The 144,179-nt window shown below is 45.4% G+C and overlaps 2 protein-coding genes across 4 annotated transcripts in view; one reads left to right on the top strand and one right to left on the bottom strand.

Annotated features, from left to right (window-relative positions):
- ttc3 (tetratricopeptide repeat domain 3) overlaps positions 1–1,837 on the top strand; it is a 131,009-nt gene extending 129,172 nt beyond the window's left edge. For both annotated transcript variants that reach the window (XM_070893863.1, XM_070893862.1), the window contains exon 43: positions 515–1,837. In XM_070893863.1, the coding sequence (XP_070749964.1) occupies positions 515–640 (126 nt within the window). In that variant the 3' untranslated portion in view covers positions 641–1,837. The remainder of the gene's footprint in view (positions 1–514) is intronic.
- Positions 1,838–25,495: 23,658 nt separating this feature from the next.
- vps26c (VPS26 endosomal protein sorting factor C) lies at positions 25,496–102,335 on the bottom strand. Of its 2 annotated transcripts, XM_070893031.1 has the most exons (8): positions 102,169–102,334; positions 57,752–57,895; positions 55,014–55,163; positions 48,060–48,140; positions 47,287–47,361; positions 32,555–32,705; positions 30,086–30,238; positions 25,496–25,780 (listed from the first exon to the last, which is right to left on the bottom strand). In XM_070893031.1, exons 1-8 carry the CDS (start codon positions 102,223–102,225, stop codon positions 25,698–25,700), a joined length of 894 nt encoding a protein of 297 aa, XP_070749132.1. In that variant the 5' UTR covers positions 102,226–102,334; the 3' UTR covers positions 25,496–25,697. The 2 variants fall into 2 exon arrangements, with proteins under 2 accessions (XP_070749132.1, XP_070749133.1); XM_070893032.1 differs by lacking the exon at positions 55,014–55,163 and having other exon boundaries at positions 102,169–102,335.
- Between the last annotated feature and the right edge of the window lie 41,844 nt (positions 102,336–144,179).

Genomic DNA, 144,179 nt, shown 5'->3' with positions numbered 1-144,179 from the left:
CTTAAGGTGTAAGTTTGAAAGTGAGGTTGAGATGAGGCTAACTACTTTGCTGCAGAGAAGGGGTAACACGCTAGCAAGGGGGTTTTTTTGTATAAAATTTGTTAATAGCAAAGTACAAGTTGAACCTCCCTTATCTGGCACCATTCCCGGTCATTCCGACATGAACAAATTGAAGTCCTTTATTCACTGCCAACTCCCACAATCGCTGGCCTGACCCCGCAATCCACTGCTTCCCTCCCCCCCCCAGATCTCTCTGCTGCACACCCAGCCCCAAGCCAGCCAGCCCAGATATCCCCTTGCTCAGTACCTGTACCATCCAATTTAACATGACCTCCCCTCGTCCGGCAAAATCCCTTATCTAGAAAAGGCCAGGTCCCGAGGGTGCCAGATAAGAGAGGTTTAACTTCAATGGCACCGACAGTTATTACATTGTATAGTTAAGTTATTCCAGTGTGAAATCAGTAGAATAACAATGTTCTAAACATGCATTTGTGTTATATTTGTCATCCTGCAGTGCATCAAGCAGTGGCTGAGAGAGAACAGCACGTGCCCAACGTGTCGAGTTCATGCTCTGCTGCCTGAAGATTTCCCTGCGCTGTCTGGAATGATGAAAAATACACAAACCTTTCCTTTTCCCTAAGCGTGTTCTGTGAGGGAATTTATTTTATATATAATTGTAGAAGTTGTGTTAATCATTACTTTCTGTGACTTTTTTTTATTGAATCAGTCACATGTGTGAAAATAATTTTTCTATGAACTACCTTGTAATTTTAGGATAGAGTGCAAAACAAAAGTGACTCCGTGTGACTTGCGCAGATAACTAAGTGGGATTCTGGTTCGATTAAAAGGGGGATGTCACTTGTGATTAAAGCTGAAAATATGTGTGTGTAGTAAATTCTTTATAAATCTCAGTGATGAGTTTGTGAAGGACACAGAATCAGGAGAGGTGATGTTTCTGAATGGTCGGCATACCAAAGTGACCACAGGGAAGGGGTACAACTGGGTTCCGCTGTTCTGTCTGGATCCAAAATTCTGGTCATGATCTCTCTTCATTGCTGTAGCAAGGGCCTGTTAAAATTACAAGGGAACAAGCTTGAACACGACTTATTTGTAATGTTAGAATTTTAAAAATATTTCTACAATATAATCCCTTTTAATTGGATTAAAATTTATTAAAAAATGGTAAGGCAGCTGAGTATCTTGTATACGTCTTCATATATAAATCTTCATGTGTCTTAAATACATAAAGGTTTCTTTAAGGCAAGATGTCTTTATGTTTGGAGTTGTCCTTGCACCATCATGTGCCATACAGATTTATTTTCTGTGTTCTCAGCAACAGCTGAGAATATATATATTATGCATTATATACTATATTAAAGCCAATATTTAAATGGTAAGTTGTTATTTCCATCTTTCTGTGGGGAATTTCAGGAAAGAAATAATTAAACTCCACATGCCTTGAATGAATTGTGCAATCTGCCCTTCACTCTCGGATGATCATACTTTGAACATTGTGACATGAACTGCTAAAAGCATTATGGATTTACTTAATATTCAAATTTGTGCGCAAATCACCATTCAAATATATTCACTATCTTGGGGGAGGGGAAAAAAGCTACATAAGTTAATACTTTTCCTGTGCAAGAAAGATGGGTATGCAGGAGGAAATCATCCTTAACGCATGTCGCCCAACACTATTTTGTTCCATGTGTTGCTTTGTTCCCTTGATCTACATCTGAAAGGCAATTATTGTATTCAATCAACTGTACTGACTTTATGTTTTAAAGTGTATTTAAAAATTGCATTGAAATTTTAAATAAAAGATGCATTACATTTAGCACAATGTTGTTACAGTCTAATGTATACCCAGTTTCACTTCCCTCCCCCACATACCCTGGCTATCAATCAGATTCAGTCCTTAACATATGAAATGATCTTTTTGCTTCAGGTATTGAAATATTTTTTTATCCTGTTTACAAACATTTCTTCCTTTCTCCACCTATGGAAAATCTAGTCTTTATCTCTCACCACATTCTGAGGTGTTGAATCACAAAATGGTGATAAAAGAGGATTCATGTTGAAACAGGGAAGAAAACAATGCTGGTATTATTTGCTGTGGCAGGACATTAAATGGTATCTGCCATTAGTTAGACTTGCCCCTCTACATTTATATTTCTACACTTTTTTTTGCATGACAATTTTCTGAGCGTGCGAGCTGGTCATGTTGCAGCGAGGGGTAAACTGGGCAGACAACTGTGTCTCGGATTGAAGCACTGAAATGAACAGAGCAAGTACAGAGAAGGAATTGTAAATTACAGTGGGTGAATTCATGTCAAATTGGGTAGAGAGAGAGAGGGGGGGGGGGGGGGGGAGGAAGGAAAGACTGGATTAAGGGAGAGGGACAGAATTTTTTTTTTCCCAGCAACAATTAACATGAAGGAATGAGTCTCCACACTTGAGCTCATTTTCAGCGGCAGAGGTTGATTGTTATTATTGCCAATCACATTAAAATGATGCGCAAGCTTCTTGAGCTCGATGGGCCGAATGGCCGCCTTCCATGCTGTAACCATTCTATGAAGCTTGAAATGACTTGCCCGTGGTGGTATCTCGTTCATGCACATGCAGCAACTTGATGCTATTCAGTGGCGAGGCAGGGGATGCTGTTTTCACAAAGCTAGGACACTGAGAAGTGTAGAGGAACAGAGGGATCTTGGTGTACCTGTCCACAGATCCCTGAGGGTAGCAGGCCAGGTAGATAAGGTGGTTAAGAAGGCATACGGAATACTTGTTATTAGCTGAAGCATAGAATACAGGAGGCAGGGAGGTTATGCTTGAACTGTATAAAATACTGGTTAGGCCACAGCTGGAGTACTGCGTGCAGTTCTGGTCACATAACTGGAAAGATGTGATTGCACCAGAGAGGGTACAGAGGAAATTTACAAGGATGTTGCCTGGACTGGAGAATTTTAGCTATGAGGAAAGATTGGATAGGTTGGGGTTGTTTTCTTTGGAACAGAGGAGGTTGAGGGAGACTTTATTGAAGTGTATAAAATTGAGTAGCCCAGATAGAGTGGATAGGAAGGACTAATTTCCCTTGGAGGGGTCAACAATCAGGGTCATAGATTTAAAGTAATTGGTAGGGGATTTGAGAGGAAATGTTTTCACCCAGAGGGTGGTGAGGGTCTGGAACTCACTACCTGAAAGGGTGGTAGAGGCAGAAACCCTCACCACGTTTAAAAAGTACTTGGACGTGCATGTGAAGTGCTGTAACCTGCAGGGCTACGGACCAAGAGCTGGAAAGTGGAATTAGGCTGGATAGCCCTTTGTCGACTGGCGTGGACACAATGGGATGAATGGCCTCCTTCTGTGCTGTAAATTTCTATAATTCTATGAAAGCTAACGGCAGAGCGGCACAACTCGGACATAAACTTTTGGATTTTTGAGTTTAACCACGCACCTTCACTTCGCCTGAATTTGCTGCATCATTCACCTCACCATTATTTTGACAGCAAAATCTGGGCCGTTAAGTCAGTAGATGGGATCAGTAGCGGTTCTGTCATCAATGGGCTCTTGGCAGTCAAGACTTTCTAAATCTATATTTTGGAACATGGATCTTTGTCCTTACTGGGATATGACCGGTGTTCACTGGAATTCTTTTATCACCCAACGTCGGCATGAAGCACTTCCCGGTAACTTGAGTGGGCAAGTGCATGGCAGATGCAGTATAATGTGGATAAATGTGAGGTTATCCACTTTGGGGGCAAAAACACGAAGGCAGAATATTATCTGAATGGCAGCAGATTAGGAAAAGGGGAGATGCAACGAGACCTGGGTGTCATGGTTCATCAGTCATTGAAAGCTGACATGCAGGTACAGCAGGCAGTGAAGAAGACAAATGGTATGTTGGCCTTCATAGCTAGGGGATTTGAGTATAGAAGCAGGGAGGTCTTACTGCAGTTGTACAGGGCCTTGGTGAGGCCTCACCTGGAGTATTGTGTACAGTTTAGGTCTAATCTGGGGAGCCTGTGGGAGGGGATGATGGGAGAGGGGGAGGGGATGGGAGAGGGGGAAGAGAGAGCCGGGTTGGGGGTGGGTGGAAAGAGAGAGAGACAACACGGGATGGGGGGGTATTGAAGGGGAGGGGGAACTCGGGGAATACAGATCGCATTCTTCCAAACCGCTTTACACCCACACCTGATTTCTCAGAAAGCTCGTTGCATGTGTTACAATGGACATCGTTGGGGTGGATCAAATCCAGAAATCACGACACTGTCACAATTCACTTCATACCCAATAAACCTGTTAACAATCCGTACACAATGCCCCATCTATGGGCCGGGGGGGGAGGTGGGGGTGTAAGGTCATGCACTGGGGTAAGGGACATCAGCTGGAACTTGGTGGCTTTTGCTGGTTGTTTGCGACCGATCCTCTCTGAAGTCAGAATGGATCAAATTACAATTTGCAAAGTCAGTCAGAACTTGGGCTGGGCAGTTCCAGTTATACGTTCCAGAGAAACTTCAGTGCGTGGCTTATCCTCCAAGGGGACCAATCAGCAACATGTGATGATGGAGAGCCAATCAGAGACATGGTGGCCATTTTGTTAGTGCAAATAAGCACATCCTTATATAAATGCAAGTTGTTTGCATCACAAAAAACCCCATGTTGACTTGAATATATGATTAAGGGGTTTGCAGATGATACTATAATGAAGAAAGCTGTCAACTGCAGGAAGATATCAATGAACTGGTCTATGTGCAGAACAGTGGCAAATTAAATTCATTCCGGAGAAGTGTGAGGTAATGCATTTGGGGAGGGATAACAATGCAAGGGAATACATAGTAAATGGTAGGACATTGAGAACTGTAGAACATAGGGACCTTGGACTGAGTGTTCACAGATCCCTGAAGGTAGCAGGATAGATAGATAAGGTGGTTAAGAAGGCATACGGGATACTTCCCTTTATTAGCTAAGGCATAGATTATAAGAACAGAGATCATGCTTGAATTGTATAAAATACGAGTTAGGCCACAGCTATAATTCTATGTGCAGTTCTGGTCACCTTATTACAGGAAGGATGAGATCGCACTGGAGAGGATACAGAGGAGATTTACAAGGATGTTGCCTCGGCTGGAGAATTTTAGCCATGAGGAAAGATTGGATCGGCTGGGGTTGTTTTCTTTGAAACAGGAGGAGGATGAGGGGGAGACCTTATTAAGTTGTATAAAATTGAGAGGCCTAGATAGAGTGGATAGGAAGGACCTTTTTCCCCTTAGCAGAGGGGTCAACAACCAGGGTGATAGATTTAAAGTAATTGGTAGAAGGTTTAGAGAGGATTTGAGGGGCAATTTCTTCACCCAGAGGGTGGTGGAGTTTTGGAACTCGCTGTCTGAAAGGGTGGTAGAGGCAGAAATCCTCAACATATTTAAAAAGTACTTGGATGTGCACTTGAAGTGCTGTAACTTACAAGACTACGGACCAAGAGCTGGAAAGTGGGATTAGGCTGGATAGCTCTTTGTTGGCCTGCACGGACACGATGGGCCGAATGGACTCCTCCTGTGCTGTAAATTCCCATGATTCTATGGTGCAGTATGCAGATTCCACCAGCAGAGGGCAATCTTGCACTGACAATGTGTGCAGTTCGACACAGTGAAGCAGCAGTTCCTCTACATGGTCCCAAATCCTGTCCCGTTAAAGAAGGATTGAAGATTCGGCACAAATTGCCCATGCGCAAAAACTTTTTCACGGTTGTATTCACAATTTTGGGATGATGGGGCAGAATTGGTTGAAATAGCAGATTAATGAATTAAACTGCACAATATTAAACGGATTAAATTGCATTTATATATCTTATCATATACTCCGGACATCCCAAAGCACTTCATATCTAAATCCAATGCATTACTTTTTGAAGTGCAGTCACTGTTACTCAATTGCCTACCTCACAACATGCAATTTGCACAGCAAGGTCCCACAAACAGCAAATGAAACGAATGACCAATTAAAGTCCCCAAATTTGTATTGGCGGTAAAGCGCTTTGAGATGTCCGGTGGTCACGAAAGGTCAACATTCGTCAACATCCTCCGCCTGCTCCATGATGACATGCAGGCCGTGATCCTTACCAATGGATCCATTACAGACCCAATCCACGTCCGGACCGGGGTCAAGCAGGGCTGCATCATCGCCCCAACCCTCTTCTCAATCTGCCATGCTCCACCTCACAGTCAACAAGCTCCCCGCTGGAGTGGAACTAAACGACAGAACCAGTGGGAAGCTGTTCAGCCTGCGCCATCTCCAGGCCAGGTCCAAGATCACCCCAACCTCTATCATCGAGCTACAGTACACGGACAACGCCTGCATCTGCGCACATACAGAAGCTGAACTCCAGGACATAGTCGATGTATTTAGGCGTACAAAAGCATGGGCCTTACACTAAACATCCGTAAGACAAAGGTCCTCCACCAGCCTGTCCTCGCTGCTCAGCACTGCCCCCCAGTCATCAAGATTCACGGCGCGACCCTGGACAACGTGGACCATTTCCCATACCTTGGGAGCCTCTTAACAAAAGCAGACATTGATGAGGAGATTCGACACCGCCTCCAGTGCAGCCTTCGGCCGCCTGAGGAAAAGAGTGTTCGAAGATAAAGTGCAACATCCCCACCGACACCTGGGAGTCCCTGGCCAAAGATCGCCCCAAGTGGAGGAAGTGCTGAGCACCTCGAGTCTCATCGCCGAGTGCATGCAGAAAACAAGTGCAGGCAGCGGAAAGAACGTGCAGCAAACCTGCCCCACCCACCCTTACCTTCAACGACTGTCTGTCCCACCTGTGACAGAGTCTGTGGCTCTCATATTGAACTGTTCAGCCACCAAAGGACTCATTCTAAGAGTGGAAGCAAGTCTTCCTCGATTCCGAGGGACTACCGATGATGATGGGTCATGAAAGGCACAAGATAAATGCAAATCTCTCTTTATGGGCAATAAATGCTCGTCTTGCCAGTGACGCTCACATCACATGAATGAATATATTTTTAAATTAACTTGCTGGGTGACAGAAGTAGCGACCACTAGTTTCAGGAGGGCCAGTTTCGTTCAGGCAGCTGCTCACAAAGTGATTGGCTGCCATATGGAAAGTGGCAGGCTTGGAAAAAGGGCCATTTCTTTAAAGTACAAAGTTAACTTTGACTGGCCCCAATCACGGTCCCAGCAAGTGGCCAAGGCAGTTATTTCCTCCTCTCTCCCTCCACCACCAGGACAGGTCCCAGCTGCATCAATACTGGAATGGGCACCTGCCCACATTATGAAAATATCTCGGCCCCAGGAACTCCGACTGAGTCAAGGGCACTGGGACCAGAAGCAAAGGTCACGTCCCACCAAGGCGTACAGGGGCCCTGCAAACGCCACCCCCCACCCCCGAGGGAATTTGGAACCAACCCCTGTTTCTGGTTGAACGAGGATCGTTGGCCAGGAGAATTCCACATCCCGGTCTAAGAGTCTAAGAAGCTAACTCATTTTGTCTGAGCAGTTTATTGCAAATAAAATGAGCTCGAGTGAATGGTGTATGAAAAGTTTGTTTGCAAAAGGGAAAGATATTTCTAGTTCTCGTTAATTAAATAGAAGGAAGAGCTATTCACTTCGTCACATTCCTCTCCTCGTTCCCCATTGACTTTCCAAATATTTATGTACTTCCCTGTTTAAAAGGTCAGGATTAAGGCACTTCGTCAGGGTTTAGTGAAGGAAGTTCCAGTCCATACCCAGCCAATACTGCAGAATTCAGAAAAGAAAGAAGAAAGACTCACATTTATATAGCGCCTTTCACAACCACTGGGCGTCTCAAATGAAGTACTTTTTGAAGTGCAGTCACTGTTGTAATGTGGGAAACGCGGCAGTCAATTTGCGCACAGCAAGCTGCCACAAACAGCAATGTGATAATGAGCAGATAATCTGTTTTTGTTATGTGGATTGAGGGATAAATATTGCCCAGGACACCGGGGATAACTCCCCTGCTCTTCTTCGAAATGGTATCATGGGATCTTTTCCGTCCACCTGAGAGAGCAGGCGGGGCCTCAGTTTAACGTCTCATCCAAAAGACGGCACCTCAGACAGTGCAGCACACCCTCAGCACTGCATTGGAGTGTCAGCCTAGATCTACGTGCTCAAGAACCTGGAGGGGGACTTGAACCCACGACCTTCTGACTCACAGGCAAGTGTGCTACCCACTGAGCCATAGCTGACACAGGAGTGTTTAATACCAACACTGAACACCAAAAGTACACTCTATTCCCCAGTCCAGATATTCTTTGCCTTTATTTGAACCAAAAAAAGTTTAAAATATGAAACACTGAGGCAGGTAATAAAATAGGAATTTTATACAAACTTCTATGATTGTATCAGAGTGACTGAGTAAGTGGTACAACAGGGAACTCTCGACTATCCGGGTCCCTCGGGGATTGGGCTATGCTGGGTAAATGATTTCTCCATTAGAGCGATTGACATTATAAAGTTAAAACTCGATGCCTTCCCGCGCCGAATTATTAAATCCCGTGTCATGTATTCAACTGTCATTGTAACCCATGTATAAGCTGATCTAAGTTGTACACCGTGAGAACACTGACCACTAGGTGGTGAACTTGTGGGAGACACTTCTAACCTGGACTTTCAGGTATAAAAGGGGAAGCTCTACCCACCTTCTGCACTTCAGTGCTGGAATAAAGGTTACTGGTCACAGAGTGACCTTCTCTCAAGTATGGGCCTCATGTGCATTTGTACTGTAGAGTAAGGACATATCATTGGCGACTAGAAACTGGGATTTAAACCACGCGAGCATGGCCACTAGCAGCACAGACGAGAGATACTGTGTTGGTGATGATTGGGACGATTTTATTGAGAGACTACAGCAAAGTTTCGTCACTAAGGAATGGTTGGGACAGGATTCGGCCGACAAACGCAGGGCTCATCTCCTGACGGTTTGTGGATCCAGGACATACTCCCTGATGAAGGACCTTCTAGTGCCAGAGAAGCCGGCGGGCGAGACTTTAAGAGCTCAGTAAGTTGATCGGGGAACACTTTAAACCGGCGAGCAGCATGCACATGGCGAGACACTGGTTTTACACAGATCGGTGGTGAGAAGGGCAAAGCGTTCCAGACTTCGTGGCAGATCTCCGGCGACTGGCAAGCCTATGTAAGTTCCCAGATGCATGCAGAGCGGAGATGCTGCGAGACTTTTTTTTATTGAGGGCATCGGGCACACTGGGTTTTCAGGAAACTGATTGAGGCTAAAGACTTGACCCTGGCAAAGGCTGCTTTAATAGCCCAGACATTTATCTGAGAGGAAGAGAGCAGAATGATGTTTGACAAAAATCTTGGTTTAAATGCAGCAAATGGACAGGGAGTCAACATTGTTAACGCGGCACACAGTTCTCCAGGTAGACAGGGGCAATCGGACCCAAAGGGGGAATTCAACAGAGACAATGACTTGATGAATGGCGATTCATGCCATCGCAAGGGACAATGCGGCCAGTAATGGGGCCATCAACACCTGTCAATGGTGCATTTAAGGACAGTTAGAGACAGTCAGAGATGATCGACTGGTAATGGACCTTTTGTTTCCAACAACGGCTCATGTTGGAGGTGTGGAGGCAAACACACAGCCAGAGTTTGCAGGTATCAGCAATATACCTGCAGAAATTGCAACGTCACCGGTCACTTGGCGCGTATGTGCAGGAAGCCTGCAGCCAGGTTGATGTACAAGGAGGACGGGCCCGATGCAAGCCCAATGAGGCCAAACGGACACTGGGGGAAATCGCTGGAAGCTGAAGTTCAGCGAGTTCATGTGGAGCACATTTACAGTTCATATACCAGGACGCCACCGATAATGATGAAAGTGCTCCTCAATGGCATCCCAGTATCAATGGAGCTAGACACAGAGGCCAGCCAGTCCCTGATGAGTATCAAACAATTCCACAAGTTGTGGGCGTCCAAGGCCAGGAGGCCAAAATTAGTGCTGATTGACGCACAGCTAGAAACATATACAAAGGTGATAATTCCAGTGCTAGGCAGCGCCACGGTAGTCGTGACCCACAAAGATTCGAAGAACAGGTTGCCACTCTGGATTGCCCTAGGGGATGGTCCCGCATTGCTGGGGAGGAGTTGGCTTGCTTTCATGAACTGGAAATGGGGCGATGGCAATGCAATTTTTTCTGTGGAGCGAATATCATGCTCACAGGTCCTGGACAAATTTGACTCACTATTTTAACCCGGCATTGGCACTTTCATGGAGACCAAGGTAAACCCGGACGTCAGTCCAGTACACCACAAGGCCAGAGCGGTACCGTACGTGATGTGGGGAAAGATAGAAGGCGAATTGGACCGCCTGCTGAGGGAAGGCATCATCTCGCCAGTCGAATTCAGTGACTGGGCGAGCCCAATTGCGACGGTGCTCAAGGCGGATGGGTCGGTCAGGATATGTGGTGATTACAAGGCCACCATTAATCGGGTGTCATTCCAAGACCAGTACCCGCTACAGAGAGCGAAGGACTCTTTGCGACGCTATCCGGTGGCAAACCTTTTTCAAAATTGGACCTGACCTCAGCTTACATGACCCAGGAGCTGGCGAGTGAGTCGAAGAAGCTGACCACCATCACGACATACAAGGGGTTGTTTGAGTACAACAAATGTCCGTTCGAGATTCGCTCGGCCGCCGCGATCTTTCAACGAAACATGGAAAGTCTCAAGTCGATTCCAAGGACGGTGGTTTTTCAAGACGACATCCTCATCACGGGTTGCGATACTGAAGAACACCTCCACAACCTGGAGGAGGTGCTACGCAGACTGGACCGGGTAGGGCTGCGACTGAAAAAGGTGAAGTGCATCTTCCTAGCTCCAGAGGTAGAATTCCTGGGGATGAGGGTAGCAGCAGACGGTATCAGACCTACTGCGTCCAAAACGGAAGTGATCCAGAGAGCCCCCAGACCCCGTAACACGACGGAGCTGCGTTCGTTCCTGGGGCTCCTGAACTATTTTGGTAACTTTCTTCCCAAATTGAGCACGCTGTTAGATCCGCTACACGTGCTCCTGTGCAAATGGGTCTGGGGGGACAGCCAGGAAAGGCCTTTTGATAGAGCACGCAATTTGTTATGCTCCAAAATGTGTTAACGCTATATGACCCATGTAAGAAATTTGTTTTAACGTGCGATGCGTCGTCCTATGGGGTCGGGTGTGTGTTACAGCATGTGAATGCCAATGGTCAGTTACAGCCGGTAGCTTATGCCTCCAGAAGTCTGTCCCAGGCAGAAAGGGGCTACGGGATGGTAGAAAAGGAAGCGCTTGCATGTGTATATGCGGTAAAAAAAAAAAATGCACCAGTACCTGTTTGGCAGCGAATTTGAACTGGAAACAGATCACAAACCCCTAACATCCCTTTTGGCTGACAACAAGGCCATAAATGCAAATGTGTCTGCCTGCATACAGAGGTGGGCATTCACATTAACTGCCTATGACTATTCAATTCAGCACAGACCGGGCACTGAAAACTGCGCCGATGTACTCAGCAGGCTCCCACTAGCCACCACCGAGGGGGCAACCAAGCATGCTGCTGAGATGGTCATGGCTGTTGAAGCTTTCGAAAGCACAGGCTCACCCGTGACAGCCCGTCAGATCAAAGTCTGGACAAATAGTCAAGAAATGTGTCCTGAATGGGGACTGGGCAGCCACGTACGGTGCAAGGATGAACTCTCGATTCAGGCCGAATGCCTACTATGGGGAAACCGAGTAGTCATGCCCCAGATGGGCAGAGAGGTGTTCATCCGAGAACTCCACAATGAACACCCGGGCATTATCATGAAGGCGGCAATTGCCAGGTCACACATTTGGTGGCCAGGGATAGATGCAGACCTGGAACTTTGTGTTCGCAGGTGCAACACGTGTGCCCAGCTGGGCAATACGCCCAGGGAAGCCCCCTGAGCCCCTGGTCCTGGCCCGCCAAGCCATGGTCACGCATCCATGTGGACTACGCAGGTCCTTTCATGGGAAAAATGTTTTTGGTTGTAGTCAACGCCTACTCCAAATGGATCGAGTGTGACATTCTCAATTCAAGCACATTCTCTGCCACGGTAGAAAGTCTACGGGCAATGTTCGCCGCCCATGGTCTACCGGACGTCTTGGTCAGTGACAATGGCCCGTGCTTTACAAGCATTGAATTCCAGGACTTCATGGCAGGAAATGGTATCAACCATGTCAGAACGGCACCGTTCAAGCCGGCCTCAAATGGCCAGGCGGAACGAGCAGTGCAGATCATCAAACAGGGGATGCTCAGAATCCAGGGGGTTCCCTACAAAGCCGCTTATCACTCCTCCTGTTGGCCAATAGATCCAGACCACACTCGCTCACAGGGGTTCCACCCGCAGAGCTGCTAATGAAAAGGATGCTCAAAACCAGGTTATCCCTTATACACCCCACCATGAAAGAAATTGTTGAGAGCTGGCGCCGGTCACAATGTGACTACCACGACGGGAATGCGAGGGCGCGATGTCTTGATGTCAATGACCCTGTCTGTGTCCTCAACTACACTGCAGGGCCCAAATGGCTCGCAGGCACTGTGATTGCTAAAGAGGGAAATAGGATTCTGGTAGTTAACTTACCAATGGACAAATCTGCTGCAAACACATGGATCAAACAAAAAGCAGGTTCAGCAACCCCATAGAAGCAGCAGAGGAAGAACACGATGTAAAGTTCACTCCACCACAGGTAACTGAACACCGGAACCAAAGGGAGAAGAGCCCAGTCACTGTGGGCAGTCCGGACAGGCCTGAGGCACCGCAAACAGCAGACACTCAGGCCAGCGCCCAACAACCGGAGCCCCAACTCAGGCGCTCTACAAGGGAGCGTAAACCACCAGAGAGACTCAACCTGTGATCCCAATAAGACTTTGGAGGGGGAGGTGATGTCATGTATTCAACTGTCATTATAACCCATGTATAAACTGACCCAAGTTGTACACTGTGAGAACGCTGACCACAAGGTGTAAACTTGTGGGAGACACTCCGAGCCTGGACTTTCAGGTATAAAAGGGGAAGCTCCACCCACCTTCTACACTTCAGTGCTGGCTAATAAAGGTTACTGGTCAGAGTGACCTTCTCTCAAGTGTGGGCCTCGTGTGCATTTGTACTGTATAGTAAAGACATATTATTCCATTACAATGGTTTCCCATTGGATCCATGTGCAGATAATTGAGAGTTGCCTGTAATCAGATAGCTGTGACAAAGAGCCAGCACAAGCTCGATGGGCCGAATGGCATCCTTCTGTGCCGTTTCATTGTATGATTGATAGAGTCCCGAATTCACAGCTTTCTTACTCTGTTTTGCCTGTCTCTCTGCTGCATATCTGAATTCACTGTCTACTTTAACTCCTTTTCCACATGCAACACACATAAGGGACTCTTCTAATGTCTGACTTCCAGGAACAATTCATTCATTAACACAGCCACAGGCCTACTTTAGAGAATGTATTAATAATCCTTCGCCACTTGATTAACTCTGATTATTTCTGCGTTTGGCTCTCAAACATTACACCAAGGGGCAGCACAACACGAACACAGAAACCTTCAGTTCATTATATTGAATAGGAGCAATCGGTTAGTGATTAAATATGAAGAGCACTTGCAGGAGAGTAAGAAGTGTCAGCAAGAAGTGTCAGCTGTGGCTCATGGGTAGCACATTCACCCGAGTCGAAGGTTGTGGCTTCAAGTCCCACTCCAGGAAATTGAGTACATAACTCTAGGCTGACACTGCAGTGCAGTGCAGTGCTGAGGGAGTGCTGCACTGTCAGAGGTGCCGTAAAAGATCCCATGGCACTATTTCAAAGAAGAGCAGGGGAGTTATCCCGGTATCCTGGCCAATATTTAACCCTCAATCAACATAATGACCAGATAATCTCTTTTTGTTTTCACATTGCTGTTTCTGGGAGCTTGCTGTGTGAAAGTGGGCTACCGCGTATCCTACATTACAACGGTGACTACACTCCAAAAAGTACTTCATTGGCTGTAAAGCGCTTTGAGACGTCCAGTGGTCGTGAAAGGCGCTATATAAATGCAAGTCTACTTGAGCTCTCTGAATTTCAGTTAGCAGTGAATTTAACATTCTTTCGGAGCTTATTGGGTAACAAGTGTAGCCATCTGGCTCATTAATTCTGCTCCACCATTTTATGAGTCATGTCAGCTCACTATAATTCCAATTTCCTCTCCATGTCTGAGTTCCCCATGTATTGATCGCCCTTTTAAAAAGACCCAATTGATTCCCCATCTGCAGCCTTCTCAAACAGTGCATTCAATATTCTCACAACCCTTTGTATGAAGAGTTTTTATTCCCAATATCAGTTTTAACCGGTTATTAAATCCTTGCTTTAGATTCCCCAACTAAATCTGTCAATTTCCTTCATGGTATTAAACAATAAATTGTTATATATGCAGACTATAGATTATACTCTCTGTGTGGTCACTGTATAGTTGCATAAGATGGAGACTTGTTACCTGATGTACTGTCAATAAGGTTTACACTGTGATTATACTATGCTAGCACCACTAGAGGGTGCAATTGGTGAAGACCAGGGTTTCCTGCCCCTGTGGCAGAGGCTGTCCACCAGAGGGCACTGCAGTGGGAAACCCGAGGGTCACCTGCATAGGTGTGCAGGCACCAGTATAAAAGGCTGCCCACCATGCTTGTGCCTCACTCTGGAGTTACAAATAAAGGACCAAGGTCACTACAGTTTGAGTACAACACATTGGCTCAAGGAGTCATTCATAAATGTTAATTGAATTGTTTGTGACAATGTATTGGGGAAAGATTCTGATGGAACAGTTAGAGTTCTTTCAAAACTGAGTTTGTTCAATGCTGTAACATAAATAGAATCAATGCTGGAATTAGCCAGTGACTTAGAATTATATGATTCTATGGTTCTTAGTCACGTCTGTAAAGTGTTTGGAGCCTGGAATGAGAACCATTAAGAAAAAAGCTGTTTGAAACCAGACTAAACCTGTGATAAACACAGGATAATGATGGAGCTGCAGTCATCCAATTAGAATCAGATATTTACAGCATGGAAGGAGGCCATTTCAGCCCATTGTGTCTGCGCTGGCCGACAAAGAGCTATCCAGCCTAATCCCACTTTCCAGCTCTTGGTCTACAGCCCTGTAGGTTACAACACTTCAAGTGCACATCCAAGTACTTTTTAAATGTGTTGAGGATTCCTGCCTCTACCATCCTTTCAGACAGTGAGTTCCTAAACTCCACCACCCTCTGGGTGAAGAAATTTACCCTCAAATCTCCTCTAAACCATCCCCCCAATTTCTTTAAAATTACATCCCCTGGTTGTTGACCCCTCTAAGGGAAATAGGTCCTTCCTATCCACTTTATCTAGGCCCCTCCTAATTTTATACACCTCAATAACATCTCCCCTCAGCCTCCTCTGTTTCAAAGAAAACAAGCCCAGCCTATCAAATCTTTTCTCATAGCTAAAATTCTCCAGTCTCCAGGCAACATCCTCGTAAATCTCCTCTGTACCCTCTCGAGTGCAATCACTTTATTCCTGTAATGTGGTGACCAGAACGGCACTCAGTACTCTAGCTGTGGCCTAACTAGTGTTCTCGAGCTGTGGCCAAACTAGTGTTTTTACAGTTCAAGCATAACCTCTGCTCTTGTATTCTATGTCTCGGCTAATAAAGGCAAGTATTCCATATGCAATCTTAACCACCTTATGTACCTTCAGGGATCTGTGGACATGCACTCCAAGGTCCCTTTGTTCCTCTACACTTCTCAGTGTCCTATCATTTAATGTATATTCCCTTGCCTTGTTAGGCCTCCCCAAATGCACACTTCTCCGGATTGAATTCCATTTGCCACTGTTCTGTCCACCTGACCAGTTGATTGATGTCTTCCTGCAGTCCACAGCTTTCTTCTTCATTATCAACCACACAACCAATTTTTGTATCATCTGCTAACTTCTTAATCATACCCCTACATTCAAGTATCAATCATTGATATATATACCACAGCAAGGTACCTAGTACCGAGCCCTGCGAAACCCCACTCGAAACAGCCTTCCAGTCACAAAAACACCCATCAACCATTATCCTTTGCTTTCTGCCTCAGCCAATTTTGCCCTGGATCCCATTGGCTTTTACTTTCCTGACCAGTCTGCCATGTGGGACCTTATCAAAAGCTTTGCTAAAATCCATATACACTACATCAAATGCACTACCCCACTACCCTCAGACCCTCCTTGTTCCCTCCTCAAAAAATTCAATCAAATCAGTCAGACAGACACGACCTTCCCTTAACAAATCCATGCTGACTGTCCTTGATTAATCCATGTCTTTCCAAATGAAGATTTATCCTGTCCCTCAGGATTTTTTCCAATAATTTTCCAACCACCAAGGTTAGGCTGACTGGCCTGTAATTACTCAGTCTATCCCTTTCTCCCTTTTTAAACAAAGATACCACATTAGCAGTCCTCCAGTCCTCTGGCATCACAGCTGCAGCCAGAGAAGATTGGAAAATGATGGTCAGAGCCTCTGCCATTCCCTCCTTTGCTTCTCTTAACACTCTGGGATACATTTCACCCAGGCCTGGGGATTTATCCACTTTCAAAGCTGCTAAGCCCCTCAATACTTCCTCTCTCACTATGTTTATTTCATCTAATATTTCACACTCCTGCTCCCCGATTGCAATGTCTGCATCACCCCTCTCTTTTGTGAAACCAGACACAAAGTATTCATTAAGAACCATACCCATGTCTTCTACCTCCTTTATGGGGGCCAAAATTTACCTCTGCCCAAAATGGGTCACATCTTCTGCTTCTGAAGTGCTTTTTCTGCCACTTCGGATGAGGTCGCCTCTTTCGATAAACTCAGCTGTTTAGGTCGGGTTTTTTTTTTAAAGCAGACTGGAAGTCAGTCATAATGGGGGCGGAAGTAGGGTGGTAAATACTCAAGAGGGGCGGAAGTGGAGACAGGATGGAGTCTCCGCTGCGATGACATCACGAAGCATGTGCGTCACAACGCTCTCCTTCACTTCAAGGGGAGAGCCTTCGACATTTTGAAACTTTGGTCCACTGGGCCACCAGGGAGAGTTTTGGCTGGGCATGCCAGACTACCTGTTAGCAGCCCGACTTGGCAGCCAGCCGACAAAAATATGGCGGCCGCGGTAGTGTGCCCTCCCCTTGAAGGGTCACTGTGCTGCCGTGACACTCAGGGTGAAAGCAAGGTGCACCGACAGAAAAAGCTGCCGGGGGCACTGCGCGGCAGGTAAAATATTTCTTTACCTACATTTTGCGGGAGGCGCGGGAGATTGGCGATGCACCCTTTGACGACGCACTTAAGACGGTCGGCAGCAGCAGGGAGGAAGTGGGAACCGCCAGAAAAATCCCCGAGCTGAATTTCACTGGTGGCGGCCATTAGACCGGAAGTCAGCGGTCGCTTGACTCCACCGACTGGCCGCTGCTAGTGGTAAGAGGCATTTTTGAGGAGCTGAATATCAGCCCCATGGTCTGTAATAGGCCCTACTCTTTACTTTTCCTCTTGCTCTTAATGTATTTATAAAACATCTGTGGGTTTTCCTTGAATTTACTTGCCAACATTTTTTCATGCTCTTTGCTTTCCTAATTTCCTTTTTAATTGCACCCCTGCACTTTCTCTACTCTTCTAGAGTTTCTGCAGTATTGAGCCCTCAGTATGTGTCACCAGTCTCCCTTTTTTTTCTTTATCCTACCCTGTATGTCCCTTGACGTCCGGTGGCTCTAGATTTGTTAGTCCCACCCTTTTCCTTTCACGGAACATACTTGCTCTAAACACTCAGGATCTCCTCTTTGAACGCCTCCCACTGCTGACACTTCAAATAGCTGCTTCCAGTCCACTTTGGCTAAATCCCATCTCAGCTTAGCAAAATTGCCTTTTCCCCAAGTGAGAATTTTCATTCCTGGTCTATCTTTGTCCTTTTCCATAACTTACCTAAATGTAACTGAATTATGATCACTAGCACCAAAATGCTCTCCCATTGATACCCCTTCCACCTGCCCAGCTTCATTCCCCCTCAAACTAAGTCCAGAACCGCCCCCTCCCATGTTGGACTTGTTACATACTGGCTAACAATGTTCTCCTGAATGCATTTTAGGAATTCCACACCCTCTATACCTTTCACACTAATTGTATCCCAGTTAATAGGGTAGTTGAAATCACCCATTACTGACATTTTTTTTGCACTTCAGAAATTTGCCTACATATTTTCTCTTCTATCTCCCTCTCACTGTTTGGGTGTCTATAGTACACTCCCAGCAGTGTGATTGCCCCTTTTTTGGTCTTCAGTTCAACCCATATGGCCTCATTTGATGATCCTTCGAACATATCATCCCTCCTCACAGCTGGGATTGTTTCTTGAATCAATATTGCGACCCCCCCCCTCCTTTTTTATCCTCTTCTCTATCTCATCTGAAAACTTTAACCAGGAATTTTGACATGCCCTTCTTTCAGCCATGTCTCAGTAATAGCTATATCATACTCCCACGTGTCTATCTGCGCCCTCAGCTCATCTACCTTATTCCCTAGATTCCTTGCATTGATGTATAACCAGGAATGTGGAGCTGCCCTTCTTTCAGCCATGTCTCGGTATTAGCTATATCATACTCCCTTAATTAATTCCCTTCATTAAATAACCAACGTCTGAATGTATGAACCTGTCTGGTATCAGAGATTAAATTCAGCACCATATCCATCGCTCAACCAACACCACAAAATCTAGTGTATCTGGTCATTATCTCATTGCTGTTTGTGGGACCTGCCGAATTATTAGAATCCTGGCTGCTGCATTTCCCTACAACAGTGACTACACTTAAATTAATTCATTGACTGTAAGATGATTTGGGATGTCCAGAGGCTGTGAAAGGCACTATATAAATGCAAGTCTTTTGTTCTTGCCAGATTTGCATTTTGAGTGCGGTTCAGCAACGTTTAAGGTTTTTAAAAAATTCATTCATGGGATGTGGGCGTCATTGGCAAGGCCAGCACTTACTAGCCATCGCTAATTGCCCTCGAATAGGTGGTGGCGAGTCATCTTGAACCGCTGCAGTCCGTGTGGTGAAGGGACTCCCACAGTGCTGTTGGGGAGGGAGTTTCAGGATTTTGACCCAGGGACAATGAAGGTACAGTGATATATTTCCAAGTCAGGATGGTGTGTGACTTGGAGGGGAACTTGCAGGTGATGGTGCTCCCATGTGTCTGCTGCCCTTGTCCTTCTAGGTGGTAAAGGCTGTGGGTTTGAGAGGCGCTTCCAAAGAAGCCTTGGCAAGTTGCTACAATGCTGGGTAGTGGGGTGGGAACGAGTTAAGAAATGTCAAGGTGCAGCCACTGTCCAAGGTTCTGACAAGCACCACGAAACGCTCAACAGTTAAATGCCTCAAGAACTGTAGATTTTCCACATTAAGGCGGCGAATCCTTGGGTAAAATGCAAGATGAATTAATGATGTTTGGGCCCTACGGGACCCTTGACATTTGCTGCTGTGGCACTCCAACAGCGAATACAAAATTTCCCACAGCATTTTACAGCAAGCGAGAATGTTCTGAACACTTTTAGCTAATAGCTTCTAATCTGGAAACAGCCTTGCAGTACTATTGTTGTATAACATCACTGATGCAAACCAGTGCTCCTACAACAAGTTCTAGGAGACTGCACGCAACCTGGGGTCATGAACATTGGTAAAGATATATAGATTCAGAATAAGGGGCCGCCCATTTAAAATGGAGATGAAGAGCAATTTCTTCTCTCAGAGCGTCATGAATCCTTGGAATTCTCTGCCCAGAGAGCTGTGTAGGCTGGGTCATTGAATCTATTTAAGGTGGAGGTAGACAGGTTTTTGAATGATAAAGGAGTCAAAGGTTATGGGGAGCAGTCAGGGAAATGGAATTGAGGCCAAGATCAGATCAGCCATGATCTTATTGAAAGGCGGAGCAGGCTCGAGGACCCAAATGGCTGACTCTTGCTTCTATTTCTCATGCTCTTATGTATATATCTGAAATCCATCAATTAAATGGAATGAACAAAAGGAAAACTGCTCAGGACTTTCAATTTCCAGTCACCCAACATGCACTGAAATGAAATCTGGTCATCTGTAAGGCAATGTGGTTCGTTAAAGCATGACATTCAACTGGACATTGATCGATATACAGCAACGGTTTAATTCCATTTCCAAAGGAAGTGGTAACCTCTATGCTGACAAAAGTAGTTCTTGCATCTGTGGCGTACACATCAATAGGCCTGAAATTCAGCAACAAGCTTACCTGTATCTCGACAGGAGTCAGTCAGAAATACATGCACTTCCACTTCCAGTGGTCAACTCCAGATTCCAGAGCCATGAAAACTCAAGACTAAGTAATAGATCGCCACGGGGATGAACATAGAGTTTTTCAGCGCAGACACAGGTAATTCAGCCCAACAGGTCTGTTTATGCTCCACACGTGCCTCTTTCCACTCCGTATCGACATATCCTTCTATTCCTTCCTCCCTCATATGTTTATCTGGCTTCCTCTTAAATGCATCTACGCTATTCGCCTCAACCGCATCATGTGGTAATGTGTTGCACATTCTCACCTCTCTGGGTAAAGAAGTTCCTCCTGAATTCCTTATTGGATTTATTAGTGCCGATCTTGCATTTATGGCCCCTAGTTTTGGAGACTCTCACTAGTGGAAACATCTTCTCTACGTCTACCCTTTTGAATCCCTTCATAACTTCAAAGACTTCTATCGGGTCACCTCTCAGTCTTCTCTGTTAGAGATAAGAGCTCCAGCCTGTTTTTTGTGATAGTTGTACCCTCTCAGTTCTGGTATCATTCTTGGAAATCTTTTTTGCACTTTCAATGCTTCTACATCCTTTTGAAACATGGAGGCCAGAACTGCGCACAGTACACTCTGTGGTCTAGCCAAGATTCTATACAAGTTTATCATAACGTCTCTGCTTTTGAATTCTATTCCTCCAGTAATTAACCCCGGTGTTTTGTTTGCACTTTTAATGATGTGTAGCTGTACCCTTGGATCCCTTTGCACCTTTACGCCATTTTGACTTTTCAATGTGCATGTGGCCTCCTTATTCCTCCTCCCAAAATCCACCTCACATTTATCTATATTGAAATTCATTTGCATGCCCATTCTGCAAGTTTAACATATTCCTGTATTTTGTTACAGTCCTCCTCTGTATTAACTACACCCCCAATTTGGTGTCAATCACAGATATTAATAATGTACTTCAGATTCCAGAGTCCAAATTATTTATGTAAATGGTGAACAACAGTGGTCACAGTACCAATCCCTGTGGAACACCTTCTGCCAGTCTGAGTACCTGTACCCATACTCTTGATTTTGCAGCCAACTTATTATCCATTCTGCTACGTGTCTCCTGACTCCACAATCTTTGACCTTAGTCAGAAGTCTACTATGCACGACCTTATCAAAAGCCTTTTGAAAGTCCATGTATATTGCACAACATACAATATTGGTAATAAATCCATCAGCATGCCCGGTCTATTATTTTAACAAAGGCGTTACCCACTGTGGTGATGCTTTACTTAATTTCACATAAATGCATCGCTCTTCAGGATTTCAATTGAATAACCTTGTTGTGCGAGGCCCCTTGGGGAAGAGTGACCATAATATGGTAGAATTCTTCATTAAGATGGAGTGACAGTTAATTCAGAGACTAGGGTCCTGAACTTAAAGAAAGGTAACTTTGATAGTATGAGACATGAATTGGCTAGGATAGACTGGCGAATTATACTTAAAGGGTTGATGGTGGATAGGCAATGGCAGACATTTCAAGATCACGTGGATGAACTTCAACAATTATACATCCCTGTTGTAGAATTTACCAATATTTCACAATGATTCCTGGTACCTTTCCCCTGCAGAGGAGAAGAATCCCTTTCTGGACTTTTAAAATGGAAGGAAAAACTTTGGGACAAAAATGAGTTTAAAGGGGCAGACGAGGCCTGCAGGGGATAAAAGGGGATGCATTCATGGAGACCCCCCCCTCCCCCCCACCACAGTGTTTGGACTCATAGGAAAGGGAATTTAATTTGGAACGATCTACCAGAAAGTTTGAAATCCTGAAGTGCACATGGAAGAAACTACGAACTTTAATCGAATTTGGGATTTTTAAAAGATGAATGTTGGGTCTGCAAGAAAAGGGGTGGGGTCAATCTCTAAAGGGCCAGTTTGGACATTGGAGCTAATCAACTTATCCACCCCGCCCAGAGGACCCAAATGTCACATACATATTCCAACACCTTTTCAACAGGCATAGAAATATCTGGCTCAGGCCAGACCATCACAATGGATGAGAGCTAAAAGCCAGATTAAAACCACTTAATCAAGTTTCAGTTAGCTGGGCTGCAAAATTGAAACAAAGAGCTGGGCCAGATTTGGTGGGAGATAAGAAAGCCTTTTTGGGGTATATCTATTCCCAGTTTTACAAGGAAAAGTATGCAGACACAAGCAGCCGGGGCTGGGGAGTGAAGAAATGGAGTAGTGAAGGAAACTACTAGAAATCATCAAGGACCGACCGAGCACGAGGCCCACAAAACGGAAAGTTTTCAGCAACCAAAGTGACAAACGGGCCACCACAACCAGCGAAATGACCAACCGAAACCAACTCAGCAAAAACCAAAGTATCGACATTTATTTCCACTCTACAATCTACTTCTGAATGACCCAACGGGGGAGAAATTACCAAAAGGGACTAACTAAAACTATTCCTAACCAAAGAAAGTGGGTACTTACCCCATACATCCAAAACGCAACTTACTGCATCAACGGACGCACCCCAACCGAAGACTATGCAGTCCGAAGTCCTCTCCTCCGTCCGGGGTACGGCTCGCCTCGTAGGCCAAGTGCAGCGAAACCCGAAACCGCGATTCACCGGCAACTGTCTAAAGGGATTGGTGAGCATAGCCCCTGAACCCCCAGAGCAAAAACTTAGTTAGTTAGGGGAATTGGGAGAGGGAGGCTGGGATAACTTGTGTAAATGTATCTGCATTCTCCTCTTTACCCCATTTAGAGTTTAAGCTGTATTCTTTTCCCCACAGGCTGTATTTTGACATTTTATTCAGTGTGTTGTACCCCTGTGTGTATTGGTATTACTATTGTGTGTGTGTTATTAAAGGTGTGCCTTTTACTTCTTTTAAACACAATAAAGCCATACCTGCTTCCTACCTTGAAACCGATTGTCTGTCCAAGTCTGTCACAGTCCCTTCATAATTCCAGTGTCCAGAACCAAGGGTGTGGGAACGATTCGAAACCGCTCATATAAGGTCAGAAGGGTAAGCTGACCCCCTGAAAACTAGCCCTTACACTGTCTGGAGTAAAAATGGGAAGGTGGCTCAACCGTGGCTAACAAGGGAAATTACGGATAGTGTTAAATCCAAGGAAGAGGCATATAAATTGGCCAGAAAAAGCAGCAAACCTGAAGACTGGGAGAAATTTAGAATTCAGGAGGATGATAAAGGGTTTAATTAGGAGGGGGAAAATAGGGCATGAGAGTAAGCTTGCAGGGAACATAAAAACTGACTGCGAAAGGTTCGATAGATATGTGAAGAGAAAAAGATTAGTGAAGACAAATGTGGGTCCCTTGCAGTCAGAATCAGGTGAATTTATAATGGGGAACAAGGAAATGGCAGACCAATTGAACAAATACTTTGGTTCTGTCTTCACTAAGGAAGACCCAAATAACTAGGGGACCGAAGATCTAGTGAGAAGGAGGAACTGAAGGAAATCCTTATTCGTCAGGAAATTGTGTTCGGGAAACTGATGGGACTGAAGGCCGATAAATCCCCAGTGCCTGATGGTCTGCATCCCAGAGTACTTAAGGAAGTGACCCTAGAAATAGTGGTTGCATTGGTGGTTATTTTCCAACATTCTATAGACTCTGGATCAGTTCCTATGGATTGATAGGTTGCTAATGTAACCCCACTTTTTAAAAAAGGAGAAAGAAAACAGGGAATTATAGCCTGACCTCGGTAGTGGGGAAAATGTTGGAATCAATTATTAAAGATGTAATAGCAGTGCATTTGGAAAGCAGTGACAGGATCGGTCCAAATCAGCACGAATTTATGAAAGGGAAATCATGCTTGACAAATCTTCTAGAATTTTTTGAGGATGTAACTGGCAGAGTGGACAAGGGAGAACCAATGGATGTGGTGTATTTGGACTTTCAAAGGCTTTTGACAAGGTCCCACACAAGAGACTAGTGTGAAAAATTAAAGCACATGGTATTGGGGGTAATGTATTGACGTGGATAGAGAACTGGTTGGCAGACAGGAACCAAAGAGTAGGAATAAACGGGCCCTTTACAGAATGACAGGCAATAACTAGTGGGGCACCGCAAGGTTCAGTGCTGGGACCCCAGCTATTTACAATATACATTAATGATTTAGACGAAGGAATTGAATGTAATATCTCCAAGCAGATGACACTAAGCTGGGTGGCAGTGTGAGCTGTGAGGAGGATGCCAAGAGGCTGCAGGGTGACTTGGACAGGTTAGATGAGTGGGCAAATGCATGGCAGATGCAGTATAATGTAGATAAATGTGAGGTTATCCACTTTGGTGGCAAAAACAGGGAGGCAGATTATTATCTGAATGGTGATAGATTAGGAAAAGGGGAGGTGCAACGAGACCAGAGTGTCATGGTACATCAGTCATTGAAAACTGGCATGCAGGTACAGCAGGCAATGAAGGCGGCAAATGACATGCTGGCCTTCATAGCGAGAGGATTTGAGTATAGGAGCAGGGAGGTCTTACTGCAGTTGTACAGGGCCTTGGTAAAGCCACACCTTGAATATTATGTACAGTTTTGGTCTCCTAATCTGAGGAAGGACATTCTTGCTATTGAGAGAGTGCAGCGAAGGTTCACCAGACTGATTCCCAGGATGGCAGGACTGACTCGACTAGGCTTATATTCATTGGAATTTAGATGAATGAGAGAAGATCCCAGAAACACATAAAATTCTGACGGGATTGGACAGGTTAGATGCAGGAAGAATGTTCCCGATATTGGGGAAATCCAGAACCAGGGGTCACAGTCTGAGGATAAGGGGTAAGCCATTTAGGACCGAGATGAGGAGAAACTTCTTCATTCAGAATTGTGAACCTGTGGCATTCTCTACCACAGAAAGTTGTTGAGGTCAGTTTGTTCAATATATTCAAAAGGGAGTTAGATGTGGCCCTTACGGCTAAAGGGATCAAGGGGTATGGAGAAAAAGTAGGAATGGGGTACTGAAGTTGCATGATCAGCCATGATCATATTGAATGGTGGTACAGGCTCAAAGGGCCGAATGGCCTACTCCTGCACCTATTTTCTATGTTTCAATCCTTGTAATATAAATGCTGTCTTATTCAAGTGTCTGAGTTTCGATGTGTTCAACCATGTATATATTTCCCCGAAGTATAAATTGTATCGAGGGAAAACACAACATAATGTGCAAATATTTATTTCTTAAAAAAAAATTCTCCATTTCTCAAAAAGGTACATGTCAATCAACCATAGGGCAAGTTTCGTAGGAAATGAGCTTTTCAAAATGGAATGTGACCTAGTTTCCAACAACTCAAAGTCATTCGTCATCGGTGACGCCGGACATCACCTCATCGACAGACAGTCGCTCTGCTCCCTGCTGAACTCAAAACCGGTAGATTTTAAGAGGGAAGTTCTCGGTGATCAGATGGTCATCCTGGAGAACCACCACAACGTTCACCTCAAATTCTGAGAAGACGACAAGAAGCAATTAAAAGAGATACTTTTCTAACCCTCCAACAGCATGGCAACACTTAACCTTTCCAAGCGCCCATGAACCAATCTTAAACACAGAAAAGCAAAATGGTTTGGATTTTAACTCGAGTTTTATAAAAAGGTTCAATCGGTTTGTAAAATGAAGAAAAACAGGAAAATCTGGAACTGAGAGAAAAACCATGAGGCTGGAAACACATTGGGCCAAACAGCATCTGCAAACAGAACAGGCAGGTTACGATGCTTTGTGTGTGTAACCTGTTTTTATAGATGCTGACCTGTGTATTTCAAGCATTTTCTGTTCTTTTTTAAATTGTAAAACAATGTTTCGGTCTTGTCCCACCCACAATATAACTTCAAAACCAGTAGTATTAACCAGGGACAGAGAAGTAAAAATAAGCCATAGACCACGAGGAAGCCCCTCCCACCCCGGCAACATACTTTCTGGGAACTGACAAAGACCAGTTAGTCACCCACAAGCCTCTTATGAAGATGGATGATCCACCTTGGGATAATCATCATCTTTAAATGGAAACATTCTCCATATACTGCAGAAGTCGGTTCCTCGAGCAACTGGATGAAGGGGAGACTTCTGCACTGTGTAGCGAATGTGGAATGAAGTTTGTAATTTGTTACAATCTATCCTGTACATTGCACTGCAATGGGATGGAATGTAAATACAGCAAATCAGAATGGGATGGAACGTACGTACAGCACGTCAGAATGGGATGGAACGTACATAGAGCACGTCAGAATGGGATGGAACGTACATAGAGCACGTCCATGCTTTCTAAAATGTAACTGACAAAAAGAATGTATTTTTGTCCATGATGGATTATTTGTTGGTTTCTTTACATCTGGCCATAGTACCCACACAGGATAAAGGGCAGTTATTACTAGCTGTGTACACAAGCTGTAGAGAATATACAGTACAGTTTGGCCAATAGTTGAACCTAATGGCAAAGTAGAGATGTGCACACTACAGGAAGTCTTTGTTGATAGTTTGATGGCAGTAATTATACTTGGACAGACACCTGTGTAACAGATCAAAGTGTTTGACACAGATTGTTGAATCCAGCCACTCCAGTCAATTCAAGCATCCTGTCCATTTAAAGTGGTTGAGAGAAATACAGTTTCAATATCCTGTTGGTACATCTTCTAAGGATATTGAATGATAGTTAAAGTTAGCTGATGGTCTACAGTTGGTCTGAAGCCATCGGACACTGGACTAAATCAGTAACTCTGTGCCAGCATTTCACCATCTAAGAAGTGAGTGAATGTTTCAAGGTTCAAATTTATGCCGAGAGTTAGTGCAGGAGCAGTGTCTTTTGTTTCAACAATTTGAGGATAGTAAAGGCTGTAATTACTCTAAATATGCTGTTTGTAAGGAATACTCTTCATTTACTGTTCAGACTGATGGGACGTATATTCATCTGCCTACTGAAGATGAGATCACAGGGTGATTGTTATATAGTTCAGTAAGTTGGCATACATTGACAAGAGTTCTTGGTTCCACCTCTGGGCCTTGCAACATTTACCTAGATATTCTCTGGTTCGCAGGGGCTGAAATTTTGGTCACTAATGCTGAACCCATATGAACAACTTGTATTTATAAAGTGCCTTTAACGTAGTAAAACTTCCCAAAGCACTTCACAGGAGTGTTATAAGACAAAAAAATTGACATCGAGCCATATAAGGAGAAATTAAGGCAGATGATCAAAAGCTTGGTCAAAGAGGTAGGTTTTAAGGAGCGTCTTAAAAGGAGGAAAGAGAGGTAGAGAGGAGGAGAGGTTTAGGCAGTGAGTTCCAGAGCTTAGGGCCCAGGCAACAGAAGGCATGGCCACCAATGGTTGAGCGATTATAATCAGGGATGCTCAAGAGGGTGCATAATAGGAGCGCAGATATCTCAGGGGGGTTCTGGGGTTGGAGGAAATCAGAGAGAAAGGCAGGGGCAAGACCATGGAGGGATTAGAAAACAAGGATAAGAATTTTGAAATTGAAGTGTTGCTTAACCGGGAGCCAATGAAGGTCAGCGAGCACAGGGGTGATGGGTGAACGGGACTTGGTGCAAATTAGGCCACGAGCAGCAGAGTTTTTGGATGACCTCAAGTTTACGTAGGGTAGAATGTGGGAGCCCAGCCGGAAGCATGTTGGAATAGTCAAGTCTAGAGGTAACAAAGATAAAAGACTTGCATTTATATGGCGCCTTTCACGACCACCGGACATCTCAAAGCGCTTTACAGCCAATTAAGTACTTTTGGAGTGTAGTCACTATTGTAATGTGGCAGCCAAATTGCTCACAGCAAACTCCCACAACCAGCAATGTGATAATGACCACAGGAATGAATGAGGGTTTCAGCAGCTGATGAGCTGTGGCAAGGGCGGAGACGGGCGATGCTACAGAGGTGAAAATAGGCGGTCTTAGTTATGGCAGGGATATGGGGTTGGAAGCTCATTTCAAGGTCAAATATGACACCAAGGTTGCGAACAGTGTGCTTCAGCTTCAGACAGGTGCTAGGGAGAGGGATAGAGTCAGTGGCTAGGGAATGGAGTTTGTGGCGGGGACCGAAAACAATGGCTTCAGTCTTCTCAATATTTAATTGGAGAAAATTTCTGCTCATCAAGAACTGAATGTCAGACAAGCAGTCTGACAATTTAGAGATATTGGAGGGGTTGAGAGAAGTGGTGATGAGGTAGAGATGGGTGTTGTCAGCGTACATGTGGAAACTGATAATGTTTTCAGAGGATGTCGTCAAGAGGCAGCATGTCGATGGAAAATAGGAGGGGCCAAGGATAGATCCTTGAGGGACACTAATGCTAACGGGAAGGGAAGCCATTCTAGGTGATTCTCTGGCTACAATTAGATAGATAAGAATGGAACTAGGCTAGTGCAGTCCTACCCAGCTGGATGGATGGTGTAGAGGCTTTGGAGGAGGATGGAGTCAACCATGTCCAAGGCTGCAGACAAGTCAAGGAGGGAGGGATAGTTTTTCTTTGTCACAGTCACAAAGGATGTCATTTGTGACTTTGATGAGAGCCATTTTGATACTGTGACAGGGGAGGAAACTTGATTGGAGGGATTCATCAGCTACCTGGACCCTAAGCACTGGAACTCGCTCCCTAAACTCTACACCTCTCTTTCCTCCTTTAAGACACTCCTTAAAACCTACCTCTAAACAAGCTTTTGGTCATCTGCCTTAATTTCTTCTTCTGTGGCTCGGTGTCAAATTTATCTGTTTGTCTGTAACACTGTTGAAAAGCACCTTGGGATGTTTTACTATGTTGAAGGCGCTATATAAATAAAAGTTATTATTCAAACATGGAGTTGTGAGAACGATGGGTATGAATTTGGAGGCAGCAACACATTCAAAAACTTGAGGAAAGGGAAGTTGGAGATGGGGCGATAATTTGCAAGGACGGAGGGTTCAAGCGTTGTTTTTTTGAGGCGTGGGGTGATGATGGCAGATTTGAGAGAGAGAGAGAGAGAGAGAGAGAGAGAGAGAGAGAGAGAGAGAGAGCCATTAACGTCCAATGTCAGCTAACATGGGAGCCAGAAAAGGAAGTTGGGTGGTCAGCAGTTTAGCTGGAATAGGGTCAAGGGAGCAGGAAGTGGGTCTCATGGACAGGATGAGTGCGTAGAAGTGATGAGGGGGGAATCAGAGAGAAACTGCAGAAAGATGCGAGCTCCGAGCTAGGGCATGTGTAAAGTACCTGATGTAAAAGAAAAATACAACAGCAACCATAAAGCAAAATAAAATTTTTTTTAAAGGCAGCAGCAATCCAAACTTTCAGTCTGGACTTTCCACTTACATAGCAGATGCTGTGGTGCTAGCACTTCTGGGTACCAAGAACAGAGTGCCCAGAGATTGAAGAATATGCTCTCAGGCCACTGCCTTCGATAAGTTGCTCCTATGTGGCCCAAGTGATAATACTGGCTTCTGCTCAGTGTCCAAATATGGCTGAAACTAGGAATTGGCAATATGGGGAAAGGGAACCACTGCTCTGTGCTGCAGCACCTCCTCTTAAACATTCTTTTGATGTTCTCAAGATCAGCAGTAGCGCAGTAACTTATAACTAGCATGACAGATATTGTCCATACCGTCCATTATTGCTCAGTGTTAATGCTGCCAGGCACAATCTAACTTTGCATTTTCAGTGTGTGGGTGATTGCACTGTGTCACAATTCACAGCTCTCTCCAGTCAGTCATTAGGCAGATGTGGCTGTGCCACTACTTTTCTTTTAAATAAAAGAAACACACATAACTGGGAACTCAGACTTACCGACTTTGAAATTGGTTGTTTCCAGCGTGGGGCAGGTAAAAAGCCGAGGAAAAACCATGTAAATGGGAATGGCCAGGCCTTGACAGATGTTACCATCGGCGATCTGGATGTTCTGAATTTCTGTGGCATCTCTTGCATAACCCTCTGCACAACCTAATGAAATAGTTGGGGGAGGTGGTGGTTAAAAAAGACAAAACTTGCATTTTATATAACGTCTTTCATGACCTCAGGACGTCCCAAAACTCTTTACAACCAATGAAGCACCTTTTAAAGAGCAGTCACTATTGTAATATAGGAAATACAACAGCCAATTTACACACAGCACACTCCCACAAAGAGCAATGTGAGAATGCCCAGATAATCTGTTTTGTTTAGTGATGTTGATTGATTGAGGGATAAGTATTGGCCAGGGCATTGGAGAGAATCTCTCTGCTTTTCAATCAAAATAGAGCCATGGGTCACACGAGTGGCCAGACGGGGCTTCGGTTTAACGTCTCATTCGAAAAGACAGCCTAGATTAGGTGCTCAAGTCTCTGCAGTGATACCTTCTGACTCAGACGAGAGTGTCATCACTGATCCACGTCTGGTTAGGAAGAAAAAATATCCCACTGTAGTAAAAGATATAGCATGCTGGAAATCCAAGGAAACTAATTTAGAGTCAGGAACAGGAACTCAATAAAAGTAACTCAAGTAATAGAAGAATAATGAAGAAAATAATGGCACTGCACTAAAGAGTGACAAATCCCCAGGCCCAGATGGTTTCTATTCCTGGGTTTTAAAGGAAGTAGGTGAGCACAGTGCAGATGCCCCAACTACAACTTTACAAAGTTCTCTTGATTCAGGAATCGTCCCTTGAAATTGTAAAATTCAGCATGTCACACCGCTAATTAAAATGGCGAGAGCGGGAAATCAGGGAATTATAGATCAGTTAGCCTAACATCTGTTGTCGGGAAATAGCTAGAGTCTATAATTAAGGATAGGGTGGCTGAATACATTGAAAATTTTCAGTTGATCAGAGAGCCAGCATGGATTTGTGAAAGGTAGGTCATGAATGACAAACCTGATTCAATTTTTGAGGTGGTGACAAAGTAGTGGACAGAGGGATGTCTATGGATGTTATTTATATGGACTTCCAGAAGGCATCTGATAAAGTCCCACATAAGAGACTGTTAACTAAGGGAGAAGCCCACAGAATTTTGGGCAAATTACTGATCTGGTTAGGAAATTGGCTGAGCGGCAGGAGATAGGTAGCAGGGATAATAGGGTAGGTACTCAAATCGATGTGACGAATGGAGTCCTGCAGAGATCTGTGTTGGGGCTTCAGCTATTCACAGTATTTATTAGCGACTTAGTATAGAAAGTCATATATCCAAATTTGCTGAATACACAAAGACAGGCGACAGTGTAGATGAAAGCATAAAACTACAAGGGATATTGATAGATTAAGTGAATGGGCAAAACTGTGGCAAATGGATTTCAATGTAAGCAAATGTGAGGTCATCCACTTTCGACTTAAAAAGGTTGGACAGGGTCCTTTCTAAATGATGAACACCGAAAAACAATTGAGATCCAGAGACTTGTGGATCCAGTCGAGAGATCATTAAAATGTCATGAACAGGTACAGAAAATAATTTAAAAGGCTAATGGAATGCTGGCCTTTATATCTAGGTGACTAGAATACAAGGGGGTACAAGTTATGCTGCAGCCCTGGTTAGACCACACCTGGAGTACTGTGAGCACTTCTGGGAACCTCACCTTCGGAAGGATATATTGGAGGGAGTGCAGCATAGGTTTACTAGAATGATACTTGGACTTCAACGGTTAAGTTATGAGGAGAGATTACACAAAGTAGCATTGTATTCCCTAGAATTTAGAAGGTTACGGGGTGATTTGATCAAAGTTTTCAGGATATTAAGGGGAACAGATAGGGTAGAGAGAGAGAGAAACGATTTCCGCTGGTTGGGGATTCCAAGGACTAGGGGGCATAGTCTCAAGATTAGAGCCAGATCTTTCAGGAGTGAAATTAGGAAAGACTTCTTCACACACAAAGGGTGGTAGAAGTTTGGAACACTCTTCCACAAATGGCAATAGGGGCTAGATCAATTGTTAATTTTAAATCTGAGATTGATAACCCAAGGTATTAAGGGATATGGGCCAAAATGGAGTTAGGTCACAGATCAGCCATTTCACTGAATGGCAGAACAGACTCAAGGAGCTAAATGGCCTACTCCTGTTCCTATGGTTCCTATATATTTATACTTCCCCTTAATCATAAAACAATTAGAAAATCAAATGTTGAATAAAAGCTGATGAGTGAAACATGTTTTACAAAGCAAGTACAATAAAACTAGATAAAGCACAGATCTCTGCGCCTCAAAGTAATGCCATTATTAAGAGTATTTACTGCACTGTGCTATGGTCAAACCTGATGCCCTCCCCTTTCAATTATTCCTGGAACACAGCACTGACCACAGGTTTCCACGCGCACTAGCTGAAGCTCGATGCTTTTGACGGGCACGTCCGAATTCTCCACTACCAGCTCTCCAGTCAGCGGCTGGGTGACGACGCAGTTTGTGGAGTCGAGGCGGCCACGGATTGTGAATCGAGGCAGCGATGTCCTCTGGAAAGAAGGTTGAAAAAAAAAGTCTGACAAGAGGATACAAGAAATAAAGTAGACAAAAGGAATGGCCACATGGTCCAACAAAACTCTGAAAGTTCACTTCCTAGTCTGTGCTGAGCCGTTATCACCCAGAATGGCAGTGGAAACATGTCAACTGGCCTCCAGATCTCGAGGCTGAGGCATACAGCATGGGCCTCAGCCATGAACGGAGTGTGGCAGGGTTAGATTAACGTACAGAGAAGGGGCAGGGGCCCCAACATGCCAGTGCCATCGATAGCTCCACACTGGAGCTACATAATCTCATCCTATTCCCCTGCTCTTTCCCTATATTTTTATCTTAAATTTTGTGTTTAACTCGACCTCAATTGCCATTTGCAGTTACGCAATCCATGTTGTTTGTGAAAATGTTTTTAACTTCTCCTTTTATACTTTTAGTACCGACCCCATGTTTATGCCCTCATGCTATTCACTCACCTACCAGCAGAAATAATTTTTCACCAGTCAAACCCTTTCGTAATCTTCAATGCTTCCACTGGATTTCAAGTTTTCTGCACCAGGAAATACAGCCATAGCTTTCATGTTTCTCATCATAACTACATTGTTTTATCAGTTAAGGAGATCTTCGAAATGCTCCTTCCAACAGGCACCGACCACCTCTCTGTCCTTGATGAGTACCTCACCGTTCTTGGCCAGCAGTGGGGTAGGGCCTTGGATGCTTGGGCCAAAGGTGGTCTTGACTGCGCTGAAGAATCCATGCACGGCCTCCCAGATGCATCTGAGGACTCACTTTTAGAGTGGAAGCAAGTCATTCTCGATTTCAAGGGACTATGATGATGATGATGATTGTTTTATCACTGGTATGAATCTGCTTTGCAGTTTTACATGGCCCCAATATCAATTCTATAACAGAGCGTCTCACTATGGCTGAACAGATTTATCACAACTGTTACTTTTTGTATTCAAAGCCTCTGTATATAAAACTCAAAAACCCATTTGCCTTTTAATGACACTTTTGCACCTGCAATTCTGCCCCTAAATCTCTTGGTTCTTCCACTTCGTTGAGATTTCTACCAGTTAGGTGATATTTCTAATCTCTTTTTCTCTCCCACACTGCGTTCTCACCTCCCCACCAAAATGCACCGTCTCACATTTGTTTGCATTGAAGTGCATTTGACAATTCTCCAACCTATATCCTCCTGCAGTCGCCCGTGTGGTTCCTCACCATTCGCTATGTCTGCTAATTTGGTGCTAGCCAATTTAGATACGTTATTATCCTCCATCTAAAGCATTTATGTATATGAAGAACGAGAGGTCATAACACCGCTCTCTGGGAGACACAAATCTGGGGAACGAGTATTTACTCCTATCCTCTGCTTTATTATCTACAGCTAATGTGTGTGGGGGAGGGCATCATTAAAAAAATTCTCCCTGGTTTGATTTTAATGAGTAAACAACTGTTTGATTATGAAATAATAGACTTGCAATAAAGGTTAGTGATGTTTTGCAAACAACCTGTGAGAGGAGCCATCATATTTGCCCAAATTTAATTGGTCCCCTCTTAACTCGGCCGTTGGACAATTTTGAATAGTCAGCAGCACACACCAATCCTGGTAAAGACTCAAAGTGATTGGAGCGAAGAGAAGACAGTTGTGATGATAATGTTATTGTTTCTAATCTATATTTTGTTTTTTCTTATTCATCCACGGGATGTGGGCGTCGCTGGCAAGACCAGCATTTATTGTCCATTGATAATTGTTAGGGAGGGTGTTCCAGGGGTTTGACCCAGCGACGGTATATTGCAGCATTACTGAATGAACACATTACATACACCTACAGAAATGTAAAAAGAATATGGCTGCCCAACGGATCAGTTGGTAAACACAATGCCCAAAATGCAAAATGAGTCATACAGAACAGGAAGGTGCTAGATTCAATTCTTAGCCTCTGAATAGTTAGTTGGAGCTGTGGCAGGAAGTGGAAAAACATTCTCACACTGCCTTTCCAGAAACCAGCATTGTGTGGGGACAGGACTGGGCATTGGCTGTGATGCCCTCCATGTTTGAATAGCACATTGACAATCACTACCTTGATTCACAAATGAAGAGTGGTCACTTGGGTGATGAATCAGGGTGTGGCCAGTGCCTGTGGAATCATTTCCCCTCCTAAGTTGGGGGTAACATTGGGGGGGGAGGGGGGGAGAAGCATTGATTCCCAAAGAATGTAAAAAAAAATTTAGTTTTGGGCTCTTCGTCTGAATTGGAAAATAAGCAAGCACTGAAGATTAAGCAAAATGAAGAAAGTGGGCTTGACTCTGCATTGGCAACACAGACTAGCAACGCGAGTGGTGAGGGGGAAGAGAAGGCCAGAAGATCCATTGTTTGTGCAGATTGTGACATCACTTCCCCTCACCCGAGCCATAGCGAGAGAACGAACCTACGACTGTATTGTACAGACAAGTGCCTGCAGCTGTACACTGTGCCCATTTAAAAGATAAATCATCAACACAATGCAGCCTTTGTTACTGATACTAAAAGATGTTCAATTACAATGGAGCGCACAATACAATCACAATCCCCACACACAACCAACAAAAATATCCTTTGCATATCAACAAAGGCTAAAAAAACATTATTCTCTTTGCAGAATACAATTTCTGCTGAAGCTGTGCTCCCTTGGCTACTTCCTGTTAATGATTTTTCTTTAACCCATGCTCTGTTACTAATTCCCCCTGCTGCCCCTACTCCCATCGGGAGCACTTCTTGTTGAGTTACAATTTCACTGGTGCTAGTAGCCCTCCAGCATTTGCCCATGTAGCTATCCTTCATGTGTAAAACCAGGTGAAAGTTGACAATGTTCCACTCCGATGTTACACACAAAACTGATCAGATGTTGTTCACCCAGAATGCATCTTAAGATTGCCTATTTTGAACATGGCTACATTTAGGGGCTGGGGGAACACAACAGACCATAATTTTTTTTTTTTTTTTTTAAAAGATGCACAGCAAGACTAGCATTTCACAGAATATGCCACCACTTGCTTCTTCTGCGATGGGAAAGGCCTGATAGCACGAAAGGCAGGGAGCTATTAGCTGTAAATTTATTGGAGGGAAGCAGGGGACATTGTATAAAACTTCAAAATATGGTAAAAGATCAACTTTAGCTGAGGTAGCTTTGACAGGAAAAAACAAAGTAAATTACTATATTCAAATGATTAATTATTTATTTACGCAGTGTAGCGTAATAAAGTAGACTAGTAGAATAGTTCGTTGATAGCATAGTAGTTTTGTTACTAGTAGCCCAGTTAATCCAGTAATCCAAATGGGACGAGTGATCTAGAGACACAAGCTCAAATCCCACTATGGCACGTGGGGAATTTAAATTCAATTAAATAAATCTGGAATAAAAAGCTAGTGTCAGTAATGGTGACCATGAAATTACTGGATTATCATAAAAACCCATCTGGTTCACCAATGAAGGAAATCTGCCGTCCTTACCTGGTCTGGCCTATGTGACCCCAGATCAGACCCACAGCAATGTGGTTGACTCTTAACTGCCTCTCTGAAATGTACCAAAATGTACAAAAATTATAACACTGTGAGCACCTTCACCACATGGACTGCAGCAGTTTAAGGTGGCATCTCACCACCACGTTCGAGGGCAATTAGGAATGGGCATCAAATGTTGGCCTTACCAGCGATGCCCACATCCTACGAATGAATAAAAAAAAAAAGAGTGGCACAAGCACAATGGACAGAATTCTGTGCTGTATGAATCCAAGATACGCTAAGCTTATTAACATGGGTCTTGCTTGGAGAGCTTTCGAACATTCTGGAAGTTAACTAATGGGGAATGCTGATGACGGGTGTGTGACAGCACTGAATAAAGTAATATTTTTTAAAACAAATACAGTGGAATAAGCTTATACTTTCCTCCTAAAATACACCATCTTTTTTTAAACTAGCAGGTCTCGAGGTCAGCGGGCGGGATCGGTGAGAAAATGTTTTTTTTGACAGCGGGTTGGGAAGGCAGCGTATGACTACCCAATTAAACTAATTATAATGCACTTATCAGACCCTTAACCTTACTTTTTAAACTTTAACTTCATGGCCACGAAACCACGCTGCTCGGTGACCGGTCTATCAACCTGAGGCAGGAGGTCAGTGGCCATTGCCCCAGCTTCAAATGTACAGTAAAAGCTCCCACCTGACAGAGTACTTTACTCAGCCACAAGCTGTCCCCCACTGCATTTCCACAACAGATTCAGCAGGCTGAATGTCTTTCCACAAGTCTCCATTCCAGTCTCACCTCATTACTTCTCTCATTGACAGATAGCTTCTGTCATCTGTACTTCAACAGCCATCTATTCAATCAGCATAGGTGCTATTGTGTTCCTAACACAGATGAGGCTGCACACAGGGAGGTTAAAGTAACACTGACCTGAGTCTTTAATAAGACACTCCAGAGTGAGGAACAAGCCTTCGAGGCCGGCTTATATACAGTGCTCCCAAGGGATGCTGGGATCCCTTCGGACTTCAGGGGTTGAGATCTCTGGTGGCAGAACATGGGAGTGCATGCTTTACAGATACACAACAGGTGCCGTTTATACGGTCCCATCTTGGTCCTCAGAATCGGACCACGATGAGCCGCAACACCAACATCAACTTTCTAATGTTGTACCTTTGTTTAAAAAGGGAGAAAGGGATAGACTGAATAATTACAGGCCAGTCAGCCTAACCTCTGGTGGGAAAATTATTGAAAAAAATCCTGAGGAACAAGATAAATCTACATTTGGAAAGACATGGATTAATTAAGGACAGTCAGCATGGATTTGTTAAGGAAAGGTCATGTCTGACTAACCTGATTGAATTTTGAGAGGAGATAAATAGGAGGGTTGATGAGGGCAGTGCGTATGATGTAATGTATATGGACTTTAGCAAAGCTTTTGATGAGGTTCCACATAGACTGTACACGAAAGTAAAAGCCCATGGGATCCAGGGCAAAGTGGCAAGTTGGATCCAAAATTGGCTCAGAGGCAGGAAGCAAAGGGTAATGGTTGATGGGTGTTTTTGTGGAAGGTGGTATCCAGTGGGGTTCCACAGGGCTCAGAACTAGGTCCCTTGCTTTTGTGGTATATATCAATGATTTAGACTTGAATGTTGGAGGTATGATTAAGATGTTTGCAGGTGGCACTAAAATAGGCTGTGGGGTTGATAATTAAGAAGAAAGCTGCGGCAGGTGGGCAGAATAGTGGCAAATGGAATTCAATCCGGAGAAATGTGGTAATGCATTTGGGGAGGTCTAAGGCAAGGGAATACACATTAAATGTACAGTGAAAAGTGTAGAGGAACAGAGGGACTTTGGAGTACAGGTCCACAGATCCCTGAAGGTAGCAGGCCAGGTAGGTAAGGTGGTTAAGAAGGCATATGGACTACCTGCCTTTATTAGTCGAGGCATGGAATACAAGAGCAAGGTTATGCTTGAACTGTATAAAACACTGGTTAGGTCGCAGCTGGAGTAGTGTGCGCAGTTCTGGTCACCACATTAGAAGATGTGATTGTACTGGAAAGGGTGCAGAGGAGATTTACAAGAAAGTTGCCTGGACTGGAGAATTTTGGCTATGAGGAAAGATTGGAGGTGCTCGATCTGTTTTCTTTGGAAGAGAGGAGACTGAGGGGAAACCTGATTGAGGTGTATAAAATTATGAGGGGCCTGGATAGAGTGAATAGGAAGGACCTGTTTTCCTTGGCAGAAGGGTCAACAACCAGGTTTAAAGTAACTGGGGGAGATTTAGAGGAGATACGAGGGGACATTTCTTCACCCAGAGGGTGGTGGGGTCTGGAATTCACTGCCTGAAGGGGTAGTAGAGGCAGAAAGCCTCACCATATTGAAAAAATACTTGGATGTACACTTGAAGTGCCGTAACCTACAAGGCTTCGGACCAAGAGCTGGAAAGTGGGATTAGGCTGGATAGCTGTCAGTCGGCGCAGATAACGATGGACTGTAAATTTCTATGACTCTCTGAAATGATATTCACCAACATCAAGAAGGTTGCAGGAGACATCATGTTACAGTAGCAGGGTAGCCGACCCTCGATTTTCTTAACTTTTGTTACAATGGCCTGATTAACTATTTACGGCCTGATTAAGGCAGCATAACTAAGACCACCTATTTCCACCTCCGTAACTTCGTCTGTCTCCACCCTTGCATCAGCTGATCCACTGCTGAAGTCCTCATCCATGGTTTTGTTACCTCTAGACTTGACTACTCCAACGCACTCCTGGCTGGCCTACCACATTCTACCCTACATAAACTAGAGCTGACCCAAAACTCGGCTGCCTGTGTCCCAACTCGCAGCAAGTCCCACTCACCCATGCTCACTGAACTACATTGGCTTCCGGTTAAGCAATGCCTCTATTTCAAAATTCTTAACCTCATTTTCAAATCCCTCCATGGCTTCACCCCTCCCCATCTCTAATCTCTTTCAGCCCCACAATCCCCCGATATGCCCGCGCTTCTCTAATTCTGCCCTTTTGAGCATCGCTCAACCATTGGTGGCTGTACCTTCTGTTGCCTAGGCCCCAAGCTCAAACTCCCTGCCTAAACCTCTCCGCCTCTCTATCTCTCTTTCCTCCTTCAAGACACTCGTTAAAACATACCACTTTGACCAAGCTTTTGGACACCTGCGCTAATTTCTACTTATGCAGCTCACGGTGTCAAATTCTTATCTCATAATAGAAACATAGAAATTTACAACGCAGAAGGAAGCCATTTCAGCCCATCGTGTCCGTGCCGGCCGACAAAGAGCCACACAGCCCTCAGTCAGCAGCCCTGCAGGTTACTATAAACCTATGAACAATGAACAATGGCGGGCAGGTAAAGAGCATTTAGCCCAACCAGTCCGACCCACACAACTACGATACCCCATGTATCGCAATATTTTACCCCCCACCCCACCCGGAGCCATGCGATCTCCTGGGAGAGGCAAAAAAAGATAAAAACCCAGGCCAATTAGGGACAAAAATCTGGGAAAATTCCTCTCCGACCCATCCAGGCGATCGAAACTAGTCCAGATCATCACTCTGGCCGTATTTGATTCCATGATGTACTTACCATCGTGTCGGTGCCAGCCAACAAGAGGTTAGCCAGTCTAACACCACTTACCAGCTCTATGTTCGTAACCCTGCACGTTACGACACTTGAAGTGCACATCCAAACACCTTTTAAATGTGGTGAAGGTTTCTGCCTCCACCACCCTTCCCAGCAGCGAGTTCCAGACCCCGACAAGCCTCTGCGTGAAGAAGCTTCCCCTCAAATCCTTCCACCAACCACCTTAAACCTATGCCCCCTTGTAATTGACTCCTCCACGAAGGGAAATAGGTCCTTGCTATCCACTATGTCCAGGCCCCTCAAAATTTTATACACCTCAATGAGGTCTTCCCTCAGCCCCCTCTGTTCCAACAAGAAACAACCCAGCCTATCCAATTTGTCTTCATAGCTAAGACTCTCCATTCCAGACAGCATCCTCGTAAATCTCCTCTGCACCTCTCCAGTGCAATCACGTCCTTCCTATAATACGGCGACCAGAGCTGCACGCAGTATTCCAGCTGTGGTCTAACCAGTGTTTTACACAGTTCACGTATAACTTCCTTGTTCTTGTATTCTATGCCTCGGCCAATAAAAGGAAAGCATTCCGTATGCCTTCTTAATTACCTCATCCACCTGGCCTGCGATTTTCAGGGATCTGTGGATAAGCACTCCAAGGTCCTTTTGTTCATCTACACTTCTAAGCGGCCTACCGTTTAATGTATATACCCTTTCCTGATTAGTCCTCCCCAAGTGCATTACCTCACACTTCACCAAATTAAATTCTATTTGCCACTGTTCTGCCCACCTGACCAGCAGATTGATATAATTCTACAGTCCATGACTTTCCTCTTCATTATTAACCACACAGCAAATTTTAGTGTCACCTGCAAACGTTTTAATCACACCCCTATATTCAAATCTAGATCGATGTATACCACAAAAAGCAAGGAACCCAGTACTGAACCCTGCGGAACCCCACTGGAAACATCCTTCCAGTCACAAAAACAGCAATCAACCATAACCCTTTGCTTCCTACCTCTAAGCCAATTTTGGATCCAACCTGCCACTTTGCCCTAGATCCCATGGGCTTTTACCTTCTTGATCATTCTGCCCTGTGGGACCTTATCAAGAACTTTGCTAAATCCATATACACTACATCGTATGCACTACCCTCATCGACCGTCCTGGTTACCTCCTCGAAAAATTCAATCAGGTTAGTCAAACACGATCTTCCCTTAACAAATCCGTGCTGACTGCCCCTGATTAATCCTTGCCTCTCTAAATGTAGATTTATCCTGTCCTTCAGGACTTTTTCCAATAATTTTACCACCACTCAGGTAGGTTGACAGGCCTGTCATTACTCGGCCTATCGCTTTCTCCCTTCTTAAACAAGGGTACCACATTAGCAGTCCTCCAATACCATGCCTGAATCCAAAAAAGACTGGAAAATGATGGCCAAAGCCTCTGCTATTTCCTCTCTTGCTTCGCTCAATAGTCTGGAATGCACTTCATCCAGGCGTGGGGACTTATCCACTTTCAAAGCTGCCAAACCCCCCAATACCTCCTTTCTGTCTATTTCGTCCAGAATTTCACACTCCTCGATAGCAGTATCTACATTGTTTCTGTTTTCACAAAGGAAAGGGGCAAAGTATTCATCAAAAAGCATATCCACATCTTCTGCCTCCACACACAGATTACCCTCATGGTCTCTAAATAGGCCCTACCCTTTCTTTAGTTATCTTCTTGCTCTTAATATATTTATAGAACATCTTTGGATTTTCCTTGCCAAGAATTTTTCATGCTCTCTCTCAGCATTCCTAATAACCTTTTTAATTTCACTTCTGAACTTCCTATTTTCCTCCAGCGATTCAACAGTATTTAGCTGTTGGTATATGACATAAGCTTCCCTTTTTTTCTTTATCCTCCCTTGCAAGTCCCGAGACATCCAGGGGGCTCGAGAATTGTTATTCCCACCCTTTTTCTTTAAGGGCGCATGTTGTGGCCTGAGCCCTCCAGATCTCCTCCTTGAATGCCTCCCACTGTTCAGACACTAATTTACTTTCAAGTAGCTGTTTCCAGTCCACTGTGGCCAAACCATTCCTTAACTTGGCAAAGTTAGCTTGTCCCCAATTTGGGACTTTTATTCCTGGTCTATCCTTGTCCTTATCCATAACTACCTTGAATCTGACTGAATTATGGTCACTGGCACCCAAGTGCTCTCCCATTGATGCCCCTTCCACCTGCCCAGCTTCATTCCCCAAAACTAAATTCAGAACCACCCCCTCCAGTGTTGGGCTTGTTACATACTGACTAAAAAAGTTCTCTGGAATGCATTTTTAGGAATTCTGCACCATCTATACCCTTCACACTATATTTGTCCCAATCAATATTAGGATAGTTGAAATCCCCGACTATTGCCCCAAGGTTTTTGGACTTCACAGAAATTTGCGTACATATTTGCTCTTCTATCTCCCTCCCACTGTTTTGGGGGTCTATAATACAATACATGGCCAGCAGTGTGATCACCATGTGAAGCACCTTGGGATGTTTCACTACATTAAAGGCACTATATAAATACAATGATCATACCCTTAGTGATAGACTATTACATCATACGCCCTTCATGATCTTCACCCTTAGTTTGCATTAACGACTATTAGCTCAAATTCCAGAGGCTTGTTGTCTCTAATGGTACAAGTGGGTAAGAGATCTATAGCTGTCACTCTTCTATATGATGGGATTAAGACATGGTATAAACTGCCTAACTACAACTAGGGGAAAGGTTAACTCAGCATGTGTGACAGCCCAACACTTTGAGCAATCACATGCATACACTAGATGCAAGCCATATTATATGGATTTACAATATCAATGTTGTTCTCCAGTTGTTTCCAGGACAGCATGTACATTTGCCAATGGCTAGGATTTTGACAGTCATCTTGGATTGTTTTTTCTCTTTGCACTGAAGATTTCCCTCGAATTGAACACAGCTCTTCATTCCCAGTGTTGAGAACCTCGGATGAGCCAGTCACCTTTGGGTTGCTCATTTTTGTTTAACCTCTCCCTTGACCTCACCCCATGCCACAGCGTTTATCTCATCTGTTGTAGTCACAGCAACGCAACAGGCTGCACCTCAGGCCATCAGCTGAGTCACTAGCAATTAGCGTTCCGGGAAATGAGAGGAAACTCTCCACACATCCCATTTAACACCAGGTAACAAGCCCAGCAGCAAGAGTCTCCTGGGCATTTCCAGCCACTATATAAAACGCTCGTTCAATAACGTGTGCATACGTGTGAAGAAATGGATTCAGACTTGTTCCATTTTGCAAGCCATTACTTGCCCAGCTTTGACAATACAATCCCTCATCTTCCTTCCATTCTCACCCATCGCTGTTCTGTTGGCTTCTGTTCGTTTTTAATTTTCTACAAATCTAGAAAAGAATTCTCTCAATGGTTCCTTCCCAGCCTCTGCCATCACTTTCCACAGGGAGGTTTACACCCATGTAGCCTGGAGTGGCTCACCCTCCACCTAGGCCAGCGGAGAATGCAATTCATGTTGTTGAACTGAAAAAATAAAATCACAGGTGCCGCTTTCTACCCACGGCAATAAACACCATTTTACTCAAGGACCAGTTCCCTGCAAGCTAAGTATTTGACGAATTTTTTTTTAACCCCAGACTTGCACTTCATCCCCAATATAGTTAGAGTAAAAAATCTAAACCAAGCCCTAGCTTCTGATGGGCAAGTGCTTTCTATCGCAGCTTAGTTTTTAAAAAGTAGAATTTTGGGATAAAAATAAAACCAGCTTGCATCACGAATTGAACAGAGATCTTAAAGCAGTCTTTAATCCGGGAGCCGTGGGTTAACCTGGCGCAGTTGGGAGCATTCTTGGCTCTGGATTGGAAGGTTACTGGGCCAATCTTTAAGCCCAATCTCAGCTGACGCTCCACTGCAATACTGAGGGAACTCCGAATTGCCAGAGGTGTTAATATATGGACGAACAGAGATCCCATCTGCCTCTTCTTTGAAGAGCGGGGAGGTTTCTCCTGGTGTACTGGTCTATATTGCTTCCCCCAACTCGCAAACAATAACTACCAGACAATGCCCAGCCACCAATCAGACCAGAACCTTCTGCACCATCTAAAGCAGTGACACAATCCCATGCTGATCAGATATGAAACTTGGAGATAAAAAGAGCAGAATGTATACTTGTCTGCCACTGCCACCCACCACCAGCCTCAATAAGAATCACCAAAGTCCTACCACGGGGAGCCACAGACACCGTCAGTCCATAATGAAAAAAAAACTCACGTCTAATCCGATGATACGCCTTGTGGCCTGTTGTCAAACAGCAGGCGAGAAAAACTATTACATAAAAATAGTCGCAGACCGCAAAAGTTGATTTCAACAGGAAACAATTTTTTTTTTTATAAAGTGCAGACGCAAATCAGAGATAAACTAGGTCACCAGGCGCTTCAGGGAAAACACATAACGCATCTGTAAACAAGTGCTTTCCTGTTCTTATCACTTCGCTTGTGGGGTTCAATTCCAGGACAAAGTAACAATAATGGGGTTTTCTCTCATGTCCGAGGTCACATCTCACTTTAGCATGCAGATCGGAACAACTGTGCAATCAGATCAAGTCTACCGACTGCCATGGCACTTCACATGATAGCCCCTTTAGGGGAACCTGCAATCACTTGTATTTGACTGTGCAATGAGACGAGAACCCACAGCAAAACACAAGCAAGGAAGTTCCCATTGCACAAAGAGGCTTTCACATTCTTGTATGTGTGACGGAAGCCTTTCGGAAAGACAAGTAGTTTCCAATGATTATTCCATTTAGCTTTCAGCAGCCTGGTCAACAAGGAATGCGTAGCACAGATGATGAGTGTGTACAATTTGAACTGTGGACAAGTAATAAATTGGGCAAAAAAGTTACTTATCGGGTATTAGATTTCTTGCATTGTAGAGCAGCACACTGTCGTATAGCTCAGCTCTATGGGGGTTGGGGAAACCAACAGGCTGGCTGGACATCTGCACAAAAATGTCGATCACAAAAATGCAAACAGGCAGTGCCCCATGGTAGAAATCTTACTCCCACATTGTATAAAGTTCATTCAGCTATGGCACTCTCGCCTCGGAGTCAGAAGGTTGTGGGTTCAAGTCCCACTCCAGAAACTTGAGCACAAAAATCTAAGCTGACACTCCAGTGCAGTGCTGAGGGAGTGCTGCATTGTCAGAGGGGCCGTCTTTTGGGCGAGACGTTAAAACCGAGGCCCCGTCTTCCCTCTCAGGTGGACGTAAAAGATCCCATGGCACTATTTCGAAGAGCTGGGGTAATCACCCCGGTGTCCTGGCCAAAATTTATCCCTCAATCAGCATCACTAAAACAGATTATCTGGTCATTATCACATTACTGTTTGGAGAGCTTGTTGTGCGCAAATTGGCTGCCGCGTTTCCCACATTACAACAGTGACTACTTCAAAACTACTTCATTGGCTGTAAAGCACTTTGGGACATCCTGAGGCCATGAAAGGCACTAAATAAAGCAAATCTTTCTTTTCTAAACTGAAACTAACCAGCATCAGAAACTGTGGGTATATGGATGATGTACATCAAAGAATGAAGACCCTACCCAGTAAGGTAGTTACTTTCCCCCTTCTTTCCACATCCTCTACACAGCACATTGAAGTAGCACAAACATGGCAGGAGGGGACAACTCCTGTGTAGGGAATGCCCTTGTGTCGGAGCCATGACACCATCGGTCAGGATCGCTATGCCAAAAGTATTGTCATGTACTGTAGTTAATCTAGACGGCAATGTTAATAAATGTGTCCATATTGCTCAATGTGGCAGCCTTGCATACGCTACCAATTGGGGTGAAATGACCTGCCCCCCTGGGCTTTTCTCCAGGAAGATGATCAGTGTAGGACGCACTCAACCGTCCATTTGGCAATCCGTTGCTTAGTCACTAGTGTGTCTTGGATCTTTACATGAGAAACATGTTTAGACTGCATGAATTGCTTATGGAAGAGGTGTAAAAACTTGGGGCTCTGAGCATTGACAGAATGGAAACAGTGGTTCACATCTGACTTGTACAGCAGTGGGTAAATGGAACAATTCCTCAAGCCAAATGAACCTGGGGCATGACCTGAGGATGAATCCCAAAGACTGCCAAATCAGATACAACAGATCTACAACAGGGGCTCTCGCAGTTCACCAACCCTGCAGGCTATCACTGCTGTTTTACGTAAAATAAATTTAAACTGACCTGTTTGAAGAGGTTTGAATAGAGAGCACATTAACCGGTGACCTTAATTAAGGTCGCAGTTGGGATTCAGTGAGGGCCCAACTCCAACTGCTTGGACAAGACAGGACACCAAATAATCCAAACTGGTCATGAAGGACAAAGAAATGCAAGTAAAGATTTACATTTATATACCACCTGATCAGTCAAAGTGCTTCACATATAATCGATTACTTTGAAATATAGTGACAGTTATGTATGCAAATGCAACAGCCATTGTGCACCCCCATAGGCTACAATGAGTGACCATGTAGTCTGTGTTTTGGATGGAGTTGGGCGAGGTAGGAATTTTGGGTAGGAAACCAGGAGACTCCTTCCTCCTCAAATATTACCATGGGATCCTTAATGTTCAGTTGAACCATTGGAACACGCACATGGGATCTTGACTTAGTATCATATCCAAAGAATGTGGAGACAATCCATTCCCACTCCTCCAAACACTGCACTAAAGTGTCAACTGAGATTACGTGCTCAGGTCCTGGAATGGCGTTTGATGCCACGACCAACTGACTCAGAAGCAAGAGGCAAACTAAGCCAAGCTGACACTGGAATCTGAACCTGAAATTGGCATTCTGCCGCTGCTCAGTGCTATGATGCCACAGAATGAGTCAGTGGGGCCAACAAGGGAATGTGGTCAACTTTCATTGTCTGCCTCGAGTCATCCGGGAAGTCAAAGTAAACACAGTCAGTAACCTACATGTCGCAAGAGCTCGGTCCTCGAGCTGAAACACAAGACCTACCATCTGTCCAGAGGGCAACTGGTTTATCTATGGATACCAGCCCTCCCCGCCCCCACAGTTCGTGAAATGCTAAACTACCTTCAGATGGATCTTCTCGTCACAAGGGTGAACTGCGAGATAACAGAGACCATCCGCAACTATGCTGTCTGTGATAGTTCAATGCTGAGTCGAGAGAATAATCTTGTGAGCCAGACACTAGTACACCAACAGAATCACATCTCAACAAAGAGAGAAGTGAATCTTCCTGTTTGTTGGCCACACATGCTTGCTCTGTACATGTTTCAGAGCCAACCTGAGTGCCCTAACCACTAATGGATTGACGTGCCAAGTTGGCTGTTTTTTTTTTTAAATTCCACTTGCCCTTCCCCCAATTCCTTTGCAGAATTGTTTCCTGAAGAGACAGTGACCTATCCAAGCCCCGACTCTTACCAGCAGTGCTGCTCACCTCTCTGATGTTCTGCAGTGATTCGGGGGTGATGCTGAAATCCACAGGGCTGGGAGTTAGCCTCCCCTTCTGAGGCTTTAAAAGAAAAGAATTAAAATTAAAAGAAAAAGCCTTGCAGCACATTAATTTCACAACTTGGAAGAGGATGACATTTTACGCAAATACTAGGAAGACACGCGGGTCGAGTTCCCAATCGCATGCAGCCGTGCGGAGCCTCATCTGCTGGGGGCGCACATTAGGAAATCACGGCCCCCACAGTTTTCTGTCCATTTATTTCTCAATGTGCTCTCCCGAAAGATGAGGTTCCGCACCAGGAGCGGCCTTCAGGAAATCGGGCCTGTAATGTAGAAGATACTTCCATTTGCCACAGGTAAATATGCTCTCCCACCCCCACCCATAAAATTCAACACACTGTCCTCAACAAGTTCACTATAATTCATTCACTTCAACTTCTCTTCCTTATTTTGGTGCTGTTTGATAACATTTATTATTATTCTCCATTCTTGCTGCCTCTTTGTCTGCTTAGGCCTTCCCTTTATTTCTTTCACTTCTGAGCATTGAGTCCTCACTCGTACAGGTCCCTTCTCCAGCTTCTCTCCACAGACATCCACATCCATTAATTATCTTTGTCCCTCATGTACTAGCTTCACAGGTAAGATAATGACTACCCCCCGCCAGTTCTCCGAAGGCAAATTAAAGGACATCAAAACCAAGACGCAAACACTCATTCTTCTTCCGACCATGGCGTCTTCATAAAGCTGGTCTGCACTTACCAGTGAATGCACAATGAACTCGCAGCTCTTGTTCAAGTCTTTGGCAAGCAGTGGTCGACGCATGTCACAACGGAGCGTGTACTGAAAGAGGAACAATAGTCAATCACAGCTCTGGGCCCGGAGCAATCCAATTCATTAAAGAGTACCAAAAAAGACCCAAATCCACCACCCACAAGCTTGAGTAAGCAGCAGTCCAGAACTGCAAGTTTACTGACTGGTCACCAATGGTACCCTGGGGCTGAACAGCCACAGACTGCTGAAAGGTTGTTTGTCACAAGTGGCACTATCCACAGAGGAAACCAAATCAGTATGGATTACCAAGGACCAGAAATCTGCATCGCAAGTTTCATCACTGGAAGGGACTTATAAATTTGGATTATCGAGTCAGAAACAACGCACTTGGATGGCAAAGCTTGGAAGCTCACCTTCCGATGGAAGTCTCAGAGCTCAACAATCAGTATATCCATCATCCTCAATGACTAATTTGGTGATCACGGTTCAGTACCAAGACTGAACAAATCTATGCATTTCCTATAAGGCACAGAACACGCAAGTCTGATGTTGCCCTACAGAAAAGGTAACTTACTGCTCACTGCAATCCAATCTAACCTCACTAACGATGCAGATTGCATTTGAGGGCACATCAGACAAATACAAAATGATTAACAGGTAAATTTACCTCATCACACATTCAATCACCAAGTAACGCAGCTTTGACAGGATTAATTAAGTTATTACTTTAAAATACTTGCATTAAAACAAACGCCTCATTCCAAAATGAGAGAGTAATGAAGGCCAGAATTTTAAAAAACATTGCACTGATATTTAAAATAAAGCCAGCATTGCTGAGATAGTTTCAGCTGATACAAACACAGGAAATACTATAATCTGAGTAAAGTTTAAAACACCAACATCCACAATTTAGGAATCACCTGTAAACATATATTTCTTTCAAATCTGGTGTACCAATTCGAAAGAATTTGCTCATTGAAACATACAAAATTCTTATAAGACTTGCATGAGGGTGTTTCCCCTGGCTGGGGAGTCTAGAACCAGGGGTCACAGTCTCAGAATAAGGGGTCGGCCATTTAGGACTGAGACGAGGAGAAATTTCTTCACTCAAAAGGTGATGAAGCTTTGGAATTCTCTACCCTAGAGGGCTGTGGAAGCTCAGTCGTTGAGTACATTCAAGACAGAGATCGATAGATATTTGGATATTAAGGGAATCAAGGGATATGGGGATAGTGCAGGAAAGTGGAGCTGAGGTCGAGGATCAGTGATGATCTCATTGAATGGTGGAGCAGGCTCGAGGCTCCTATTTCTTATGTTCTTACCAATTATTAGAAAAAAGAAATTTAATGAGGAAACGAGTTTGTAAATTTTATTTGAAAAATAAAAGCCGTTCAAGCAGATAATGTCTACTAAAGGTGGAGATTTTTATCCAATTTTTATCTCAATACTCCTGTGAAGCGCCTTGGGACGTTTCACTACATAAAAGGCACTATATAAACACAGGTTGTGACTGTTGTTGTTGAGATCTGTATATTGCCCTACACCTCAGAACAAAAGTAAAAGGACTTGTACATAGTTGGATATCTCGCATGACAAAAACAATAAGCAACAGTAAGTCCTCAAGGAGATGCTCGCGTTAGAATGAGAAGGTTCCGTTCACTTTCATGAGCTCCAGCATCGCTCAAGAAACCCTTGGGGGTGTCAGCACTTGAGCAGCAGAATGCAGAGTATTTAATTAACAACAGTGTGGAACAGCTACTGGATTTAAAAAAAAATTTTTATTGAGCAGTTGCAGCAAACAACAACCTCGAAGCCCTCAAACATTATGCAAATAAATCACGCACAATTTCCTGAGATGTCGATAAAAAGTAGTCAACAAAAGTACTTCATTGGCTGTGAAGGGCTTTGGGGTGTCCCGAAGTCATGAAAGATGCTTTTTCTTTTAAAACAATAGTTGCAGTGAAGACCTTTCCTGACCTTCAACCTTTTCTTTCAAGCTGTGTTGTGCTGGTTCAGTATTGTTTCCCACATCATTGCATCTTTTGCGTTGTGGCATTTTGTTTGGTGCATTTATTTTTTTCTTTTGACTTTTTTTTTTAAAAAGATGGAAAATAAAAACCTTTTCCAGCTTGCTTATTTTTTCAAATCTCAGCATTTCAGTGGACTTAAAACTCTAGTAGTCTTAAGTATGCCGGGTATGAAATGCACGAGGCTGACTTCCATTGAAAGGAAGATTGGGCGAGATGTCTAATGGACAGCCAATCTGATATCGCTTGTTTTACACCATCCCCTAAAGTTGCAATTACCCCCAAGGGGTGCAGCTTTTGGTAGGTTAATAAGGATATAGAACTCTGCAAAATTCAGTGTCCGCCGTGACTCATTGGGTAGTGCTCTCGTCTCAGTCAGAAGGTTGTGGGTTCAAGCCCCACTCCAGAGACTCTAGCACAAAAATCTAGGCTGACACTCCAACCTGTGAGGCCTCCTTAAATACCTGTGCTCCCAAGGAATTGTGCGATCCCTTGGGACTCCAGGGGATGAGCCCTCTGGTGGCTTACAGAGTAAATACAAGTCCACATATATAACAACACTCCCCCCAAAGTCAATAGTGCAACTATTTACAATGAGAGTCGATCTGGGGCCCTTCTTGCCCTGGTTGATCGTCTCGGTGTGAAAGTTGGTATTGTTGAATCATTTGTTGGACCCTCGCTGGGCTGCTGTACAGCTGGCCTTGCTGGCTGCCTGGTGTGTTGGGTCCTGCTGGGCTGCTGTGGATGATGGGTTCTGCTTTGTGGTCAACCGTGGTGCCGGTTGCCACTGGTGTGTATGTTGGGGATCAAAAAAGTTGAGTCCAAGGTGGGCTGCTCAGGATAGTCCATAAATCTGAGTTTGATTTGGTCCAAGTGTTTCTGGTGAATGAGTCAATTTGAAAATTTGACCCGAAACACCCTGCTCCCCTCTTTGGCCATGACAGTGCCGGGAAGCTACTTAGGACCTTGTCCATAATTCAATACAAATACAGGATCATTGATTTCAATCTCGCGTGACACATTTGCGCTATCACGGTACACACTTTGTTGAAGCCGCCTGCTCTCTACCTGTTCATGCAGATCAGGGTGAACTAACGAGAGCCTTGTCTTAAGTGCTCTTTTCATGAGCAGTTTGGCAGGTGGGATCCCAGTGAGCGAGTGGGGTCTTGTGCGGTAACTAAGCAGGACTCGGAATAGGAGAGTCTGCAGGGAGCCTTCAGTTACCCTCTTCCAACCTTGATTGATGGTTTGCACTGCTCTCTCTGCCTGACCGTTGGACGCTGGTTTAAACGGGGTAGATGTGACATGTTTGATCCCGTTGCGGGTCATGAATTCTTTGAACTCAGCACTGCTAAACCATGGCCCATTGTCGCTCACCAGGACATCGGGTAAGCCGTGAATGGCAAACATGGCCCGCAGACTTTCAGTAGTGGCGGCGGACGTGCTAGCTGACGTTATCTCACATTCAATCCACTTGGAATACGCGTCGACAATCACAAGGAACATTTTACCCAAGAACGGGCCGACATAGTCTACGTGTACCCTCGACCATGGTTTGGAGGGCCAAGTCCATAAACTTAGCGGCACCTCCCTGGGTACATTGCTTAACTGCAAGCATGTATTACATCTGTGAACGCAGGACTCTAAATCCGCATCGATACTGGGCCACCACACGTGGGATTTGGCTATCGCTTTCATCATTACGATGCCAGGGTGGGTACTGTGGAGGTCATTAATGAAGGTGTTTCTGCCCTTCTTGGGGACCACTACTTGATTGCCCCACAGAAGGTAGTCTGCTTGTATAGACATTTCATCTTTGCGCCGCTGGAGCGGCTTTATCTCTTCCTGCATTTCCACTGGGACACTGGACCAGCTCCCGTGAAGCACACAGCTTTTGACTAGAGATAATAAGGAGTCCTGGCTTGTCCAGGTTTTGATTTTCCAGCAGTGATGGGTGATTGCTCACTCTCAAATGCTTCCATAACCATGGCTAGACCTGTGGGCTGCGCCATTTCCACCCGCGTGGTGGGCAATGGCAGCCTACTGAGATCATCGACACAGGTTTCTGTGTTTGGCCTGTGGTGGATGGCGTAGTTGTATGTGGACGACGTGAACGTCCATCTCTGGATGTGGGCCGATGCGTTGGTATTTATCACTTTACTCTCGGAAAACAGGGATATAAGTGGCTTATGGTCAGTTTCCAATTCGAATTTTAGCCCAGTTATTGATGCATTTTCTTTACCCCATAGACACATGCTAACACTTCTTTCTCAATCTGCTGTAGCTGCTCTCAGCCTTAGACAGACTCCTGGATGCATAAGCAACCGGTTGCAGTTTCCAGAAATCATTAGCTTGTTGCAATACACACCCGACGCCATAGGATGACAACGCATCACATACTAGTACCTAACGCTTACATGGATCATACAACACAAGCAATTTGTTTGAGCATAACAATTTTTTCACTTTTACAAAGGCATTTTCTTGGCTTTTGCCCTAAACCCATTCATCCCCTTTTCATAGTAAGACATGCAGTGGTTCTAACAGTGTGCTACGACCCGGTAAGAAGTTACCAAAGTAGTTCAGGAGTCCCAAAACGACCGCAGCTCTGTCACGTTCTGTGGCCTTGGTGCGTTCTTGACTGCCTCAGTCATCGCGTTGGTGGGCCTGATGCCATCTGCCACAATCTTCCTTCCCAAGAACTCCACTTCAGGCGCCAGGAAAACACACTTCGAGCGTTTTAACCCGAGCCCCACGCAGTTGAGTCGACTAAGAACCTCCTCCAGGTGCTGCAGATGCTCGACTGTGTTCCGACCGGTGACCAAGATGTCGTCCTGGAAGACCACGGTGTGTGGGACCGACTTCAGCAAGCTTTCCATGTTTCTCTGGAATCCGATTAGCGGCGGCGATCTTCCAAACGGTAATCGGTTATAAACAAAAAGACCTTTGTGCATGTCGATGCAGATGAGGGCCTTCGATGATTTCTCCAGTTCCTGCGTCTTGTCGGCTGAAGTCAGATCCAGCTTCGTGAACGTCTTTCCTCCCGCCAGTGTTGCAAAGAGGTCGTCTGCCTTTGGTAGTGGGTATCGGTCCTGCAGGGAGAAACGATTGATAGTTACTGTGCAATCGCCACAGATTCTGACGGTGCCATCTCCCTTGAGGACTGGGACGATAGGACTGGCCCACTCATTGAACTCGTTCGGTGAAATGATGCCCTCTCTTTGCAGCCGGTCTAGCTCGATCTCTACCCTTTCTCTCATCATGTACGGTACTGCTCTCGCCTTGTGATGGATGGGTCATGCCCCCGGAATTAGTTGGATCTGCACTTTTGCTTCTTGGAATTTCCCAATGCCTGGTTCGAACAGCGAAGGAAATTTGTTTAAGACCTGGACACACGAAGTGTCGGCAATGGGCGATAGCACTCGGCGTCGTTCCAGTTCCAGCGTATCTATCCCAGCCAGCTCCTGCCATCGTGGGACCATCGCCCGGTACCACCCAGTGATAGCTTGTGCACCGCTCCATCGTAGGAGACCTTTACGGTAGCACTGCCGATTACAGGAATCAGTTCTTTCGTATAAGTTCTTAGTCTCGTACGAACTGGAGTTAAGACTAGCCTTGAGGCCTTGTTGCACCACAACCTTTCGAAAGTCTTTTTGCCCATGATGGACTGGCTCGCACCCGTGTCCAGCTCCATTGACACCGGGGACTCCATTTAGTTTAACATTCAGTATTATCGGGGGACAATTCGTGGTGAATGTGTGCACCCCCATGTACCTCTGCCTCCTCGGTCTGAGGCTCTGGTTCGTCGTGATCCTCCATGGATCTGTCCTCCTCTGCAACATGGTGGTTTGCAGGTTTAACAGGATTAGCAGCTCGCCTGCACACTCGTTGGAGATGTCCCATTGTTCCACAGCCCTTGCAAACGTACCCTTTGAATCGGCATGAATGGAAACGATGATCACCTCCGCAGCGCCAACAAGGTGTTAATGGCCTTGCATTCATCACCCTTGATGTGGACTCAGACACTTGCGAACGTGTAGCTGCAGGTATGTCTGACCTGCACTGTACGTAACGATTCGAAAACAACATCACTGTTCACAGTACTTGTAGTAGCATTTGTGTGCTGAGAGATTTGCTTCGTATTGTCACTGGTGGCAATGAACGCCTGGGCTATCGCTATGACCTTACTCAAGATTGGGGTCTCTACAGTCAAAAGTTTAAGTATGGTTTCATGGCCAATGTCCTTCAAATTCACAATGTCCTGCAAGGTGTCTTAGCTCGGCGACTTAATTCGCCACTTCCTGGCCTTCAAACCTTTTGTAGGTGTAGAACCGGTACCTCGCCATCAGAACGCTTTCCTTTGGGTTCAAATGCTCTCGGACCAACGTGCACAAATCGTCGTACGATTTCTCCATGGGGGTTTCGCTGGAGTGAGCAGGTTCTTCATGAGGCTATATGTTGGTGCTCCACAGACAGTGAGGAGGATTGCCCTTCGTTTGGCAGCATTCTCTTCCCCATCTAGCTCGTTGGCCACGGAGTATTGGTCGAGTCGCTCCACAAAAGTTTCCCAATCATCTCCCACTGAGAATTTCTCCAGGATGCCCACTGTTCTCTGCATCTTTGGGTTCGCTATCTGTATCTCGTCGCCAGTTGTTATGTATGGAGAGTCAGACTGAACACTGTGAGCTCAAAGTAAAGTGTAACCACAGTCTTTTATTGCAGGTCTCCAGAGTGTCTCTCCAACCTGTGAGGTCCCCTTAAATACCTGTACTCCCAAGGGATTGTAGGATCCCTTGGGACTTCAGATGAGCCCTCTGGTGTCTGTACAGAGTAAATACAAGTCTACATATATAACCGTGACCATACTGAACATGATCTTTTAATAAACCTTGACACATAGTCGTCAGTTACGTACCTGAATGTTTACGAAGACCCCATGGTACGTCTCGTATAGAACTTTACTGCCTTTTACCTTCAGTGGAAATTCAAACGGGACTTCCGTCCGGCCACTGGGAAGCTTCCCCGCCTTGGTTACCTCGATGTTGCTGCTGATAAGCTGGATCGGCTGCAAAAAGGGAGAAGATCAGTGTGGAAACTTCAAGCTAACTGGAGCCAAAAATAACAGAGCTTATTTTTTTGAGAGGGGAGGGGGAAAAAAAAAAGAGTTGATTTTACATACTGAGTTTGAGTGTGCATCCAGCATTCCCGGGGTGGGGGGGGGGGGGGGGGGTACTCAAGGGTAGAAGTAATTCTCCCTCCACTCAGCTCCAGCAATGGGTACGGAAATTCCATTGACCTGTTGAAATCATCATCATCATCATCATAGGCAGTCCCTCAAAATCGAAGACTTGTTTCCACTCAAAAGTGAGTTCTCGGGTGGCTGTACAGTCCAATATGGGAATTACAATCTCTGTCACAGACAGTCATTGAAGGAAAGGGTGGGTGGGGAGTCTGGTTTGCCGCACAATCCTTTCGTTGCCTGCGCTTGGTTTCTGCATGCTCTCGACAATGAGAGTCGAGGTGCTCAGCGCCCTCCCCGATGCTCTTCCTCCACTTCAGGAGATCTTTGGCCAGGGACTCCCAGGTGTCGGTGGGGATGTTGCATTTGATCAAGGAGGTTTTGTGGGTGTCCTTGAAACGTTTCCTCTGCCCACCTGAAGCTCGCTTGCCATGTAGGAGTTCTGAGTAGAGCGCTTGCTTTGGGAGTCTCGTGTCGGGCATGCGGACAATGTGGTCAGCTCAATGGAGCTGGTCGAGTGTGGTCAGTGCATCGATGCTGGGGATGTTGGCCTGCTCGAGAACAGACGTTGGTGCGTCAATCCTCCCAATGGATCTTGCGGAGGCAGCGCTGGTGGTACTTCTCCAGCGCTTTGAGGTGTCGACTGTATATGGTCCATGTCTCTGAGCCAAAAGGAGGGCGGCTATCACTACTGCCCTGTAGACCATAAGCTTGATGCCAGATTTGAGGTCCTGGTCTTCAAACACACTCTTCCTCAGGCGGCCGAAGGCTGCGCTGGCACACTGGAGGCGGTGTTGGACCTCGTCTTCGATGTCTGCCCTTGCTGATAGTAGGCTCCTGAGGTATGGAAAATGGTTCACATTGTCCAAGGCCACACCGTGGATTTTGGTGACCCGGGGGGGGGGGGGGGGGGGGCAGGGAGAGGAGTGCTGTGGCGGGGTCGCCGGGTTGGTGGAGGACCTTGTCTTAGACGTTTAGTGCAAGGCCTATGCTTTTGTACGCCTTGGTGAAGTTGTTGATAATGGCTTGGAGTGCGGCCTCTGAATGTGCGCAGACGCAAGCGTCGTCCGAGTACCATTGTTCGATGAGTATCCAAGCTCAGAAAAGCACTCCGCACTGTACTAATGGGACTTCCTTTTGAACTCCACATGCTCTTTATATTCTCATTTTCCTTCAAGATAGTGGACAGGTGGAACAGACTCCCCCCACAGAGACCACATACAATTTGGGCTCAATTGGGTCCAGTGACCTCGTGGTTATGGCAGAGGTCATGTGTTCAAATCCCACCATGGCAAGTTGTGAAATTGAATTCAATCAATCTGGTTAATTTGTGGGCACCATGAAAACTGCCGAATTGTGGTCAAAAACCCAATTAATTCACCAATGTTCTTCAGGGAAGGAAACCGGTCACCCCACATGTATATCCAGTACCACATTATGTGGTTGTCTCTTGATATCCTAAGGATAACTAGGACATGATAACCGCATTTGTAATATAATCCTATTCTTAGAAAGTGTCTACATCCAAAACATTGACCTTTACTCTTTAGAGACAAACAGTCCAGGCTGTGTATTTCCAGCATTTTCTCTTTTTACCTCAGAATGTGTATGCAATTCATTTATTTTCATAATAGCACAAAATAGTTCTAAGCAGCTTTCGCCATCTAGGGGTAAATCATCAATGATGTTTCCAAGTGCTTCTTGGCTTTTAGACAGCCTGTGTGCTTTCGGGAGGTCTTACTGGATATTTGTCATCCAAAAGACTAAAGTTTGGGCACAAAGCGTTGCTACTTTAACATTTTTATGAAGTCCCAATCTTGCGTTGCACATGCAAGTTTGGCAGCAAGATACACTGGTTCCCAGTTGCACTAGACGGTGCATTATTTGCCCAATCACATCACTCCACGATGTCACATCGGCAAGTGAGTGGGGCAGGCTGACTGAACAAATAAGTTTCTGTAACGAGCTGCAGGTGGATTAATCCAGAAGCATTTTCACATTACAAGAGTGCAGCTGATGGCAGGCTCTCTCTCTCTCTCTCTCTCTCTCTCTCTCTCTAGCTGGTTGATGTATATGGCCCAAGTTGAAGAACCACCACAACCAGTGAACCTACAGACCTCTGACAGAGAGAGCCCGTGACTGCCGCTGGGCTGTCTGATCTTGTAAAGCGAACATTTGAAGCTGGTCCCCGATGTTTGCACTCATTAGCAATCTGGTCTTTGCATTACACAGTAGAGAAGCATCTAACTGGAGGAAAGTAGTACACAAATCTTCCATGAAAAGGAGTGATCTCCCAGCTGAGTAGATCTTCCAACAGACAGAGAGCAAGGGAAACGAGTCCATATATAGTTCATCTTCGCAGTGATCTCATTTCAAGAGGAGAGGGAAAAGTAAGTTGGGGCAGCCTTGCTTACCTTGACGGAGTTGTAGAAAGCTTCAAATACACCGACACTCTTCGCACTGAGCTGCAGGCTAACAGTCCCATCCATGGCCAAGGTGATTCCCTGGTGCTGAAGAGGCTCTTTACTTGATAAAATAACCACTCCAGACAGAGTTTCCTGCAACAAGAAGCCACAGTACAGATCAAAAACCCTGCCGGAAAATATCCCAATCCACAACACACAGTGCACGGTGGGACTCACCTATTAGCAAACCGTTTGGTTGCACGCTGCATTTATTTGTACAAAAATCTCGAGCACAGATTTATTTCCACTGACTTGAGCAGGACAATTACCTAAGGTTTCTCATCATTACTGATTTGCATGCAGTTCAAAATTCCCCTTGCATCCTTAGAGATGCCACAGTCGTCAATGTAGAAGTCTGCCAAGTATTTATTTTGTCTATTTAGGCATCTCAACATCTCGCCCAAGTGTAGCATTAGATCGTTGGAACAGGAGTAGGCCATTCAGCCCCTCGAGCCTATTCCGCCATTCAATTAGATCGTGGCTGATTTGTATCTTAACACCACCGTTTTTGCTCCATATCCCTTAATACCCTTGCCTAACAAAAATCTATCAGCACACAAAAGCAAAATATTGCAGATGCTGGAATCTGAAAAAAACCCGAAAATGCTGGAAATCTCAGCAGGTCAGGTAGCATCTGTGGTGAGAAACAGAGTTAACGTTTCAGGTCGATGACCCTTTGTCAGAATTGGAAAAGTTTGAGATGTAACAAATTCTTAAGGAAGTGCAGGGGCAGTGAAAGGGGGAGGGGAGGAAAGAACAAAAGGGAAGGTCTGTGATAGGGTGGAAGGCAGGAGAGATTTGAGAGACAAAAGGGATGATGGGCAAAAATGAGATGGTAATGGTACAAATTAAGAAACAAAAGATGAGTCTAGATAGGGAGTGAATGGCAGAATCATCAACAGCTGCCATGGGAAAGAGGAAAAAAAGGGGGTGTTTGTAAAAATAAAAAGAAGAGAACAAAATGTGGGCAGGGGTTATGGTCTGAAATTGTTGAACTTGATGTCGAGTCCAGAAGGCTGGAAAGTGCCTAATCGAAAGATGAGGTTCTGTTCCTCGAGCTTGCGTTGAGCTTCATTGGAACAGTGTAAGAGGCCGAGGACGGAGAGATCAGAGTGGGAGTACAGTGGAGAATTAAAGTGACTGGCGATCGGAAGCTCGGGGTCACGCTTATGGACTGAATGAAGGTGTTCTGCAAAGCAGTCACCCAATCTACACTTGGTCTCCCCAATGTAGAGGAAACCACATCTTGAGCAGTGAATACAGTATACTAAATTTCAAGAAATACAGATTGAACCTCCCCTATCTGGCACCCTAAGGACCTGGCCTGTGCCGGAGAAGAGATTTTGCGGACGAGGGGAAGTCATGTGTTCGACCATCTTTCACAACTGCCAGCCCCCAGCCCCAGCCAGCCAGCACAGATAGATATCCCCAAACCCACGATCCACCGCCCCCTCACCCCCTACAATCTCCAAGGCTCATTGCAAGTAATGAAGAGCTATTTTCTTTTTTTTTGGCAGAGCGTCGAGGGCATCGGGGAGGGGAGGGGCAGCCAGCCCGAGGACACGGCCCGACTTCCCAACCCCGGCCAGAACGCGAGAGACCGGTCGATGGGACTCTCTGCAATTTAAAAAAAAACTTTCATTTATAATTTAATTCAAAATATAGCTATTAGTACAGGTTGAACTTTTCTTTCCCCCGAATACTCACCCTCAAGGCCACTTAGGCAATCAGTGCCTTCAGAGTTGGACCGAGGAATGAGTCACTGTCTTCAGGAGAGCAGAGAATATTGGTAAGTACGGAAAAATATTAGCTGCACATGCGCCACCCGGCGGCCGAGAATGGTGCAGGACGAGGGATGGTGCCGGATAAGAGAGGTTCAACTTGTACAAGTAAATCGCTGATTCACCTGGAAGGAGTGTTTGGGGCCCTGGACAGTGGGAAAGGAGGAAGTAAAAGGGCAGGTGTTGCATTTCCTGCACTTGCATGAGAAGGTGTTGTAGAAAGGGGACTATCAGTCTCGCTTCTGAAATTTTCAATTGAACCCCAGCCTCAACAGCTTTTTTGGTAGGGGGGGAGGGGGGAAGAGTGAGAGAGAGAGAGAGAGAGAGAGAGAGAGAGAGAGAGAGAGAGAGAGAGAGAGAGAAAAAAAAAAGAGTTCCAGATTTGTACTGTGTGTAAAGAATTGCTTCCCGGCATCATCCCTGAACAGCCGAGCTCTAATTTTAAGGTTCTGACCCCGCCTTGTTCTAGACTCCCTCACCAGAGGAAGTAACATCTCTCTATCTACCCTATCAAAGCACAGGTTACAGATTTGATCCTTGGTTTCTACTAAATTAGTTGACTTTGGTCCGGGAAGCAGGTGGAATGCTACACTTGGCCTCAGTATCCCTGGGGTAAAGAGAGAGTGTTTAAGGAAAGTGAATCATCCAGAGCTCCCACTTACTACATAATTGACCCCTGTAGAAAGCGCATTTGTGCATGAGTGACAAGCGATACCAGAATTAGACTCCATTACAAATCAGTGTTTGCCGACACGATAATTATAATGTCAATTCTCTATCCCCCAAAGATATATTCATTTCATTATTTAGTGCTTCTGAGTCAGAAGGTTGTGGGTTCAAGTCCCACTCCAGGGACTAGAGCACAAAAATCTAGGCTGACATTCCGGTGCAGTACTGAGGGAGTGTTGCACTGTCAGGCGTGCCGTCTTTTAGATGAGACGTTAAACCGAGGCCTTGTCTGCCCTCTCAAGGTGGATGTAAAAGATCCCATGGCACTATTTCGAAGAAGAGCAGGAGAGTTATCTCCGATGTCCTGGCCAATATTTATCCCTCAATCAACATCACTAAAACAGAATATCTGGTCGTTATCACGTTGTTTGTGGGAGCTTGCTGTGCGCAAATTGGCTGCTGCGTTTCCTACATTATAACAGTGACGACATTTCAAAAAGTACTTCATTGGCTATAAAGCACTTTGGGACGTCCGCTGCTTGTGAAAGGCGCTATATAAATGTAAGTCTTTTTTTTCCAATCACACGAGAGGCTAACCATCCTCCAGCATTCCCTGTTCAAAAGTTCTCATCATTTTTGTCATGAATGTAACCTCTTTGTAACACCACTGCAATACTGTATATACTTAAGCAATGCACACCTTGACCACAGGGGCTGAACTTGTTGGAGACACTCCTTACCTGATCATCCAGGTATATAAAGGGAGGTCCCATGCAGGGTCATCACTTCTTGTTCCTGTGAATAAAGGTTCAGGTCAGAGTGACCTTGTCCATAGAATGTGCCTCTTGAGAGTTTTGTGCCATTGAGTCAGGACATTACATTGGCGACGAGAAACGGGAATTAACAACTCACGAGAATGGCCACCGGTAGCACAGAGGAACGGTACTGTGTTGGTGAGGACTGGGATGATTTCATGGAGAGGCCCCAGCAAAGCTTTGTCACGAAAGAATGGCTGTGAGATGCAGCGGCCGACAAGCGAAGGGTCCATCTGCTGACCTAAGACTTACGCGCTCATGAAAGACCGAGCACCCGAGAAGCCGGCGGACAAAATCTTTGAAGAGCTCAGCAAACTAATCGGTGAGCACCTCAAACCGGCGAGCAGCATACACATGGCCCGACAGATTCTGTACCCACAGACATCGTGAAGGACAGAGCATACCGGACTTCGTTGCGGACCTCCGGCATTTGGCCAGCCTCTAAGTTCACAGACGTCTACAGGGAGGAGATGTGAAGGGACTTCTTTATTGAGGGCATCGGTCATGCAGGGATTTTCTGAAAGTTAATTGAGTCCAAGGACTTGACATTGGTCGTGGCGGTGTTGATGGCTCAGGCTTTCATGGCGGGAGAGGAGGAAACCAAAATAATATACGCGTGCAATTCTGCCTCCAACGCGGCGGGGGATCAGGGAGTCAATATCATAAACGCGACTCAGAGCCCCACAGGCAGGCAAGGGCAGTTCGACACACCCCAGGCAGCAATAGACCTCAGAGAAGGTTTTCAACAAAGACAATGGCAGGCTGAACGGGCATTTACGCCATCACAGTGGACAATGCGGTCCAGGATGGGGCCATTAACACCCACTAACAGGGTACTCAAGAGCAGTCAAAGGGACAATCAGCAAGGAATGCTGGGTCATCGCTCCTTTGTTCACAACAATGGGAATCTCAGCTCATGCTGGAGGTGTGGGGGCAAACACTTTGCCAGAACTTGCAGGTTTCAACAATTTGTCTGCAGAAATTGCAACCTCAGTGGCCATTTAGCTCGAATGTGCAGGAAGCCTATAACCAGGCTAATTTAAGAGGTGGATGGACCAGAAGAGGTATCTGTGAGGCAGGATGACTCTTGGGGCAAATTAATGGACGCTGAAGTTCAGCGGGTTCATGAGGCAAACATTCACAGCTCATATACCAAAACGCCACCAATGATGAAGGTTTTATTAAACGGCATTCCTGTATGCATGGAGCTGGACACGGGGGCCAGCCAGTCACTCATGAGCGTTCAACAATTCAAAAAGCTATGGCCACTCAAAGCCAGTAGACCCAAACTAGAACGCATTGAGACATAACTACGGATGTATACCAAAGAAATCATTCCTGTACTAGGCGGTGCAATGTTGGCGGTCACACACAATGGATCAGTGAACCAGCTGCCGCTCTGGATTGTCGCGGGCAATGGTACCGCACTGTTGGGGAGGAGCTGGTTAGCTGAGGTGAACTGGAAATGGAGGGGGATGTGCACACAATGTCAGCTGTGGAGCGAAGTTCATGCTCACAAGTCCTACAACAATTTGAGTCACTATTCCAATCTGGTATTGGGACTTTCAAAGGTACCAGAGGAGTGATACGCATCACCCCAGATGCCAGACCAGTGCACCACAAAGCCAGAGCGGTGCCATATGTGATGCGGGAGAAAATTGAGAGCGAATTGGACCGTTTGCTGAGAGAGGGCATCATCTCGCCCATTGAATTCAGCGACTGGGCGAGCCCCATCGTTCCCGTCCTAAAAGCATATGGTTCTGTCAGGATCTGTGGCGACTACAAGGCCACTATCAATCGGGTGTCCCTACAAGACCAATACCCGCTCCAGAGAGCGGAAGATTTTTTTGCCACTCTGACAGGCGGCAAGCTGTTTACCAAGCTGGATCTCACTTCAGCCTACATGACCCAAGAACAAATCTAAACTACTGACCACCATCACTGCGTACAAGGGACTGTTCGTTTACAACAGGTGCCCATTTGGCATTCGATCAGCGGCCGCGATTTTTCAAAGAAACATGGAAAGCCTGCTCAAATCCATTCCTGGAACAATCTTATTTCAGGACGACATCCTCATCACGGGTTGTGACACCGAGGAACACCTCCACAACCTGGAGGAGGTGCGACGCCGACTGGACCGGGTAAGCCTGCGACTCAAGTCTAAATGTGTGTTTTTGGCTCCTGAGGTCGAGTTCCTGGGCAGGAGGGTTGCTGCAGATGGGATTCGGCCCACCGAATCCAAAACAGAGGCGATTCGACGAGCGCCCAGGCCCGGCAACACATCGGAGATGCGTTCATTTCTGGGACTCTTGAACTATTTCAGGAACTTTCTGCCGAACTTAAGCACGTTGTTGGAGCCGCTTCACGTGTTCCTGTGTAAGGGTTGTGATTGGTTTTGGGGGGGGACTGTCAAGAACAGGCTTTCAATCGGGCGCGGAACCGACTTTGTTCAAATATGTTATTGGCCCTACACAGCCCCTGTAAGAAATTGGTTCCGACATGTGATGCATCATCCTATGGGGTTGGGTGCGTGTTGCAGCAGGGTAATGCTGAGGGCCAACTACAACCTCTGGCTTATGCTTCCAGGTCGCGCTCTCAAGTACAATGGGGATATGGGATGGTTGAGAAGGAGGCACTCGCATGTGTCTATGGTGCAAAAAAAAATGCATCAGTACCTTTTTAGCAGGAGTTTCAAATTAGAAACAGACCACAAGCCGTTAACATCCCTGTTGTCCGAGCCAATTAGTCAGCTCGCATACAGCGATGGGCTCTCACGCTGGCTGCTTATGACTACTCCATCCGGCATCGGCCCGGCACTGCAAATTGCGCTGACGCGCTCAGCAGGCTTCCACTGGCCAACACCGAGGGGGCAGCGGAAAAGAGCGCTGAGATGGTCATGGCCGTTGATGCCTTTGACAGCGCAGGCTCCTCCATCACAGCCCGCCAGAACAAAATCTGGACAGAGATCCCCTTCCTATCTCTGATTAAGAAATGTGTCCTGACTGGGGATTGGGCGTCTGTACACGGAGCATGCCCTGAAGAGGTCAGACCATTTCACAGGCGGATGGATGAGCTCTCCATCCAAGCTGACTGCCTACTATGGGGCAGCCGGGTAGTCATGCCACAGAGGGGCAGGGAGGCATTCATCAGGAAACTCCACAGCGAGCATCCAGGCATCGTGCTGATGAAGGCCATTGCCCGGTCACATGTTTGGTGGCCGGGAATTGATTCAGACCTGGAACACTATTCGCAGGTGGACGACGTGTGCCCAGCTGGGTAATGCCCCCAGGTAGGCCCCGCTCAGCCGTGGCCCTGGCCCATGGTCACCTATTCATGTAGACGACGTGGGCCCGTTCATGGGAAAAATGTTTCTCATTGTGGTAGATGCGTACTCGAAATAGATCGAGTGCATCATTTTGAATTCGTGCACGACATCCACCACTATGGAGTCGACGTGCAGTCTTTGCAACCCACGGCTTGCCAGATATCCTTGTTAGCGATAATGGCCCATGTTTCATGAGCTACGAATTCCGGGAGTTCATGTCAGGCAATGGCATCGACCATGTCAGGACAGCACCGTTCAAGCTGGCCTCCAATGGTCAGGCGGAACGTGCGGTCCAAATCTTAAAAGAAGGCATGTTCCGGATTCAAGGACCCTCCCTTCAATGCCGCCTATCGCGCCTCCTGCTGGCCTATAGGTCCCGACCGCTGAGCTACTTATGAAACGAACACTCAAAACTCGGTTGTCCCTCATTCACCCAGTCCCGACCGACACAGTTGAGGGCAAGCGCCAGTCCCAAAACGAGTACCATGACCGAAATTCAAAGGGGAGATGTACAGAAATAAATGACCCCGTATTTGTCCTCAATCACGCCGTGGGGCCCAAATGGCTTGAGGGTACTATAATAGACAAAGAGGGGAACAGGGTCATCGTGGTTAAACTTAACAATGGGCAGATATGACGTAAGCATCTGGACCAAGTAAATAAAAGATTCAACTGAGGAACCCGAGGAAGATCATGAGATGGTGCTCACACCACCACCAGTGAACGAGCAACAAGAACATTCAGCAGCATGCACAGTCCCGGCGGTCAGCCCGGATAGGCCGGAATCACCACAGGTGACAGACACTCACGCCAAGGCTCAGCAACCAGAGCCCCAACTGCGGCGCTCCACGAGGGAGTGTAGACCACCTGAAAGACTTAACCTATGATGCCAATAAGACTTTGGGGGGGGGCGATGTCATGCATGTAACCTCTATGTAACACCACTGCAATACTGTATATACTTTAGCAATGCACACCTTGACCACAGGGGGTGAACTTGTGGGAGACACTCCTTACCTGGTCATCCAGGTATATAAAAAGGGAGGTCCCACGCAGGGTCATCACTTCTTGGTCCTGTGAATAAAGGTTCAGGTCATAGAGTGACCTTGTCCATAGAATGTGCCTCGTGTGGGTTTTGTGCCATTGAGTAAGGACATGACAATTTTCACCTTGACCCAACTCAGGTTTCTTCTCATGAACCACAGGTACATCCAATAATGATAGATGGAGCAGTTTATCCTTCATTTCAATGATGGCCATTCCATTTCTATTAGCCTCCACATTGCCAAGATCACCAACATGACCCGAACGTTTTGATAAAGGGTTGTTCTGAGGCCCTGCACTGATACAGCCATTTGTGCCATCTCCAAAAGCATGAACAGGGAGCCCATGCTTTCTGGGCGTCAATCCAGCAATGCTTCCTTTGACAAAGGTCCATCTTCAGCTTGCTCAAACTGGACGGTTCTGGTCACTTCACCGCTGCACTTCAGCACGCAGATAGCTCTCAAACGCAAATTAGGTATCGGTCCGCGTGTGGAAAGCGGCCACTTGGACAACACACCAGAGGTGCTCGTGTCGCCCGTGGAACCATATCCCATGAAATGCGAGTGATTCCAGGAGAGGAGCAAACTGAATTAAGGGTAAAACCTACTCGGTATTACAGCAATTAAAAAGAAAAATATATTTTCAAAAACTATCAATGCCACTTGGTGAATAAAAAAAAGCTAAGTCAGAGGTAATTGTTGATGTGCAATATTAGGAGCTGGCTACATGATTCCTATCTTTTGAGCAAGTACTGTTTTCTCCAATGCCCTGGGTGTTGGCAAGGAAGGACTGCTAGCACTGTCAGGCTCATGTGGTGGCTGGTGTGCAACGGCCATCACACGTTAAAAAAAATCCACGCACAGGCATTTTCCACCCTTCAGGATGTAGTTCGGGACCTGGAATATTAGGTCCTCATTGAAACACCTGTGAACTTTTTGGTGTGGAAGCAAGTCATCCTCGATTCAAGGGAATGTCTATGATGATGATGACTACAATTTATAGCTCGTCATTTTTCCTTCAGTTTAGCTTTTTTTTTTTAAAAATAGTATGAATCATTATGGTTTTATGTGAACCATCAAAGACTGTACTTGCATTACACAATAGCGACTACACTTCAAAAGTACTTCATTCGTTGTAAAGTGCTTTGGGACATCCTGAGGTCGTGAAAGGTGCTATATAAATGCATGTCAGCTGAGGCTCAGTGGGTAGCACCCTCGCCTCCGAGTCAGAAGGTTGTGGGTTCAAGTCCCCAACCAGAGACTTGATCACAAAAATCGAGGCTGACCTTCCAGTGCAGCGCTGAGGGACCGCTGCACTGTCGGAGGTGCCGTCTTTCTGGTGAGACATTAAACCAAGCTCTCTCAAGACAGATGAAAAAGGTCCAAAGGCACTATTTTGTAGACGAGCAGGGGAGTTTATCGCTTGTGTCCTGGCCAATTTTTATCCCTCAATCAACAGGTTCTCTGGACATTATCACATTGCTGTGTGGGAGCTTGCTGTGCGCAACTGACTGCCTTGTTTACAATTACAATAGTGACTTCACGTCAAAAGTATTTCATTGACTGTAAAACGCTTTGGGACATCAAGGTTGTGAAAGGCTTCATATAAATGCAAGTCTTTCTGTTTTATTTTTACTAAATAAGCTGTGTGTCAATCAGGCTGATTTCTGAAATAGTGTCAACAAACTTGGAAATAAGGCGCAACTACACAGATTCGATTTTGGAGAGAAACAAAAAATCAGAATAAACCTCGTTAATGTTGACAGGGTAAGACTTCACCCATCGTGGTACTGAGCCACACAGACCATAAAGGCCCTAAATTCCCCATCTATGTCGACTTAGCTGGTCTCAGCCAGATGGGGGCAGGCTACCAACTTGAGTTGGGGGGGGGGGGGGGGGTGGTGGTGGCGGGTAATATATATACATCATCCTTTCATCCCTGGGAGCAGTGTCCAGCCCAGACAGATGGGATAAACATCTCTCCGTAAGGGCCTTTGTGAATTGGCTTTGGACTTGGCACATTCTACCCTACATAAACTTGACATAGAAACATAGAAAATAGCTGCAGGAGTAGGCCATTCGGCCCTTCGAGCCTGTACCACCATTCAATAAAATCATGGCTGATCATTCACCTCAGTACTCTTTTCCTGCTTTCTCTCCATACCCCTTGATCCCTTTAGCCGTCAGGGCCATATCAAACTCCCTCTTGAATATATCCAACAAACTGGCATCAACAACTCTCTGCAGTAGAGAATTCCACAGGTTAACAACTCTCTGAGTGAAGAAGTTTCTCCTCATCTCAGTCCTAAATGGCTTACCCCCTTATCCTTAGACTATGTACCCTGGTTCTGGACTTCCCAACATCGGGAACATTATTCCCGCATCTAACCTGTCCAGTCCCGTCAGAATTTTATATGTTTCTATGAGATCACCTTTCATCCTTCTAAACTCCAGTGAATATAGGCCCAGTCGATCCAGTCTCTCCTCATGTGTCAGTTCTGCCATCCCGGGAATCAGTCTGGTGAACCTTTGCTGCACTCCCTCAATAGCAAGAACGTCCTTCCTCAGATTAGGAGACCAAAACTGAACACACTATTCCAGATGGGGCCTCACTAAGGCCCAGTACAACTGCAGTAAGACGTCCCTGCTCCTATACTCAAATCCCCTAGCTATGAAGGCCAGCATATCATTTGCCTTCTTCACCGCCTGCTGTACCTGCATGCCAACATTCAATGACTGATGTACCATGACACCCAGGTCTCGTTGCACCTCCCCTTTTCCTAATCTGCCACCATTCAGATAATCTGCCTTCGTGTTTTTGCCACCAAAGTGGATAACCTCACATTTATCCACATTATATTGCATCTGCCATGCGTTTGCCCACTCGCGTAACCTGTCCAAGTCAACCTGCAAGATTTGGATGAAGAAATTGAGTGTAATATCTCCAAGTTTGCAGATGACACTTAAGCTGGGTGGCGATGTGAGCTGTGAGGAGGACGCTAAGAGGCTGCGTCATCCAAAACTCGGCTGTCCGTGTCCTAACTCACACCAAATCCCGTTCACCCATCACCCCTGTGCTCGCTGACCTACATTGGCTCCCGGTTAAGCAACGCCTCGATTTCAAAATTCTCATCCTGGTTTACAAATCCCTCCATGGCATCTCCCCTCCCTATCTCTGTAATCTCCTTCAGCTCCACAACCGTACAACCCATCTTTCCCAGCCCCACCCCCCCCCCCCCAAATCCCTCTAAATCTGACCTCTTGAGCATCCCTGATTATAAATTGCTCAACCATTGGTGTCTGTGCCTTCTGTTGCTGAGGCCCCAAGCTCAAACTCCCTCCCTAAACCTCTCCGCCTCTCAACCTATCTACCTATCCTTCCTCCTTCAAGACGCTCCTTAAAACCTATCTCTTTGACCAAAGTTTTGGTCATCTGGCTCGATGTCAATTTATTTTGTCTTGTAACACTCCAGTGAAGCGCCTTGGGATGTTTTACTACATTAAAGGCGCTATATAAATACAAGTTGTTGCTGACTGTTTCAACTACATTAACCTGAAGTTATATCGTGCCTTGAATGTAGTAAAACATCCCAAGATGTTCCACAGGAGTGTAATCCATTCAAAAACTGACACCAGATACATCACACAAAGAAACATGGAATTTGGCACAAAATTAGTAACCTTGTATAAAAAAAGATAGCTCATGGGAAGTAAAGGACTTCAATGGTGGAGTGGGGAAGGGTACAGAGCAGGAACATAAGAACATACATAAGAATTAGGAACAGGAGAAGGCCATCTAGCCCCTCGAGCCTGCTCCGCCATTCAACAAGATCACAGCTGATCTGGCCGTGGACTCAGCTCCACTTACCTGCCCGCTCCCCGTAACCCTTAATTGGTTAAAAATCTATCTATCTGTGATTTGAATACATTCAATGAGCTAGCCTCAACTGCTTCCTTGGGCAGAGAATTCCACAGATTCACAACCCTCTGGGAGAAGAAATTCCCTCTCAACTCGGTTTTAAATTGGCTCCCCCGTATTTTGAGGCTGTGCCCCCTAGTTCTAGTCTCCCCGACCAGTGGAAACAACCTCTCTGCCTCTATCTTGTCTATCCCTTTCATTATTTTAAATGTTTCGATAAGATCACCCCTCATCCTTCTGAACTCCAACGAGTAAAGACCCAGTCTACTCAATCTATCATCATAAGGTAACCCCCTCATCTCCAGAATCAGCCTAGTGAATCGTCTCTGTACCCCCTCCAAGGCTAGTATATCCTTCCTTAAGAAAGGTGACCAAAACTGCACTCAGTACTCCAGGTGCGGCCTCACCAATACCCTACACAGTTGCAGCAGGATCTCCCCGCCTTTGTACTCCATCCCTCTCGCAATGAAGGCCAACATTCCATTCGCCTTCCTGATTACCTGCTGCACCTGCAAACTAACTTTTTGGGATTCATGCACAAGGACCCCCAGGTCCCTCTGCACCGCAGCATGTTGTAATTTCTCCCCATTCAAAAATTATTCCCTTTTACTGTTTTTTTTTCCCCAAGGTGGTCCATCTGCAGAACAGAAAAACAAAATCACAAAATACATCCTTGGGCAGAAAATCACTACAGCTTTTGCGTACTCTTGAAATACCTGTGTAGTACCACCATCTCTACGCTCCTGTGCGTTCACAACTCTTCGCCAATCGCTCAATTAAAGACCATTACAGTCAAGGAGCTGCACTGCTGAGGCACACTTGCCAAAGAATTGAGCAGCTTTACTCCCCAGTATTGAAGCTGGGTTACACCACTGGGATTTAGGACAAACTAGACCCCTCCAAACAAACGCAGAAAATCCCTTCTCCCAAAAGCTATAAATTTGGGCAATTTATACTCTCTTTGCTCTTAGAAATCTGTACCGTCCTTTAATTAAATTCTTTCTCTGCAGTGAATGCCCAACAACCATTGGGGGGAGGTGGGGCGCGGGCGGCAGCGCAAGATAACAACATCTTAAACAAACTCAGGAACAGAGCATGAAAAATAATTACGTCAGCACATTGTAGCGAGGAGCTCCCACACCCGATGTCAGTTCTGGCTCAGTGGGTAGCGCCTTCACCTCGGAGTCAAGTCCCACTCCAGAGCGTTGAGCACAAAAATCTAGGCTTACACGCCAATGCAGTACTGAGGGAGTGCTGCACTGTCAAAGGTGCCGTCTTTCAGATGAGACGTTAAACCGAGACCCCGTCTGCCTTCTCAGGTGGATGTAAAAGATCCCGTGGCACTATTTTGAAGCAGAGCAGAGGAGTTATCCCCACTGTCCTGGCCAATATTTATCCCTCAATCAACATCACAAACAGATTAGGAGGTCATTATCACATTGCTATTTGTGAGAGCTTGCTGTGCATTACAATAGTGACTACACTCCAAAAAGTACTTCATTGGCTGTAAAGCACACTGGAGCATCGGGTGGTCATGAAAGGTGCTATATAAATGTAAGTCTTTCTTTAGGTCTTTCTACACTTTCTCTGCACCATATCGGTTGAAGTTTTCAACATCACCAGGTCTCAGCCAATGAGTCAATTTGGTGCAGACTAGAAGATGAATTATAAAAAGAAAGCTCACTGGGAACAATAACAACCACCTGCATTTATGCAGCATGTTTCACAAAGGGATGAAGAGATAACACCCACCCTGTGGGAGGGTGAGGGTAGGGGAGAAAAGCAGGAAGGACAGAACGACTGAATACTTGGTCAAAATTATACCTTTTTTTTTTAAAAAAGAGAAGTAAAGTGGCTTTGGGAGAGGAGTCTGGAGAGCAAGGGCCAGAGTGGTAGAAAGATCAAATTCCAACAGTGGAGAGGCGAGAGCAGAGAATGAGCAGCAGTCCAGAAGCAGACGTGTGGGGCTCCACCGAGGAGAAAATGGGCACGGTAGGATGGGCCGGGGCTACGGAGAGATTTGAAGACGAGGAATTTCAAGACAATTGGTTGCGGCGCAAGGAGTCGCTGGAACGGAGGAAGGGCAAGCGATGATGGCTACTGGGTCAAGACGCAAGGCCACAGATTAACTGAAAACTGCGGAGCAGAGAGGCAGGGAGGCAGGCAAGGTGGTTTGTAGTGTCAGCTGTGGCTCAAGGGGTAGCACTCTCGCTTCTGAGTCAGAAGGTTGTGGATTTAAAATCCAGGCTGACACTCGCTGCAGTAGTGGGAGAGTGCAGAGCATTAGACACAGGCAGGCATGCAAGGAGAAGGTATGTGAAATCAGTCCGAGACGATGATGGAGTGAATGACTGGAGCAGCAGATTTTGCTTTGAAATGAATCAGTGGAGCTGCCCGGAAGTACAGAGCATAACAGCCTCACTGAATGCTGCCGCAGCACATCCCATAAAGAAAAGACTTGCATTTACATATCTCCTTTCACGACCATCGGACGTCCCAAATCGCTTTACAGCTAATTAAGTAATTTTTGAAGTGTAGTCGCTGTTGTAATGTAGGAAACGCGGCAGTAATTTGCACACAGCAAGCTCCACAAACAGCAATGTGATAATCACCAGATAATCTTTTTTAGATGTTGATTGAGGGATAAATATTGGCTAGGACACTGGGGATGACTCCCCTACTCTTCTTCGAAATAGTGCCATGGGATCTGTTCTGTCCACCCATAAAAGCAGACGAGGCCTCGCTTTAATGACTCATCCGAAAGATGGCATCTCAGTCAGTGCAGCACTCCCTCATTCACTCCATAAGCATCGTCTCGAAAAGATATCACATACCTTCTCCTTGCATGCCTGCCTGTGTCTAATGCTCTGCACTCTCCCACTACTGCAGCGAGTGTCAGCCTGGATTTTAAATCCACAACCTTCTGACTCAGAAGCTAGAGTGCTACCCCTTGAGCCACAGCTGACACTATAAACACCGAGCACTGAATCATATCGCCACATCGATGAGCTGGAACTTCACAGCTCCGTCAGGCTTTCCTGAGAAGCCAGCAATCTTGCAGCAACATTCTGTGTGTTGCCCCCAACCACAGACACATCAGCCACATTCTCCACACCGCCCCCCCGCCGTTCAACACTTTCATTTGCCCATCCATCACTTGCCCAGACAACGAGCATAGGTTAAGCACACCAAGGGAGAGAAGCAGACACTTCTCTTGGCCGCTAGTCTGCCACTAGCCTCGCAACCGTTGCCAGCTCAAGTCTAGACAGCATGTTTGCTCAATCATAAACTTGTTTGGTTTCTGCTTCTATTTCTGCGTGTTCTTTGGGCAAATCATCAAGATCCAAGTGCTTACTTGGCCCGTCGCCTTTAAAACATCCAACGAGGTCATGATTGATCGCCAACCGCTTTTGCCTGCAACCATTTCGATGCCAGCTCATTTGCGGTCATGAACATCAAACTTTATCGCCGTGTTTACCCTCCGTGACACTTGTGCTGGTGGCATGAGCTCCCAATGACATTCAGCCAACACAACATGAAAGTAAACTCATTTAAGGCAACAGTACTTTTGCCAGCTTTAGTGACCCTTCTTGGCCATATCAGGAGTCACCGCCACTGGCACAGGTCTGCACAACATTATTTCAGCTTTTATGTACTTGGGAAGAGGCAGAGTTAACGCAGTATCCAGCGGACACCAAGAAACCCTTATGATGATGCGGACTGGCATTCCTCATTCAGCCCTCCAACACAGTTCACTCGAAATATTACCGAATCAGATATTAGAACCCTAAAATACAGGACCAAAAATGTTGGAACATTATGTTGAATGGCTTCCCCTTCCCGAAATGTGTCACCATATTCTGTCCTTTTTCTCCCATACTGGCTGACCTGACCCAGTTTTTAATCTGATGCATTTCATTTTGGTTGTGGCATGTCCCTACCACCAGAGGGCAGCAGCGACATGTTACAAAATCCTAATTCTAAGCCTCATTCTCATCTATATAGAAATATGATTTTTTTAAATATATATAATATTGCCCATCAACTTCAAAATTTTCTGCAATGATGCCTTGGAGGAGGCACAGTACCAGAGGATTGTCAGCACCTGTGAGCAACTCCCCCGCCACCCTTCAATAGCAATCACTTTCCTCAGGACAAGAAAGTTGGGGGGGGGGGGGGGGGGGAAATGAAGGATGGGGAAGGAGCAAGCAGCCCCATTATTCATCATAGACCAAGCATCGGGCAACCTCTTGTGAGGTCGTCACCACCACTTGGTGCCAATGTTGGGCAGGAGCCCAAGTTTTGATCATTCTTTCGCTTCTCCCGCCGTCTATCCCCACAACCCCAAGGGAAGCCCAGGTTTCTGCTCGCTAGTTTCCATAGCTATGCAACGGAAACTGTATCGCAGCACAGCATAGGAGGCCATTCGGCACATCAAGTCTGTGCCGGCTCTTTTAAAGAGCAATCCAATTAGTCTCTCTCCCCCATATCCCGACAATTTTTTCTCCTTCAAGTATTAATCCAATTCCCTTTTGAAGGCTACTTTTGATTCAGTATCCACCGCCCTATCAGGCAGCGCATTCCAAATCCTAACCACTCGTTGTGTAAAAATGTTTTTCCTCATGTCACCTTTGGTCCTTTTGCCAATCACCTTAAATCTGTGCCCCCTGGTTATCGACCCTTCAGCCATTGGAAACAGTTTCCTTTATTAACTCTATCTAAACCCTTCATGATTTTGAACACCTCTTATCAAATCTCCTCTTCGCCTTCTCTGCTCCAAAGAGAACAACCCAGGCTTCTCCAGTCTAGCCACATAACTGTAATCCTTCATCCCTGAAACCATTCTGGCAAATATCTCTGTTCTCTCTCCAAAGCCTTCACATCCTTCCTAAAGTGCAGTGCCCAGAATCGAATACAATACTCCAGCTGGGATTACTCTTGTGCACATTACAGCAAATGATTTTGAGTGTGACATTGGCACACCATCCAGAAGCCCACATGGTGCAAGGAAGAAAACTCCCCTTCAAAGCACCTTATCCTCACACAAAATCAATGCCAACATTTACATGACACCGGGTGGGCCATTTCCTTTTCTGAAGTTTATTTCTTTCCCGCCCCCCTCCCCTCTCCTTAAGACATTGACTCCTGGCTGGGGTCTGCGCTGCAAGTACAACTGACCTCCAGTACATTAGCAAAATGCTCACTATACATGCGCTTGAGGCTCGACAGGATGCTATTTGGCCCTTGAGATCATCACAACAGCGTCCAATCCCCCCTCGCCAGATATCCGCGCACACGCACTTCCTGAATGGTGAGCAGGAGAGGAAACCTTGACTTATTGGCCCCTCTCTAATCCAGAGGCAAGTTTTACACCATGACTGTCTGATTAATCCCCGTTCTGTGCCCAAACCTGGGGACCCTCAATCTGGATGGCTCAGTTTCCAAGTAAGCTTCTTGAGCCATCTAGAGAGCAAGGACCGTTTATTAAGTGGAAACATTCAATGATTATGTCTGCTACGATTCTTCAGTAAGACTGTGGGCAGCACAGCGAATCAAATCAATTCAGATACACCCAAACATTCCTGTTAAAGTGTCAAGAAAATGGGATCAGTACAAAATGCTGTTCATTTCATTAATAAGGGACTTTTTTGACACAGGATGAAAGGAGTCTTTGTTCCTCCCTCTGTCCATCTACCATCCTCCCAGGTGATCAAAGCACTTCCCTCAGTCTCCACATCAATCTAAGTATTCTCTTTTGCCCTGCAATGGTGATGAGCCAGCAATGCTGTAGGGGTGCTGGGTGATTCCAAGGTAATAATTAGACCCAATCGTTCACCCATCACGCATGTCGAAGTTCCCCTTTTAATTAGCAGCTTTGCCAATTAGTATCTGCCACTGAAACATTATAAATACATTTTCAACAAGAAAGGCTAAGCAAATTATCAAGTATCAATCTTTTAAATGGTTAATTCAATTAACAGAACACAGAAATGTTGCTAAGCCGTGGTTAAATGAGCAATTCATGCATCACCTCAATCAGATTCTGCCTTCGACCAATACACAAATCACCTGATCTTCTACCCATCCCACAAAGTACATTTCGATGTAATGTCACTGACCAGTTTTGACTGGGGAGGTCCCTGGTTAGATTCCTGGTCCTGATCCCTTTACCCCCACCCCCCCCTCCGCCCTTGCAAACTACCGCCCCATCTCCAACCTCCCTTTTCTCTCAAGTCCTTAAACATGTCGTTTCCCATCTTTCCCGCAACTCCATGTTTGAACCCCTCCAATCAGGTTTCCGCCCTTGTCACAGTACCGAAACAGCCTTCATCAGTCATAAATTACATCCTCGGTGACTGTGACCATGGTAAGCTATCCCTCCTCATCCCTTTTCCCTTCCCGACTTGTCTGCAGCCTTTGACACAGTTGACCATACCATCCTTTTCCAACGCCTCTCCATCGTCGTCCAGCTGGGTGGAACTGCACTCACCTGGTTCCATCCCGATCGATCAAGCCGTAGCCAAAGAATTAGCTGGAATTACTTCTCCTCCCGCTCCCGCATCGTTACCGCTGGAGTCCCCCAAGATTCTATCCTTGGTCCCCTCCTATTTCTCATCTACATTTCTCAGCCCCTCGACAACATCATCCAGAAACTGAACGTCAGGTACCACATGTACACTGATGACACCCAGCTCTACCTCACCACCACTTCACTATCTCTATACTGTCACGTTGCTTGCCCGACATACAGTATTGGGTGAGCAGCAATTTCCTACAACTAAATATTAGGAAAACTGAAGCCATTGTCTTCTGTCCCCGACTCAAAACACCGTTCCCTAGCTACTGACTCCAACCCACTCCCGGGCCACTGTCCGAGGCTGAACCAGACCGTTCGCAACCTTGCCGTCTTATTTGAGCTCGAGATAAGCCCCCGACCCCACAGCCTCTCCATCAGCAAGACCGACCATTTCCACCTCCGTAACATCGCCCTTCTCAGCCCCTGCCTCAGCTTCTCGGCTGGTAAAATCCTCATCCATGTCTTTATTATCTCTAGACTTGACAATTCCAATGGTCTCCTGGCTGGCCTCTCATCTGCCACCCTCCATAAACATGAGCTCATCCACATCTCTGCTGCCCAAGTCCTAACTCGCACTAAGTCTCATTCACCTATCACCCCTGTGCTCGCTGACCTACATTACCTCCCGGTCCAGTAACGCCTTGATTTGTTTTCAAATTCCTCCGTGGTCTCACCCCTTCCCATCTGTCTCCTCAAGTCGTCTGGTTTTTTTTTTTTCCAATCACCTTAATTCTGTCTCCTCTGGTTATCGACTCTCCTGCCACTGGAAAGAGTTTGTCCTTATTCACCATTAAAACCGTTCATGATTTTGAACACCTCTTAAATCTCCTCTTAACCTTCTCTGCTTGAAGGAAAACAACCCCAGCGTCGCCAGTTTCTCCACTGCTCTTCCACAGCACTAAGTCTACAATCAGAGTATAACTGCTTTATTTTTCAAAACAAAATGCAACACCTCACACTTGCTGACACTGAATTCCATCTGCCACATTTTAACCCACTTCTATTGCTAGAACATTAAAATGCTCTTTGATCTTCTAAAGAATTAACTATACCTCCTATTTTGCTATCAACTGCAAATTCCAATGCCACTCCTTCTAGGAATATATCTAAATCATGAATGTACAGTGCACAGAAGTGCTCCCAGATCTGAGCTAGGTGATATACCAATACCCACTTCCAACCACTGAAAAATTGCCCTCAACCCAACATTGTTCTCTCCCTTCTAATTTGTAATCCACCCTCACCACCACTTTTAATGCCGTCGACCCTGTTAAAACAATTACTCTCTCTCACCCTTGCCATTCTTCCTGGTACAGCCCTGATCTTCACTCCTTTAAGTTCAAGGGACGTAGACATGAACGGATATAGCAGACAACTGGTTTAGCCATTCACCGCCAGATCTGGCTGGACCACATAAAGCACTATCGGGTCCTGCACTCATCTGTCAAAATTCTCACTATTCCAGAATCATTCTGGAATATAACGTTAAACCCGATTCTATTCTTCGCTGCTAACCATCTTTTTAAAACCCTCTCCCCAGTCTCCACCCTCATCTCTGACAATAAGTGTGAGGAGCTCATAGACTTCTTTGTCTCTATGATTGAGACCATCTGTTTGGCTGCCTCTGCCTCATTCCTTCCTTCCCCTAGCCCACCAGGCCACACTTCCTCCAAGGAAGCCCCCTGCCCTAGCCCTGACCTCACAGCTTTCTCCAGTTTCTCTCCGATCTTCCATCATGACCTTTCCGAGCTCATCCTGTCCATGAGACCAACTTCTTACTCCCTTGATCCCATCCCACCAAACTGCTGATCACCCAACTTGGCCCTCATGCTAGCTTACATTGTTACAGTTCTCTCTCTTCAGGTACTGTCTCCCTCTTCCCCAAATCTGCCGTCATCACCCCCTCCTCAAAAAAAAAACAACCCTCGACCACTCCGTCCTTGCAAACTACCGCCCCATCTCCAACCTCCCTTTCCTCCCCATAGTCCTTGAACGTGTTGTCGCCCCAAGTCCCTGCCCAATTTTCCTGCAATTCCATGTTTGAATCCCTCCAATCCAGTTTCCACGCCTGCCACAGTACTGAAGTGGCTCTCATCAAAGTCACAAATGACATGTTTTGTGATTGTGACAAAGGCAAACTATCCCTCCTCATCCTTCTTGGCTTGTCTGCAGTCTTTGACACGGTTGACCACTCTATCCTTCTCCAATGCCATCCAGCTGGTTGGGACTGCAATCACCTGGTTCTATTCTTATCTATCTAAATCATAGCCACAGAATCACCTGCAACGGCTTCTCTTCCCGCCCCCGCATCATTATCTCTGGTGTTCCACAAGGATATATCCTTGGCCCCGTCCTATTTCGCATCTACATGTTGCCCCTTGGCGACATAATTCAAAAACACGTCAGTTTCCACACGTATGCTGACAACACCCAGTTCTACCCCACCACCACTTCTCTCCACGGGCTACAAATTGTCAGACTGCTTGTTCCACATCCAGTTCTGGGTGAGCAGAAATTTTCTCCAATTGAATATTGGGAAGACCGATGCCACAAACTCCGTTCCCTAACCACTGACTCCATCCTGCTCCCCAACTTCTGATTGAGGCTGAACTCTTCGCAATCTTGGTGTCATAATTGAGCTTTCGATCACATAGCCGCCTAGTTCCACCTCCGTAACATTGCCCATGTCTCAGCTCATCCGCTGCTGAAGCCCTCATCCATGCCTTTGTGACCGCTAAACTTGACTACTCCAACACACTCCTGGCTGGCCTCCCTCATTCTCGGGTTGGCAATCAGTAACTAGTGGGGTGACGCAGGGATCAGTGCTGGGACCCCGACTGTTTACAATCTATATTAATGACATGGAAGAAAGGGCCGAGTGTAACGTAGCCAAGTTTGCTGATGATACAAAGATGGGAGGAAAAGCAATGTGTGAGCAAGACACAAAAAATCTGCAAAAAGACAGACAGGCTAAGTGAGTGGGCAAAAATTTGGCAGATGGAGTATAACGTTGGAAAGTGTGAGGTCATGCACTTTGGCAGAAAAAAAAATCCAAGAGCAAGTTATTATTTAAATGGAGAAAAATTGCAACGTGCTGCAGTACAGCGGGACCTCGGGGTACTTGTGCATGAAACATGAAAGGTTAGTATGCAGGTACAGCGTGATCAGGAGTATCTTGGCCTTTATTGCAAAGGGGACAGAGTATAAAAGCAGGGAAGTCTTGCTACAGTTATACAGGGTATTGGTGAGGCCATACCTGGAATACTGCGTGCAGTTTTGGTTTCCATATACTTGCTTTGGAGGCAGTTCAGAGAAGGTTCACTAGGTTGATTCCGGAGATAAGGGGGTTGACTTATGAGGAAAGGTTGAGGAGGTTGGGCCTCTACTCATTGGAATTCAGAAGAATGAGAGGTGATCTTATTGAAATGTATAAGATTATGAGGGGGCTTGACAAGGTGGATGCAGAGAGGATGTTTCCACTGATGGGGGAAGACGAGAACGAGAGGGCATGATCTTAGAATAAGGTGCCGCCCATTTAAAACTGAGATGAGGAGGAATTTCTTCTCTCAGAGGGTTGTAAATCTGTGGAATTCACTGCCTCAGAAAGCTGTGGAAGTCAGGACATTAAATAAATTTAAGACAGAGATAGCCAGTTTCTTAACCGATAATGGATGAAGGGGTTACGGGGAGCGGGCAGAGAAGTGGACCCGAGTTCATGATCGGATCAGCCATGATCGTATTAATGGCGGAGCAGGCTCGAGGGGCTGTATGGCCTACTTCTGCTCCTATTTCTTATGTTTTTATGTACCCTACGTCAACAAAAGGCGATCCAAAACACGGCAGCCCATGTCCTAACTCGCACCAAGTCCCGCCCACCCATCACTCCTGTGCTCACTGAAATACAATGACTCGCAGTTAAGCAATGCCACGATTTCAAAATTCTCATCTGTGTTTTCAAATGCCTCCATGGCCTCGCCCCTCCCTATCTCTGTAATCTCCTCCAGCCCCACCACCGTCCCTCCAAGATGTCTGCGCTCCTTTAATTCTGCCTCTTGAGCAACCCTGATTATAAATCGCTCAACTATTGGTGGCTGTGCTTTACGTTGCCGAAACCTCAACGTCTCTTTCCTCCTTCAAGACGCTCCTTAAAACCTACCTCTTTGACCAAGCTTTTGGTCACCTGCCCTAATTTCTCCTTATACGGCTCGGTGTCATATTTTTAAATCTTATAATACTCCTGTGAAGCACCTTGGGACGTTTTATGTTAAAGGCGCTATATAAATACAAGTTGTTGTTGCTTGCTATCCTTCCCATAATTCCATACTCTATAATCTTCTCCAGTAATCTCGCATTTTGTACCTTGTCAAAGGCTTTTCTAAAGTCCATGTACACTACATCCAATGGATTTCCCCTCTCTACCAATTCAAGGAATTCTATGATGTTCGTCAGGCGCAATTGCTGCTATTGAAGTCTGTGTTACTTCTAACAATGTTCTCTTTATCTAGATGTTAAGCTTACTGGCTTGGAATTACGCCGATGAGCTCGGACCCCATTAGCTAGGTTCTTGCTCTTATCTGGTGACCAATATCTATTCACACCTATGGACAGCAGAATTTGCTCGTCTGCAACACAACTGAAAGAGAATTCAAACAGGCTGCATACAGCAGTCTGTGCGAAAGCACAGACCCCGAGTCAGAGCTGCTACGTGAGTAGGAGCATGTTGCATTAAGTCATCAATCAACTTGACATTTTAGGACCTTGGGTAGCGAGCCAATTAAAGGTTAACAGAATATCAATTGAGCCAATAAGGTCAAAGAAGGCGCGTTCTTTTCTGTAAACTGAGTCAGGTATAAGAACAGCCATTTTGGCCATGTGGTCTCAGTAAGACAAAGGAACTGGTAATCAGCCAGAAGCTTGTTGCTGCTGCCAGAATAAAATGACATTAAAACTACAACCGGAGTTCGCATTTCATTGAAAATTAAGACGTCGAACAACAGCCCTCCCATTTCCCATGATAACATTTTGTGTGTAAGCTCACACACGAGCAATGGTTTCCTGGGGGAAACTGTGTAAGGCTCTTTCAACAGTGAAAGAAAGAAAAGACAGACTTGCATTAATATCGCGCCTTTCATGACCTCAGGAAGTTCCAAAGCACTTTACAGTCACTGAAGTACTTTTAGAGTGCAGTTAATGTTGTAATTTAGGAAATGTGGCAGCCAATTTGCTCACATGAGGCTCCCACAAACATCAATGAGATACATGACCTGATAATATGTTTCGGTGATGTTGGTTGAGGGATAAATATTAGCCAGGACACCAGGACGCTCTTCTTCAAAATAGTGCCGTAAGATCTTTTATGTCCACTTGAGAGCACAGACACCCTCAGTTTAATGTCTCATCTGAAAGACAGCACCTCTGACAGTGCAGCACTCCCTAAGTACTGTACTGGAGTGTCAGCCTGGATTTTTATGTTCAAGTCTCTGGAATGGGTCTTGAACCCACAACCTTCTGACTTAAAGCCACGGCTCAGGGAGGAAAGCACAAGAGTATGAAGGTGAATGACATTGTAAAGAGACAGTACGAATGAAAAACATTCAAAGGATCCAAAAGAACCATAGCTGTTGGATCGGAGATCGCTACAGGGAAAGTACCTGGACATTTTAAAGAGTCATAGCTCAGAAACAGAGTCCCTTATATAGAACAATGCACATTACACAGCTCTGTATTTGGCCCTCAAGAAAAGTTATACTCTCCTGTAAATTACCCGGCCTTGCTGACACCACTCAATGCAGATGGTGAAACAATCAGCTGACAGCCTTGTTTAATACCCTCTTAAAATGATACCGCAGCTGCACGCCTGAAGCCACTGCACTGTGATTCCCCAATAATTCTACAACTGTGTAACTTCATTCTCCATACTTCCAGAGAGCCTGCATTTCATTTCACTGTGAGGTGTAGTCTATTGTATTACACCGTGCTGCAGACGCACCAGTTATACAGCTAATGGCCTGCCTTTCCAAAATAAACACATTCTACATTCGACTTGAAACCACCAGACAGCTGTGGGGGAAGCAATGAGCAGGTAATTGCAGAGGGTGACGGAAAAGTGTGTTGTGGCAAGAACTAACAGGAAGGGAATGGGGTGGGGGGGGCCGGGGGGTGGAGGAGAAACTGCAGGCAGATAGATGACTGAGGACTGAAACAGGTATTATGGTACTGGAGCAGGGAATTACATCCTAATCACTTGAAAGATCAAACAAATATTGACAAAGAATGACCAAATGAGCAAACTGTGTAAATATTTTTCCAAAAATACAAAGCCGTGACTTTTCAACTAACTCAGAAAATCAAACTTTAGGGATGAACTTGCATACAATTACACCCTATCGCCACGTTGAAGGTTGAAAGTAATCAAAGTTATGCAGCGGTGTTAATTAACCCCGGATGAGCCCCGCTATTTATGAAGAAAACAATGGACTGGTCAGGTGGCAGGAAAAGTAACAAATAGAATACAATCCAAAAAAGTGTGAGGTAATGCACTTGAGGGGGGGCTAACAGGACAAGGGAATACACAATAAATGATAGGACACTGAGAAGTGTAGCGGAACAGAGGGACCTTGTAGTACATGTTCACAGATCCCTGAAGGTAGCTGGACAGGGAGATGGTTAAGAAGGCATACAAGATACATGCCTTTATTAGCCGAGGCATAGAATACAAGAGCAGAGAGGTTATCCTTGAACTGTACAAAATACTAGTTAAGCCACAGCAAGAGCAAGAAAAGACTTGCATTTATATAGCACCTTTCACGACCACCGGATGTCTCAAAGCGCTTTGCAGCCAATGAAGTACTTTCGGAGTGTTGTACTGTTGTAATGTGGGAAACGCGGCAGCCAATTTGCACACAGCAAGCTCCTACAAACAGCAATGTAATAATGACCAGATGATCTGTTTTTGTTATGTTGATTGAGGGATAGATATTGGCCAGGACACTGGGGATAACTGCCTTGCTCTTCTTCAAAATAGTGCCATGGGATCTTTTATGTTTACTTGAGAGAGCAGGCGGGGGCCTCGATTTAGCATCTCATCTGACAGACAGCATCTCCGACAGTGCAGCGGAGCGTCAGCCGAGATTTTTGTGCTCAAGTCCCTGGATTTGGGCTTGAACCCACAACCTTCTGACTGAGGAGAGACTGCTATCCACTGAGCCACAGATGACGTGCATTTATATATCAGAGAAATTTGGCATTAGGGGTACCAGCAGGACAAGGGTTAAAGTGCTGGTTCCTGCACTGGCCCATAAGGAGATAAAAGGCCTCTCTTCGGCCTTGTACCAAGGCTCCAGAAGTTATCAATTCAATAATATTCCGACAGGATATGATGTGAGAACCTAAACAGACATTGATAAGACCTTGCGAAGAGGCTCGAGGCGGACTCACAGACAACAAGGAGGATCAGGAAAGAGAGTGCGAAGGGCTGAATGTGATACTCCTGGAATAGTCACCAGGGTTATCATGGAATGATAAAAGGGGGGAATGAGAATGTGTGCAGAAGGATTATGAATGTGGCAGAGGGATGGAGCTAGGGAATCATGGGAAAATAGCTAAAGAAGTGTCAAGATGCTGACAATTGCAGAATCAACAGAAAAAAAAGGGGTTACTGAGAGTTGAGGTTAAACACGGGTCACGGGAAAGAAAAGGCAATCACGGATAGGAGAGGGTAACGTAATGCTTTTTACTGATAGGAGCGAAATAGGTTTTACTGATAAGGAAGAAGAATTTAATGAGGCTATAAACAAGCTGACCTCGGGGCCAGCTCTAATTAGGAGACCTCCTCGCCTGCCATTGGACATACTCGGGGGGGGGGGGGGGGGGAGGGAAGAAAGGGAGTGGATAGACCAAGTGCTAATCAAATGTGTTATGTTTTGAAAATGTATAACGACTGTGCTTTTCGTGCTGTAAAGGGGCTTGTCCAGAGGAAGGTAAACATGCTCTGATTGAGAGTGTTCCTTTGTCTTGACAAGTCCCGGCCGGAGAATCTTCAATAAAGGTTTTTTACAGAAAAGGCAAGAAGGTGTTCGCGTCAGTGTATTCGCTGAAACAGATTGAGGGAAAAAGAATCAGTATTAACAATATAATGCCTTTCACAACCTCAGGATGTCCCAAAGCACTTTACAGCCAATGAGAGTGCGACCCACTGAGCCATAGCTGACAAACTGAGTACTACGAGTAGCTCTGGTTACCTCATTACAGGAAAGATGTGATTGTACCAGAGAGGAGATTTAGAAGGATGTTGTCAGCACTGGAACATTTTAGCTCTGAGAAAAGATTGGATAGGCTGGGGTTGTTTCTCTGGAACAGAGATGGCTGAGGGGAGATTTAATTGAGGGGCCTAGGTAGAGTGGATTGGAAGGACCTATTTTCCTTAGCAGAGAGGTCAATAATCAGGGGGCATAGATTTAAAGTAATTGGTTGAAGGATTAGAGAGGTGTTGAGGAGATATTCTCTCTGTGGGGGGATCGAGAAAACATTGCCTGAAAGGATGGGAGAGGTAGAAACCCTCATCGCATTTAAAAAGTACTTGGATATGCACTTGAAGTGCCGTAACCAAGAGCTGGAAAGTAGGATTAGGTTGGATAGCTCCTTCTTTGCTGTAAATTTCTATGACTCTATGATTAACATTTGAATTTAAATCTATTGGCACTAACAATCATGAATAACTGTAGGTGCCCTGAAGAGCAATGACAGCCACTGCCAACATTAAAAACTAATTCTAAACAAAATGAAACCATCCCTTCGTTAACAGAAATGTAATAATTTTAATATTCCTTTGTGCATCGATTCTTTTTGGTTCTTTCCCTTTTTCTAGCACTTTGCCTCTTTTTCTTCCCTCAAGTATGCATGTATTTTTCCTCCCTCAGTCCATGATCCCATTTTCCCTCCCTTTACCCTTCCATTTTAACAACTCTGTCTCATCTCTTTTATTACATGAGGATTTAAGTACAAGAGTAAAGATGTCTGACTGCAATTATATAGGGCCCTGGTGAGACCGCACCTGGAGTATTGTGTACAGTTTTGGTCTCCTTACTCATATATTTGCCATAGAGGGAGTGCAACGAAGTTTCACCAAACTAATTCTTGGGATGGGCGGGGGGATTGTCCTATGAGGAGAGATTGAGTAGACTAGGCCTATATTCTCGAGAGTTTAGAAGAATGAGAGGTGATCTCATTGAAACATATAAAACTCACAGGGCTCGACAGGGTAGATGCAGGGAGGATGTTTACCCTGGCTGGGGAGTCTAGAACCAGGGTTCACATTCTCAGAATAAGGGGTCGGCCATTTAGGACTGAGATGAGGAAAGATTTATTCACTTGGAAGGTGGTGAATCTTTGGAATTCTCTACCCCAGAGGGCTGTGGAAGCTCATTCGTTGAGTATATTCAAGATAGAGGTCGATAGATTTTTGGATATTAAAGAAATCAAGGGATATGGGGATAGTGCAGGCAAGTGGAGTTGAGGTCGAAGATCAGCCATAATCTTATTGAATGGCTGAGCAGGCTCAAGGGGCCAAATGGCCTACACCTGCTCCTATTTCTTATGTTAGGTTCCTGTGAAGTCCCTCATTGCCGAGCTGATCCCAATAATATTCCCCCCCCCCGACCCACAAACACTGCAGGATTCTCTGCTCAGAGTTGAATAGGACGCCGAGGTTGAAAACAGTCTGATTGAACCTGAGACAGTGGCCAGGGAGGAGAATGGAATTGATGTCAAGGCGAGGTGCTGAAGACAATGGCTTCAGTTTTTCCTCAATGTTTTAGCTGGAAGAAACTGCGCCTCAATCAAGACTGGATTGTCGGACAATCAGTCTGACAACACAAAGGCTGGATGTCGTCAGTATACATGTGGCAACTGACACCACTTGATGATGTCACCATGGGGCAACATACAAATAGGATGTGATGAGGTCCAAGGGCACAGATCCTTGGGGGATTCTGGAGGTAATACTGTTTGGGGTGGGGGGTGGGAGCAGGAAGAGATGCCATTGTTGGAGATACTCTGTATACAATTGGATACCCAAGTGAAAACGAGTGGAGTCTCATCAATCTGATCAACAGAGGAAAGACGTTAAGAGTATGAAGGATGCAGGGAAGAGAAAGAGGCATAATGCACCATGATCACAGACAATGGCCTTCAGCACTTTAGTTATGGAAGTTTTGGTGCTGTGGGAGGGATGAAAACCTAATTGGAAAATTTAAAACAGGGACAGATAGGCATGGATTTTTGAAGATAACACATTCAATGACTTGAAAGGAATGGGAGGTTTGAAATGGGTTGTGTTTGGGGGGGGACAGAGAGATGAGAATGGGTTTTTGAGAAGGATGATAGCGGTTTAGAAAGGAACAGGAACAGTACCCGAGGAAAGGGAACCATTAACAATGGCAGCCAGTATGGAGGCCAGGAAGGGAAGTTGAGTAGGCAGCAATTTACTTGAAATGTGGTTAAAGGAGCACGAGGTAGGTCTCATGGATGAGATGAGCTTGGAGAAGGGAAAATGGAGATAAGCTTCAAAAAGCCACATGGGTACAGGACACATGCAGGGATAGGAAGTAGTAAAAGCACAACAGATGGTCTCAATCTCAATGACAAAGAAGTGCACGAGCTCCTCACTTGTTTTTTGGAGAAAAGGGTGGAGGGGGCATTGAAGGGGTTTACTGAGATGTCTGGTAGTGGAGAAAAGAAGCTAAGAGTTATCTTTGATCTCCACGACAATCCTGCTGTAGTGGCTGGCTTTGACAGAGGAGAGCAAGGCCTGATAGCACTTGATGTGGTCCAACCAGAGCTGGTAATGGATGAGATATTCTCTTGAACTTTAAGGAGTCAAGAAGAACAGTCAAAATTTTGCCAGGGACAAAAGGATTCAAAGATGGAGGTGTGGGAGTGGTTGTTGACTGACAAATTATTGAAAATGGAGATCCAAAGTCGAGGCAGTTGGAAGTTTGAAAGTGCAGTTATGAGCGACTTAAGGAAGTGTTTTCTTTCCCAGGAATCAACACAGAAGGAAGGGAGGGTAGTGATTTGGTTGAACATCGTATTGGCAGTGATCAAGATCCTGGGAATAGAGGCCCCAGGAAATGGCATGGTCAAGAGGGAAAACATAGAAACAGAAACATAGAAAATAGGTGCAGGAGCAGGTCATTCGGCCCTTCTTGCCTGCACCGCCATTCAATGAGGTCATGGCTGAACATGCAACTTCAGGAACCCATTCCTGCTTTCTCACCATACCCCTTGATCCCCTTAGTAGTAAGAACTACATCTAACTCTTTTTTGAATATATTTAGTGAATTGGCCTCAACAACTTTCTGTGGTAGAGAATTCCACAGGTTCACCACTCTCTGGGTGAAGAAGTTCCTCCTCATCTCAGTCCTAAATGGCTTACCCCTTATCCTTAGACTGTGACCCCTGGTTCTGGCCTTCCCCAACATTGGGAACATTCTTCCTGCATTTAACCTGTCTAAACCCGTCAGAATTTTAAACGTTTCTATGAGGTCCCCTCTCATTCTTCTGAACTCCAGTGAATACAAGCCCAGTTGATCCAGTCTTTCTTGATATGTCAGTCCCGCCATCCCGGGAATCAGTCTGGTGAACCTTCGCTGCACTCCCTCAATAACAAGAATGTCCTTCCTCAGGTTAGGAGACCAAAACTGTACACAATACTCCAGGTGTGGCCTCACCAATGCCCTGTACAACTGTAGCAACACCTCCCTGCCCCTGTACTCAAATCCCCTCGCTATGAAGGCCAACATGCCATTTGCTTTCTTAACCGCCTGCTGTACCTGCATGCCAACCTTCAATGACTGATGTACCATGACACCCAGGTCTCTTTGCACCTCCCCTTTTCCTAATCTGTCACCATTCAGATAATAGTCTGTCTCTCTGTTTTTACCACCAAAGTGGATAACCTCACATTTATCCACATTATACTTCATCTGCCATGCATTTGCCCACTCACCTAACCTATCCAAGTCACTCTGCAGCCTCATAGCATCCTCCTCGCAGCTCACACTGCCACCTAACTTAGTGTCATCCGCAAATTTGGAGATACTACATTTAATCCCCTCGTCTAAATCATTAATGTACAGTGTAAACAGCTGGGGCCCCAGCACAGAACCTTGCGGTACCCCACTAGTCACCGCCTGCCATTCTGAAAAGTCCCCATTTACTCCTACTCTTTGCTTCCTGTCTGACAACCAGTTCTCAATCCATGTTAGAACACTACCCCCAATCCCATGTGCTTTAACTTTGCACATTAATCTTTTGTGTGGGACCTTGTCGAAAGCCTTCTGAAAGTCCAAATATACCACATCAACTGGTTCTCCCTTGTCCACTCTACTGGAAACATCGTCAAAAAATTCTAGAAGATTTGTCAAGCATGATTTCCCTTTCACAAATCCATGTTGACTTGGACCTATCATGTCACCTCTTTCCAAATGCGCTGCTATGACATCCTTAATAATTGATTCCATCATCTTACCCACTACCGATGTCAGGCTTACCGGTCTATAATTCCCTGCTTTCTCTTTCCCTCCTTTTTTAAAAAGTGGTGTTACATTGGCTACCCTCCACTCCATAGGAACTGATCCAGAGTCAATGGAATGTTGGAAAATGACTGTCAATGCATCCGCTATTTCCAAGGCCACCTCCTTAAGTACTCTGGGATGCAGTCCATCAGGCCCTGGGGATTTATTGGCCTTCAATCCCATTAATTTCCCCAACACAATTTCCCGACTAATAAGGATTTCCCGCAGTTCCTCCTCCTTACTAGACCCTCTGACACCTCTTATATCCGGAAGGTTGTTAGTGTCCTCCTTAGTGAATACCGAACCAAAGTACTTGTTCAATTGGTCCGCCATTTCTTTGTTCCCCGTTATGACTTCCCCTGATTCTGACTGCAGGGGGACCTACGTTTGTCTTTACTTACCTTTTTCTCTTTACATATCTATAGAAACTTTTGCAATCCGTCTTAATGTTCCCTGCAAGCTTCTTCTCGTACTCCATTTTCCCTGCCCTAATCAAACCCTTTGTCCTCCTCTGCTGAGTTCTAAATTTCTCCGTCTCCAGGTTCACTGCTATTTCTGGCCAATTTGTATGCCACTTAGAAACATAGAAAATAGGTGCAGGTGTAGGCCATTCGTCCCTTCGAGCCTGCACCGCCATTCAATGAGTTCATGGCTGAACATGCAACTTCAGTACCCCATTCCTGCTTTCTCGCCATACCCCTTGATCCCCCGAGTAGTAAGGACTACATCTAACTCCAAGACGTACCAGACTGTTGAGGAGGATGTTACACACCCTGCAAGTACAGGGAGAAGCAGTCTTACCTCGACATGCCCAACACCACCTGCCTTTGGAGACTGCACTTCCACAAAGAGGTTATCAGTGAGCTTTGCCAGCTGATAAGGTCAGATCAGCAGCCTGTCAGCGCCATCAGTACTGCACTGTCTGTCGAGGTCAACGCGGCATTGTCGTTCTATGCCTCAGGTTCTTTTCAGGCCTTTCTCAGCATGCCACACATCGCTGCATTCGACAGGTCACTGAAGCCCTGTACGCACGCAGGAGGGACTTGATCAGCTTCCCTATGACCAGAAAGAGAGTGAGAGGGCTCTTGTATTCTCCAGAATTACAAACTTCCCCAAGGTCCAGGGAGCAATAGACTGTACACACATCTCGATGCTGGCACCTTTTCAGGATGCTTAGGTTTTCAGGAATCGCAAGGGATTCCACTCCCTGAATATCCAGCTGGTTGTCGACTACCAGCAAATTATACTGGCGGTGAATGCTCAATTTCCAGGCAGCATCCATGATGCTCACATCCTGTGTGAGAGCACTGTATCTGACTTGTTTAACAATCAGCCACAAGTTCAATGCTAGATGCTTGGTGACAAAGGATACGGCCTCGCCACCTGGCTGATGACCCCCTGCGTGACACCCACACCGAAGCCGAGAGGCGATACAACGAGAGCCACAGAGCAACACGCAATAGCATGGAGAAAACCACTGGAGTGCTGAAGCAACGCTTTAGATGCCTGGACCACTCAGGAGGCAAACTCCAATATCACCCTGAACAGGTAGCTCAATTCGTGGTGGTGTGCTCCATGCTGCACAACTTGGCTATCAGGAGGGGACAAGAATTGCCTGATGAGTCTGACAGTCCATCTCACCAGAGAGAGAGGAAGAGGAGGACGAGGAGGTGGACACTGACATCGGCCCAGACAATCAGAATGACACTGAAGCCGTGCCCCGCCCCCCTGTAGACCGCATGAAAGGGCCCGTGGTGACATGATAGCTGCAAGAGTCTTACGTCAGGAGCTCATCAATGATCACTTTGCCTGTTATTTACAAGGCTGACACACAGCTGGGTGTGTAGGTGATACATCAATGGTGGGCATTACATTGGTGACAGTTAAAGTTTAATTTGATTGAAGTTAAATGTAATTATACCGTTTGATGTTAAGGAATCACCAGCGTGTAACGGAGCAGCTATCTGAGCCAATGCCCAACAAGGTTTTGCAAAATAAAAAACATTTAAATCGAACATTTGTCTGAAATCATCAGCATTTCAGTAAAAAAAACAACCCTCCCCCCCCCGCTTCTCCTCCCCACCTCTACCCCTTCCGACTCCAAGCCGCCTGGCCGAGGAGCTCCTCAGGCAATGCTTCATTGGCGGGGGGGAGGGGGTGATGGCCGAACCGCTGCTTGGACGGATACGGGAGAGGCTTTAATACTATCCCTGATTTACCTTGATAGCCACGGTTGATCCACCTTCCCTTTTTTATTTTTACGACAGACAGGAATGTACAATTGTTGTAGTTCATCCATGCGGTCTCTAAATGTCTGCCAGTGCCCATCCACAGTCAATCCCTTAAGTATCATTCGCCAATCAATCCTAGCTAATTCACGCCTCATACCTTCAAAGTTACCCTTCTTTAAGTTCTGGACCATGGTCTCTGAATTAACTGTTTCATTCTCCATCCTAATGCAGAATTCCACCATATTATGGTCACTCTTCCCCAAGGGGCCTCGCACAACGGTATTGCTAATTAATCCTCTCTCATTACACAACACCCAGTCTAAATTTGTGGATGACACTGCCAAAGAGCAGCATGAAGATGCTAAGGATGGATCCTGGAACAGCTGCAAAGACAAACATGCAGTGGTGAGAAGAGAAGCCATTACTGCAGATGCTTTGGCCATGATTGGATAGTTCAGAGTGGAATCAAATGAGAGCAGTCCCATGGCACTGGACAACATAGAAGATAGAAGACATTAGAAGAAGATGGTGTTCAAAGCTTTAGAGAGGTCAAGGAGGATGAGGCAGGGTAATGCACCAATCACAAAATATCATTAATGACTTTGTATCGAGCTATTTTTATGTATTGGGAGGGGCAGAAGCCAGAATGGAGGGATTCAAACTGAAAGCTGTTGGGGAGAAAGGCATAGAACCTGGAAGCTACACATTAAAGGACATGCATGAGGAAAGGGAGATTGGAAGTATTGCATTAGTTAGTGAGGACCATGGAAATGAGCGTGGGTTTTGGGGCCCAAATTTTCCCAGGAGTTGCTCCGTTTTCTTTGGCGACTTGATTTTTCTGGGAGTATCTTAAAAAGCCCATACTGCACATTTAATTTGCGCCAATGTAAGTGAGTTAGTTAGGATTTTTTTTTTAGTTTCGTGTTTTTTTTTCCCCCACCAGCCACCTACGCCTATTTTAGCCATTTAAGCCAGTTTAGACAGCTAATAGTTGCTCCAAACTAACTTAGGCCAGCGTACGTGGCCACTTGTGGCCGCACAGAAAACCCTTGCGGAGAGTTAAGAAATCAGTGTAGGTAAGTACATTCTAAAGCTCCAAGCACAAAACAAAGCACAAAAATAAGCATTCAACAACAAATAAAAAATACAAGGAAGCCGAGAGGACCGAGCACAAAGTAATCAGCAATTAATTAACAAATAAAAAATAGAAGGAACCCTGCACCTAAAGCACCAAGACCAAAGTAATAAGCAATCAATAACAAATAAAAAATACCAACACACGGCCCGGGAAGGCAGCGGGCTGCCGATGAGGGAGCCCATTCGGCCAGGGATAGGGGCGGCATGCTTCGGCCCCTCCCACACAGCCTGCAGCACACTCTCTCAGATTCTGGGGGCGAGAAGCTACTGTGCTTGCGCACACACTTGAGCGCGCATGTGCAGAGGTCCCGGCACCTGGCTCCGCCCCAAATCCAGTTGCCTCGCTACGCTACCATTGAGGACAGGCTAGGGAGCAGCCAAACTCAGCCCGAAGATTTTTGGCGCCCTTGGAGTTCTACAATAGCGCCGCACCTCTGGTGAATGTACTAGAAATCTGTACTGTCCAAATTTGGGCCCCAGTTGAGAATGGGGTGATGGCAGCAATTTTGAAAAGGAGGGGCTTAAGGCTCATGGAAAAAGGAGAGAAGCAGCAGAGGTCACTGATTGGATGCTCTTGACAATAAATAAATCCGTGAGCTCCTTGCAGTTGTTGTCAGAGGGGAGAGTGGAGGGGGCAGAGAGGCTAAAAGATGGTCAGCAGCAGAGGAAAGGAACATTATCCTCAGGTACAGGGTGGTTTTGGCAGAGGGCAGCGAGCTCTGGTAGCATTTGATGTGCTCAAGCCAGATTGGTAATGGCTGGGTGAGCCAGCTGTGCACCAGGTATGCCCAGGTTTGTGTCCACTGGACTTGGAGCAAATATAGAGATCATACCAGGGGAAACACCAGGGATGGGAGATAATGATGGTTTTTCTGGGGACAAAGGCATTGAAGGTAGAGGTGACAGTAGTTGAGCAAATCAAGAGCTTAATTGTGGCAAATGAATGCCAACGACGAGACAGTTTGAACATGTGGTTAAGCGATTTGGGGAGGAGGTTTTTTTCCCCATGGGCAGAAGTGGGGTCGAAAGCAAGTAGGGGGGTGTGGGATTGTAAGGGATACAAATAAGTAGTCAGAAATAGCCTGACCTGTGATGAGACAAAAAAGGTTAGATGCTCCATGGTAAACGGCTTGGTTGAGCGACTCTGGATAGGTGAGATTGAAATTGTGATAGGTGAGGAATTGCGGGATTTCTCAGGGAGGAACTCAAGAGTGTGGCTTGGGAGGTCATTAAAGCAAAAACAACCAATTTTGTTTTGCCCAAGTATTTAAGTAAGAACATAAGTACTAGGAGCAGGATTCAGCCATACTGCCCCTCAAGCCTGCTCCACCATTCAATAAGATCATGGTTGATCATTGACCTCAACTCCACTTTCCTGCTCGAACTTCATATCCTTTGATTCCCCTAGAGTCAAAAAAATCTATCTTCCTCAACTTTGAATATACTCAACGACTGAACATCCACAGCACGTTAGGGTAGAGAATTCCCAAGATTCACAATCGTCTGAGTGAAGAAATTTCTCCTCATCTGAACCTTAAATGGCCTACCCTTACCCGAGACTATACCCCCCACCCCCCGAGTTGTAGACTCTCCAGCTAGGGGAAACAATCTCCCAGCATCTACCCTGTCAATCCCCCTCAGAATCTTATGTTTCAATGAGATCACCTCTCATTCTTCTAAACTCCAGATAGGACAATCCTCTCATTCCTGGAATCTCTGTTGCACCGCCTCAAAGGCGATTATATCCTTCCTTAGATAAGGAGACCAAAACTGTACTCAGCACTCCAGGTGTGGACTGTACAATTGCAGCAAGTCTTCCTTACTGTTGTACTCCAGCCCCCTTGCAATAAAGGCCAACATGGCAAAGGTTGCGTATTCTGCGGTAAGTGTCTCATCTCCTGAGACCCAAAGCCTTTCCATCATCGACAAGGCACAAGTCAGGAACGTGGTGGAATACTCTCCACTTAGCTGGATGAGTGCAGCTCCAATGAAACTCAAGAAGCTTGACACCATCTCGCTTGGTTGGCACCCCATCCACTACCTTCAACATTCACTCCCTGTAGCACCGGCGCACCGTGGCTGCAGTGTGCATCATCTACAAGATGCACTGCAGCAACTCGCCAAGGCTTTTTCAGCAGCACCTCCCAAACCCGCGACCTCTACCACTAGAAGGACGAGGGCAGCAGGCGCATGGGAACACCATCACCTGCAAGTTCCCCTCCAAGTTACACACCATCCTGACTTGGAAATATAATCGCTGTTCCTTCATTGTCACTGGGTCAAAATCCTAGAACTCCCTCCCTAACAGCGCTGTGGGAGTACATTCACTACAGGAACTGCAGCAGTTCAAGGCGGCTTACCACCATCTTCTCAAGGGCAATTGGAGATGGGCAATAAATGCTGGCCTCATCCACATCCCAGGAATATTAAAAAAAATGCAATTTGCCTTCCTAATTGCTTGCATACATACCTACTCTGTGTTTCTTGTACCAGGACATCTCTGAACACCAACATTTAATAGTTTCTCACCATTTATAAAATATTCTGTTTTTATATTCTGTTGTACACTCAAATTATAAAATATTTGGAATCATCCCCAGTATTGAAATACTATGAAGCCTGATAGAAAATCTCAGCAAAGTCTTGGTAAAAGGCCAACATATTTCTCTGGCTTACTCACTCACGACAGGATTGCAGAGAAAACAACTGGTTCTGATTTCCAAAATCAATATTATAGATATTACTGGAGTTTTCCAGCCATACAAACTTTTCAAGCGCATTCCCCCACACATTGCTGCAACAAAGGCACAGTTCTCCAACTATAAGCTGCACTCCCAAGCACAAATAACACAAACTACAGGGTTCTGATGGTGCTGTAAATCCGCAAAATAGTGGTCATATATATCAGACTTCAAATCAGGCGCAAAAGATAAAAGCAGCGAATGGACCTGTACTGGTGCACTCTACATTCAAGTCCCTCGGTTGTGTGGCAGAGCCTGTGGGATATGGCACCCAACAATAAACTAAATGAGAGTAGCAGCAAATGGAATGGAAGAAAAGGCAAATATAAAAGCACCTATAGGGATTAAAGCACCTATTAACAGAACATAAACAAATCAATCTCATTGCTTGCTTAAGTCGCAGTTGAATATTGTGGCCAGTTTAGGGCACCTCTGCTTTAGGAAAGAAAAGGGAATGCAGAAGACAGTGACCAATATCGGGTGATTGGTAAAAGAACCAAAGGCGACATAAGAAAAAGCTTTCTTATGCAGCGACTGGTTGGGATGTGGAATGCACTGCCTGAAAGCATGGTGGAGGCAGACTCAATGTTCTCTTTCAAAAGGTGAGTTGGATAAGTATCTGAAGGAAAAAAATTTGAAGGGCCACAGGGAAAGGGCAGGGGAGTGGAACTAGCTGAGAGTCGGCACTGGCTCGACGGGCCAAATGACCTTCTTCCGTGCTGTAACCATTCTATGATTTTATGGTCAGGAATGAGAGACTTTAGTTATGAACCAAGACTAGAGAAACTTTCATTACAGCAGAGAAGGTTGAGGAGTTCGGATAGGGGTGTTCAAAATTGAGAGATTTTGATCATGAAAAGCAGGAAAAACTATTTCAATTAGTTGGTGAATCGGTTAATTGGGATTTAAGATCACTTGAAGTAATGGTTAGAATTATTTTTTTTTAAAAAGGGAGGATTGTTAGGACATGGAATGCCAAATTAGAAAGAGTAATAGAAGCAGAATCCAAAATGTTGGAGGGCATGGAGAATGGGCATGTGAAAGGGGCCAAGTGGGTAGCTCTTTCTGAAAGCTGGCACAGGTGCAATAAACCAAATGGCCTCCTCCTATGTTGTAGAATTCGGCGATTTAGGATGAAAATGAATGGACACAGGATTCCCCTCACAGGAAACTAATAAATCACAACAGCCTGCTTTAGTGATAAATACTGATCTTTCAAGTTCACCTTTAAAGGTACAGGGCTACAAAACAATTTAAAATACAATCTCTTTCCAATCCTCCGTTAACTAATTTCCCACCAGCAACGCTAATAATTAAGGGAGTAGGGTTGGGATTGCTAGTGGTATGCCATTGTTAGCATATTTCCCCCTCGACTCAGGTTGGTTGGGGTGTTTATTTTCGATCACAGGATGTGGGCGTCGCTGGCAAGGCCAGCATTTATTGCCCATCCCTAATTGCCCTTCAGAAGGTGGTGGTGAGCCGCCATCTTGAACCGCTGCAGTCCTCGTGGTGAAGATACTCTCACAATGCCATTAGGGAGTTCCAGGATTTGGACCCAGCGACAATGAAGGCAGCCCGATATATTTCCAAGTCAAGATGGTGTGCGACTTGGAGGGGAACTTGGAGGTGATGGTGTTCCCATGCATCTACTGCCCTTCTAGGTGGTAGAGGTCGCGGGTTTGAGATGTGCTGGCGAAGAAACCTTGGCAAGTTGCTGTAGTGCATGTTGTAGATGGTACACACTGCAGCCACGGTGCGCCAGTGGTGGAGGGAGTGGATGTTTAAGGTGGTGGATGGGATGCCATTCAAGCGGGCTGCTTTGTCCTGGATGGTGTCAAGCTTCTTGAGTGTTGTTGGAGCTGCGCTCATCCAGACAAGTAGAAAGTATTCCAGCACACTCCTGACTTGTGCCTTGTAGATGGTGGAAAGAGTTTGGGGAGTCAGGAGATCAGACACTCGCTGCAGAATAACCAGCTTAATACAGATTAAAAATATACTTCAGACATGTGGATCCTGAATAATAAGTTATATAAAAAACTGAAAATCAGTCATACATTTGGAAGACAAATAGCATATGGTGAAGAAACCAATACCAGCTCCCTGATGCTTACAACAACAACTTGTATTTATATAGCACTTTTAACGTAGTAAAACGTCCCAAGGCGCTTCACAGAAGTATTAAGAGATAAAAAATTTGACACTGAGCTGCATAAGGAGAAATTAGGGCAGGTGACCAAAAGCTTGGTCAAAGAGGTATGTTTAAAGGAGCGTCTTGAAGGAGGAAAGCGAGGTAGAGAGGTAGCGAGGCAGAGGGGTTTAAGCAGGGAATTCGACAGCTTAGGGCAACAGAGGGCACGGCTACCAATGGTTGAGCGATTATAATCAGGGATGCTCAAGAGGGCAGAATTAGAGGAGCGCAAACATTTTGGGGAGGTTGTGGGCTGGAGATTACTGGGAAGGACAAGGCCATGGAGGGATTTGAAAACAAGGATGAAAATTTTGAAATCGAAGTATTGCTTAACCGGGAACCAATCAATGTAGGTCAGCGAGCATAGGGGTGATGGGTGAGCGGGACGTAGTGCGAGTTAGAACACAGGCAGACGAGTTTTGGATCATCTCTAGTTTACGTAGGGTGGAATATGGGAGGTCAGCCAAGATTGCGTTGGAATAGTCAAGTCTAGGGCAAGTTAAATACAGTATCCAGTGCAGTAACAGACATGTTAACCCAATTGGCACAGACCAAGTTCCCAGTTTCTGCTATTATCTCTGTATAACTGCAGTTATAGCTCCATAGCTATCCTCAGTATCTCTGGATTAGAAAGGAATAGAAAACAGCTAGGAGGTCCCACTCCTAACTGGTATCCACTGACTCCTGCTGATTAGTCCAAACCTGTGAGCATCAGGTGAGAGCAGGAATGGGCTTGGTTAAGATATCGCCACAGCCTTCTGCAAGTAAACTGCAAAGTATAAAACTGCTGATAAAAGACCCCCCTCCCTCCCTCCTCAACACCACCACCACCACCACCCCAGTTGAGCTGAATTCCCAGTCACCAAATGAAAGGACCACCTACAGACTTGTCTAAACTGGTGTAGTTCTGCCTCATGTGAACAAATCCCTGGAGAAACCGTCTCCCTGGCATCCAGTTAAAATATCAAGATTTCTCTATGCCTAAACCTCAGGTTATTACACACACACACACAAAAACATTAGAAACTTCTTTTTGTAAATCCTCTCCAGATCCCCTTTAACTTTTGCCTCCTCAGCCTCATCGAAGTATGCCAGTACTACAACAACATCATGCACTTATATGGTGCTTTTAATGTAGTAACACATCCTAAGGGCAAAGTGTAGAAAGGAGAGACAAGCTGCACATACCTCGCACCCACTAAGTGGTGTGCAAGTGTGGCCTTCAATATTGCCTCGTTTTACTTAACACAATTATATACCATACTATTCCATGACATGACACATCGTGGAACACAAATGCACCACACCATTTCACTGCCCCTACCCCTATCACCCTGACACTCTATATTGCTATGTACAAAATGATTCAAAACATTTCATTGGATGAATATTTGTTATTCAAACTAAGCCTCAGGACCCTTTTATCAGACATTATTATGATGGATATCAAGGGATATGGGGATAGTGCAAGAAAGTGGAGTTGAGGTAGAAGATCAGCCATGATCTTATTGAATGGCAGAGCAGGAACGAAGGGCCAAATGACCTATTCCTGCTCCTATTTCTTATGTTCTTATGACAAGAAACTACATTCAACTGGTCCAAGCAGCTATTTTCTAAACTAGTTTTCTTGATATAATTATCTATATAAGAAACAGAAAATCAAGTTCCTAGTGTCATGACCACAACTTCATAACTAAGCAATAAGCATTTCAGCTGATATATTCAGATGTTTAAACTAAATTTAATTCTCATCGCTTTTCACTCCATGAAATTTGATTTCTGCGCTGCGAGAGGTTTTCAACTCAAACATATCATAACCCATTTTTACATAGGCTTGTGCTCAACTTAAGGCAACAATAATTAAATGTACCACTCACTGTACAAAAATATACTTTTAACATACAAGAACATAATAAATAGGAACAGGACTTGGCCATTTGGCCCCTCGAGCCTGCTTCGCCATTTAATAAGATCATGGCTGATCTGATCATGGACTCAGCTCCACTTTCCTGCCCGCTCCCCATAACCCTATATTTCTTTATCATTCAAAAATCTGTATCTCTGCCTCAAATATATTCAATGACCCAGCCTCCAGCTCTTTGGGGCAGAGAATTCCTACAGATTTACAATCCTCAGAAGAAATTCCTCCTCCTCTTAGTTTTAAATGGGCAGCCCCTTATTCTGAAACTATGTCCCCTAGTTTTAGTTTCCCAAGTGGAAATATCTTCTCTGCATCCACCTTGTCAAGCCCCCTCATTATCTTATATGTTTCAATAAGATCACACCTCAAATAGAGTACATCAGATAAGGACCAATGCATATCTGGCAGTAGTGGTGCTCCAGTGCCATGGTACGGTAGGAAGCAGGATCCTAATTGCAACCAAAAGAGTCCTTAGACCTCAGGAGGGCCAAAATTGCTTTACAGCCAATTAAGTATTTTTGAAGTGCAGTCACTGTTGTAATGTAGGAAATGCAGACCAAATTGCACACAGCAAGGTCCCACACACAGCAATGAGATGCATGACCAAATCATCAGTTTTACTGATGCTGGTTGAGAGATAAATATTTGCCAGGACTCCGGGGATAACTCCCCTGCTCTTCTTCGTAACAGGGATATTTTATCAACCCAAAGAGGGTCAGTTTAATTTATCATCCGAAAAAAATACGACACCTGCAACAGTGCGTGCCGCACTCGATACTACACTCAAGTGTCAGGCTAGATTATGTGCTCAAGTCTCTGGAGTGGGGCTGGAGCCCAGAACCTTCTGACTGAGAGGAGAGGATGCTACCCATTGAGCCACAGCTGAAGATACTGAGCAGAATGTAAGCACATCTGAATGGGGTAGGGAAAGAAAAGGAAGGCAGTTCACCCTTTCCTGGTGTAACTTTTTGAGACTGCAGGGACCGGTACATAGAAACATAGAAAATAGGTGCAGGAGCAGGCCATTCAGCCCTTCTAGCCTGCACCGCCATTTAATGAGTTCATGGCTGAACATGAAACTTCAGTACCCCTTCCTGCTTTCTCGCTATACCCCTTGATCCCCCTAGTAGTAAGGACTACATCTAACTCCCTTTTGAATATATTTAGTGAATTGGCCTCAACAACTTTCTGTGGTAGAGAATTCCACAGGTTCACCATTCTCTGGGTGAAGAAGTCTCTCCTCATCTCGGTCCTAAATGGCTTACCCCTTATCCTTATCCTGGTTCCGGACTTCCCCAACATCGGGAACATTCTTCCTGCATCTAACCTGTCTAAACCAGTCAGAATTTTAAACGTTTCTATGAGGTCCCCTCTCATTCTTCTGAACTCCAGTGAATACAAGCCCAGTTGATCCAGTCTTTCTTGATAGGTCAGTCCCACCATCCCGGGAATCAGTCTGGTGAATCTTCGCTGCACTCCCTCAATAGCAAGAATGTCCTTCCTCAAGTTAGGAGACCAAAACTGTACACAATACTCCAGGTGTGGCCTCACCAAGGCCCTGTACAACTGTAGCAACACCTCCCTGCCCCTGTACTCAAATTCCCTCGCTATGAAGGCCAACATGCCATTTGCTTTCTTAACCGCCTGCTGCACCTGCATGCCAACCTTCAATGACTGATGTACCATGACACCCAGGTCTCGTTGCACCTTCCCTTTTCCTAATCTGTCACCATTCAGATAATAGTCTGTCTCTCTGTTTTTACCACCAAAGTGGATAACCTCACATTTATCCACATTATACTTCATCTGCCATGCATTTGCCCACTCACCTAACCTATCCAAGTCACTCTGCAGCCTCAAAGCATCCTTCTCGCAGCTCACACTGCCACCCAACTTAGTGTCATCCGCAAATTTGGAGATACTACATTTAATCCCCTCGTCTAAATCATTAATGTACAATGTAAACAGCTGGGGCCCCAGCACAGAACCTTGTGGTACCCCACTAGTCACTGCCTGCCATTCTGAAAAGTACCCATTTATTCCTACTCTGCTTCCTGTCTGACAACCAGTTCTCAATCCACGTCAGCACACTACCCCCAATCCCATGTGCTTTAACTTTGCACATTAATCTCTTGTGTGGGACCTTGTCAAAAGCCTTCTGAAAGTCCAAATATACCACATCAACTGGTTCTCCTTTGTCCACTTTACTGGAAACATCCTCAAAAAATTCGAGAAGATTTGTCAAGCATGATTTCCCTTTCACAAATCCATGCTGACTTGGACCTATCATGTCACCATTTTCCAAATGCGCTGCTATGACATCCTTAATAATTGATTCCATCATTTTACCCACTACTGAGGTCAGGCTGACCGGTCTATAATTCCGTTTTCTCTCTCCCTCCTTTTTTAAAAAGTGGGGTTACATTGGCTACCCTCCACTCCATAGGAACTGATCCAGAGTCAATGGAATGTTGGAAAATGACTGTCAATGCATCCGCTATTTCCAAGGCCACCTCCTTAAGTACTCTGGGATGCAGTCCATCAGGCCCTGCGGATTTATCAGCCTTCAATCCCATCAATTTCCCCAACACAATTTCCCGACTAATAAAGATTTCCCTCAGTTCCTCCTCCTTACTAGACCCTCTGACCCCTTTTATATCCGGAAGGTTGTTTGTGTCCTCCTTAGTGAATACTGAACCAAAGTACTTGTTCAATTGGTCTGCCATTTCTTTGTTCCCCGTTATGACTTCCCCTGATTCTGACTGCAGGGGACCTACGTTTGTCTTTACTAACCTTTTTCTCTTTACATACCTATAGAAACTTTTGCAATCCACCTTAATGTTCCCTGCAAGCTTCTTCTCGTACTCCATTTTCCCTGCCCTAATCAAACCCTTTGTCCTCCTCTGCTGAGTTCTAAATTTCTCCCAGTCCCCAGGATCGCTGCTATTTCTGGACAATTTGTATGGCACTTCCTTGGCTTTAATACTATCCCTGATTTCCCTAGATAGCCACAGTTGAGCCACCTTCCCTTTTTTATTTTTACACCAGACACAGTCTCAATACACAGTCTCAGCCCGGGATAATGCTACCAGGAAACATGAAAAAAAACACCATAGATTGTATAGAATGTTTTTTTTTTAAAACATGACTGGCTCTGAATCAAGGGCTGGACTGCACTCTTACATGCCCAATGCCCAATCAGGGCTCCAAAGCAACAGCCCTCGCTCCTCATGGGAAACACAGACTGCGAAATGATTTGCATGCGATTCCCCAGGGCTACATTGTCAATGTTGTATACACAACGGAACAAAGGTGCAAACAGCTGGACTCCGAGAGGAAGCAGCAAAAGGCCAGGGATGCGGTTCCAAGTTCAGTCTAGGTCAGTGTGGGGTGGGGCCTGGCTCGGCCACAGGAGGGCGGGCGGGTCACAGCGGCTGCACTCACCCCCTGGTGATACACTTTGTTCGCCCGCTTCAGCTTGACGTCCACCACCGTCCCCATGGCGACCCCCGAGGATCCGGTCCCGGGACCCAGCACCTACACTGGCCGCTCCTCCGTCCGTCACGTGCTTCTCTCGCGAGACGCTCCTCCCACCGTCACGTGCTTCTCTCGCGAGACGCTCCTCCCACCGTCACGTGCTTCTCTCGCGAGACGCTCCTCCCACCGTCACGTGCTTCTCTCGCGCTCTGTCCCCCCCCCCCAAGTGACGCTCGCGCGCGCCGCTCCGCCCACCGTCACGTGGTTTTCTAGCGAGCCGGTCCTCCCACCGTCACGTGCTTCTCTCGCGTTCGCCGCTCTTCCCACCGTCACGTGCCCTTCCCGGCACCCACGCGGGTCAATAGGGGTTTTGCCGGTTCTGAGGCCTGCTGCTGCTGTCGACCGAGTTGCCAGCTGGCCCACAGGATCACAGCTCTGGCTTCCCCACCCCTCCACCTCCCTGTTATGATTTGAAGGTCTATTACTCTTCAGTTATGTCATCATTATCATTATCATCGGCAATCCCTCGGAATCGAGGAAGACTTGCTTCCACTCCTGAAGTGAGTTCTTTGGTGGCTGAACAGTCCAATATGAGAGACACAGACGCTGTCACAGGTGGGACAGATAGTTGTTGAGGGAAGGTTTGGCTTGCTGCACGCTCTTTCCGCTGCCTGCGCTTGATTTCTGCACGCTCTCGGCGATGAGACTCGAGGTGTTCAGCGCCCTCCCGGATGCACTTCCTCCACTTAGGACCATCTCTTTGGTCAGGGACTCCCAGGTGTCAGTGGGGATGTTGCACTTTATCAGGGAGGCTTTGAAGGTGTCCTTGTAACGTTTCCTCTGCCCACATTTGGCTCATTTACCGTGAAGGAGTTCCGAGTAGAGCACTTGCTTTGAGAATCTCGTGTCTGGCATGTGAACAATGTGGCCTGCCCAGCGGAGCTGATTAAGTGTGGTCAGTGCTTCAATGCTGGGGATGTTATCCTGGATGATGACGCTGATGTTGGTGCGTCTGTCCTCCCGGGGGATTTGCAGGATCTTGCAGAGGCATCGTTGGTGATATTTCTCCAGTGACTTGAGGTGTCTGCTGTACATGGTCCATGTCTCTGAGCCGTACAGGGGGGCGGGTATTACTACAGATGTGTAGAAATCAGTTAGCAAGACATCTTGAGCTCATCCAAAACTCAGCTGCCTGTGTCCTGCTCACCCATCACCCCTGTGCTCGCTGACCTACTTTGGTTCCCTGTTAAACAACACCTAGATGTCAAAATTCTCATCCTTATTTTCAAATCCTTCCATGGCCTTGTCCCTCCCTATCTCTGTAATCTTCAGCCCCACAACCCCCCCGCCACGAGATGTCTGCACTCCCCTAATTCTGCCCTGAGCATCCCTGATTCATAGAATCATAGATGTTTACAGCACGGAAGGAGACCATTTCAGCCCATTGTGTCCGTGCTGGCCAACAAAGAGGTTATGCAGCCTAATCCCACTTTCCAGCTCTAGGTCCGAAGCTCTGCAGGTTACGGCTCTTTAAGTGCCCATTCAAATACTTTTTAAATGTGGGGAAGGTATCTGCCTCTACCACCCTTTCAGGCAATGAGTTCCAGACCCTCTGCGTGAACAAATTTCCCCTCAAAACTTTCTACTAATTACTTTAAATCTACGCTCCCTGGTTGTTGATCCCTCTGTTGAGGGAAATAGGCCCTTTCTATCCACTGTATCTAGGCCCCTCAATTTTATACACCTCAGTTCAAAGGAAAACAAACCCAGCCTATCCAATCTGTCATAGCTAAGGTTCTCCTCTCCCAGTAACATCCTCGTAAATCTCCTCTGTACTCTTTCCAGTGCAATCATGTCCTTCCTGTAATGCGGTGACTAGAATTGCACATATAGTACTCCAGCTGTGGCCTAACCAGTCTTTTATACAGTTCAGCACATCCCCCGCCGCTCTTGTATTCTGTGCCTCAGCTAATAAAGGCAAGCATTCTGTATGCCTTCTTAACCACCTTATCTACTGGCCTGCTTCCTTCAGGGATCTGTGGACATGCACTCCAAGGCTCCTTTGTTCCTCTACACTTCTCAGTGTCCTACCATTTAATATATATTCCCTTTCTTTGTTAGCCCTCCCCAAATGCATTACCTCACACTTGTCTGGATTAAATTCCATTTGCCACTGTTCTGCCCACCTGACCAGTTGATTGATATCTTCTTGAAATCCACAGCTTTCTTCTTCATTATCAACTACACAGCCGATTTTAGTATCATCTGCAAATTTCTTAATCGTACCCCTTATATTCAAGTCTAGATCATTGATGTATACCACAAAAAGCAATATAATCGCTCAACCATCGGTGGCCATACCTTCTGTTGTCTCGACCACAAGCTCTGGAACTCCCTGCCTAAATCTCTCCACCTCTCTTCTCCTTCAAGACGCTCCTTAAAACCTACCTCTTTGACCAAGCTTTTGGTCATCTGACCAAATATCTCCTTACGTGGCTCGGTGACAAATTTTTGTCTTATAACGCTCCTGTGAAGAGCTTTGGGACGTTTTACTATGTTAAAGGCACTATATAAATATAGGATAAATATAAATAGGATTCTTCACCGCAGTCAAGTCCACCTACGGCCCAAGCACCCCAGGCCCCACCCCTCTGCTGGCCAAGAATGGGGAGACACTCATGAAGGACACCGAGGCAGTCAGGGCCCACTGGAAGGAGCACTTCAAAGATCTTAATCAAGACTCTGCCTTTGACACTGATGTCCTCGACTCCATCCCGCAGCATGCTACTCACCACCATCTCAGCAAAACCCCAGCCCTGCACGAGGTAGAAAAGGCCATCCGTCAGCTCAAGAACAATAAGGCATCGGGAGCAGATGGAATCCCCCGCTGAGGCACTAAAGTATGGCGGAGAGGCATTATTGGCTCAAATGCATGACCTCATCTCTCTCATCTGGAAAGAGGACTGCATATCTGGAGATCTCAGAGATGCCGTAATCGTGACCATCTTTAAAAAAGGAGATAAGTCCAACTGCGGCAACTACAGAGGAATCTCCCTGTTGTTGGCCACTGGGAAAGTCATCGCGAGAATTCTCCTCAACCGTCTTCTCCCTGTGGCTGAGGAACTCCTTCCGGAGTCACAACACGGATTCTGTCCGCTACGGGGTACAACGGACATGATCTTCACGCTGCGACAACTGCAAGAGAAATAGGAACAGCACCAACCCTTATACATGACCTTCTTTGACCTCACAAAGGCGTTTGACACTGTTAACTGTGAGGGACTATGCAGCGTCCTCCATTTCGGCTGCCCCCAAAAGTTTGTCACCATCCTCCGCCTGCTCCACGACGACATGCAAGCGGTGATCCTGACCAACGGATCCATCACAGACCCAATCCACATCCGGACCAGGGTCAAGCAGGGCTGCGTCATCACGCCAACCCACTTCTCGATCTTCCTCGCTGCAATGCTCCATCTCACACTCAACAAGATCCCCGCTGGAGTGGAACTAAACGATAGAACCAGTGGGAACCTGTTCAACCTTTGTCTCCCTCAGGCCAGATCCAAGACCGTTCCATCCTCTGTCGTCAAACTACGGTACGCGGAAGACGCTTACATCTGCGCACATTCAGAGGCTGAACTCCAAGCCATCATCAACACCTTCACCGAGGCGTATGAAAGTATGGGCCTTACACGAAACATGCGTAAGACAAAGGTCCTCCACCAACCTGACCCCGCCACACAGCACTGCCCCCCGGTCATCAAAATCCACGGTGCGGCCTTGGACATAGTGGACCACTTTCCATACTTCGGGAGCCTACTATCAGCAAGGGCAGACATCGACGATGAGGTCTAACACTGCCCCCAGTGTGCCAGCAAAGCCTTCGGTCGCCTGAGGAAGAGAGTGTTCGAAGATCAGAACCTCAAATCTGGCACCAAGCTTATGGTCTACAGGGCTGTAGTGATACCCGCCCTCCTGTATGGCTCAGAGACATGGACCATATACAGTAGACATCTTAAATCGCTGGAGAAATACCACCAATGTTGTCTCTACAAGATCCTGCAAATCCCCTGGGAGGATAGACGCACCAATGTCCGTGTTCTTGATCAGGCCAACATCCCCAGCATTGAAGCACTGACCACACTTGACCAGCTCCGTTGGGCGGGCGACATTGTCCGCAAGCCCGGCACAAGACTCTCAAAGCAAGCACTCAACTCGGAACTCCTACACGGCAAGCGAGCCCCAGGTGGGCAGAGGAAACGTTTCGAGACACCCTCAAAGCCTCCTTGATAAAGTGCAACATCCCCACTGGCACCTGGGAATCCCTGACCCAAGACTGTCCAAAGTGGAGGAAGAGCATCCAGGAGGGCGCTGAGCCCCCTCGAGTCTCGTCGCCGAGAACATGCAGAAAACAAGCGCAGGCAGCGGAAGGAGCGTGCGGCAAACCAGATTCCCCACCCACCCTTTCCTCCAACGACAGTCTTTCCCACCTGTGAAAGAGACAGTAATTCCCGTATTGGACTGCACAGCCACCTGAGAACTCACTTTTAGAGTGGAAACAAGTCTTCCTTGATTTCGAGGGACTGCCTATGATGATAAATATAAGTTGTTATTTAGCACACAGCCCTTTCCAAGTGGTGACTACAAATATTTAAACTCAAACCAGAAATGAAAAGTCCAATTTAAAAAATGAAAATCCATTTTTCACAATTTGTTTCTGAGTTGCAACTCTGGCCTCCCGTACCACGAAAAAAAAGATATTGAAGCACTGGAGAAAGTGCAGGAAAGAATTACAAGTACATTACTCTAGCATTACCAACCCCACCACCTCATAAACCAGGAGACAAACTCTTAAGAATCATCAGATTTGGTATGGAAATCATGAGTTGCTTTTTTTTCAACATAAACCAATATAGATTGACATTTGGTTTATTAAATCTCATTAGTGGCTTTATTTAATCTCTAACAGGTCACAGATCTTTACAAAAACTGTATCACTGCATCTGAAAATGCTTTACAAAAACATTTTTTTAATCCTGCCTGTTATCACCACGTAGCTATGTTTGGGCACTCCTCTTGAGTTTCGGGCAGGTGACTTTTCAGCAGCATAAGTGAGAAATTATTGTATTCTAAACAAAAATTAAGACTTTGTAATGCCTGGTCTTTCAAAGACTCAGTGAGGCGTGCTACTGATATTGATGTGGGTTCTGACTGTGGGCGATATTTGGGCTCAGGCCACTGTGGGCTCGGTACACAGGCCTGTCCCTGGGTTAACAACCACAGCCCTGTTCCGCCGCTCGCTCACTGCCCTATAGGCTGTTTACCAGCCCCTGCTGCGCATGCTCAGTATTTCCTGAGTGCTTCTGACCATGTACAGAATAAGTTCGACAAGGAGTTCCTGAAATAGTCCAATGTGGTGAGCTCCCGGTTATGTATTTTTACCACTTTTGAATCACGTTCCCGACGTTCACAATGTCTCCTTTCATCTCTGAAGTAGTTCCCACTTGCATCATCTCACTCCTGATCATTCTTTCAGCCCTTGAAGCTCATTCCACGCTCTCTCTTTGCACAGTTTGAATTGAAATGCTGTGGGAAAGCAGCCCACCACGTGCGGCTTCCGGACGGGTGGCTAGCGACACGAGCTGCGAGTCGGGGAGCGTGTGAAGAGCGCGCTGGGTTCACGCAGCGCAGGAATGGAGGTTCCAATCGCTCTGTACGTGCCCCTGGGGAGCGGTCCAATTCCCATGGCCCATGCTGAGTGGTGCTTACCAATCGGAGTACTGCCGCGCTGTTCAACTCCCGCCCAAGGGCATTGCGTCATTCCCTGAGAAGAAACACAAGATTTCACTGTTGAATCGCGAGATTGCGAGTTAGGCTAAAGTTTCATCAAAAATCGCAAGTCTCATGATTAATTTGCGAGAGCTGGCATTACTGTTACCCGGAATTGAGGGGATGCAACTATCAGGAAAGATTGAGCAGGCTGGGGCTCTTTGGAAAAGAGAAACCTAATAGGTGACCTGATTTTCAATCTTTAAAATTATGAAGGGGTTCGATAGCATAGATGTGAAGAGACCATTTCACTTGTTGCTGAGACCAGAACAAGCGGGCATAAATATAAGATAACCACTAAGAGATCAAAGAAAGAATTTAGGAGGAATTTCTTTACACCAAGAATGGCAAGTGTGTAGAACTGACCTGTCACATGGAGTGGTTAACGCAGATAACATTGCTGCATTTAAGTAGATGCACGATGCATACATCAGAGAGAAGGGAATAAAGGGATATAGGGTGCGAAGAGCTAATTAGACTGGGAGGAGGTTTGTTACATAGAGTCAACAGCACAGAAACAGGCCATTCAGCCCAACTAGTGTATGCTGTTGTTTATGTTCCATACAATCGTCCTCCCACCCTTCTTCATCTAACCCTATCAGAATGAGAGGTGATCTCATTGAAACATACAAAATTATTACAGACTTGACAGGGTACATGCAGGGAGGATGTTTCCCCTGGCTGGGGAGTCTAGAACCAAGGGTCACAGTCTCAGAATAAGGGGTCGGCCATTTAGGACTGAGATGAGGAGAAATTTATTCACTCAGAGGATGGTCAATCTTTGAAATTCTCTATCCCAGAGGACTGCAGATGCTCATTTGTTGAGTACATTCAAGACAGAGATCGATAGATTTTTAAATATTAAGGGAATCAAGGGATATGGGGATAGTGCAGGAAAGTAGAGTTGAGATAGAAGATCAGCCATGATCTTATTGAGCAGGCTCAAGGAGCCAAATGGCCCATACCTGCTCCTAATTCCTATGTTCTATCCTTCTATGCTTTTTTCCCTCATGCTTATCTGGCTTCTCCTTAAATGCAGCTGTACTATTCGGTACATCATCATCGTCATAGGCAGTCCCTCGAAACAAAGATGACTTGCTTCCACGCCAAAAAAGGATAAGTTCACGGGTGTTCCAATGAAGGACCTAAAATTCCAGGTCCTGAACTACATCGTGAAGGGTGGAAGATGCCTGTGCGTGGATTTTTTTAACGTGTGGTGACCGTTGCACACCAGCCACCACACGGGCTTGACAGAGCTAGATCTTGATCCAGTGGCAAGGATTACCCAAGACGACTGGAGACCTGCTCTGCTGTACAATTGCTCCATGGGATACCGAGTTCCATGTTTTTACCACCCTTTGCATGAAGTACAAAAAAAAGTTGGGCTGAATGGCCTGAACTCGTGCCGTAGATTCTAAGTAATGGTTACCAGGTTTACTATGGATTTCTATTAGATGTTATCACCGCACTTAGATGAAAATCCCATAGATTCTAGAATGGTTCCCGCAGATTAGAAGGTAGCTCATGTAACTCCACTATTTAAGAAAGGAGGGTGAGAGAAAACGGGGAACTGCAGACCAGTTAGCCTGACATCAGTAGTAGGGAAAATGCGAGAATCTATTATTAAGGATGTGGTGACAGGGCATTTAGAAAATAATAATAAGATTGTACAGAGTCAAAATAGATTTATGAAAGGGAAATCATGTTTGACAAATCTGTTAGAGTTTTTTGAAGTTGTAATGAGCATAATAGATAAGGGGAGGACCAGTAGATGTGGTGTATTTGGATTTTCAGAAGACCTAAGAACATAAGAAAAGGGAACAGGAGTAGGCCATATGGCCCCTCGAGCCTGCTCCACCATTCAATAAGATCATGGCTGATCTGATCATGGACTCAGCTCCACTTCCCTGCCCGCTCCCCATATCCCCTTATCCCCTTATCGTTTAACAAACTGTCTATTTCTGTCTTAAATTTATTCAATTTCCCAGCTTCCACAGCTCTCTGAGGCAGTGAATTCCACAGATTTACAACCCTCTGAGAGAAGAAATTTCTCCTCATTTCAGTTTTAAATGGGCGCCATCTTATTGTAAGTTTATGCCCCCTAGTTCGAGACTCCCCCATCAGTGGAAACATCTTTTCTACATCCACCTTGTCAAGCCCCCTCATAATCTTATACGTTTCGATAAGATCACCTCTCATTCTTCTGAATTCCAATGAGTAGAGGCCCAACCTACTCAACCTTTCCTCATAAGTCAATCCCCTCATCTCCGGAATCAACTTAGTGAACCTTCTCTGAACTGCCTCCAAAGCAAGTATATTCTTTCGTAAATATGGAAACCAAAACTGCACGCAGTATTCCAGGTGTGGCTTCATCCCATATAGCTGTAGCAAGACTTCCCTGCTTTTATACTCCATCCCATTTGCAATAAAGGCCAAGATTCCATTGGCCTTTCTGATCACTTGCTGTACCTGCATACTATCCTTTTATGTTTCATGCACAAGTACCCCTAGGTCCCGCTGTACTGCAGCACTTTGCAATCTTTCTCCGATAAGGTGCCACACAAGAGGTTATTGAACAAAACTAGGGCTCATGGGATTGGGGGTAATATACTAACATGGATTGAGGATTGGTTAACGGACAGAAAACAGAGAGTAGGAATAAACGGGTCATTTTCGGGTTGGCAGGCTGTAAATAATGGGGTGCCACAAGGATCGGTGCTTGGGCCTCAGCTATTCACAATTTATTTCAATGATTTGAATGAGGGATACCAAATGTAGTATATCCAAGTTTGCTGATGATACAAAGCTAGCTGGGAATGTAAGTTGTGAGGAGGATGCAGAGAGAGTTCAAGGGGATATAGACAGGCTAAGTGAGTGAACAAGAATGTGGCAAATAGAATATCATGTGGAGAAATATGAAGTTATTCACTTTGGTAGGAAAAATTGAAAAGCAGAATACTTTTTAAGTGGTGAGAGATTGAGAAATATTGGTGCTCAAGGGGACCTGGGTGTCCTTGTACATGAATCACTGAAAGTTAACATGCAGATAAGGCAAGCAATTAAGAAAACAAATGGTATGTTGGCTTTTATTACAAGAGGATTTGAGTATAAGAGTAAAGAGGTTTTACTGCACTTATATAGGGCCCTGGTGAGAATGCACCTGGAGTATTGTGTTCAGTTTTGGTCTCCTTACCTAAGGAAGGATATACTTGCATTGAGGGAATGCAACGAAGGTTCACCAGACGGATTCCTGGGATGCGGGGATTGCCCTATGAGGAGAGATTGAGTAGACTAGGCCTATATTCTCTAGAGTTCAGAAGAATGAGATGTGATCTCATTGAAATTCTTACAGGGTTTGACAGGGTAGATGCAGGGAGAACGTTTCCTCTGGCTGAGGAGTCTCGAAACAGGGGTCACAATCTCAGAATAAGGGGTCGGCCATTTAGGACTAAGATGAGGAGAAACTTCTTCACTCAGAGGGTGGTGAATCTTTGGAATTCTCTACCCCAGAGGGCTGTGGAGGCTCAGTCTTTGAGTATATTCAAGACAGAGATCGATAGATTTTTGGATATTAAGAGAATCAAGGGATATGTGGATAATGCAGGAAAGTGGAGTTGAGGTAGAAGATCAGCCATGATCTCAGTGAATGTCAGAACAGGCTCGAGGGAAATAACTCCACGAGGCCTAGTGCTGTGCTTGAACTGCTGTGACCTTAGTCTCTTTATTGTGTCACCGCGTGGTGACCAGCCTTTTATACAGCTCCTGCCTGGCCTCCCACAGTTGCACCCTCTAGTGCTACCAGCATAGTATATACACAGAGTATGCATATATGACAACATTCCGCCCCCCGCCCCCGCCAAAGTCTTTGATGCGAGTTAGTTACAGGTTGAGGTGATCCGAAACTCTGCACTCCCTGGTTGATCGTCTGAGTGTCACTTCTGGCATGGGTGAGTTGGTCGGGCCATGCTGTCTTGCAGCGCTGTTGGTCTGACTGGACTGTTGGAGATGGTGGGATCATCCTCGTGGTTGGCAACTAGGTCTGTTGCTGATTGGATGTGTGTAGGTGGATCGCTGAAGGTAAGGTCCTCTCCCGATCGTTCCAGGTTACCTGTAAATCGCATTTTGGTCTGGTCCAAATGCTTTCTGCACGTTTGTCCGTTAAGCAGTTTGACAACAAACACTCTATTCCCCTCCTTGGCTAAAACAGTGCCATCGACCCATTTGGGGCCATGACCATGATTCAGCAAAAACACCGGGTCATTTACAGTGATGTCGCGTGATACAGCCACACGATCATGGTACATGTTTTGCCGATAACGCCTGGTTTCCACCTGATCGTTGAGGTTAGGGTGACTAAGGAGAGCCTGGTTTTGAGTGCACGTTTTATTAGTAACTCCGCAGGGGGGACTCCGGTAAGCGAGTGGGGTCATTTCCTGTAATTGATCAGCACCCGGGATAGGCGGGTTTGTAAGGAGCCTTCCGTGAGCGTTTCAAGCTCTGCTTTATGGTTTGGACTGCCTGCTCCGCTTGGCCATTGGATGCTTGAACGGGGCAGACCTGAGTTGGTGAGAGGGGAGCGACCTGTCAAAAGCCCAGCGGGAGATCGAGAGCCAGCGGCAGTTGGTGAGAGGGGAGCGACCTGTCAAAAGCCCAGCGGGAGATCGAGAGCCAGCGGCAGTTGGTGAGAGGGGAGCAACCTATCAAAAGCCCAGCGGGAGATCGAGAGCCAGCGGCAGTTGGTGAGAGGGGAGCGACCTGTCAAAAGCCCAGCGGGAGATCGAGAGCCAGCGGCAGTTGGTGAGAGGGGAGCGACCTGTCAAAAGCCCAGCGGGAGATCGAGAGCCAGCGGCAGTTGGTGAGAGGGGAGCGACCTATCAAAAGCCCAGCGGGAGATCGAGAGCCAGCGGCAGTTGGTGAGAGGGGAGCGACCTGTCAAAAGCCCAACGGGAGATCGAGAGCCAGCGGCAGTTGGTGAGAGGGGAGCGACCTATCAAAAGCCCAGCGGGAGATCGAGAGCCAGCGGCAGTTGGTGAGAGGGGAGCGACCTATCAAAAGCCCAGCGGGAGATCGAGAGCCAGCGGCAGTTGGTGAGAGGGGAGCTACCTATCAAAAGCCCAGCGGGAGATCGAGAGCCAGCGGCAGTTGGTGAGAGGGGAGCGACCTATCAAAAGCCCAGCGGGAGATCGAGAGCCAGCGGCAGTTGGTGAGAGGGGAGTGACCTGTCAAAAGCCCAGCGGGAGATCGAGAGCCAGCGTACCGGTGCAGCTACAGCGGGAGAGAAAGCAAAATAGAAGTAGAAAGTAATCAAAAAGTGACGTCACAGCCAATGTGGTAAGTGATTGGCTGGTGATTGGTGAGTAGCTTTTCTTTTCTTTTTTATATCAGTAAGTGAACTGCAACATTGTTATTACCAATTTAAGTGTATCTAAGGTTAAGGCATGGCAGGAGAGCTCGGTCACGTGATATGCTCCTCCTGTACCATGTGGGAACTCGGGGACACTTCCGGTGTCCCTGGGCGCTACGTGTGTGGGAAGTGTATCCGCCTCGAGCGTTGCGGAATTGGAGCTGAGGGTGGATTCACTCTGGAGCATCCACGATGCTGAGAATGACGTGAGTATCACGTGTAGTGAGTTGGTCTTACCGCAGGAAAAGGGTCCACAGCCAGATAGGGAATGGAAGACCAGCAGGAAGAGCAGTGCAAGAAAGATAGTGCAGGGGTCCCCTGTGGTCATCCCCCTGCAAAACAGATACACTGCTTTGAGTACTGTTGAGGAGGATGACTCATCAGGGGAGGGCAGCAGCAGTCAAGTTCATGGCACCGTAGGTGGCTCTGCTGCAAAGGAGGGCAGGAAAAAGAGTGGGAGCGCGATAGTGATAGGGGATTCGATGGTGAGGGGAATAGATAGGCGTTTCTGCGGACGCAACCGAGACTCCAGGATGGTATGTTGCCTCCCTGGTGCAAGGGTCAAGGATGTCTCGGAGCGGGTGCAGAACATTCTGAAATGGGAGGGAGAACAGCCAGTTGTCGTGGTGCACATTGGTACCAACGACATAGGTAAAAAAAGGGATGAGGTCCTACGAAAAGAATTTAAGGAGCTAGGAGCTAAATTAAAAAGTAGGACCTCAAAAGTAATAATCTCGGGATTGCTACCAGTGCCACGTGCTAGTCAGAGTAGGAATCGCAGGATAGCGCAGATGAATACATGGCTTGAGCAGTGGTGCAGCAGGGAGGGATTCAAATTCTTGGGGCATTGGAACCGGTTCTGGGGGAGGTGGGACCAGTACAAAGCGGACGGTCTGCACCTGGGCAGGTCCGGAACCAATGTCCTAGGGGGAGTGTTTGCTAGTGCTGTTGGGGAGGAGTTAAACTAATATTGCAGGGGGATGGGAACCTATGCAGGGAGACAGAGGGAGACAAAAATGAGGCATAAGCAAAAGACAGAAAGGAGATGAGGAAAAGTGGAGGGCAGAGAAACCCAAGGCAAAGAACAAAAAGGGCCACTGTACAGCAAAATTCTAGAAGGACAAAGGGTGTTAAAAAAGCAAGCCTGAAGGCTTTGTGTCTTAATGCAAGGAGTATCCGCAATAAGGTGGATGAATTAACTGTGCAAATAGATGTTAACAAATATGATGTGATTGGGATTACGGAGACGTGGCTCCAGGATGATCAGGGCTGGGAACTCAACATCCAGGGGTATTCAACATTCAGGAAGGATAGAATAAAAGGAAAAGGAGGTGGGGTAGCATTGCTGGTTAAAGAGGAGATTAATGCAATAGTTAGGAAAGACATTAGCTTGGATGATGTGGAATCTATATGGGTAGAGCTGCAGAACACTAAAGGGCAAAAATCGTTAGTGGGAGTTGTGTACAGACCTCCAAACAGTAGTAGTGATGTTGGGGAGGGCATCAAACAGCAAATTAGGAGTGCATGCAATAAAGGTGCAGCAGTTATAATGGGTGACTTTAATATGCACATAGATTGGGCTAGCCAAACTGGAAGCAATACGGTGGAGGAGGATTTCCTGGAATGCATAAGGGATGGTTTTCTAGACCAATATGTCGAGGAACCAACTAGGGGGGAGGCCATCTTAGACTGGGTGTTGTGTAATGAGAGAGGATTAATTAGCAATCTCATTGTGCGAGGCCCCTTGGGGAAGAGTGACCATAATATGGTGGAATTCTGCATTAGGATGGAGAATGAAACAGTTAATTCAGAGACCATGGTCCAGAACTTAAAGAAGGGTAACTTTGAAGGTATGAGGCATGAATTGGCTAAGATAGATTGGCTAATGATACTTAAGGGGTTGACTGTGGATGGGCAATGGCAGACATTTAGAGACCGCATGGATGAATTACAATTGTACATTCCTGTCTGGCGTAAAAATAAAAAAGGGAAGGTGGCTCAACCGTGGCTATCTAGGGAAATCAGGGATAGTATTAAAGCCAAGGAAATGGCATACAAATTGGCCAGAAATAGCAGCGAACCTGGGGACTGGGAGAAATTTAGAACTCAGCAGAGGAGGACAAAGGGTTTGATTAGGGCAGGGAAAATGGAGTACGAGAAGAAGCTTGCAGGGAACATTAAGGCGGATTGCAAAAGTTTCTATAGGTATGTTAAGAGAAAAAGGTTAGTAAAGACAAACGTAGGTCCCCTGCAGTCAGAATCAGGGGAAGTCATAACGGGGAACAAAGAAATGGCAGACCAATTGAACAAGTACTTTGGTTCAGTATTCACTAAGGAGGACACAAACAACCTTCCGGATATAAAAGTGGTCAGAGGGTCTATTAAGGAGGAGGAACTGAGGGAAATCTTTATTAGTCGGGAAATTGTGTTGGGGAAATTGATGGGATTGAAGGCCGATAAATCCCCAGGGCCTGATGGACTGCATCCCAGAGTACTTAAGGAGGTGGCCTTGGAAATAGCGGATGCATTGACAGTCATTTTCCAACATTCCATTGACTCTGGATCAGTTCCTATCGAGTGGAGGGTAGCCAATGTAACCCCACTTTTTAAAAAAGGAGGGAGAGAGAAAGCAGGGAATTATAGACCGGTCAGCCTGACCTCAGTAGTGGGTAAAATGATGGAATCAATTATTAAGGATGTCATAGCAGCGCATTTGGAAAATGGTGACATGATAGGTCCAAGTCAGCATGGATTTGTGAAAGGGAGATCATGCTTGACAAATCTTCTGGAATTTTTTGAGGATGTTTCCAATAAAGTGGACAAAGGAGTACCAGTTGATGTGGTATATTTGGACTTTCAGAAGGCTTTCGACAAGGTCCCACACAGGAGATTAATGTGCAAAGTTAAAGCACATGGGATTGGGGGTAGTGTGCTGACGTGGATTGAGAACTGGTTGTCAGACAGGAAGCAAAGAGTAGGAGTAAATGGGTACTTTTCGGAATGGCAGGCAGTGACTAGTGGGGTACCGCAGGGTTCTGTGCTGGGGCCCCAGCTGTTTACATTGTACATTAATGATTTAGACGAGGGGATTAAATGTAGTATCTCCAAATTTGCGGATGACACTAAGTTGGGTGGCAGTGTGAGCTGCGAGGAGGATGCTATGAGGCTACAGAGTGACTTGGATAGGTTAGGTGAGTGGGCAAATGCGTGGCAGATGAAGTATAATGTGGATAAATGTGAGGTTATCCACTTTGGTGGTAAAAACAGAGAGACAGACTATTATCTGAATGGTGACAGATTAGGAAAAGGGAAGGTGCAACGAGACCTGGGTGTCATGGTACATCAGTCATTGAAGGTTGGCATGCAGGTACAGCAGGCGGTTAAGAAAGCAAATGGCATGTTGGCCTTCATAGCGAGGGGATTTGAGTACAGGGGCAGGGAGGTGTTGCTACAGTTGTACAGGGCCTTGGTGAGGCCACACCTGGAGTATTGTGTACAGTTTTGGTCTCCTAACTTGAGGAAGGACATTCTTGCTATTGAGGAAGTGCAGCGAAGATTCACCAGACTGATTCCCGGGATGGTGGGACTGACCTATCAAGAAAGACTGGATCAACTGGGCTTGTATTCACTGGAGTTCAGAAGAGTGAGAGGGGACCTCATAGAAACGTTTAAAATTCTGACGGGTTTGGACAGGTTGGATGCAGGAAGAATGTTCCCAATGTTGGGGAAGTCCAGAACCAGGGGTCACAGTCTAAGGATAAGGGGTAAGCCATTTAGGACCGAGATAAGGAGAAACTTCTTCACCCAGAGAGTGGTGAACCTGTGGAATTCTCTACCACAGGAAGTAGTTGAGGCCAATTCACTAAATATATTCAAAAGGGAGTTAGATGAAGTCCTTACTACTCGGGGGATCAAGGGGTATGGCGTGAAAGCAGGAAGTGGGTACTGAAGTTTCATGTTCAGCCATGAACTCATTGAATGGCGGTGCAGGCTAGAAGGGCTGAATGGCCTGCTCCTGCACCTATTTTCTATGTTTCTATGTTTCTATGACATGCTTGATGCCATTGCGGGTCATGAATTCATTGAATTCCGAGCTGGTGAAACACGGACCATTGTCGCTGACCAGAATGTCGGGCAAGCCACAGGTGGCGAACATGGCCCTGAGGCTTTCAATCGTGGCAGTGGACGTGCTGGATGTCATTATTACACATTCGATCCACTTAGAGTAGGCGTCCACTACAACCAAGAATATTTTACCTAGAAAGGGGCCCGCATAATCTACGTGGATCCTGGACCATGGTTTTGAGGTCCAGGACCACAGACTAAGTGGAGCCTCCCTGGGGGCATTGCTCAATTGTGAGCAAGTGTTACACTGACGCACGCACGACTCCAAGTCCAAGCCAATGCCGGGCCACCAGATGTGGGACCTGGCAATAGTCTTCATCATGACTATGCCTGAGTGGGCACTGTGTAGGTCGCGTATGAAGGTTGCCCTGCCTTTATTTGGCAGGACGACGCGGTTGCCCCATAAGAGGCAATCCGATTGGATGGACATTTCGTCTTTACAATGGTGCAACAGCTTTATCTCGTCTTGCATTTCTCTTGGGACCGCTGACCAGCCCCCATTGAGGACACAACTTTTTACAAGAGATAACACAGGGTCCTGGTTGATCCAGGTCCTGATCTGGCGGGCCGTTAAAGGTAACCATTCGCTTTTGAAGACGTCCATGACCAGGCACAGGTCTGCGGGCTGCGCCATTTCCACCCCGGTGGTGGGCAACGGTAGCCGGCTGAGGGCATCGGCGCAGTTTTCAGTGCCTGGCCTGTGGCAGATCACATAGTCGAAGGCCGACAGTGTTAGTGCCTATCTTTGGATTCGCGACGAAGCATTGGTGTTTATGTCTTTACTTTCTGAAAACAGTGAGGTTAGGGGCTTGTGGTCGGTTTCTAACTTGAACCTGAGTCCGAACAAATACTGGTGCATTTTTTTTACCCACCCCATAGATACAGGCCAAAGCCTCCTTCTCGACCATACTGTAGGCTCTTTCGGCCTTGGATAGACTTCTAGACGCATATGCAACCAGTTGGAGTTTGCCCACTACATTTGCTTGCTGTAAAACACACCTGACACCATACGATGACGCGTCACATGCTAAAAGTAAACGTTTATCTGGGTCATACAATACAAGCAAATTGTTCGAACACAGCAAGTTTCTGGCCTTTTTGAAGGCGGCCTCTTGATTTTGACCCCAAACCCAGGCGTACCTTTGCGTAGCAACTTGTGCAATAGTTCGAGCAAGGTGCTCAACCCTGGAAGAAAGTTACCGAAATAGTTGAGGAGTCCCAAGAATGAGCGCAGCTCCGTTACATTTCATGGTCTGGGTGCATTCTTAATGACCTCTGTATTCAAGTCTGTGGGCCTGTTGCCATCTGCCGCAATCCTCCTCCCCAGGAATTCTACCTCTGGCGCTAGGAAGACACATTTGGATCGTTTCAGCCGGAGTCCGACTCTGTTTAGTCGACTTAAAACCTCTTGCAGGTTGTGCAGGTTTTCGGTGGTGTCACGATCAGTGATTAGGATATCATCCTTAAATACAATGGTGCGCGAAACCGATTTCAACAGCCATTGGAAGATGGCTGCAACCGAGCAGATCCCGAACAGGCACCTGTCATACAAAAACAGTCCCTTGTGTGTGTTAATGCACTTTAATTTTTTTGACGACTCAGCCAGCTCCTGGGTCATGTAAGCAGAGGTTAGATCCAGTTTGGTGAACGCCTTTCCCGCTGCCAATGTCGCAAAGAGATCATCGGCTTTGGGTAGCAGGTACTGGTCCTGTAATGAAACTTGGTTGATCGTTACCTTGTAGTCGATGCAGATTCTGGCCGTGCCATTGCTCTTTAGTACCGGAACAATCGGACTGGCCCACTCGTTGATTTCGACTGGTGATATGATTCCCTCGCTTTGAAGTCTGTCCAATTCGATCTCCACTTTTTCCCTCATTGTGTAAGGGACCGCTCGAGCCTTGTGATGAACAGGCCGTGCCTCAGGGACCAAGTGGATCTGCACTTTGGCGCCTGTGAAGTTGCTGATGCCTGGTTCAAATAAGGATGGGAACTTGCTCAGCATTTGATCACAGGAAGCATCGTCCACTGAAGATAGTGCTTTGACGTCTTCCCAGTTCCACCGAATCTTCCCCATCCAGCTTCTGCCAAGCAGCGTTGGCCTGTCACCTGGTACAACCCACAGTGGCAATTCGTGTATCTCTCCATCATAGGATATTTTTATGTTCGCACTGCCGATAACTGCGATCAGTTCCTTGGTGTAAGTGCGCAGCTTTGTGTGAATCAGGCTCAGCTTGGGTCTTTGTTCTTTGTTGCCCCACAGCCTCTCAAATGCCTTCTGGCTCATAAGTGACTGACTCACCCCCCGTGTCCAACTCCATGGAAACAGGAATGCCATTTATCTTGACTTTCATCATAATGGGTGAACTTTTGGTAGTGAAGGTGTGCACCCCGTGCACTGCTTCCTCGGGCTAAGTCGCCTCTCTAGCTTTATGATCCTTGCTGGATCGGAAACCTCCTGCCAACTCCTCTGCCACGTTTTGAGTCACAGTTCTTCTGCACGTTCGCTGTGAGTGGCCCTTTTAGCCACAGCCTTTGCACACATAGTGTCTGAATCAGCACAGATGGGCCCGATGGTTACCCCCACAATGCTAGCATGTTAAACGATTCACATTTACACCCCTTGGCGGACTCTGAGTCGGACTAATTCTTTGATCAACAGTTATTTTCTGCACAGTACTTGCCAGTGAGTTTTGATTCTGGGAGAATCTTAACGTTGAGGTCGTGAACACCTGGCTTAAGGTGATGGTCCGCTTCACGTCCCATCCCGTCGCGAAAACGTCCCGCAACACAGTGTTGAGGAGTTCGCCAAATTCGCACGTTTCTGCAAGCCTTCGTAGCTCTGCGACATATTCCGCTAAATCCTGGTCCTCGGTGCGGCGGTGTGTGTAGAAGCGATACCTGGCCAGCGAAACCCTCTGTGAACTTTTCTAAACTACCAACGGCGGCCATCTCTGCACGTATGTCCGTGATCTGTACTTGTCTCAAGTTAATATGTCTCTACTTATCTGTAGAATAACTCCACGAGGCCCAGTGCTGTGCTTGAACTGCTGTGACCTTAGTCTCTTTATTGTGACTGCAGAGTGGCTTCACCATGTGGTGACCAGCCTTTTATACAGCTCCTGCCTGGGCCTCCCACAGTTGCACCCTCTAGTGGTACCAGCATAGTATATGCACAGGGTATACATATATTTGGCCTACTTCTTTTCTTAATTCTTAAGGTCTTAAAAGGATTGTTTGGTGTTTGTTTTGCCTTGCCCAATATTTTTGATGCATCTAAGATGTAAAAGGTGGCAAATCTCCAATTTTATTTTAAATTTCTATTCAATTTTTTTTTTTTTTAACTTTCCAATCCAACTTTATCGAAAAGCAAAATACTGCAGATGCTGGAAATCTGAAATAAGAACACAAAATGCTGGAAATACTCAGCAGGTCAGGCAGCATCTGAGGTACACTGGCGGTTTCGAAGTCCCACTGGGGAGTGGCCCGCCGGCACGCACCGTCCACAGATCACCCTGGTGTGATTTTTGGCTGAGCAGTGTCCCATAGGTAAGTGTTAAAAAAAAAACGCCCTCGAGGATCAGCGGAGCTAGGCGGTAGGTAAGTAGGTCTGTTTTCCATTGATCCGCCTTCCTAACTATTTCCAATAAATAGTGCAAAGAGGTCATCAAAGTTACCTTGGAAGCAATGGATCTTCCCTCACAAATCCAACAGTTGGTCAGAAGCCAGCAGGTGTTGCCACAGTTTTAATTGATTTCTGGTGAACCCGCTATTTAGGCTGCCAACTAAGCTATCATTCTTCCCCTGTTGATGGAGGAAAATTGCATTGTTGATCTCAGCCGAGTGCTTATTATTTGCAATCACAACAAATTGAAATGATCTCACTTCTACTAGTCCGGAAAACTGGACTGCTAAACTGTTTTTAACGAGTGAGAAAACAAGCTTGAACAACTTGCCAATAGCTTTCAAATGCAGTTGTTATGAAAACAGTAGTAGGTGATAGAATTCCAATAGAATGTGTCAGCTGTGGCTCAGTGGGTATCACCTAAGTCAGAAGGTTGTGGGTTCAAATCCCACTCCACAGACTTGAGCACAACAATCTAAGGTGACACTCCAGTGCAGTACTGAGGGAGTGCTGCACTCACAGAGGTGCTGTCTTTTGGATAAGATGTTAAACCAAGGCCCCGTCTACTCTCTCCCAAGGCACTATTTCGAAGAAGAGCAGGGGAATTATCCCCGGTGTCCTGGCTAATATTTATCCCTCAATCAACATCACCAAAACAGATGATCTGGTCATTATCACATTGCTGTATGTGGGAGCTCGCTGTGTGCAAATTGGCTGCCGCGTTTCCTACATTACAACAGTGACCACACTTCAAAAATTACTTCATTGGCTGTAAAGCTCTTTGGAACGTCCAGTGGTTATGAAAGGCGCTATAGAAATGCAAGTCTGTCGAGAAGTCCCAGTGCTTGGTATTTCTGATTCTGACAAAGAAGAAAAGCACAGTCACGTCGAGGGGTCTAGCTCTGAAGAAAAGATAAATGGAAAGAAAATTCCAATTGCAGTACTTGATGAGTGCGTGGTGACAGTTAGAGTGGGAGCACACATTGTGTGCGTTGATTGAATGATTTGTGCATGTGCTCCTGCCGTCGCTCTGTAGTGGTTCATTATTGCATATTATTGCTGTGTGTAGGGACAGTGCCACAGGTAGACTTACTATGTACTTAGAAACATTTCAAATGTTTGGATTAACAGTCGGAGAGACCAGGTGTGGGCAAAGACAAGCCTTAAATCCCGTCGGGTGTCGAGATGAACGCAGACTGAGGAACAGTTCAGTATCTAATGCAGGTGGAGAACAAAGTAGTAGAAAGAGACCAAAAGTTGAGGAAAATACAGAACAGGAGTCTATACCAGAGTTCCTGGCAATCAGGGAATTATTTTTCCCCAGTTGATCGGCCAAGCAGTGACCTTAGCTTTGTATAGCTCTTCTGCCTGATGGAGGGTGCTCTGACACTGGTGGTGCTTCAGACCACTAAACACGCATCATAGATAATCAACCATCAGTTGATGGATTTTCACTATCTTCTCCTTTACCTGGATGGAATAACACAGGGCTAGAGAAATTGAACATTTTCTTTGCACTTTTTCTCCTAAGAGGTCAAGTGAAGAAATCTACACTAGAGGAATATTTAAAATACAGACCATTTGGTTTCATCTCTTTTTTTTTAACACTGTAATGGCCTGGAATCAATTTAGTCAACTTATTATTTTTTTCACATTGTAGATAATGCAGAGGGGAGAGAAAAACGAGCTGGGGTATAATCCCTTGCATCACATTCACATTTTACATGACCACTATCTCCAGAGAAGCAGATCAGTACATGGTCCGACTCAGCAGCTATTGATAGGTAATGCTCTTGTGAAGCGACTTGGGATGTATTACCATATTAAATTTGTAATTTAGAATTTCAAGTTGTTGTGAGTGTAGGGGTCCCAAGTTGTGGGATAAAATATTCACAAAACCCAACCAGCTAGTCAATTTTGGTATAAATTTTTTTACACTTTCTGAAGCTACAACTGGGTGCATAACTGATTAGCAAGTATGATCAGACGGGAGGGATGAAAAAACAAACTTTTAAGAACAAATTATGCTGTGCTTACCTTGTTGGGGGAAAGGTTCGTACAACAGGGTTATTCAGCGATCAGTATTACAGTTCCCCTTCCCTCTTTGATACTCTGCACTCAGATCAACATCTGCAGAACAGTAATGCCAAGCAGGAAAATATACTTCATGTCTTGAGAAACAAGAAGTTCAAGAAGGGAAAATTGGATTACCACAGCAAATCACCCTTACTCCATATCAGGTGGCATGGCAAGAGCAACATTTATATACTTACTGCAATGGACTGCAGTGTGATGACTAATACAGGCTAAACTGAGTCAGAAGACTGGGTATTGCGAATCGTAATTGTATTCTTGATTATGATAAGCATGTGAGTGATGCTTGAAGGCATCAGGAAGGATAGAATAAAAGGAAAAGGAGGTGGGGTAGCATTGCTGGTTAAGGAGGAGATTAAGGCAATAGTTAGGAAGGACATCAGCTTGGATGATGTGGAATCTATATGGGTAGAGCTACAGAACACCAAAGGGCAAAAAACATTAGTGGGAGTTGTGTACAGACCTCCAAACAGTAGTAGTGATGTTCGGGAGGGCATCAAACAGGAAATTAGGGGTGCATGCAATAAAGGTGCAGCAGTTATAATGGGTGACTTTAATATGCACATAGATGGGGCTAACCAAACTGGAAGCAATACGGTGGAGGAGGATTTCCTGGAGTGCATAAGGGATGGTTTTTTAGACCAATATGTCGAGGAACCAACTAGGGGGGAGGCCATCTTAGACTGGGTGTTATGTAATGAGAGAGGATTAATTAGCAATCTCGTTGTGCGAGGCCCCTTGGGAAGAGTGACCATAATATGGTGGAATTCTGCATTAGGATGGAGAATGAAACAGTTAATTCAGAGACCATGGTCCAGAACTTAAAGAAGGCTAACTTTGAAGGTATGAGGCGTGAATTGGCTGGGATGGATTGGCGAATGATACTTAAGGGGTGGATGGGCAATGGCAGACATTTAGAGACCGCATGGATGAACTACAACAATTGTACATTCCTGTCTGGCATAAAAATAAAAAAGGGAAGGTGGCTCAACCGTGGCTATCAAGGGAAATCAGGGATAGTATTAAAGCCAAGGAAGTGGCATACAAATTGGCCAGAAATAGCAGCGAACCTGGGGACTGGGAGAAATTTAGAACTCAGCAGAGGAGAACAAAGGGTTTGATTAGGGCAGGGAAAATGGAGTATGAGAAGAAGCTTGCAGGGAACATTAAGACGGATTGCAAAACTTTCTATAGATATGTAAAGAGAAAAAGGTTAGTAAAGACAAACGTAGGTCCCCTGCAGTCAGAATCAGGGGACGTCATAACGGGGAACAAAGAAATGGCGGACCAATTGAACAAGTACTTTGGTTCGGTATTCACGAAGGAGTACACAAACAACCTTCCGGTTATAAAAGGGGTCAGGGGGTCTAGTAAGGAGAAGGAACTGAGGGAAATCCTTATTAGCTGGGAAATTGTGTTGGGGAAATTGATGGGATTGAAGGCCGATAAATCCCCAGGGCCTGATGGACTGCATCCCAGAGTACTTAAGGAGGTGGCCTTGGAAATAGTGGATGCATTGACAGTCATTTTCCAACATTCCATTGACTCTGGATCAGTTCCTATAGAGTGGAGGGTAGCCAATGTAACCCCACTTTTTAAAAAAGGAGGGAGAGAGAAAACAGGGAATTATAGACCGGTCAGCCTGACATCGGTAGTGGGTAAAATGATGGAATCAATTATAAAGGATGTCATAGCAGTGCATTTGGAAAGAGGTGACATGATAGGTCCAAGTCAGCATGGATTTGTGAAAGGGAAATCATGCTTGACAAATCTTCTGGAATTTTTTGAGGATGTTTCCAGTAGAGTGGACAAGGGAGAACCAGTTGATGTGGTATATTTGGACTTTCAGAAGGCGTTCGACAAGGTCCCACACAAGAGATTGATGTGCAAAGTTAGAGCACATGGGATTGGGGGTAGTGTGCTGACATGGATTGAGAACTGGTTGTCAGACAGGAAGCAAAGAGTAGGAGTAAATGGGTACTTTTCAGAATGGCAGGCAGTGACTAGTGGGGTACCGCAAGGTTCTGTGCTGGGGCCCCAGCTGTTTACATTGTACATTAATGATTTAGATGAGGGGATTAAATGTAGTATCTCCAAATTTGCGGATGACACTAAGTTGGGTGGCAGTGTGAGCTGCGAGGAGGATGCTGTGAGGCTGCAGAGCGACTTGGATAGGTTAGGTGAGTGGGCAAATGCATGGCAGATGAAGTATAATGTGGATAAATGTGAGGTTATTCACTTTGGTGGTAAAAACAGAGAGACAGACTATTATCTGAATGGTGACAGATTAGGAAAAGGGGAGGTGCAAAGAGACCTGGGTGTCGTGGTACATCAGTCATTGAAGGTTGGCATGCAGGTGCAGCAGGCGGTTAAGAAAGCAAATGGCATGTTTGCCTTCATAGCAAGGGGATTTGAGTACAGGGGCAGGGAGGTGTTGCTACAGTTGTACAGGGCATTGGTGAGGCCACACCTGGAGCATTGTGTACAGTTTTGGTCTCCTAACCTGAGGAAGGACATTCTTGCTATTGAGGGAGTGCAGCGAAGGTTCACCAGACTGATTCCCGGGATGGCGGGACTGACCTATCAAGAAAGACTGGATCAACTGGGCTTATATTCACTGGAGTTCAGAAGAATGAGAGGGGACCTCATAGAAACATTTAAAATTCTGACAGGGTTAGACAGGTTAGATGCAGGAAGAATGTTCCCAATGTTGGGGAAGTCCAGAACCAGAGGTCACAGTCTAAGGATAAGGGGTAAGCCATTTAGGACTGAGATGCGGAGGAACTTCTTCACCCAGAGAGTGGTGAACCTGTGGAATTCTCTACCACAGAAAGTTGTTGAGGCCAATTCACTAAATATATTCAAAAAGGAGTTAGACGAGGTCCTTACTACTAGGGGGATCAAGGGGTATGGCGAGAAAGCAGGAATGGGGTACTGAAGTTGAATGTTCAGCGATGAACTCATTGAATGGCGGTGCAGGCTAGAAGGGCCGAATGGCCTACTCCTGCACCTATTTTCTATGTTTCTATAAGGCGTGATCAGTTGGATAAAGAAGGAGCCATCAGAGACACTTGGAACAGGTTCTGGAAAGGAATGTTGTGTCTCCTTAACTTGTTGGCACTTTTTTTTGAAGAAGTTGCTAGTTTAGTGGATGATTGATATTCCAGTAGACATTGTTTGCATGGATTTTCAGAATGACTTTGATAAGGTACTGAACAACAGATTACAAGATAGAATCTTGTGCAATCAGTGGGAAGTTGCTACAATAGATGAATTGGCTACACTCCTGTGGGCAGAATGTTATTGACGTCTGTAGATCTGCTTGGAGGCCACCTACTAGTTGTGTCCCGCAGGGATCGGTTAGGGTCACTGCTTTTCAGTATTTTCATAAATGACCTAGATATACGTATTGGGGGAAAGGGCCGGAAGATTGCAGATGAGACAAACATTTGTGCGAGTGTTAGAGGACTGGAGAACAAATATGTGCAAACAGATTTAATTGTGCTGGGGGAATGGGACAAACACTGGCCAATGGTCTTACTTCAATTATATCGGGCCTTGGTGAGACCAGACAGTTTTGGTCTCCTTACCTAAGGAAGGATGTACTTGCCTTAGAGGGAGTGCAACAAAGGTTCACTCGACTGATTCCCTTGATGAGGGGATTGTTCTATGAGGAGTAATTGAGTAGACTAGGCCTATATTCCCTAAAGTTTAGAAGAATGAGAGATGATCTCCTTGAAACATATAAAATTCTTAAGGGGCTTAACAGGGTAGATGCTGAGAAGATGTTTCCCCAGGCTGGGGAGTCTACAACCAGGGGTCACAGTGTCATAATAAGGGGTCGGCCAAGTAGGACTGAGATGAGGAGAAATTTCTTCACTCAAAGGGTTGTGATGCTTTGGAATTCTCTTCCCCAGAGAGCTGTGGATGCTCGGTCATTCAAGACAGAGATCAATAGATTTTCTGATACTGAATCCAGGTATATGGGGATAGCGTGGGATGGTGGAGTTGAGGTAGAAGATCAGCTATGATCTTATTGAATGGCGGAGCAGGCTGGAAGGGCCGAATAGTCCACTCCTGCTCTTCTTTCTTGTGTTATTATGTGCAGTGTTATGCAGTTGGGCAGGAGAAGCACCGAGTATGCTTACACTTCACATGGAACACATCAGAAATTGGTTGAGAGAGAAAAGGATCTTGGTGCATATAGTTCATAATTCTTTGAAGGTATTTGACCAATGTCAAGAAGTCATAGACAAATTAAATAAGATGTGAAGTTGTATTAATAGAACTATTCAATATAAAACAAACCATTTTGTTCTTGTAGAAGACTTTGGCTAGTTGGCATTTACAGTACTGCATCCAGTTTCGGCCCTCGCGTAAGGTTGGTGGCATAGATGTTATGGAAAAAGTTCAAACGAGGGACACAAGAATGATTCCCAGCTTAAAAACCCTTAGTTGCTCAGAGAGGCTTAAAAAACTGTGTCTTTTCACTTTAGAGATGTACGATGCAGGGTTGGCTGCAACAAGTTATCTAATGTAGTTGTGAAATCTTCATGAATGGGACAGTCCAAAGGATAAGAAATATTGTGGACATGTCAGCAGTCTAAAGGTTAACAGCTGAGATTGGTTTACCATAGCAACAAGCCCAATATATGTATATATTCTGATATGGTCGATTGACTGCTGACAAGAAAGGTTCTCTGAAAATGCCGTGACCTTTGACTTCGCTATATTAACTGCATGTTCCTTATTGTCCTCAGATTTTCCTTTATGATCTATCAATCTTCCACACGTGGGTCATATTTGTACCTGATTGGTTCAAATTTTATGTTTTTAAAAAAAAGCAACAAATCACATCTGAAAACCTAATGACGTACCAATGAACAAGGAACATCTTATTTTTGCCCTGTTTGTTATTCAGACTTTGATAACCTGGCCTCTCAGCAAGGAGGAAGTCAGGGAATTACAAGCAGCGTCCAGGCTACAGATAAACTTCCAGTCGGTTCATGGACACCCAGGCTGCCTGTAGCTTTTGTGGCCTGAATGAATCCGTGTTCCGTGTGTATATGGAGTGTGAGAGGTTACAGCCCCTCGTACACTATTTAAAGGGGCTGCTCCTCAATCATTAGCTGCACTTCAGTCCCATGCTCTTGATCTTTGTCCACCTGATGCGGAGAGAAACAGACAAGTCGCAGGAGGACTTCCTCATCTGTCTGCTCTTGGGCCTGGCCAAGCTGGCCATCCACAGGTTCAGGCTGGTTGCAGCCGATGGGGTTGTTCACTCTGACATCTGCCTCTCTTCCGCAGCCATGTCCGTGCCTGGGTGGTTCTGGAGACAGAGCACACAGCGTCTGCCGATACACTTGAGGCCTTCCGTGACCAGTGGGCACAAGAGGGACTGGAGTGCATTGTCGACACTAAACATTCTGATTTAATTTGATAAGTTTCCTTTGTTTTTATTTATAATTTGGATTTTATTGTTTGTGCTCCTTTAAAAAGGGGGCACTTTTGTTCATTTGTTTTTTGTCATCCCAAATCGGCCAATCAGAAGAGGACAGATAAACTTCCAGAGCAACAGCAATTTGACTTTGACTGTCCTCAGAATGTGCCTATTTACACAATTATGGCCTTAGAATCATAGAATGATAAGCTAAAGCAGGCCAGGCCATTTGGCCCATCACATCTGTGCCAATGTTTCCCGACCTGAGCTGTATTTAGTCTAATTGCACTTTCTTGCTCACTCCCCATACCCTTTAATATTCCACTTTTTCAAGCAACTAATTCCTTCTTAAAAGATTACATGGACTCTGCTTCAACAGTTGGTAACAGACAATTCCACATTCTAGCCACCCTCTCCGTAAATACATTTTTGCCAACCTCTGATTAATGTTTTTGTGATTATCTTAAATTGGTGTCACTTTAACAACAGAATAATACATGTTGCAACATGGTGGTTTGTAAATGCCTTTACAAAATACCATGACATCCAACTTACCCTGATCAGTGTCATGTTAGATCTACTTAACAACAACAACTTATATTTATGTCCTGCCTTTATCTTAGTAAAATGTCCCAAGGCACTTCACAGGAGCGTTAACAAATAAAATTTGATACCGAGCCACATAAGGAGATATTAGGTCAGGTCAAAGATGTAGGTGTTAAGGACTGTCTTAAAGGAGGAGAGATGGGTGGAGAGGTTTAAGGAGGGAATTTCAGAGCTTAGGGCCTTGGCAGCTGAAGGCACAGCTGACAATGGTGCTGCAATGAAAATCAGGGATGCACAAGAGTCTAGAATTGGAGGAGCGCAGAGATCTCGGAGGTATTCGTATTAGGCAGTTTCTCGTATTGAGTATGACCCACTTCCACACCAAAAAGGGATGAGTTCACAGGTGTTTCAATGAGGGACCTGACATTCCAGGTCCTGAATTACATGTTGAAGGGTGGAAGGTGCCTGTGCATGGATTCTTTTAACGTGGGGTGGCCGTTGCACACCAGCCACCACATGGGCTTGACAGAGTTAGGTCTTGGTCCAGTGGCAAGGGTTAACCAAGACGATTGGAGACCAAGCTCTGCTGCACAGACCTAGTGGGCACACATACCCTTACTATCCATGGATCGCAGTGTGGGTTGGCCCATGCTGCCTCTGGGCCCTCGCCTCTTCTGGACCCTGAACTCTCGCCTCTCCTGGGCCCCGATCATGACATTACTGGGCCCCAATCTCTCACCACTCCTCCGTTCCGAACAAAAATGGAGCAGTCAGTAACAGGACATCAATTAGTCTCCTCTTATCTTGGAGACATCGACACACTGTTATTAGAAATATCAAAATATTAAACTCCAACCTAGTTGAAGGGTTATTAACATCAGCAGAAACAAATGGCAACTAACAGAATGAACTCGATTCAGTAGGGCTGTGAATAACAGCAGCAACAACAGCAGAATCAAGATGGAGCCGATGCACGATGGTCAGTGTGGGAAACAAAACGGGTCGCTCAGCACAGGAGGCTGCAGATGTACTGAATACCCCCACTTCCCCATTCACCCCCAGCTACTGGGGACTGCTCCACAGACACTCTCGCCCTCCGATATTCGGGGGTGCAAACGCAGCAGGTCTTTGGGGCTTGGGCTGCAAACCTCTCACCCCCTGCGCCCCCCACCTAAACATTTTCCACCAGGACTCCCCTCAATCCCCACAATTGCCATACTCCCACTGTGATATATTCTTTACAACGTCACAAGCATACAGACTACAAAATGGCTCCATTACATTGTGGTGTATTTGGACTTCCAGAAGGCATTTGACAAGGTGCCACATAAAAGGTTATTGCACAAAATAAAAGTTCACAGGGTTGGGGGTAATACATTAGCATGGATGGAGGATTGGCTACCGAACAGAAAACAGAGAGTCGGGATAAATGGTTGATTCTTGGGTTGGCAATCAGTAACTAGTGGGGTGCTGCAGGGATCAGTGCTGGGACCCCAACTATTTACAATCTATATTAATGACTTGGAAGAAGGGACCGAGTGTAACCGTAGGGCTGGAAGAGGTTACAGAGATCGAGAGGGATGAGGCCATGAACAATTTATAACAAGGATGAGAATTTTAAAATCGAGGCTCATAACTATATATGAAAAGAAAACCTGAAAGTAACTAGTGGAAATCTAGAGATACACCTGGTATGGCTGTCCACAATAGCATGTAACATACAATGTGGAAAGCAAAATTAATTATGATTTTAATTGTTGCCTGCAATGAACAAATATATGATGTTACATAGGATTACCTAGGATATACAGCACAGAAACAGGCTATTCAACCCAACCAGTCCATGCCGGTGTTTATGCTCCACTCGAGCCTCCTCCCGTCTTTCCTCATCGAAACCTATCCGCATAACCCTCTATTCCTTTCTCCCTCATATGCTTGTCTGGCCTCCTGTTAAATGCATCTATACTATACGCTTCAACCACTCCCTGTGGTAGCGGGTTCCACAATCTCAAAACTCTTTGGGTAAAGAATTTTCTTCTGAATTCCCTATTGGATTTCTTGATGACTATTTTATATTGATGGCTACGTATTTCCCTTTGTTCCTCTACCCCACCTAGACTCTCTCCCTCCAAGTAATAAGTGACCTCCTTTTCTTCCTACCAAAATGTAATACCTCACATTTATCTGAGTTGAACATTTGACAATTATATGCCCATTCTGCAGGTTTATTAATGTCCTCCTGTAATTTGATGCAGTCCTCCTCAGTATTGACTATCGCCCCCAATTTGGTGCCATCCGCAAACTTAGAAATTGTGTTTTTGATTCCAAAGTCTAAATCGTTAATATAAATTATGAACAATTTTCCTGGGGGTAGCAGTGTATTGTGAAAAGAAGTTGGCTTCTGTCTGTAATACAGTCTTAACCATAACTATGTAGGTTGGGGCAACATATGAAGAATGTATTTTTGTTGGTTGGTGCGTGGTCTTTTCCCTATCATTCTTTTATGTGGATTCCAGTCTACTTGTGGATTTTCGTAATCAAACTTACCCCTGCTGGCTAGAGGCACTCTCAGGCTTCATTGGCCACTTTTGAGTTTTCTTATCAACTGAGCCACTTTGCTTTGATGTGCAAAAATGTAAAAGATCATGTCTATGATACACCCACATCAGTCTGTACAATTTGGGCTTTTAATTGGCTGAGATACACAGTCAATGTCTGAAAAAGGGATGCATTTTTTCACTTCAAACTAACCATGGCACTCTTTCAACTGAGGTTGGATTACAGTCACAAAACATGAGCTGATAATCAGGAACAGATAAAAGTTGAAAGTAAATACTATTTACTTACTGACACCGACAGTATATTCCAAGATAGAGCTAAACAGCACACCTTCCAATAATTGAAAAACAACTTCACTGTGCATTTGAAAGGGTTTGTTAAACCAAGGTCTTTAGTGCTCATTATGGTACCTGCAAGTAAAGCAATCTACCTGATGAGCATGGGTTAGCATATGTATTTTTGAATGGATTAGCCCACCCTTGTCAGGTGACCTTTTGATGATTTGGAGAGGAATCATCTGCTTGAATAAGGTTCTCTGACCACTAGCATCCTGTGTTTGTTTTAAACTACAAGGATTCAATCTACAAATTTGAGTTGTTACTTTTTCAGTTCATAAGTACATAAGAAATAGGATCAGGAGTAGGCCATACGGCCCCTCAAGCCTGCTCCACCATTTAATACGATCATGGCTGATCCGATCATGGACTTAGGTCCATTTCCCTGCCCACTCCCCTTAACTCCTTATTCCCTTACTGATTAAGAAACTGTCTATCTCTGTCTTAAAATTATTCAATGGCCCAGCTTCCACAGCTCTCTGAGGCAGCGAATTCCACAGATTTACAACCCTCTGAGAGAAGAAATTCCTCCTTGTATCAGTTTTAAATGGGTGGTCTCTTATTCTAAGATTATGCCCTCTAGTTCTCGACCCCTATCAGTGGAAACATCCTCTCTGCATCCACCATGTCAAGCCCCCTCATAATCTTATACGTTTCGATACGATCACCTGAATTCCAATGAGTAAAGGCCCAACCTACTCAACCTTTCCTCATAAGTCATCTCTGGAACCTTCTCTGAACTGCCTCCATAGCAAGTATATCCTTTATTAAATATGGAAATCAAAACTTTACGCAGTATTCTAGGTATGGCCTCACCAATACCCTGTATAACTGTAGCAAGTTCCCTACCTTTATACTCCATCCCCTTTGCAATAAAGGCCAAGATTCCATTGGCCTTCCTGATCACTTGCTGTACCTGCATATTAGCCTTTTGTTTTTCATGCAACAGGACTCACAGGTCCCGCTGCACTGCAGCACTTTGCAATTTTTCTCCATTTAAATAACTTACTCTTTGATTTTTTTCTGCCTAAGTGCATAACCTCACATTTTCCAACATTATATTCCTTTTCCAAATTTTTGCCCACTCACTTAGCCTGTCTATGTCCTTTTGCAGATTTATTGTGTCCTCCTCACACATTGCTTTTCCTCCTATCTTTGTATCATCAGTAAACTTGGCTACGTTACACTCGGTCCCTTCATCCAAGTCGTTAATATAGATTGTAAATAGTTGGAGTCCCAGCACTGATCCCTGCAGCACTCCACTCATTACTGATTGCCAACCTGAGAATGAAGCCTTTATCCCAACTCTCTGTTTTCTGTTAGTTAGCCAATCCTCTATCCATGCTAATATATTACCCCCAACCCTGTGAACTTTTATTTTGTGCAGTAACCTTTTATGTGGCAGCTTGTCAAATGCCTTCTGGAAGTCCAAATGCACCACATCCACTGGTTTCCCTTCATCCACCCTGTTCGTTACATCCTCAAAGATTTCCAGCAAATTTGTCAAACATGACTTCCCCTTCATAAATCCATGTGACTCTGCCTGACTGAATTATGCTTTTCCAAATGTTCTGCTACTGCTTCTATAATAATGGACTCCAACATTTTCCCAACCACAGATGTTAGGCTAACTGGTCTATAGTTTCCTGCTTTTTGTCTGCCTCTTTTTTTAAATAGGAGTGTTACATTTGCAGTTTTCCAATCTGCTGGGACCGCCCCAGAATCCAGGGAATTTTGGTAAATTACAACCAATTAATGCATCCACTCTCCCTGCCGCTACTTCTCTTAAGACCCTAGGATGCAAGCCATCAGGTCCAGTGGATTTATCCGCCTTTAGTCCCATTATCTTACTGAGTACCACCTCCTTAGTGATTGTGATTGTGTTAAGTTCCTCCACCCTGATAGCCTCTTGACTATCCACTGTTGCGATATTGTTTGTGTCCTCTACCGTAAAGACTAATACAAAATATTTGTTCAGAGTTTCTGCCATCTCCATGTTCCCCATTACTAATTCCCCGGTCTCGTCTTCTAAGGGACTAACATTTACTTTAGCCACTCTTTTCCTTTTTATATACCTATAGAAACTCTTGCTATCTGTTTTGATATTTCGGACTAGTTTACTTTCATTGTCTATCTTCCCTTTCTAAATCATTTTTTCAGTCATTCTTTGCTGGCTTTTAAAAGCTTCCCAATCTTCTCTTCTCCCACTAGTTTTGGCCACTTTGTGTGCCCTTGTTTTAATTGGATACCGTCCTTTATTTCTTTAGTTAGTCATGGATGGCTACCTTTTTTCTTTTACACCTTTTTCTCCTCACTGGAATATATTTTTCTTGAGAGTTGTGAAATATCTCCTTAAATGTACACCACTGTTCATCAACCGTCCTACACTTTAATCTATTTTCCCAGTCCACTTTAGCCAACTCTGCCCTCATGCCTTCATAGTCTCCTTTATTTAAGCTTAGTACGCTGGTTTGAAATCCAACTTTCTCACCCTCCATCTGAATTTGAAATTCAACCATGCTATGATCACTCATATCAAGGGGATCCTTTACTGAGACAGGACCAGATCTAAGATAGCCTGCTCCCTGGTTGGTTCCGTTACATACTGCTCAAGAAACCCATCCCTTATGCACTCTATGAACTCTTTCTCAAGGCTACCCTGATCAATTTGATTTGTCCAATCAATATGGAGGTTAAAATCACCCATGATTGTTGCTGTTCCCTTTTTACAAGCCCCCACTATTTCTTTGTTTATACTCTGACCAACAGAGTTGCTACTGTTAGGGGGCCTATAGACTATGCCCACCAGTGACTTTTTCCCCTTATTATTCCTTATCTCGACCCAAACTGTTTCAACATCCTGATCATTTAAGCCAATACCATTTCTCACTATTGCAGTGAATCCATCCTTTATCAACAGAGCTATCCCACCTCCTTTTCCTTTCTGTCTGTCCTTCCGAATTGTTAAGTACCCCTGAATGTTTAGTTCCCAGTCTTGGTCACCTTGCAACCACGTCTTTGTTATGGCTACCAGATCATACCCATTTGTAACTATTTGTGCCGACAGCTCATCTACATTGTTATGAATGCTGCGTGCATTCAGATAAAGATCTTTTAAATGTGTTTTCTTACCATTTTCTCCTGCTGTGGCCCCAGTATCTGATACATGCTTATGTCCCTTCCTGTCATGCTCTGTTTTTCGTTTCCCCCAATGCTACCCTGCTCTATTGCCTTCACCTTGCTCTTTGAGCTTTTAGGTTTCTGCTCACCTGAACCCTCCTCCCCCCGCAAACCCCCCCCCACCACCCACTAATTAGTTTAAAGCTTAAAGCAAGCTCACTTGGAAGGTACAGTACAATTTGTCACATTTCATGTTTTTTGACCACTTTTCCACAAAAAGGATTCAGAAAACAAAGAGTTATCCTTAAGTGTTGGGTTTTTAGAGCATTGTAGTCAAACAAGTTCGTAAAAGGTACTGGCACCATAGGTGATTAAACTGCTAATTAGCTAGTGTCGATTTTGTCACTACAAACTGTAAATATTAAGCAATTCATTAGCCTATTTCAGTAATTGATGAACACCTCATACTGTGTGGGAAAGTCTCTGGTCCTTTCCGACTGTGAACAGATTGAAAAAGGGATGCGCTTATTTGTACTGCAAAAATGGCCTCTTGGCCCCTCCACCGCCACTCTCGGCCACCCACGGGCCCTCTCGGCTGCTCACCGGCCATCTCGGCCCCCCAAGAGGGGTCGGGGTTGGAGAGGGGGAGAGGACACATGCCTAGCAAAAAAAGGGCTCTACAAATAGTTACACTGTTGAAAAAACAGTGACAGGTGACACAGACTGCCAGCTAGGTGCAGCAAAGGCTGAAAAGTCAGTAAAAAAATGTTAACAGAAAGTTGCAAGGGGAGGCTTTGGCCAGGCTCAGAAGTAGCATATGAGAAAATATTGGGGATTTATTTTGTTTAAGATAAGTCAGACTTATGTGGGGGAATAATAACGTTTTATTATTTTGTGTTATTACAAAAAGACGAGATGTATGGATTGAAATCAGTGAATCGAGCATTTCTCTTGCTGTATCTTCACTAGCTGTGAAATAATGCAGCATTACAACTCATAGCTGGTCTCGTCTTACTAAGTGTTTTCTCCAAAACAAAAGCAAAATACTGCGGATGCTGGAATCTGAAATAAAAACAGTAAATGCTGGAAATCTCACCAAGGTCAGGCAGCATCTGTGGAGAGAAACAGAGTTAACGTTTCAGGTCGATGACCCTTCATCATTACTGGCGAAAGTTTGAAATTACCAGATTAAAGAGCACTGAAAGGGGGAAGGGGAGGAAAGAACAAAAGGGAAGGTCTGTAATAGGGTGGAAGACAGGAGAGATTCCAGAGACATAAGGGATGATGGGCTGACTTGAGATGGTAATGGCAAAAGTTAGAAAAAGATGAGTCTAGATAGGGTATGAATGGTGGAATTATTACCAGCTGCCATGGGAGACAGAGAGAGAGAAAAAATACATAAATCGGGGGTGGGAAGGGGGGGTTTAAAAAAAGGAGGAAAGGGAGCAAAATGTGGGCAGAGGTTATGGTCTGAAAAGTAAAGCTGTTGCAGGTGATTCTCTGGCTATGATTAGATAGATTAGAATGGAACCGGGCCAGCTGGACGACAGTGGAGAGGCGTTGGAGAAGGATAGAGTGGTCAACCATGTCAAAGGCTGCAGACAAGTCAAGAAGGACGAGGAGGGATAGTTTGCCTTTGTCACAGTCACAGTCATTTGTGATTTTGATGAGAGCTGTTTCGGTATTGTGGCAGGCGCGGATTGGAGGGATTCAAACATCGAATTGCGGGAAAGATGGTCATGGATTTGGGAGGCGACAACATGTTCAAGGACTTTGGAGAAGAAAGGGAGGTTGGAGATGGAGCGGTAGTTTGCAATGACGGAGGGATCGAGGCTTGTTTTTTTGAGGAGGGGTGATGGCGGCAGATTTGAGGGAGAAGGGGACTGTACCTGAGGAGAGAGAACCGTTAACAATGTCAGCTAACATGGGAGCCAGAAAAGGAAGTTGGGTGGTAAGCAGTTTGGTGAGAATCGGGTCAAGGGAGCAGGAAGTGGGCCTCATGGACAGGATGAGCTCAGAAATGTCATGAGGGAAGATCAGAGAGAAACAGGAAAAAGATGTGAGGTCAGGGCTGGGGCAGGGGGCTTTCTTAGAGGAAGGGTAGAGGCAGAGGTGGCCAAACGGATGGTCTCAATCTTAGAGACAAAGAAGTCTATGAGCTGCTCACACTTATTGTTCGAGGTGAGGGTGGAGACTGGGGAGAGGGTTTTAAAAAGACGGTTAGCAATGGAGAATAGAAGCCGGGGTTTATAATTACATTCCAGAATGATTCTGGAATAGTGAATGATTTTGGCTGATGAAAGCAGGACCCGATAATGCTTTATGTGGTCCAGCCAGATTTGGTGGTGAATGGCTAAACCAGTTATCCACCATATCCATTCAAGTCTGTATCCTTTGGATTTAAGGGAGCAAAGATCAGATAGGGTGAGATGAAATAATGTGGGAGGAAGCTTGTGTGGAGCATAAACACCAGCACAGACCAGTTGGGCCGAATGGCCTGTTTCTGTGCTAGAAATTCTACGTAAGAACAGATTAGCTGGCCATTCGTCGTATTGCAGTTTGTGGAATCTTAATATGCACTAAATGGTTGCTGCATTTGCCAAGATAATAGCAGTCACTGGTGTTGAAAAAAAGTTATTGCATGTGAAGCACTTCAAAATGTTTCAGAGACCCGATGAGATTATATTAATGCAAGTCTTTCTGTGTATCTCCTTTTCATCTAATACGCCTGTCGTAGCTCAGAGACACTTTCAAAATCAACTCTGCACTTTGGCCCTACCACAGGTAAATGTTAATAAGGCAGGTGATCTTACCAGAAGGGCGATAATCCTCTTTGTTTCCTGTAATTGCGTTACACTTACATTTTTTAGTACCGAGCTTCTCCATCGATGTTTTTTTTTAAAAGGAACTTTATCTTTCCCAATAATTTCACGTTGCGGAATTGCCAGCATGGCTAGCGAAGCCATAGCTGCGTTTTTTTCTCTCTCTTTGGCTGCCTTCGCTTTTTGGTGAAGGAACAGAGAGGAAAGCCAAGTCTGGGAGTCATAGTTAGGCTTCTGATTTCTGGAAGCCTAGCGCAAAAGACAGACTTCCAAGAAGCTTGAATTTATGAATTGACATTGCTCATAAGGCCAAATGGGAGCTGAACAATGATGCCATTCAGTTACCATTTGTTACTACAAATAGGGGTGTCTGTCTTTGGAAGGAGTTGAGGGAAGATAGCCTCTCAACCAATCTGTAGAGAGGACTTCTGTCCAAACGCCCTTTTACCTCATTAAGTTGGGAATAAGGCTTGAACAACCTCCAGGCACTATTTACCTCACCTCCATGTGATTTGACATGGAACCAACTCCTTTGGTTTAGTGGCCCAGAACAGGAAGCACCTAACGCAACAGTAGATCACAAGATTCGAGAAAATGCAAGTAGAACACAATTAGTTTGATTTATATTTGTAATTTTTGATCACAGCACCGGCCTACGGTTAAAGTGCCTCTCTATCTCAGCATTCTGAACCACTCAATGCCAAGATTCTTATGAGAGCTCACTTTAGACGAGGAAGTGGCTTCTAGATTACTTCCTGGGCTGCATGCCACTGCTTTTATCTATTTAAAGGGAGCACAATGTCCTATTGTCTGGAGTTTGAATTAACCTTAGCTTTTCCAAAGGCTTAGCACTTAACCTGTAGAAATTAAAAAAAACCTCCAGGTTGCACAGTAATTCTTGGCAGCGCACAGGCTGACTTTAACACTCTGTGCACTTTAACATTGTGAAATAATTTTCCACACTGTTAGCATTTATATTCTACTGCATAAATCCTTGATTTTGTTGACAAAACCCTTTGAAAGCCTGGGGCGAAGAAAGTCAATTTATGCAAAGAACTAGGGAACTGGCCAATCTCTTAACAGCTTGGAATTTGATACTTCCGCCAACCTGATGCCTGAACAGAGTGCAAGCCTTGGGCTTATCGGTACTTGTCTGTGCTTAAAAGACTGCAGTATTCTACGAACACATGGAATTTACAGGTAGGGAAAGACCAGCTGGTCCATCAAGTCTGCCCCACACGATGATGGCCAGACCATCATGACTAAACACTTCTTCCCTCGCACCCACTCCCGCAACCATGTAATTTCCTGAGAGAGGCAAAAAAAGAGAGAAGCAACCCAGGGCCAATGAGGGAAAAAATACCCTGGAAAATTCCTCTCCGACTACCTGCCCCCTCAAGAGATCAAAACCAGCCCAGGAAATCACATGGACCAAATGTTATCTATAAAGACATTTCCTTCTATATGAAGCAATCTCTGCCCCAGTCAGAAACCAGTCCAGTTCCCTCTTGAAGGCATACAGAGTATAAACACTCACCACACCAGCCGGCAATGCATTCCAGAGGCTCACAAGAAGAACTGCCTAACATCCAGTCTATTGCTACTCGTACATAGTTAGATGTAGCCAGCACCAAGACCAGGACATGCCCAGTCCCAGTGGAACAGACAGTACAGAACTCAGGGAGCCATCAACGTCTCACAAATTCTACCCTAAGCTGAACTAATGTCGCCATCGCCACCGAATTCCATACTGGTAAATCCGTGGTGTAAAACAAATGGCCCGGCTGATGCAGCTTAATAAGAGAGGAAAACTCTGATCAACTTGTGGAGTTCAAGGATTTTCATAAATTTGCTAAAATATTAGATTAAAATGACATTTTCAACTGTAAGAGCAAACATTTGATTTATGAGGTCATCACTTAGCATTCTGTGAGTTATTTTTAACCATTCTATACTTTTAATTGTGAGTCAAGTGAAAAGAGAGAGGTGGAAAGACATTTGACTCTTTACATCTAAGTGAGATGCTACCTTATAAATTATATTACATAAGGCTGAAGCAGGAATAAGTGCTGTAACGTCATGCGAATACCATCACCTCCAAATTCCTTCTCAACCCACACTCTGTGCAAATTGGACATTCCTTCATTGTTGCTGGGTCAAAATCCTGGCATTTCCTGCTGAATACCATTGTGGGAACATCATTTCTACAAGCATAACAGCTCGAGAAAAAAAGCCCAGCACCACCTTCTCGGGGGAAGCAGGAATGAACAAGAAAAGCAACCATAGTCAGCACTGCCCATTTCTTGAGAAGTTAAAAAAGTACCCACTGGGTACGCTATATGGAGGAGTCACTGTGAATTTATGTTAGAATGAAAGATCAGGTCGGCAGAACTGCAACTGAATGATAGCTACAGTGTGTATTCTTTCCTGTAAAAATAAGGATAAACAAATTAAATCTCTATAAACTGTTGGTTATTCCTCCTCGCAATTCCCGAATTCTCCGAATAGTAAAATGAACTTGTGCGTGATGGGTATTATTTTCCAAAATTTAAGATGGCCGCTTGATCTACAGTACGCCCCCAGGCAGATCCCAAGGTCCAATCTCTGATCTTCAATGCATTAGCCAATCTCAGTTGGATCAGGAGCATGACTGTTACAGGTGACTTTAGTACCTCGGAGCTGGAGCAGGGTGATCTGTCCTACCAGGGTTGTGTGGGTCCATCCGCGTCCTCTAATTTGAAAGACCTCTATCAGGTCATCTCTCAGCCTTTTCTCTTCTAGAGAAAAGAGCCCCAGCCTATTCATTCTCTCCTTATACTTATAACCTTTCAGTTCTGGTATCATCCTTGTAAATCATTTTTGCACCTTCTCCAGTGCCTCTATATCCGTTTTATAATATGTAGACCAGAACTCGGTACAGCCAAGGTTCTATATAAGTTTTTTGGTGTGGAAGCAAGACAGCCTCGTTTTGATGATGATGAGAAGTTGAACATATCTTCTCTGCTTTTCAATTTTATTCCTCTCGAGATGAACCCCAGTGCTTTGTTTGCATTTGTCAACCTGCATTGCTACTTTTAATGATTTGTGAATCCCTAGATCCCTTTTGCTCCTCCATCTTACTTAGACTAATTTTCCAAGGAGTAAGTGGCCTTATTCCTCTTACCAAATGCACCACCTCACACTTATCTGTATTGAAGTTAATTTGCCAATTACAAGTCCATTCTGCAAGTGTTAACGTCTACTTCCCAACTACTGCCAGTCTGAGTAACTTCCCTTAACCCCCACTCTCTGCTTTTTTTTGTAGCCAGTTTGCCATCCATTCTGTGACTTGCCCCCTGACTCCACATGCCCCGACCTTAGTCATGAGGCTACTTTATCAAAGGCATTTTGAAAATCCAAGTATATTACATCGACTGCATTACCCTTATCTACTCTTTCCATTACTTCTTCAAAGAATCCCATGCTGACTATTCTTTGTTATTTTTAATTTCTAGATGTTTTTCTATTATATCTTTGAGTAAAGATTCCATTATCTTTCCTACCACTGACATTGATAACTGGTTTATAGTTCTCTGGGCCTGTTCTATCTCGCTTTTTAACTATAAGAATAACATTAGCTGCCTGCCAGTTCTCGGACACTATTCCATTCCTAATGAATATTTATATTTCTATAATAGTGCCTCTGCTATCTCTTCCTTAGTTTATTTTAATATGCACAGATGCAATCCATCTGGATATGGCATTTTATCCTCTCTAAGTTTGTCTAGTTTAGCAATTATTTTCCTTCTTTCTATCTTAAATGACTTGAAATATATTTTCTCCATAAGGCAACCTTGCCCCTCTTCCTCACCCAGCAGGATTTCCATCTTGACCACCCCAACTGATTATTATCTCAGTCGTCCACTTCCTTACCGCTCCCCCATCAGCAATGTTTCCATTTCACAACATAGCCTGAGCACTGATGTCAACATAGGTTTGAGTTCATCTTTTGGCAATATAGAATCTAAAAGTCGCTTCAAGATATCTCCAAATGTAAACATTTTGGCGAAAGCAACACCTCTATCCAATATTTATGTTAGTACCCGTGGAAGAGCTAGACGTGACAGTGATTATAAATACCAGCTACTGACAGCTTTCTTGCAAGCAGTGTTTAAATTGGGGCCCCACTGAGGGCCTGGGGGCTTCTAGTCACAATGTCAGGACAGGTCACAGTGTTATAATGTCCAACCGCCTCCCAGGGAGAAGCAGGAAAATGGGGTTATATTTGCCACCTATTAACTATGAATTTGCAGAAAATCTAAACCCATGGTCTTGTTCTGAAACAATAAACCTTGGTAGACCCTTTTCCCTCTCCCCCCTCCCTGTCCCCCTCTCCATACACACACATCAATAGAGAGACAAGTAGCTATCCCTAATGTATTGAAACTCACCCAACTTTAGCTGCAATCTAGCGTTCAAAGATTTTATGCCTGATGGTTTATTCAACAAGATCTCAGGTACCTCACAAGTTAACTAAGATCTGTATTTCTTTAGTCTTTCAGGTGTGTTTTGGAGGTACACATTATTTATGGCATGATCATCTGAATGGGCTGTGGTTCTATCTTTCCAATCCTCTCCATTTTTCAAATAGTTCAATGCAAAAACAACCCTTGTTGCTTGGGCCTTTTTTATGGGCTTGTTTGTAGTTCTCACACAGCAGTGAAATTAAAATATTGTGTTTTGTTAATGTACATGCTGTTATTCTAGCACTGCAGGAAGGATTTCTTTCTTCAGTTCTAAGGGATTTCTTTCTTCAGTTCTAAGGGGAAATGGCTTTGATGTTCCCATTACTGAATCTAATTCTAAGATGCCTCCTTTTACCAAAATAATAGAAGCTGATGAAATTAAGACGAGGAGTTGGGCCTGCAAATGTCATACAAGAATTTGATGAAGGTTCCAGCTGAAGTACTTCTTAAAGGAACCAATGTCCCACTAATTTTCTCAATTTTCTCAAGCATAGCTCTTGTTTTTTGAAGGATGTTCTCATCTTCTCTCCTATAAGCACTGACTATTGCTGGGATTTCGAGCCCTCTAGTTGCTAACCCCAGTGCCCATTCTTCATGCGTGAACATTGACAGTAAGTGTTGGCAGACTATTTGACAACTGGGCCTGATCTTGTCCTTACACAGGGCAGGGAAATGGGATCAGGGTAGACTGCTCCAGCTGAAGAGACAGTACTGGCATGGGCACATTGAGTCAAATGGCCTCCTCCTGTGCTGTAACTTCTCTATTCTACTTCCCAGCAAGGATCACTGAACAGGTGAACCAATGTTCCTTTTAAACTGCGCAGCCGCACAGCACTCTGGAGGTCCCACCCAGCCAGCCTGCCAGCTTTTAAAGAGAAAAACCGTTCATGCGTAGAATTTTAAATAGGCCGCGCAACCCGTTGAAGGGCCAAGTGGCCCCCCAAAAAATTAGAGGGAGCTGAATTGTCTACCCCCCACACATACCCTCCTTAGCCCAGGGCTGCTGAAGCAAATTGTAGTGTCCCAACTAAAATCAGCTAACTCAGCACAGACTGGGAATGTCGTACCTTTTACATCTGTAGCTTCGCATCGTGCAGCGTAGTACAGTTTACCCACTAACCCAAATAAGTACTTTGTAAAAAAACATCTTAATCAAAAACAAGTTAATTAACAAGTTGGCCTCCTGCTGAAAGCCACCATTTTTTCCTTTCCGCATTGATGGAGACTCCGAGGCCTAATCAGGCGTTCACCATCTGAACTGCCCACTTCGGACTTTACCTGAAGCCTGTCTCAGCCGCTGAGGGACACATACAGACAGGACAGAACACCTTTCAAAACTGTTCTTGTTATTAAAAAAAATCACATCAGGCTAATCATTTTATGGAAATTTCTCACGATGTGATTCTCTGCTAATTTCCACATAGAATTACATAGAATATACTGCAGTACACATAAACAGGCCATTCGGCCCACTGAGGCCATGCTGGTGTTTATACTCCACATGAGTCTCCTTCCATTCCATCTGCCTCATCTCAGCCTTTCAGCATATCTGTCTATTCCCTTTCCTCTCGTGTACT

Source organism: Pristiophorus japonicus, chromosome 11, assembly GCF_044704955.1.
Source record: "Pristiophorus japonicus isolate sPriJap1 chromosome 11, sPriJap1.hap1, whole genome shotgun sequence".
NCBI classification, from domain to species: domain Eukaryota; kingdom Metazoa; phylum Chordata; class Chondrichthyes; family Pristiophoridae; genus Pristiophorus; species Pristiophorus japonicus.
The sequence above is the reverse complement of the archived record's forward strand: the minus strand, read 5'-3'. Positions and strand labels throughout refer to the sequence as shown.

Excerpts from the sequence above, each read along its gene's own strand:
- vps26c (XM_070893031.1), bottom strand. The coding sequence starts at position 102,225 with ATGGGGACGGTGGTGGACGTCAAGCTGAAGCGGGCGAACAAAGTGTAT. Across the intron at positions 48,141-55,013 it reads GGGTCTTCGTAAACATTCAG|TACACGCTCCGTTGTGACAT; the intron begins GTACGTAACTGA and ends TTCCTCTTTCAG. Across the intron at positions 47,362-48,059 it reads AGTTCATTGTGCATTCACTG|CCTCAGAAGGGGAGGCTAAC; the intron begins GTAAGTGCAGAC and ends TTTCTTTTAAAG.